Consider the following 122225-nt stretch of genomic DNA (forward strand, 5'->3'; position numbering starts at 1 on the left):
ATCTCTTCTGTCTCTTCTGAAAGCTGGTCTGCAGGAGCCACCTGCCCACCCGGGTACCCCATCTCCTGCGCCCGTCCACCCGGGTCCCCTTGACGCCCTGGTCACAGGGGTCTAAGTTCAGAGAGGGAAGCCTTGCGCCGCCCGCAGGGCAGGGCGCCCAGCCCGGTGCAGAGGGAGCCGCACTGCCCCCTGCCGGCGGCTTGCTTACCTCCTGTGATAAATAGGGCAGGACCTGGGCACAGATCCCATTCAGCCTCTTCACGATCTCAGCCTGGAACACACACGAGTCCCCCTCAGTTCCTGGGTGGGGGGCACTTGGAGGGCACGGGGGCTGAGGCCATGCCAGCGGCCACCCAGGCCCACCTCGGGGGGGTCACAGGGCACCGGGGCAGCGGAGGGGACGGAGGATGCTCACCTGTTTGTGCATCTCGATGTTCAGCCCATAGGACATCTCGTAGTACTGTGGGGGGGGGGGGGAGAAGGGCGTCACGGACCAAAGGGGGGGTGGCCTGGCTCTCACCGCACAGCCCAGCATTCCTCGCGGGCGCCCCCCCATCCAATGAGCTCCTATTTGTCCTTCAAGACCCCCGCCACAATGCCCTTAAGACCCCAGCAACCTCCCCTGCGGGGAACGACAGGTCCCGTGGGGGCTGGGAGGGCTCCGGTCACAGAAGGGTTAAGAGATGCCGGGCGATAGCCCGGAGGGAGGGGGCTGGCGGGGGCTTCCCGTGGCTTCCGGCTGGCTGCGGCTGTGGCCACCCAGGACAGCGGTCCCGGCCGGCCCAGGGTGAGTGCATGCGGGCCGGCGCACCTCGGCCACTCCCTGGGCTGGCAGCCGGGCCACCCTCGGCCGCGGGGACTCGGTAGCCGGCACCTGCGGGGTGTGGGGGTCCCGGGGTCACCCGCCCTGACCCCCGCGTCCCCCAGGGGACTTTACCATGACGTAATGCCGCTGCATCTCTGACTTCTCGCTGGCCAGCTTGTCACACTCCAGCTTGAGGCTGAGGACACACAAGGGAGGCGGCCACCAGCTAAAAACTCTCTGGTCTCGGGTAGCCCAGGCTAGCCTTCAACTCACTAGGTAGCTGAGGATGACTTTGAACTCCCGACCTCCCCCCCTGCCTCAGCCTCCTGCGTGCTGGGTGGGCGACAGGCCTGCATCACCAACTGAGCCCCAGCTGTGAGCTGCACACCGAGAAGCGGCCAAACACCACATCTGGCTGCACTGAAGGGCGCCCCCCGGGGTTTTCTGCAACCCTGGGCGAGCAGGGTCACCTCGGTTTCCCCCGCTGTGAAATTATGAGAGCATTCTCAAGGAAATAACCACCAAGGCAGAGGTGCCCTTGTGAGCGACTGATGAGGTCTGCAGAACTCACCCTCCATCTTAACATGTGACTCAGTGGGCGCCCAGAGAGGGTGAGTGAGCGGTTCAAGGTCACACAGCCGGGCAAATGTCCAGGGAAATTCTCCACACACAGACAGACACTAAAGAGACTGAGGTGGCCAGGGCTGAGTGGGACGGAGCCGGAGAGGCCCCCTAAGGGTCCTGGCTTCAGGAACCGTCTACATGCCAGGCCCTGCTGTCTCCCTAGCTGAGTCCCCATGCTGTGTGATTCTAGGCCAGCGGCTCTACCTCTCTGGGCCTCAGTTGCTTCCTCTTTGGAGTAGCCAGGACTGTGAGGGGTCAGCGGGGTCAGAAGGCCTGTCTGTGGCTTGCTGACAGCGCTGGCCACCGGGCCTGGAAACCCACGCAGAGGAAGGAGGGTAATGACACCCCCCCCAAGTTGTCCTCTGACCTGTACACGGCACCCCAAAAATGCAGTAAGAAATGTTTCTTTTTAAATCCAGAAAACAAACAAGGAAAAAAAAAAAACCTTAAGAACGTGAGAGACAGGAGGATAACCATGAATACTACCCTATCTAAAAAATAAAAATCCCAGCACTCAGAAGGCAGAGGCAGGAGGATCTCTGTGAGTTCGAGGCCAGCCTGGGCTATAGAACGAGATCCAGGACAGCCAGGGCTACACAGAGAAACCCTGTCTCAAAAAACAACAACAAAGACAAACAGATAAATAAAAGCAGCCACAGGGGATCTCAAGCCCTCACCAGGCCAGGACCCACCCTGGCTGGTCCAGCCTGGTCGCACAGCCCAACCTGTTTTCACAAAGTAACTGAGTATCTGTGAATGGGCTGGCACCAGGGCTCCGCCGGTCCAAGCGACTGCGGTTCAAGCACAAGGACTGGAGTTCGAATCCCAGCTCCAGGCCTGAGACGCCCAGGCTTGCGTTCTGTTCCCCGACTCCGTGAGGGTTGCAGGGGCACAGGGGATCGAGAGACCGAGGGGGCACCCCTGTCATGTGGTGGCTACAAACACAAACTCTCTCTCATTCACACACACACACACGCACACACACGCGCACACACACACACACACACACACACACACACACACACACACACACGCACGCACGCACAAATAATAATAAGTCCGGACTGGGTGTGGCTCAGCCGTGAGCCGCAAGAGAAAGGGAGAAAAGACTAAAATTATCCCCAGGGAACTCATTCTCAAGTGTGGATGTCGTTCCCACGGGGACTTCCTCACCCTCACGCCACACAGCAGGAAACCCAGGCCCGGCGCACAGCAGCTCAGAGAGGGCATTCGCCTTGGGGATGGTGCACAGCGGCCTGCGATCCTGGTCAGCCAGGCTCTCGCCCTGAGTAGGGCGACCACGGATCCAAATGGGAGACCAGAGCCCCGGGGGTGGGGGGTGGGGGTGGGGGGGGCTGCAAAATGGCAACGCTGGGGGTGTGGCCCAGCAGGCAGCTCGCAGGCCTGGCACAGGAAGCCCCTCTGGACCCTTGCCTTGCCTGTCAGCTCAAGGTCATCCTTGGCTACAAAGGGAGCTGGGGAAAGCCTGGGCTACATGAGACCCTGTCGCAAAATAAATACCAAAAAGTAAAAATAATAAAAAAATTTTTTAAAAAGCTTCACAAAATCTGAGATTTCCTCTTTTTCATGGAGAAATCTGAAGGTCTTTCAAAGTCTTTATTATTATTATTATTATATTGTTATTGTTGTTTTCTGAGACAGAGGTTTGCTCTGTACCCCAGGCTAGCTCAGAACGCCTCCATCCTCCAGCCTGTGTGTCTGGGAGCTGGAATGTCGGGCCTGCACCCCCATCGGGCCTGCACCCCCATCGGGCCTGCACCCCCATGCCCACTCACCGTTGGGGTACAGGGCCAAATGGGGACTCTGGGCCACCCTTTCCCCAACCCCCCCCAGCTTCAGGCTGCCTCTGTGCTGTGCAACCCCTGGGAAACTGCTGACCTCTCTGGGCTTCGGGGTGATCGGTTTCACATACGAGAAACAGGAAAAGGGTCTGTGGGAGCCCGCCGGCCGGAGGGTCTGTGGGACACCAGCAAGCTCCCCGACCCCACAACTGGGCAGAGAGAGGGAGCAGGGCTGTGTGAACCCGGGCCGATGGCTCACGCTCCCTGGGGACGCGGCCTCCGAAGCCATGAGCGCCGTGCCTCAGTTTCCCCCTCCACACTACGGGGCTGCTGGTTTGGTTTTGAACACAGGGCGGCAGGTAGCCCAGGCTGGCCTCCAACTTGCCAAGTGGCTGAGGGCGACCTTGAACTGCTAACCCTCCAGCCTCCACCCCTTCCCAGCCTTCCTCCAGGCCGCAATACAGGGCAGCTCCGATATCCTGGGGTGCGTGCGGCCCCCCTGGCCCGGCTCACCTGTGGTACTGAGCTTGCAGCAGCTGGAACTCGTCTTTGATGCGGTCGCAGGAGTCGGAGGTGGTGAACTTGAGCTGCTGGGGGAGGTGGGAGGAGCCCTGCGGGTGTGGGGGGGTGGGGGTGCGGGGGTGGGGTGCGGGAGGGTGAGAGGGTGAGCGCCCTGCCCGCCCACGCCCCACTTCCTGGGCCGCTGTTCTGCAGGCCCCGGCAGCACCCGGGAGCCAGGAGGGGGCTGGGGGCCCCCCAGGCAATGGGGCGCTTTTATCGCTGGTCATCTGGGCCCCCCCCCCCCCCGTGCATCCCTGACCTCCAGCTGCCCCGAGGGGTCCCCAGCAACCCCTCCACGTCAAGCACCGGCCTCCTTCCAAAGCCAGCTTGGAAGACGTACCTAGCTACCACCCCACATTTCCTGGGGGTACCCCACCACACCTGTTTCCTCAGCGGTGTGCTCTTTCAGGAGGGGGCCCCCCAAAGCTGCCCAGCCCCGGGGGGGCCTCGTGGGGCTCCCCCCATGCCCCAGCCAAAGCCATGGGGAGAACACAGGCCTGGGAGCCGGGGAGGGAGTTTGTAGCTGGCTGGGAGGGGGGGGGGTAAGCGGGCGGGGGCGGGCCGAGGGGTGTCCCTGGGGGGGAGGGGGGATGCACAGGGCTGGCATCTGAGGACACTGGGCCAGGAGTTGGGGTGTAAGATCCTCGCATCTGGGGAGCAGAGTTAGCGTCTTGGGGGCAAGGCTGGGAGCAGGGTGCCGGGTGCAGGGCTACTGGGAGCTGGGGTGGGAGGCAAGATGGGCCCCGGCTTGGATGTGTGTGTGGGGGGGTACGGCGCCTGGAGCTGGGGGGGGTGCAGGCGTTGGGGGGGGGGCTCGGGCTCCGGACAGGGGCAGGGCAGGGCCACCATGGGCATTACAGGGGCGCAGGGTCCCCCACACCCTGGTGCTGAGGGTGCAGGATGGGGGCTGGGAGAAGGCAGGCCTCTGGGGTGCGGGGCCTGCAGCTGGAGGACGCAGGGCCAGGCTGGGGGGTGGCGCTGGGCCCGGATGGTGACGCCAGGCCCGACCGAGCTGGAGGGAGAGGCAGGGGGTGCGGGGGGGGGCCTGGATTCGGGGGTGCGGGGCAGCAGACTTGGGGACAAGGCAGATCTGAGGTGGAAGGAAGTACAGGGCCTTGGACTTGGGGGCAGGCCGGTCTGGAGCTATTAGCGAGCTGGGCCTGGGGGGGTGCAGAGCCCAGAGGTGGGGGTGCAAGGTCTCGGGCTGGAGGACATGCGCGGCCTGGGTTTGGGGTGCTGCAGCCCTGGGCCTGAGCTCCAGGGCTGGGAGACAGGCCGGATGCGGCTGGAGTGGGGTGCGGGGCCCTGGGCTGGGAGACAGGCTGGTCCGGATCCTGGGGGGGAGCCTTGGAGTCGGGATGGGCAGGGGGTGGGGAGGCTCGGGGCCGGGATCAAAGTTCAGGGATCCGGGCTGAAGGATGCAGCGCTGGGCCGGCGGTGTACGCACGGCCTGGGCTGTGGGGTGCAAAGACCCCGGGGACGGAGCCCCGGGCTGGGGGACGGGCCTGTGGGAGCTGGGGGCGCGTGAGGAGCCCCTGGGACAGGCCCCGGGCGGGGAGACAGGCGGGATCCGAGCTGGGGGGGGGGTGCAGCGAGCCGAGCTGGGGGGGTGCAGGGCGAGCTCCGGGGTGCAGCGCGCGGGGTCCCCCTTACCGAGTGCCGGCTTTGCGGAAACATCATGTCAGTCGCGGGGGGCGCGGGCTGCGCCCCGGCTCGGGCGGCTCGGGGGGCGCCGGGCGGCCGCGCTTTGTCCCCGATCGGCAGCTCCGGGGCCCCGCGTCCCGCCTCCTGCGCCGCCCGCCGCCCGCCGCCCGCCGCCCGCCCGCGCTATTGTGTAATGGCGACGCGGTGCCGCCCGGGCTCCCGCTCCACCTGCCGCGCCCGGCACTGCGCAGGCCCGGACGCCCCACCCGTGACCTTGGCCCCGCGCGCCCCGCCCCCGCCGCGGCCCCGAGCCTCGGCCCCAGGCCCGCCTCGGTGCTCCCCACCCCCGAGCCCCCGCCCGCCACAGCCCCCAGGCCACAGACCCACAGCCTGGGCGCCCGGGCTCCAAGGTGCATTTATGGGGCGCCCATGATGCGCCTCGTCCTCTCTGGAACGGGGAGGGCTTTGGGGTTGGCAGGGCTTGGGGGGTGCCACACTGGCCAGCACCGTCTGTGGGACGGTGACCCTGGTGCCACAGATGGGGGCCAGGCCTGTCATCCGCCGACTGGGGTGTGGAGGCAGGAGGATCGAGAGTTCCAGGCCAACCTGGGCTAATCGAAACCGGGTCTCAAAACGGCAACAAAAACTAAACCCCGGTGCAAGGTAGGTTGAGGCCGGTGGGAGCCAGCCTCATCTACACCGTGAATTCCGGTACAGCCTGGGCTACATGAACCCCTGTCTCAAAACAACAGAAAGTTCAAGAGGGCCACAGGAACTGTGGGTGGCTCAGCCTTTGATCCCAGCGCTCCGGAGGTAGAGGCCGGCGGATCTCCAGCCTGGTCCACAGAGTGAGTTCCAGGACAGCCAGGGTTCCATGAGCCCTCTCTCAAAAATAATAAAAAATTAATAAATAAAACATAAATATATGCCGGGCGGTGGTGGCGCACGCCTTTAATCCCAGCACTCGGGAGGCAGAGCCAGGCGGATCTCTGTGAGTTCGAGGCCAGCCTGGGCTACCAAGTGAGTTCCAGGAAAGGCGCAAAGCTACACAGAGAAACCCTGTCTTGAAAAAAAATAAAAATAAAAATAAAAAATAAAAGGGAAATAGTTCCCTGGGCTAATACCCATTATCTCAACACTTCAGAGCACGCTGAAGCAGGAGGATTCCTACAATTCCAGGCCAGCCTGAGGGGTATAGCAAGACCCCCTGTCCCATACCGGAGACTGCTATGCTCAGGTGGCCCACAAAGCCAGGGCGGAGGAACAAGTGGCCGCCAGGCCTGGTCCACTCCTGGGAGTTCAGGTCTGGACTCTGCCCCCGAGCCAGGCCCCAGCCGGTTTTCACGGGTCTCACTAAGTGACCCAGCCTGTCTGTCTTATAACTTGGGGTTCTTCTGCTTCAGTCCCCCAAAAGCTGGGATGGCAGACCTGGGTCGGGACACTCCTGTTTCTGGTTTGTATTTATTCCGGGCATCATCCCTGAGCGTGAGTCTGGGCACCGTGTGTGCGCAGCACCTGTGGAGGCCGGAAGGGGCGTCAGGTCCCCAGAACTGGAGTCACAGGCAGTTTTGAGCCTAGTGTGGGTGCTGGGAACCGAACCTGGGTCCTCTGCAGGGGCAGCCGGCGTGGTCATTGCTGAGCGTCTCTCCAGATCCCCTGTCTGCACCAGGCTCCGGGGTAAACACGTGAACAGGAAGGATCTACCCGAGTCCCTAAGGGAATGGAGAGCGGGAGGCAGAGCTGGAAGTTGTCCTGGCCAAGACCACACAGCAGGTGGCGGAGGGGGATGCAGACTCGGTTCCCCTGCGTTGAGCCTTTTGAGGGGTGGCATGAAGGCAGGTGACTCTGGGACACTGGCTGGAGCTGAGCGATTACCCAGGAGGCCCCGGGGCGCCCTGTGACTTCTCTGTGTGTCTGGGGCCCTGTGGGTGCTGACCACTATACCTGACTTCCACCAGCTCCACACTGAGTGACACCTGTCCCAGACACCCCAGCCAAGGCCTGGGTTCACAGCAAGTGCCCGCCACTCACCGTGGGAGGCAGGCAAATGTTTGAGGCCAGCCTGGGCTACATGAGACCCTCCCCAAAAAGCCTTGTGTAAAATCCCAGAACGGGGGCTTCAAGCCGTCACCCGAAACAGAACAGCTCAGGGCAGACTGGGGGAGTCTGGGCTCCTCTGATGCCCATCCCCCCACCCCATACTTGGTCTGCAGCTCCGCGTCCTTGGGGACACTCAGGTCCTCCCCGATGGACACAGGATCTCAGGGCTGCATCATGACCAGTGTCCAGTTAGTGAGGCCAGGTCGAGCAGAGACTCCTTGACCCAGGGTGGGGGTGGGAGTGGTGGGGGGCGGAGGGTGGGAAGGGGGAGGGGAGGAGTAGTGGGATGAGGGTGAGAGTTGGGGGGGGAGTGGAGGTGGGGGGTGGGAGGGGGCTCCTTTGTCCATTTGTTTCCTCTTGAGCATTTCTTGAGCCCTGACTGCAGGGCGCCTTAAACCGGAGGAGGCACCCACAGGCCTGAGGCCTGAGTCTTCCTCTCCCACCCGGGCCGGTGCTCCTCCAAAAACCCTGCCCCCGGGCCTTTGCACGAGCCGTGGATGATTCCGGTGTCATCCAGGCAGAGTCAAAACTGGGTGGTGGACAGGGTATATTTTTAGGACTTTATACGACATTTTCTTCTTTTTGGAGCCAGAGAAAGTGGTGACACACACCTGCCATCCCAGCCCTTAGCAGGCGGAGGCAGGAGGATCAGAAGTTCATGGACAGCCTCAGCTCCTCAGTGAATCTGGAGCCAGCCTGGGCTACATGAGTCCTTATGTCAAAAACCCACGGGCTGTGGTGTGGTGTCTCTGGCTGAGCACAGGCCCTGGGACCCCCAGCGCTGCAGACCACACACGCAAGCCAGACTGCACCCTCGCGGGCCCCCTTGGGGTCCCGTTTCTCGGGCACCCAATGGCGGCTGTGACCTCTGCCCTCCCCACCTGTTGGTGCTGCATGCATTTAAGTATTTAATCAGCTCGCCTTTCCTTCATTCCTTCATCTCCAAAACCCGGGACAGGGCCCAACTCTCAGACTACTTGGCGTTATTTTTATTTATTTATTTTCCTTTTTGACGAAGGGTGCCATGTAGCCCAGACTGACCCCCAACTCCTTATGTAGCTGAGGCTGAACATCCGATGCCCCTGCTTCCATCTCCAGAGTGCCGGCATACACCACCACCCCTGGTTATTCAGGAGCTTGTGGCCCGGCCGGGAGTGGGGGGACGCAGCTGGACTGGACCCCCCCATCCAGCCTCCTCAGTTGTGTTGGTGAATTCTCAGGGAGTCACCTGTTGTCTCAGGCCTTGCCGAGGCTCCCCGGGGACAGGGTAATTTGGAGGCTGAGTGTGTCTGCAGGGACACCGGGGTTGTGTGGGAGCAGGGAGGCCTGGCTTACTCCCTCGGGTCTTCCCTGGTCCCTAATGCGTCCTTCTCCGGGCTTCTGTTTGCGGGGTGGCCCACAGGAGGCTGAGGCAGGGGGTCGGGAGTTCAGGTCCATCCTCAGCTACTCAGGTGAGTTTGAAGCCAGCCTGGACTCCAAGAGAGCCTGCCTCAAAAAATCGAAACTATTGCAGCTGGGAAGTCTCAGGTGGGAGAGGGCTTACCACACGCCATGAGGACTCGGGTTCAAGGCAGTGCATGGCTGGGCTTGGTGGCAGAGGTGCTGTTCCAGGAGGCAGGACGCAGGCACAGGAGGATCCCTGGCCTGCCCAGCCTCCCTGCTGCACTCTGGGTGCAGAATAAAGTTGACGGTGCTGAACAGACGGCTCAGTGGTTAGCACACCGGCTGCCCCTGCAGAGGACGCCGGTTCAGTTCCCAGCACCCACACAGGGCTCACAACCGCCTGTGACTCCAGTTCTGGGGACCCGACGCCCCCTTCAGGCCTCTGCAGGTACTGCACACATGTGCACAGACATCTGCAGACAACACATATAAAATAAAAATAAATAAATCACCGGGCAATGGTAGTGTACGTCTTTAATCCCAGCACTGAGGAGGCAGAGGCAGGAGGATCTCTGTGAGTTCGAGGCCAGCCTGGGCTACAGAGTGAGATCAGGACAGCCAGGGCTGCACAGAGAAACCCTGTCTCAAAAAATAAAATAAAATAAAACAAAACAAAATAAAAATAAATCTCACCCGGGCGGTGGTGGTGCACGCCTTTGATCCCAGCACTCAGGAGGCAGAGACAGGCGGATCTCTGTGAGATCGAGGCCAGCCTGGGCTACACATAGAGAAGCCCTTTCTGAAAAATAAAAGAATTCAGAATCCTAACAAAGAGAATCAGCTTGGTAAGGAGAGAGGCCAGAGCGCACCCTGGTTCCCCTGACTGACTCTGCCAGGTGAGGACACAGAGGGCAGCCCCGCCTGCCCCTTGGACACCCAGTGTCCCCAGTGCCCCCGGGCAGAGCAAATGAGTTCTGTAATCTGGAGATGAGGGTTTTCCCAGTCGGAAGCTGGGGCGCTCTGAGGGGCCCAGAATAGCTTTCTGAAGAGCAGGATTTGAACTAGGGTCGGCCTGGAGGACTGTCCCCAAGTGCTGGTACTGAGCTGCCGAAATGTGTGGTGGCCACCCTGTGTGCATGAGGGCCACCCTGTGTGCATGAGGGAGACGGGGGCCACCCTGTGTGCATGAGGGAGACGGGGGCCACCCTGTGTGCACGAGGGGCTCCCTGTGTGCACGAGGGCCACCCTGTGCGCATGAGGGCCACCCTGTGCGCACGAGGGCCACCCTGTGCGCGTTGGCGAGGGCCAGGAGCCCACGACCTGTGCGCGCACGGGCACCGCTTGCCCCGGTCTCGCCGCATTGCTCCCTTTGGGGGTCTTGAACGCACCCGGTCCCGTCTCTCTGTCTATGACGGGGTGTGACACCGACCCACTTCTCAGTTCGGACCCAGCCGGCCCCGCAGGTGCATTGCCCCCCAACACTGGGCGCGGGGGCCGTGATCCCCAGAAGCCCCTCTGTGCAGCACCAGGACCCCCCAGAGTCCGGGTTGGTGGTGACTCCGCCCCCCGGGCGCGGGTGACGTCCCAGCACCCCGGGCCCCTGCCCCGCGGCCAGGACCACACCCGGTTTAATATCTACATGGAGAAAATGTCGGACGGCCGCAGGGGGCTGCAGTTCCGGAATCGTCCACGCGGCGGCGCTGGCTCCCCAGAATTGGCTGCCGCTCGCCCCAAGGCCGACAGGGTGGTGACGTCATTTCCGGGTTTGGGTGGCTCGGGCTCCGTCGGTCGGGGAGCTTCAGACTGACGCAGCGTGGAGCAGTCGGTTAGGCCGGGGTCCCCAGAGTGATGCAGACACTGCACAAGGGGACATCTTGTCCCAGTGGGGCATCCTGGGCCCTGCAGGGTGCTGAGCTGAGTCCCCGCCTCCACCCATCCCACGCAGGAAGCTCTCACGGTGCTGCAGCCTGGGGTCTGCAGTGAGGGTTGACGCAACCCCTCCGCTGACCACGCCCCCAACCTTCCCTGGGAATTCTGGGCGGGGCTCCACCCTGACCACGCCCCCAGCCCCTCGCTGGGGGATTCTGGGCGGGGCTCCACCCCGACCACGCCCCCAGCCCCTCACTGGGGATTCTGGGCGGGGCTCCACCCTGACCACGCCCCCAGCCCCCTCACTGGGGATTCTGGGCGGGGCTCCACCCTGACCACGCCCCCAGCCCCTCACTGGGGATTCTGGGCGGGGCTCCACCCTGACCACGCCCCCAGCCCCTCACTGGGGGATTCTAGGCGGGGCTCCACCCTGACCACGCCCCCAGCCCCTCACTGAGGATTCTAGGCGGGGGTTTTATGAAAAAGGCTGTAACCTATCACAGAGGAGTTTTTGTTTCCACCACTACTCATTATCAGGGTTTCTGACACAGGGTCTCATGTAGCTCTGGCTGACCCCCAACTCACCATGTAACTGGAGATGGCCTTGAACTACTGACCCGCCTCCCAGCGACAAGCGTGCGCCACACCTGGTTTATTCCCGGGACCTTGCGTGTGCCGGGCAGGCACCATCTCCTCCTGCTCCCGGGGCGCACAGCACAGAGAGGCGCAGCCTGGGGAGGTCACTCCTGATCAGAAAGCCCCAGCTGGGTCAGGGCTGTCGTCACAACTTGACACAGGAGGCAGAGGCAGGAGGATCCTTGTGAGTTCCAGGCCAGCCTGGGCTGCGACGGAGTGAGATCTCGTCTTAAGATATCTTTTAAGGGGGCTGGTGACAATGCTCAGCAGTTCAGAGCAGAGACCCGGGTTCAATCCCCAGCGCCCTCACGCAGCTCACACCTGTCTGCAGCTCCAGTTCCAGAGGACTGGACGCTCTCGCACAGACAAGTGCAGGCAAAGCACCAGTGTGCATAAAATAAAAATAAATAATTAAAAAAAAAAAGCAACACCAGTACATTTTTAAAAGATATTTTAAGCAATGAGAATAAAGGGGAAACAAAGATGTTTTAATTCAGGCAGGACGGGGCGAGCCTAGGACTCCGAGGGGACGGCCCTGCGGGTCACGCGAGGCACAGGTGGCCTACAAGGACACTGTCGCTCGGGGCTGGGTGTGGGGATCAATCTCAGGCTGTGCAAAGGCCCTGGGTCCCCACCCAGTGTCCCATGCGCTCCCCCAGGCCTCCTTACCTTTGGGCTCGGAGGCAGGGAGCGGCCTCGTCCCTGGCCTCGTCCCTGGCCTTGTCCCCAGCCCACGTGGGTCCCATAAACCCTCCATCCCGGGTCCAAGGGCAGGGCTGGGAGGAGGGAGCGGCGGCCCCGGGTGTGGCAGCCTGGACTTCGGCTCTGGGGCCCCCGGTGGGGGTGGCAGGCCATTGCCTCTGCTCCAGCCTCAGTTTTCCTCACTTGCCCCCAGTGCTCATGACTTCGAGACCCAGGCTCACTAAGGTCACAGGGTGACTCCTAGTCTCTCCTGCTCGGCAGGCTAGTCCCGTCCTTCTCCTGACTCAGCCTCTCAGTTGCTGGGATGACAGGCCTTTCGGATTCTTTTATTTAATTTATTTGTTTGGTTTTTCAAGGCAGGGTTTCCTTGTGTAGACTCACGGAGGTCCGCCTCCCTCTGCCTCCTAGTGCTGGGATGAAGGACCAGAGCTCCCACACCTGGTGCCTTTTGGATTCTTTACTGGCCTTGGGGTGTCCACCTACACACGGGGGCTCAGGGTGTCACCATCACGGAGTTAGCCTGGTCCCCACTCCTAAAGGGTCCACGGCACTGAACACAGATGGAGGCAGGTTCACCAGCCCAGCCTTCAGGAGGCTGAGGCAGGAGGATTGCTGTGAGTTCCAGGCCAGACTGGGTTACAGGGCCTCAGGCCAGTCTGTTCATGAGCCCATCCCTCCCCCAGTGGCACACGCGTGTGGCTGCGGGTGTGCTCACCCACGTGCAGCCACGTGGAGGCCGGGCAGCACAGGACACACAGTGTTCTCCTCTGCTGTGTCGCCCTGGGCAGGGGTGTCTGGGCGACCCGGGTCGGCTAGGCTGTCACTCAGTGCCATATGTGGGTGCTGGATTTGAACTCAGGTCCCCAAGTTTGCATGGCTCTCACTGGCTGAGCCCTCCTCAGCCCCTGGGACCCTTGCTTGATGATAATTTACCGAGTGAGGACCCCTGACCCGTGAACCCCAAACAGAGCAGAGCAGGGGGTGGGGTGGGGTGGGGAGGGGCTCAGTGGTACCTGAGGGGGCCAGAAATCAGAGTCAGGATCCCGGGAGCTGGACTTACAGGCTTGTAACCATGAGGGTGCTAGAATCGAACCTGGGTCCTCTGCAGGAGCAGCCAGTGCTCTAACCGCTGAGCCATCTCTCTACCCCACTCCCCATTTTGTTTTTATTTGTCATGTTGCCCAGGAGGACTTCAAAGTACCAGGCCTCCTGTGCCTGTATCTGGAGTGGTGACCACCATCTGCCCCTGTGGGAGAGAGGGGTAATACCACTGCGGCTCAGCGGTTAGCGCACCGGCTTCTCTTCCCGCCGATCCGGTTAAGTTCCCAGCACCCACACGGGGCTCACAACCGCCTGTGACTCCAGATCTGGGGGCCCGACGCCCTCACACAAACATGAATGTACGCAAAACAGCATTGCACATAAAATAAAAATAAATTAAGAAAAGGTGCCGGGCGGTGGCGAGCGCCTTTAGGGAGGCAGAGGCAGGCGGACTCTGTGAGTTCCAGGCCAGCCTGGTCCACAGAGCGAGTTCCAGGACAGCCAGGGCTACACAGAGACCCTGTCTGGTCGGGGGTGAGGGGAGAACGTGAAAGAAAAGGGAGCCGTGTACACACACAAAAATAAAAGTGGCCGGCGGTGGTGGTGGCACACGCCTTTAATCCCAGCACTCGGGAGGCAGAGCCAGGCGGATATCTGCGAGTTCGAGGCCAGCCTGGTCTACAAAGCAAGTTCCAGGAAAGGCGCAAAGCTACACAGAGAAACCCTGTCTCGAAAAATAAATAAATAAATAAATAAAATAAAAGTGACCGGGTTGATGGCGCAGGCCTGTCACCCACCCGGCATTCGGGATGCTCAGGCTGAGCCGCTGCACCTGGGAGCTGCAAGGCGAACTTTGAACTCCTTGGGCCACCGGGAGCCCCTTGTCCAGGCAGTGAACACCTGGGGTGGGGACAGGGCCCGACTGAGTTTCGGGGAGTGATCTCCCCACACCCCCAACCGGCTAGTTAAGGGGACTTTGACCCTCCCCTGCCCCTTATCTCAAGGCTGAGATCAGTCTCTGGACTCGGGGACAGCCCCGGGGCAGGGCCCCCCTCCTGCAGGCGACCTCACACCCCAGACAGCGCCTGGCTTTCAAGTTTCTTTTACTAACATCGCAAACGTACTGATTGAGTGCTGACTGTGTACTCGTGTCCTTCTGGAAGGAGGAAAACACTTCCCGGGTCTGTGAGTTAGTCCACGCACAGGGGACTGGCTCCACTTGGTATACAGTAGGTGCTGTACCGATGTCTGGTATACAACAGACACGGCATCCATGCTTGGCATACGTTGAATATTGGAAAACACTCAGCTCAGGTGCTGTCTTGAAAGGGGCCGTTTTATATGTAGTACGCGCTCCCTTCGTGCCCGGCTGGTAGACAGTAGGTGTGACATTAATGCCTCAGTTACAGCAGGCTCTGCCGCAGCAGCAGCGCATACTCTACAGGAAGCACTCCGTTCACACTTGTGACCTGTCTGACACTCAGCGGCTGCTGCAGGAATGCACTGCATACAGCAGGGCGTGCGTTTCTGACCCGCACACAGCAGGCCTGCTCGAGAAGGGGCGGGCGAGCCAGGCCACGGCGTCTCCGCGCATCTGCAGACGGTGACGGCCGCGGAGGGCGCTCAGGCCAGGTACGAACCGCGGCCTCTCTTCCCGGCCTCGCGCTCGGGGGAGGAGCCCAGCCCAGCCGAGACGCGGCTCCCCGGAGCCGAGAGGAGCCGAACGCAGCCGAGCCGCGCCTCCCCGGGGCCGAGAGGAGCCGAGCCCAGCCGAGACGCGGCTCCCCGGGGCCGAGAGGAGCCGAACGCAGCCGAGACGCGGCTCCCCGGAGCCGAGAGGAGCCGAGCACAGCCGAGCCGCGCCTCCCCGGGCCGAGTGCAGCCGAGCGGAGCCGAGTGTGGCCGAGCGGAGCCGTTCTGGAGGAACCGAGCTCCGACGGGCGAGTCTTCCCCATTCCCACAATCCTCGGCGCCCGCGCCCAGCTGCGGGACCGCTCGACCCCTTCCCACGTCGGCGCAACCTCACGCGCGCCTGCGCGGCGCCCCCCCAGGCCCCGCCCCCGGCCGGTGAGGCCCCGCCCCCGGCCGGTCCTCAAACCCGGTCCCTGCGGCGCGCGCGCAGCCGTGCGGCCCCTCCCATTGGCCGCGCCGCCTGCCCGTCGCGGGGCCCGTGGCAGCGCTTCAGGTCGTCGGGCGCCGGCGCTCGGTGGCGGCGGCTGCGGGTTGGCGGCGGCGGTGGCGGCTGCGCTGCGCGGCGCGGGCGGCGGACGCGTCTCTGGGGCCGGGCCGGGCCTTGGGGGACCGGGGCGAGCCAGGGTCGGGCCGGCGGCGGCCGGGGGACCGCGACGATGACTCTGGAGTCCATGATGGCGTGTTGCCTGAGCGACGAGGTGAAGGAGTCGAAGCGCATCAACGCGGAGATCGAGAAGCAACTGCGGCGGGACAAGCGCGACGCCCGGCGCGAGCTCAAGCTGCTGCTGCTCGGTGAGCCGCGTCCCCGGGCCGTGGGACCTCTGTCACGGGGGGCCGGGTGGGCGGCCGGGCATCCGGGCCCTGCCCGGGGGGTCCCCGCGCGCGCAGGGCGCCCGCGCCCCGCCGGGGGTCCCCGGCCTCGGTCCACAGCCCCGCGCGGGCCCCCCTCCCCCAGCCCGCTGCCCACGGCCGGCCGGGCCACCCCGGGTGTCCCCGGAGCAACTGGTCAGCGCTGCCCCGCAGCAGTCAGCCCTTCCGGGATCGCTGCACCCTGAGCTGGGCAGGTGGCCTGGGCCTGCAGCGGCCAGCCTCCGCCGCCGTGCAGTCCCCGGGGCTCGGCCTGGGCGACCCTTTGTGGCCAGCCTGCCTGTTGCCCAGGCCTCAGATTCCTTCGGGGTCAGCCTCCTGCCTCGGATCTCCGAGGCCAGTTTCTGCATCTCCTGGCCACGTCGGGCCCCCATCACACTTGGGGACGTGCTTTCTGACTCAGAATTCTTGCACGAAGCTGGCCCCTGGCCCTGCCGCGCCTGTCTCCCTCTCCCCACGGAACCTCAGGTTGCGACCCGTGAGCTGCCCTGCCCCCATGACACCCCTTGGGCTTCCAGATTCCCCAGGATAGTCCCCACCTGGTTGCACCCTCTTCTCTGCCCCCAAGGACTCTGCCCCCAAAAGGTCCTGCTTTGCCCCAGGCTGGTTCCTTTCATGGTTACTCGCCTGCCTCCCTCCCTGCTCTGTAGATCTCTGAATTCCTCCACATTGGAGCGGGGTGCGGGAGAGTGGGTGGCTTTTCTTCTTTGGGCTTCTGTCACACCCGAGCCCGGTGGGTTGTCACAACAGTCAGCCTCGCAGCCTCCCTGCCCCGGCCCCGTCTTTCTGGGGTCCGGTCCTCTCCTCATCCGACCCACCCCCGGGAAGTTCAGCCGGCGTCTCCCGCTCACTGGGGTTCTGACTCCTCAAGGCCCACCTGTTGCTGGGAGCCAGGGAGCCTAGGTCCAGCTGTCTTCTTGTTATCACCCCAAATAAGGGCCCGAAGTGAGGGCAGGGTGGCCTGGGCCCTGAGGGGGTTTACAAAACACAGGCTGGGGAGCCCTGCCTGCCCCCTCCCAGCTCCGGGGTGAGCTGCAGTCCTGGAACGGAGGCCCGGGGCAAAAGGCAGCCTTGGAGGACCCGAGGAAGGGACCGTCCGGAGCCTTTGAATAGGAGGTGTGTGCGCGTGGGGGGGGGGGGTGCGGTGGTGCTGGCATGGGAGAGGACAGGTGGGGGATCACTGTCTCCTGTTGCCTGGTTCTCAGGGTAGAGGACCTCAGTCACTTCCCCGCAACACGCCGGAATTCCCTCAAAGCTGCCTTCCAGAAAGGGAGGGGCAAGGAGAGGACAGAGCAGCCCAGGGCGAACCGCAGTGGCCCCAGGGTAGCCATTGGGGGTCACCGTGCGGCCCTAGTTAACCTCTGCAGAGGGTCAGCAGCTTTCTCTTGGGGACAGTGGTGAGCAGCCGATAAGGGTGGCATCAGGTGACTGAGGCCAGGGGTGTGTCATCCCAGCTCTGTCCCTTCCCCAGCGCTGGCCTTGAAGTCCCCTTGGATTCAGGGTTCAGGGGGTGCCCCCTGGCCCCTCTGTGCTGTGGCCTGGCTGAACTGGCCGGCCGCTGAGGGGCTTCGTGTTGACCTGCACACAGTACCATGCTTCCGTCCCGTGAGCTTTTATTCCTGGTGCCCCCTGTGCCCCCAGGGCACCAATCTGCAGCCACACCCTCTCCACAGAAGGGTCCCGTGCCTCTCGTGGGGTCTGGGGCTGGTGCACAGGAACAGAAGTCTAAGGGAGACTTTGTTGTTGGGTACAACAGGCGTGAGCATTGGGCACTGCTCAGGGCCATGCTGGGAGGGCTTCCCGGAGGAGGCGACCATGACCTTGGCTCTGGGGCGCTGGAGAGGTCCATGGCGCTCAGAAAAGGGACCGTCCTGGCAGCCTTTGGTCCCAGCCATTGGAGGGGTTCCTGTGACCAGTGAGGGAGAGTCTGCCTGTGGGACCCACTACGCCCTCTGTCCTGCTGATACACTGTCCCTCATTTCATAGCAGCCGTCTGGAGGGTGGGGACCCTGGGGTCCTACACCAGTCAGGGTCTGCCTGGGGTGGACGCAGGCCAGGGATTACTGTGCTAGAACCCTGACCTCTGGAGCAGGCAGGGTCCCGGTATCCTGAGCAGTCCCTTTGGGAAGAGCCACCTCTGCAGGATTCTGGCCTCTTCCCCAGGCTTGAGGCCACTGCCCGCACACTGGTCCGCACCTGTGGGGAGTGGTCGGAGAATGGGTTTGTCAAACACTGGTGTGTCCCGTCCCATCCTGCCAGTCCCCATGTGGCCTAGGGAGATTGTTCAGCCAGGCAGAGAGGTGACCGCCCCATGTGCCGGCTCGTTCTCAGGGTGGGCGTCCTGGGCACTGCAGGGTAGTGAGATGCATCCCTAGACATCACTCAGTGTCCCCAGGCTTAGATCCCTTACCCACCCCCACCCCCCAGTCACGCATGGTGGTGTCTGGTGTAAAGTAAGAACTTGCAAAACTGACTGGCGACCAGAGCGAGTTCTCAGAACTGAAGCCATGGGACTGACTGTGCACACCTTCCCCTTGCGGGGTGACACACTCCTGGCTTGTCTTGTGACACTCTGGGTAGTTGTGGTGGTGACCAGTGATGCGCATGGCACTAGTGGAGAGAACTGCCTTCTAGTGGGCAGTTCATCCACTGGTGTTGCCGCGGTCCTCAGACTCTGCAGACTCTGCCGTGGGACCTCTGCCTCCTGGGTGGCTCCAGGCTGGGGCAGAGCGGTGCTGCCACTGGGGAGCCAGCCACCCAGAGCTCTCGCTTGGAAATCCCTGTCCCCGAGGCTCTGCAGGGCTGGGCCCAGCTTTCTAAATAAAGCAGGCGGTTGGCTCCCAGCTTCCTGTCCCGAGCCGCGGGCTGGGCGGCCAAAGGCCGGGGATCCGGCGGGGGTGGCCCAAGGGCTGGGCTGGCCTCCTGCCCTGGGAAGGAGGCCTCAGCGGCTCCCTACTTGCTCCTGTCCCAAGACCCTGGTGTCTTCAGGCTACTCCCCAGAAGGCCAGGGATGTGCCGGCCCTCCCCACTGGGGTCCTTGAACTGATTCCCAGCAAGGCATATTTCATCCCCTGCACCACACAGACCAGGTGTGGGAGCACAGGCCTGGAGGGTGAAGGCGGGATCAGGAAGGGATTCAGGGTCATCTCAGGCTACATAGGGAGTTCGAGGCTAGCCTGGGCTGTTTGAGATCCTGTCTCCAAAAGAGGGGACAGGTTATATCTAAGGATTTGGGGTACCTACCAGCATAGTGGTGTCCCCACTTTGTGATGAGACCTATCCTGAGCCAAAGGTGACTGGGGCAGTGGTAGCCAGCCCAGCCCCATGCCAGCAGTTCCCTAAGACTCTGCCGCCTGGGAGCGTGGTGGATGCAGACAGGGGTAGCTCAGCCCTGGCCGCCTGTGCACTCTTCACCCGTGACGGGGTGCCTTCAGGGGACCCTTGATGTCCCCAGGATAAGCCATCCAGGGTATCGCTGGAGGGGCAGCAGGCTGGGGTGTGTGCTGCAGCACTGGGCTGGTGGGTTCCGCAGTAGTTGGCCCCCCGTGATTGCCAAGGCTCAGAGACGGGCTGAGGGGTCTGCAGGAGCAGGCCTGTGTCTACAGGGTGGGGCTTCACGCTTCAGCATCCTTGCTGCCCAGTGTAGCTGTGTGTGCACAGGTCTGTGCCTCAGTTTCCCCAGGGCTAGGTGGGTTGAGAGCTGGCGGGTGCCTGCATCCAGCCATTGCTGACCACAGCCATCTGTCACCGTTGGGACTTTTATTTGCCATTCCCTTGGTGCCTGCGTCACCACACACGGGCCTGTCTGTTCTGGTCGTTGCCGGTGCGGCATCCCGGTCCCTGCGGGGCACTGTCCTCCTCGTGCTCCGGGATGGGGTGGAGGACCAGTGCTCTGTCCAGGTCACCACTGTTTCCATGCTCTGTGTCCCCTGCTTCACACATGGCACCCACACCCGCGGACTGTGTTATTCCTACGGAGTGGACCCCTGGCCAGTGGGATCAGCTGCTCAGGGTGTGTAGGGGACACCCTGGACGGTCCCCTCGCAGGCCCTTCAAGCTGCCCTGTGGGGGTGCTTTGGTTGAGATCACGAGTAGTTCTTTGGGTATCAGGCCTCGGTTTCCTCATCTGTCAAGTGGGAGCATTGTCCCTGCGTGGTAGGAAGTACTGTGGTGTTCAGTGTGAGGCAGTGTGGCGATTACTGTGGTGTCCCCCTGCACACTTGTATGTCCCTGGGGACGGCCTGGGGACCAGGTGCGCCCACAGCAGTGCCCCCGGATCTGTGGCGCGCAGGACGCCAATCTGCCAGGTGCCAGGGTTTCGTCTGCATTACGGACGCCCAGGCTGGTGAGGTGCTGGCATCCCCAGACCCCACCTGTGCAGGGGGCTGAGCACACTGGCTTCACAAGGTCTGAGGTGGCTCTGTGACAGGATGTGGTCACTCTGGGGAACACGGTGCTGTTGCGTCATGGCCATCCTCAGGGGCTCCACATGGTCAGTGGGCCCCTGCCTTGGGCCCGCCAAGGTCCCAGTTGAGCGTGGGTCTGTCCACATTTGACAGCTGAGCCCATGCCATGGCAGTGTCACCGTGGCTGATGGGGACAGCCCTTGTCACGGCTGTCACTGAGCACAGCCCTGTGATGAGGAACTGCACCGCCTAGGAGCAGGGATGAGGGCCAGGGTCTGGGCTTCCTGATGTGCCCCCTCCCACCAAGTCACCTTGTCCCTTATGTGACAGCTGGGCAGCCCAGCTCTGTCCCACCCCAGAGTGTTGCGATCTGAGCCCACAGGGTGGACACAGGGTCACTGGCTTGGCACTGTTTGGAGACAGGAGCCCGAGAGGCATCATTAGGTGTTGCGGGGAAGCCCCGAGGGACGGAGACCCAGCCCTGTGTGCTCTCCTGTGTGTCTCGCCCACAGGGATGGGCTTCTGTTTTCTGCCTCATAGCCCAGGCTGGCCTCATGCTCACTATGAGCCCAGGCTGGCCACATGCTCATTATGTAGCTGATGGTGACCTTGAATTTCTGATCCTCCTGCCTCCGCCTAGGAGGAGCGAATGAATGCTGGTGAGCCTGGTTTATAGGGTGCTGGGGATGGAACCCGGGGCCTCATGGGTGCCCAGCAGGTGCTCCACCACTCAGCTGCAGCCACAGCCCTGATTTTTCTTGAGCCCTGGGCTCATTATGTAGCCCAGGCTGGTTTCACATTTCCAACCCACAATGCAGGTTTACAGTCCATGCATTCCCTCCAGAGGTGCAAAGCTGGGAGGCCCCACCTTCAGCTCCCTGGGTGTGGCACACACCTTTAATCCCAGCGCTGGAGAGGCAGGTAGAGCTGTGAGTTCTGGGCCAGCCTGGGCTACATAGTGAGATCCTGTCTTAAAAAAAAAAAAAAAAAAAAAAAAAACAATTGAAGAAAACCTTCCGACACGTGATCAAGACAACTGCTGTCAGCAGGTATCAGCTGCAGGGCTACCAGGCCTCGTGCTGGTGCCTGGGGACATGTGTAGGCAGGACAGGGTCACACCAGGCTTCTGTGGCTCTGTGGAGTTTCATAAAGGCTTGTAGAGGCCCAGCACAGGGCACGGGCCCAAGAGTGGCTTCCCCGATGGTTGGGGGTGCTCAGTGGGGTGCAGAAGGTTCATCTGGGCTGCCGTGCGGTAGACGGCATGAGCCCTCACTGTCAACCGCTGGAGTGGCCTATGGCCCTCTGAGGCCATCAGTGCCCACACCTTGGGGCCCCTGGGAGACTTTGCCACCAGCCTGGAGATAAGATCACAGCAGCAAGTCCAGAGGCTGGCGCACGTGGCCGAGACCGTCGGTGGTAGGCGTCACCCTTACAGCTGTGATTTTTCACTACCCTGGGCACTGTCATGAGACAGGGATGGGAACCGAGCTTAAAGCCAAGAACACTGATGTGTCCAAGCCTGTCACGTAGTGACTGTGACATCAGGCACCGAAGGTTCTGTGACGCGGTTCCCTCAAGTGGGTCCCAGTGATAGGTCCGGTGCTGAGGTGTGGTGGGGTGGGAGCCTGGCGCTGCTGTAGCTTGAGCTCCACGTCAGCTGGGAATTGCACTTCCTCACCTGACTCCAGGTTGGGTGACCTGTGTTACCGAGGGTCTCCGTGGGGAGGTGACAGACTTGCTAGTGTACAAACGTGGCTCCGTGTGTTCCAGCGTCACCAAGCATATGAGGGCAGTCCTGCCTCTCTTTCCCACTTCACAGTCTCTGGTGCCAGGCCCCATCTGGCAATCTCTGTGAGGTAGCTCTGACTCCCACGTCCGAGATACTGAGACACCGAGTCCATATATGAACACTGGGCCAGGGAAATGGGTACCACAAGCCAGTGTCTGCCTGCCTCCAACCCCATTCTCCCACTCAGGTACCCATCCACCCACCCAACAATCCATCCATCCATCCATCCATCCATCCATGCATCCATCCATCCATACACCCACGATCCATCCATCTATCCATGAATCCACCCACCCATCCACCCACCCACCCATCCACCCACCCAACTAGCCACCCATCCATCTACCCATCCATCCATCCATCCATCCATCCATCCATCCATCCATCCATCCATCCATCCATCCATCCACCCACCTATCCATCCAGCCACCTACTCATTTATTTATCCATCCATCCACCCATCCATCCATCCACCCATCCATCCATCCACCCATCCATTCACCCACCCACCCATCCACCCACCTATCCATCCATCCATTCACCCACCCATACACCCACCTCTCCATCCATTCATTCACCCACCCATCCACCCACCTATCCATCCATCCAGCCACCCACCCACCCTTCATCCAACCATCTGTCTGTCCACCCCTCTTTTCCAGCATCTTCTCCCTCCTCTTGCCTTCTCCCCAGGGTGGAGGCTCTGTCTCTCACTCTCCTCTCTCCCCACGTGGGGAGGTCTCAGTGGCTTGTTTGAGGTCTGGCTTGTGGCAGCCTCTCTTGGCCTCTGCTGTGATCATGCTGTGTGATCTGCCAGCTCCAGTCCTTGTCCTGCCCTGTGGTACCCCTGATCTTCAGGTGGATATGGCAGACCTGGTGTCCCCAGGTGGATGAAAACCTGCAGGAGGATCCCTGGGGACTCTCAATATCAAGGCACCCCAGCTCCGAGCCTGCTGAGGATCACAGCATACATGGATTCGATGACTTTTTCCTGGTGTGTTTAGGTCATGTGTGTAAAGTGCTGCTGTGTGTGGGCTGAGGTTTGAAGCAGAGATAAGTGATGTCAGAACCCCCAGGGACACCATGTCAAGCATCCTCAGGAAAGGCGCCAGCCGGCCATTCCCCAGCCCTTGCTCTGTGATCCATTGGTACCCCAGGTCTCCTCACATCTCCTCACACAGTCCACAGGTGAACCTGACTCTGCCCTAGGCAGGTAAGGCATGAGGTGCTTATGGGGAGAGCTAGCTGACTCAGTCAGGGGGAGGGCACCAGCCCCCAGGGATCCTCAGTGCCACCCCTGTCCCTGATCATGGACACTGGGTATTGTATGTGGTCCCAGGTATGACTTGGGTGGTACATGGGGGATCCTGAGCCTGTACCCGGCCCGTGGGTGCTGCCTGACAGGAGGATGTGACATTGGTGAAGTCAGCTCCCAGAGACACGCCACTGGTGAAGCCACGCAGTGGAGTGGCCCAGCCTGGTTACCGGGGCCAGCCACCCCCTTGGCCTTGGCACATGCTGTCTGGTTGTAGCCAAGTGCCACAGGGTGAGCTAAAGCCTGGACCCAGCCAGGCCTAGAGTGGTGTCCAGCAGCCTGAGCTCCTGCTGGCCTTGGGTTCCTGTGGTGGCCTTTGGTCTGGACCCATGGTTACAGAGGCCCTCTCCACCCAGTGTGGTGGCTTGTCATCTTTTGGCAGCTGCCTGCTTGTGTCCTGGGGCAGTGTGTGAGGCCGAGCTCAGTGGGCCCAGGGCTGGACACTGGGACCTGCTGGTTGCTGGCGAGGGCACACTGATGCCCATGTGTCTCTGCATGCATGAGTCAGTCATGTGAGCAGAGGAAGTTTTCGTCATTTTTTCACATGAGTGCAGTGCCTGTGGTGGCCACAAGAGGGAGACAGATCCCCTGGAGCTGGAGTTAGAGCTCCCTTATGTGGGTGCTGGTGGCCCAACCCAGGTCCTCTGAAAGAGCAGCCAGCTGTCTCTGGAGCCTTGGGTCTTAATATTTAAAATCTGCAACTCCAGAAGGGGCAGAAGCTCTGAGGGGTTCCATATATGGGGGCATTCTGTCTTCCACAGGGTACCTCACAGCACTGTACCTCTGTCCCTCTGTTAAAGACCCTGTCACTGGCTCGGTTTTTGGTAGGGGCTCCACGCGGCTGGGCTAGCATGGACTGCCACTTTCCCTGCCCAAGAGCGGGCGTTCACATGTCTACATGTGTACCTGTGACAAGCCTGGGCACGTGTGCGGGTGTATGCATGGACATGGGGACATGGGGTGCTCACTCTGTCTCTGGAAAGCCCTGCTGGAACTGAGGCCCTGAAGTCACTTTTTTTTTTTTTTGGTAGACCAGGCTGGCCTCAAACTCAAAGATTTTCCTGCCTTTGCCTCCTGAATGCTGGGATTAAAGGTGTGCGCCACCGCCTCCCAGGTCCCTGATGTCAACTTGTGGTCCTTTAATTAAACTGAATGTAGTAGAGTGTCTGTGCCACCTGGGTGTGGGTGGCCTGCAGTCTCTTGCCCACCATGTCCACCATTCACTGTCATCCATCATCAGTAGGACAGGACCTTTCTGTTGGGGTGTGGGCCCCAGGCTACTCCCGCATGGGGTGTGGACTCTGTGCACACCTGCTGATGTACTTACCCTGAGCCTACAGCCTGATTCTCACCCTTCCTGATGCGTGACCCTTTAACCCAGGTCCTCCTGCTGTGCTGACCCCACCCTAAAATTACAAAGTAGCTACTTCATAACCGTAATTGTGCCGCTGTGCATCATAATGTGAGTATCTGTGTTTTCCGATGGTGTTAGGCTTTCTGATGTGAAAGGTCATTTGACCTGCAAAGGGGTCACAACCCACAGGTTGAGAACCACTGGGCTACAGGTTTGCAGTAGTTTTTGTGTGTATTTATTCAGTGTTGGGGATGAAACTCAGGACCTCACTCAGGCCAGCTCCAACACCAGCCCCTCACTGGGGGATTCTGGGCGGGGCTCCACCCTGACCACGCCCCCAGCCCCTCACTGGGGATTCTAGGCGGGGCTCCACCCTGACCACGCTCCTAGCCCCTCACTGGGGGATTCTAGGCGGGGCTCCACCCTGACCACGCCCCCAGCCCCTCACTGGGGATTCTAGGCGGGGCTCCACCCTGACCACGCCCCCAGCCCCTCACTGGGGGTTCTGGGCGGGGCTCCACCCTGACCACGCCCCCAGCCCCTCACTGGGGGATTCTAGGCGGGGCTCCACCCTGACCACGCCCCCAGCCCCTCACTGGGGATTCTAGGCGGGGCTCTGTCTGTGAGGTGCAGCTCTACACCTATTTTTTTATTTTTATTTTTTTGAATTCTTTTTTTATTTTTTTTATTTTATTTTACAATACCATTCAGTTCTACATATCAGCCACGGGTTCCCCTATTCTCCCCCCTCCCACTCCCTCCCCTTACCCCCAGCTCACCGCCCATTCCCACCTCCTCCAGGGCAAATCCTCCCCCAGGACTGCGATCAACCTGATAGACTCAGTCCAGGCAGGTCCAGTCCCCTCCTCCCAGACTGAGCCAAGTGTTCCTGCATAAGCTCCAGGTTTCAAACAGCCAACACATGCAATGAGCACAGGACTTGGTCCCACTGCCTAATTGCCTCCCAAACTGATAAAGCCAATCCACTGTCTCACCTATTCAGAGGGCCTGATCCAGATGGGGGCCCCTCAACCTTTGGTTCATAGTTCATGTGTTTCCATTCATTTGGCTATTTTTTTCAATAATTGAGTAAAACCGAAATTTATTATAAGCCACAGTCGTCCTACGGACCTCCATGCTATATATATAGCCTCCATGGTTCTATGGGTTGTGGTCTGATTGTTCTTTATTTTATATCTAGAATCCACTTATGAGTGAGTACATACCATGACTGTCTTTCTGGGTTTGGGTTACCTCACTCAGGATGATTTTTTCTAGTTCCATCCATTTACCTGCAAATTTCATGCTTTCATTGTTTTTCTCTGCTGAGTAGTACTCCATTGTGTATATGTACCACATTTTTTCCATCCATTCTTCTGTTGATGGGCATCTAGGTTGTTTCCAGGTTCTGGCTATTACAAATAGTGCTGCTATGAACATAGCTGAGCATGTATCTTTGTGGTATGAATCAGCATTCCTTGGGTATATGCCCAAGAGTGGGATGGCTGGGTCTTGAGGTAGTTCGATTCCTAATTTTCTGAGAAACTGCCATACTGATTTCCACAGTGGTTGTACAAGTTTACATTCCCACCAACAGTGGAGGAGTGTTCCCTTTCCTCCACATCCTCTCCAACATTGACTGTCATTGGTGTTTTTGATCTTAGCCATTCTAACAGGTGTAAGGTGGTATCTCAGAGTCGTTTTGATTTGCATTTCCCTGATGATTAGGGATGTTGAGCATTTCTTTTAAATGTCTTTCAGCCATTTGTAGTTCTTGTTTTGTGAATTCTCTGTTTAGCTCTTTAGCCCATTTTTTAATTGGACTGTTCAGTATTTTGATGTCTAGTTTCTTGAGTTCTTTATATACTGTGGAGATCAATCCTCTGTCAGATGTGGGGTTGGTGAAGATCTTTTCCCAATCTGTTGGCTGTCTTTTTGTCTTATTGACTGTGTCTTTTGCCCTGCAAAAGCTTCTCAATTTCCAGAGGTCCCATTTATTAATTGTTGTGCTCAGGGTCTGTGCTGTTGGTGTTTTATTTAGGAAAAGGTCTCCGGTGCCAATGCGTTCAAGAGTGCTTCCTACTTTCTTTTCTATTAAGTTTAGTATAACTGGATTTATGTTCAGGTCTTTGATCCACTTGGACTTGAGTTTTGGGCATGGTGACAGATATGGATCTATTTGTAATCTTTTACATGTTGAGATCCAGTTATGCCAGCACCATTTGTTGAAGATATTTTCTTTTTTCCATTGTATAGTTTTGGCTCCTTTGTCAAAAACCAGGTGTTCATATGTGCATGGATTAATGTCAGGGTCTTCAATTCGATTCCATTGGTCCATATGTCGGTTTTTATACCAGTACCAAGCTGTTTTTATTACTATAGCTCTATAGTAGAGTTTGAGGTCAGGGATGGTGATGCCTCCAGAGGTTGCTTCATCGTATAGGATTCTTTTAGCTATCCTGGGTCTTTTGTTTTTCCATATGTGTTTTTCCACCCTGACCACGCCCCCAGCCCCTCACTGGGGATTCTGGGCGGGGCTCCACCCTGACCACGCCCCCACCCCTCACTGGGGATTCTGGGCGGGGCTCCACCCTGACCACGCCCCCACCCCTCACTGGGGATTCTAGGCGGGGCTCTGTGAGGTGCAGCCCTACCCCTATTTTATACTCCTGATTTGCTCCTGGCACGAGTGTGTGCTTTTGTTGCCCTTGTGTCCCCACGGGACATGTGTTTGTGTCCACCTGGAGGTCAGAGGTTGGTGTCGGGGGTCTTCCTCGGTCACTCCTGCGCTTCATTGGTCCAGTCCCACTTGAGCCCAAGCTAGTTTAGCCAGGGATGCCCTGTGAGCCCCAAACACTGAAGTTACAGGTGGACACTCACCCTCGTCTCCTCGGTTTCTCATGGGTTCGGGTTCCTGACGCCGGCCCCATGCTGACGCAGCCTCACTGTACCGCCACAGGCCCCTCTACCGCCACAGCCGCCCCCCCTTTCCTTTCTCGGAACATAAAGTGGAGAAACTGTCGAGGACCACACGCACATGTCAGCCTTGACCTTTGCACGCACGTTCATATGTGTGCTCGCACAGCTGTGCACACAGGTGTGAATGTGTGTAAACATACACGTGCACCACACACCAAAGAGTTGACAATGTCCTCGCCTTTTCAGTGTGTAGACCAGGCTGGCCTGGAGAGTATTGTTGAGTGCTGACCTAACTAACGCCCCGGGTTTGGGGATTTGGGACCCTTTGAGATTTGGAGGAAACACCGAGGGCATGTCTGCAGGCTCTCCCCACCCAGAGGGCTGCCACAGCTCAAGCACAGGTCCCTGACGTTCGGGGCAGCGCACGTGCCAGGGGAGCTGCATGCACAGCGGGTGGCTGTGAGCATGTCCCCAGGCCTCTGCCGAAGCCCAGCGGCCCCTCTGGGGCCAGCCCTGGGTGGGTCCCCTTCAGGTGTACGAGGTGTGGGTAGATTCCATGCAGGGAGCAGGGTTGGGGTGCCCAGTGAGCACCCCCTGTGCTGGCCATATTGGGCCTTGCTCGTGGGTTGCAGGGGGTGAGGGAGGATTAATAACTGATCTGGGGACCTTCTGTTATGGGGGCGGTGGCCTTAGGCCGTGGGGGGCTCAGACACTCAGGGCCCGGGAACACGCTCGTGACACCCCTGCCCGTGGCAGCTGGTGAACCGGCACCCCGTGCTCCTGAGGGAGCACCCTACGTTCTCAGGTGGGAGCCAAGCAGGACCCCTTGGGTAGGCGGGTTGGGAGAACCCCTTGAGGTGGCTGCAGAGGCCCAGCAGTGCCCTGCGGTGGGTGGCCGGGCTCTGGGACACGCGGTGACCAGTGCGGTCTGCAGGTACCGGGGAGAGCGGGAAGAGCACCTTCATCAAGCAGATGCGCATCATTCACGGTGCCGGCTACTCGGAGGAGGACAAGCGCGGCTTCACCAAGCTCGTGTACCAGAACATCTTCACCGCCATGCAGGCCATGGTGCGCGCCATGGAAACGCTCAAGATCCTCTACAAGTATGAGCAGAACAAGGTGAGGGCCGGGGCGGGGCCTAGGAAATGGGGGTTGGTGAGGCTGACGTTCAGCATCACCTGGCCACCTAGAGACCCACACCCACTGTACTTTTTGTTTTGTTTTTGTCTTTCGAGACAGGGTCTCACTGTGTAACCCTGGCTGTCCTGGAACTCACTCTGTGGACCAGGCTGGCCTTGAACTCAGAGACCCGCCTGCCTCTGCCTCCCGAGGGCTGGGGTTAAAGGTGTGCGCCACCACCGCCCAGCTTATTTTTTCTTGAAATTGGGTGGAGCTCAGAGTCTTGGGCCTGTTAGGCCTGAACTCCCACTGCGCCAAGTCCCCGGCTGGTGCTGTAGAGACAGGGTCTTGCTCTGCAGCCCACGCTGCTCTGCAGCTTGCCATCCCCCTGCCTCTGTCTCCTAAGGGCCCAGTATTGTCTGAAGAACCTTGAGTCAGATCATGGGGACCTGCGAGGCGCCTGGTGTCAAGTTAGGGTCCTGCAGTCCTGGGTGTGGGTGTGTGGCTCTCAGCTTGGCTTTGGTGTCTCCCAGCCTCTTGACCATGGTTGTCCAGGAGCCTAGGGTCCCCTTTGAGCCCAGCTCTCGTTGGTGCAGGGAGGCGGTAGGAACTGCAGCCCAGTGCTGTGGATGCGCTCTGCCTTCTGGCCTTTTCCACAAGCAGGCCGATGGGGCAGATTCTGCAAGCTTCCTGCCCTGCATGAGGGTCAGGGCAGTCACTGTCACGGTTGGGGTCCTTCCCACTTAAGGACAGGCAGCTGGGCAGATGTTTCCCTCCGGGTTCAGCGAGGCCCAGGCAGCCCTGCATGGGTAGGGTTCCAGGTGAGCGGTGTAGGGCCACACACCTTGTCAGGCTCCCAGGGGGCCAAGACAGAGGCCACCTTGGGAAGAGCCAGGGCCAGGGCCAGGCCCTCCAGGGCTGGGCTTGTGTGGTCCACTGTTCCTCTTGCCTGGGGATGGGGAAGAGCCGCCTCCTGGTCGCCCTGAGAGAGGAGGGCAGCCCCGGCCTGAAGTCCTCTTTCTGGACTTCAAAGAGCAGGCTCAGGGTTGAGCTGGATTCCTGTGGGTAGAGGCTCGCTCGCCTGGAGGGCGTGAAGCCATGAGTTACACGCACACATACACGCACACACATACACGCACACACGCACATACACACGCACACATACACGCACATGCACACATACACGCACATGCACACATACACGCACACGCACACATACACGCACACACGCACATACACGCACACATACACGCACACGCACACACCCACCAATAACTCAGGCTGTACAGGTCTGACATTTCGAAGCCTGCAGGCTGAGTTCAAGGTCATCCTCAGCTGCATCCTGAGGTCAGCCTGGGCGCCATGAGACCTTGTTTCAGGAAACAGAAGTACAGAAAGGGCAAGGCGGACTGGTCCTCATCTCTCCCACCCTTGTGTGCACCCACACGGTGGAGCGGCTGAGTTTGCGTGGTCAGGAGGCGCGGTTGCGGGCACTGGCCCTGCTGGCTGCCCGGGGTGCTGGGGCGTACATCCTCGTTGCCTCCCGGAGGCCTGGGCCTTGTGAACCCAAGCCGCAGCCCCCCTAACTGCCGTGCCAGCTCCGTGGGCTCCCCGCATGGCCAGGGTCCACCCCCCACAACGGTTCATGGGCCGCCCTCCCTCCCTCCCTCAGGCCAATGCACTCCTGATCCGGGAGGTGGACGTGGAGAAGGTCACGACCTTCGAGCACCAGTATGTGAACGCCATCAAGACGCTGTGGAGCGACCCTGGCGTCCAGGAGTGTTACGATCGCAGGCGGGAGTTCCAGCTCTCTGACTCGGCTAAGTAGTGAGTGCGCTGGCACGCGGCTAACCCAGGGGCCACCGGATAGGGGTGTCTCGTGTGGCCTGTCCACAGCCTCATCACCCACAGGGTTGGCCAGCTTTGCCAGGCATGGCAGCTCTCTGCTCCCCTGTTCAGATCTGGGGACCACACAGGGCAGGGCTGGTCTGACCCCACTGACCCTCCTTGCCCTCCTGCCTCAGAGAGAAAGGGGCGAGACTCAGGCCTCTCCGCTGGTCTGGGAGGCCACCCTCCTTGCAGCCTCTTACCATGTGCCCGGGGCCTGGCTGGGAGAAGGTCAGTCTCGTTCTTTAGGAGGCGTCTGTGGCCACACAGCTGTCACACAGGCGCCCATGTCAGCAGTGAGTGTCACCACGGCTGCTGGAACCCCTGTCTGGCCTGCCATTCAGGCCCACAACCACCCTGGCCCTGGTTGAGCTTTATGGGGCGTCCCCTGTGCTGTGGGCCCCGCTCTCCAGCTGTCCTGAGCAATGGCGCAGAGTCCCTCCCTGGGATCATTTTCTGTTTGGGGCACTTGTGTCCCTAGGCCCAGGGAGGCAGTGTGTTCTCACCAGGACCGGGAGGGCCTAGCAGTGTCCCAGGCCACTCACCCCTCCAGTCCCCAGATCGAGGCACACAGTGCCCAGTCCTTGTCTGGCGTGGGTGTGGGATCTGCACCGTGTCCCAGGTACCCACTGTCCCCAGCGGCTCCTGAGCAGACACCCCTACACTGCAGCTACTTGACGGACGTGGATCGCATCGCCACAGTAGGCTACCTGCCCACCCAACAGGACGTGCTGCGGGTGCGTGTGCCCACAACTGGCATCATCGAGTACCCATTTGACCTGGAGAACATCATTTTCAGGTGATGCTCAGGGTGCCATGGGACCAGGGGCTGCCGGTTGGGACCAGGGGCTGCCGGTTGGGAGGGTGGGGGCATCCTGAGGCCTGGAGCAGCCTGGGCTTTGCGGCCTCCAGTTGGAGAACCTTTTAGGACTTTTAGGTCTCCTCCTTGGGACCCAGTGAACCTGAAGGGCGCAAGGCAAGCATTGATGGTGTGCCATGGGGGTGCCCTCACTCACAGACTCGGGAGGGCCAGGGTCAGAGCAGGGTCGTGATTGAGATCAGGGTGGGTTGGGTGACAGTTGGTGGCTGCTGTCCTCAAGGCCCTTGACCTGCAGACGTGTTGTGCCTCTGCCTCTTCTTTCCCTGTGTGTGCATCTGGGTTTTAACCCGCGTTTTCGTAAGGCCCCTGGTGGCACCGTGATGCTGTGACATCAGAGCAGAGAGCCCTTCCCAGGGTGTGAGCTGACCATGTCCTTGCTTCCTGTCCTTCCTTCCCTGTGGTGGCCCTTCACAGGCACATGCTTCCCCAGCACTGATGAAGCCATATCTCCAGGAGGTCGTCCCCACCAGCCAGGGGTCCATCCTAGGCTGCCACTGCCCATGGTGCACCCTCAGGGACCCACATAGCCAGCAACCTTGAGTCCTGGCCCGGTGTGGCCAGGTGGGCAGCCCTGTGGTTCCCACGCCACCAGCAAGCAAAGTCCACGGGGCAGAGGCTGTCACCCTCCTGCGTTTGGCCAGATGCCACCAACACAAATGGTGGAATTGATGTCTGTCCCCTACCTGTGCAGGTGCTGTGTGAGCTGTGTGGAGGTGGCTCAGGACCAAAGGCCACCAGGTTCTGGGCAAACACTGTCCCATTTCTCCAGGGGACACCTGCCCGGTCATCCTGGGCTCGCAGTCTCCTTTGCCTTTAGGATAGGGATGGGCTGCAGGCAGCGTCCGGGAGCTGAGATGTTGTGTGGTCTCCCTCTAGGATGGTGGACGTGGGCGGGCAGAGGTCAGAGCGCAGGAAGTGGATCCATTGCTTCGAGAACGTGACGTCCATCATGTTCTTGGTGGCCCTAAGCGAGTATGACCAGGTTCTGGTGGAGTCAGACAACGAGGTGACAATGGGGACATGCATGGGGGCCAGGAGGGGGCCAGGCGTGGGCAGCCTGCTCACATGTGTGCGGCCCGCAGAACCGCATGGAGGAGAGCAAGGCGCTGTTCCGCACCATCATCACCTACCCCTGGTTCCAGAACTCGTCCGTCATCCTCTTTCTCAACAAGAAGGACCTGCTGGAAGACAAGATCCTGCACTCACACCTGGTCGACTACTTTCCTGAGTTCGACGGTGAGCCCCACCCCATGTCCCCCACCGTCACCCCGAGACCCGGCGTCACTGTGCTGGGCACCCGGGAGGTCCCTGACCTCGGCCCTCATCCACTCCCCTGCAGGGCCGCAGCGGGATGCGCAGGCCGCACGTGAGTTCATCCTGAAGATGTTTGTGGACCTGAACCCCGACAGCGACAAGATCATCTACTCACACTTTACCTGTGCCACCGACACTGAGAACATCCGCTTTGTGTTTGCCGCCGTGAAAGACACCATCCTGCAGCTGAACCTGAAGGAGTACAACCTGGTGTGACCCGGATGTGGCCGCCGCCAGGGCCGGCTCCCTCTGCATCTGGTCACCCAAACCAAGGGCCTGGGCACACTGGGGCTGGGCTGGGGCGAGTCTCTTCTTCCTCTCACTTCCTGTCCCTGTCACGGTTCCTCAAGGGCAGGGGTAGCCTCTTTCTGGCCTTGACTCCTTGTGGCTTGAGTTGTTTTTTTTTTCTAGGAAAAAAAAAAACAAAAACAAGACAGAGAGAGAGAAAGAAATACACATGATGAGCACCAGTATGCCCTCCTAAGGGAGTTGCCCCCCACCATGGCCACAAGGTGATCAAGGTCAGGGCCATTGCAGTCCAAGCCCATGGTCCCAGGTTCGAGTCTTCCTCCCCCAGGAAGGCTGGAGGCTTGGGGACCATGGACTGTCCCTTTTCTAAGTTATTGATATCCCATGTGCTCTCATGACCCACACCATCCGCTCCCCAGACTTTAAGAAGTGGGGGTGGGCGGTCCCCGTGCCCACCCTGGGAAGTGCCTAACCGTTTTTTGTTTTGTTTTTGTTTTTGAAGAAGAGAGAAATACTCTCCTCCACTCTGTCTTGGCAGGGCAGGTGACACACCGTAGGTCCCCCTCTCTGAGTGACCATCACCCCTGTGTGTCCCCCTGACTCAGACAGGGCCAGGCCTGTGGTGGAGCCTTTGGGGGGCAGAGTCCCTGAGATCCACTCCCCGATGGCCTGGCCAGGAAAGGCCCTGGGGACCCCGAGGGGCTGTGTGGAGCTGGGCAGCTGGAGGCGCCGTCCACGTGGCTCAGCAAGAGCGGGGTGCACGAGGCCTCTTCCAGTATTCTCAGGTCCGTCCCCGACACGAGCAGTGGCCTCGCCCCACGCCTGGTCCCTGGCCCCAGGCACTGCAGCGTGACCGGTGCCTCCCGAGCCCGAGGGCCAGCGTCCGGGAGGTGGTGGCCATGACCAGAGAGGACACAGGCAGCCCCTGCTGCCCATATACACTACAGTGTCTGTCTGTCTGTCTGTCTGTCCGATTTCTTTACTTTTGCACGTGCATTCTGGGCTTGGATGTCCGGCCATGCCTTTGTCCTGCCTGCCATGCTGGACTCCAGGCCCCAGAGTGTCCACTCAGACACACGCCAATCTGGGCAGTTGTCCACACTGCTGTCCCAGGCCGAAGGGAACAAGGGACCAGTGGACATGACAGAGCCCCAGGGGATGGACGGGTGGCTGTGACGAGCACCCACATTCCTGGCCTCCAGCCCATGGATTCCTCACCTTCCCGTGCCGGACTCCTCTCCTGTCTCCAGCCGAGGGTCGGGTCTTGTGCCATCTCAATCACAAAGGGGCTGTATGGATGGCAGGGTCATCCTGGCCACCCAGAGCCAAACAGCCATTGTGGCCACCTACCCTTGGGAGGTCCAGGTCCTCAGAGAGCAGGCATCTGCCGTACGTACAGCAGGAAGAGGACTTGGGACTGTACAGATGTCTGAGGGCTGGGCCACCCCAAGCCGGCAGTGTTAGCCCCTCAGGCAGTGTGCCAAGTGCCAGGCCACGGTGGCCACAGCCAAAGCCCTGGGGCAGTGCCCAGGGTATCCATGCCAGGGCCTGGGGCTGCACCACACAGGTCAGGATGGGGACCCAGCCTCCCCACATCTGACCTGGCCCTCACCAAGGGACAGCCCGACTGCAGGGGACACACTGGCTTCTTTGTGTCTGCCTTGGCGCACTGGGAGTGCCAACCACTTTCCACCGCCCAGCGAGGGAGCCCAGGCCCGGCCCACGGTGGCGTCCAGTGGCCACTGTGCCCCTTGTATATTATCACACAGTCCTGATTTCAACCAACTTCAGCCTATTTAAGAGAACGCTCAAAACACTGTTTTTAACCCTCGTCCTTCGCGAAGCATGTTCCTTGTGTGTGGGGGAGGCTCAGGCACTCAGCCCGGTGCCAGGCTCCTGCAGGCCCTTGGCCAGGAGAGGTGGATGCCAGGGTGCGGGCAGCAGGTCGGGGCCTTGACCCCATAACCCAGAAGAGGGTCTCGCTGAAGCCACCTTTTCATATCTTTCTCTTGAATTCTGTTTTAAATCGGAATAAATTTTGTTCCTAAACGTGTGGCTCCTTCAGGGTTATTGACAGGTGGGGCGGTGGGGGCAGAGCAAGCTCATCTGTGGTGTCGTGAGACATCACCTGGTCACCCGGCGTCTCCCCTCCACCATGAGGTGCATCCTTTCCAGCATACTGCCCTCCTGGAGAGGACTGAGCGGGAATAGAGAAGGGACCTCATGGAAGAGCCACTGCCAGGACCTCACCAGGGAGGTCCGTCGGTCCCCAGCCTCTCCTCTGCTGCAGGGCGTTGGGCCAACGATTCTCTATCCTTGGCCACCATTTTCTTCTTCTTCTTCTTCTTCTTCTTCTTCTTCTTCTTCTTCTTCTTCTTCTTCTTCTTCTTCTTCTTCTTCCTCTTCTTCTCCTCCTCCTCCTCCTCTTCTCCTTCTTCTTCCTCTTCTTCCTCCTCCTCTTCTCCTTCTTCTTCCTCTTCTTCCTCCTCCTCTTCTTCTTCTTCCTCTTCCGATTCTTCTTTCTCCTCCTTCTTTTTTTTGTTTTTTTGTTTTTTTAGTTTTTTTTTTTTTTTTTTTTTTTTTTTTTCCAGACAGGGTTTCTCTGTGTATCCCAGGCTGTCCTGAAACTTGCTCTGTAGACCAGGCTGGCCTCAAACTCAGAGGTCTGCCTGGCTCTGCCTCCTGAGTGCTGGGATTAAAGGCGTGCGCCACCATCACCTGGCCCACCACCATTTCTAAAAAAAAAAAAATGCCTATCTGGAGAGATGGCTGGCTGGGTAGGGTCCTTGCCACCCAAACAGGAGGACCTGAGTTTAGTCCTGTCCTGCTGGGCTGGCCCGGTGGGTGCGTCTGTGCCCCAGCACGGGATCAAGTGGATCCTGGAGCTTGTTGGCAGCCTGTCCATGAGCTGTGTGAAGTTCAGAGTGTCTGTCTAGAAACCACGGCAGAAGCAATCAAGGCCTCCAAAGGCGCGTGGGACACACAAACACTTTTTAAACTGTTCAGTGGCATGAAGCTCATCCCACCTCGGTGCGGCTGTCCCCAGCCCCGGCCTTCAGAACCGCCCAGCCCCTGGACCCATCCTCCGCGCCTCCAGTCTCCCGGGTGTGGCGACACAGGCCCGTATCCTCCAGGACCACCCATGATGGAGCAGGGTTCCGAAGGCCTTTCTCCTTTTTGTAGCTGAGTAGTATTCCTTCCATCCGCGGGTGGATCGTGTCCTGTGTCTCCTCATCCTCCTCATCTGTGTGGTAGCAGGATGGCTTCCAGTTCTTGGCTGCTGTGAATCCGGCTAACAAGCACCTGGATGTGCCCCTGTGTCCTCAGCCTTTGGCTGTCGGTTCCCTGGCTGTTTCCCCGAGGTGGTGTCTGTGCGGTATCACAGCCCTACCAGCTGTGCAAGAAGGTTCCAGGCTCTCCTCACCCATTCAGGCAACCTCAGGGTCCTGCGTGCCCAGCAGGGCAGTTCCAATGATAACACAGCTTCCACTGGAAAGGAAAAAATAAGATGGAGCCAGGTGGGGGGTGAGATGGGCTTCCGATACACCAGTCATTCAGAAAAAAATTTCCTTTTCACTTACTAGAGTGTCTTAGGGTCACTATTGCTGTGATGAAACACCATGACCTAAAGGGAGTCGGGGAGGCAAGGGTTTGTCCGGCTCACACTTCCACATCACTGTTCGTCACTGAAGGAGTCAGGACAGGAACTCAAGCAGGGCAGGACCCCGGAGCAGGAGCTGATGCAGAGGCCATGGAGGGAGCTGCTGACTGCTTGTTCCCATGTCTCAGCCTGCTTTCTTACGGAACCCAGGACCACAGCCCAGGGGTGGCCCCGCCTGGGCCCTCCCCCATTGATCACTGACTGAGAGAAAGCCTTACCGTGGATCTCATGGAGGCGTTTCCTCAGCTGAGGCTCCTTCCTCTGATGCCTCCAGCTTGTGTCAAGGTGACAGGAAACGACCCAGGATGGTGGAGGTCAGAGGACAACCTGCAGGAGTGGGTTCTCTTTCTACCATGTGGGTTCTGGGGACTGAACTGACATCCTCAGGTTTGGGGGCAATCTCCTTTGTCCACTGAACCCTCTCGCTGGCCCCAGCACAGCTTTTCCTGGGAAGGTGGCTGTAGTGGTTTGGGTGAGAAACGTCCTCGTGGGCTCAGGTACCCAGCCAGTGCTACTCAAGGAGAGGATGGCCTTTAGCAGGTCCAGCCTGAGGTGGGGGTGGGGGGCTTGCTCTCTCTGTTTTCCTAGTGTGTGATGAATGTCACCGGCCACCCCCACCATGATGGATTCTAACCCTCTGGAACTATAAGACAAATGAAATAAACTTTCGGCCATAAATTGCTTTTGGTCACCGCATTTATCACAGCAACAGACAAGTCAGGATAGTGTGGCACTTGAGTGGATCCTGGGAGGTGAAAGAGCCGTGCTGTTATTAGAGAAAAGCAGTCCCAGAGAGGACTAGACCGCGCAACGGTCCAGGGCGGGGGGGAGGGGGGGACACGGTATGCAAAGGCCCCGGACGGGGGACGCGGCCTGCAAAGGCCCAGGGACAGTATGGAGCCCAGCATGCTGGAGTATGGAGGAGGCCTGTGTGGCTGGAGCAGGGAGAGGGAGGAGCGCCATGCTGGGCGGGCAGGCCTGTGGGCTGCAGGAGCGGCTGCTGCCGGGTCACGGACCTGACGGTCAGAGCCAGGTGGGGACCGGATGGAGGTGACAAGTGATCGAAAGCACGGCTACTCCTCCAGGTCGGCAGAGCAGGTGCCTGTCATTCCGCCAGCGTCCAGCAGGTGTCGCCAGATGACGCCCGCCGTCCAGGCACAGCGGCGAGGAGATCCGGACGTCTGCGGCCCCAGCCATGCGGTCCGTCAGGGCTGGAGGGAGCGGCCCCGAGAACTGGCTGTGCTTCCAGAGGACGGGGGTTTGATCCCAGCACCCACACCTGGCCTCCCGTTCCAGGGGACCCAACGCCCCCTTCTGGTGTCTGAGGTCACAGACGCACAGGCCCCGAAGCGTCCATGCACACCAAAGAGATGTCAACATTTCCCCCACCCCTTTTGGTTTTTCCAGACAGGGTTTCTCTGTGCAGCCCTGGCTGACCTGGCTCTGTAGCCCAGGCTGGCCTCGAACTCACAGAGTCCGCCTGCCTCTGCCTCCCAAGTGCTGGGATTAAAGACTTGCGCTACCAGGCCCCGTTTTTGTTTCTTAAAGGAAAAATGTCGGACCGGCGAGAGAGCTCAGGAGGTAAAGGAGCTTGAAGCCAAGCCTGACCACCCGAGTCTGATCCTTGGAACCCGGGTGCTGGAAGGAGAGAAACGACTCTCACAAGGTGTCCCGGGACCTCCACACCTGCGTCCTGTCAAATGCAACCACACACAGTAAATACACAATGTAACTTTAAAATTTAAGAAAAAAGCCCATTCCGTTGGAAAGAAACAAAGAAAACGTTCCTGTTCATAGTTGATACCGTGTTTCCAGGAGGTACAGGAAACTGACCGGAGTTTGTCAGTTTGACAAAACAAAACCCCATAAAGTTTGAAACAGGGTCTCACTGTGTAGCACAGGCTGGCCCGGAAGTCACAGGATCCAGCTGCCAGAACCCCCAGAGGGCAACAGGGGGGCCACAAAGTATCAGAGTGAGGCTTTGGTCCCCACCTGTCCTGAGAGCCTGGTGTCTGGTTCCCAACGGGCCAGGCAGGGTCTGTCTCTCCGACTTCTGCAAGACCAGGCCGGTTCTGACGACCCCCATACCCCCCCATGCACCCCCAGAGCAAGTCTCAGGGTCTTCCGAGTCACCAGTGGGCGGGACTGCTCCCCCTGGCCTCGGTGACCTAGCCGGGCCCCTATCACACTTCCCATCTGCTGCAGTTTGAATCAACAGTCAACCGAAGTCAGCGTGGGGCAGGCGGGGGCCTGTCAACCGCCTGCCTGCCGACCTAGGGCGGTGGGGGGGGGGCTGTGTGTTCCGGGGATGTCGCACACCCTCTCTGAACCTCAGCGGCAAGTCAAGGAGCGCCCTGGCTGAGTGATCTGGGGGTGGGTGAGGTCAGACATATCTCAGGCAGATGGTCTAGAAGTTTTAGTTCCGGGAGTCGGGGACCAGCCCAGAGATTAGACCCAGTCTGTTCCTGTGGCCTGCACTCTGACCCTCTCCTGACCCCCTGTTTAGAGCCACACACACACCCAAGTCCTTCAACGTCTGCGCTTTACTTTTGTCTTAAAATTCGTCACCATCTGTGGCAGCCTGAAAGTTTTACTGTTTTGTTTGGTTTGGGTTTTAGGCGGGAAGTCAGAGGGCAATCTGCAGAATCGGTTCTCCCCTCCCACAGCATGAGCCCCAGGGATGACGCAGGTCAGGCTGGGGGCCATAAACTCCCCCACCCCCAATCTCACTGTCATCCCCAGGTTTACAAAAATGTTCTGTTTGGTCCCACATGGAGGAAAATGAAACTCTTCCAGGTGTACAGTAGATGAGCATCAGTCCCTCTCCCCGGTATACAGTAGATGCTCCATAGATGCGAGCATCAGTCCTTCTCCCCGGTATACAGTAGATGAGCATCAGTCCTTCTCCCCGGTATACAGTAGATGAGCATCAGTCCTTCTCCCCGGTATACAGTAGATGCTCCATAGATGCGAGCATCAGTCCTTCTCCCCGGTATACAGTAGATGCTCCATAGATGCGAGCATCAGTCCCTCTCCCCGGGACCCAAGGGGCCAGGCACGAGCTACCCTGTCTCCCTCTCGGTCCTGGGGCAAGCCCTGCCTTTACGCCGTGCCTCAGTTTCCTCAATTACCAAGTCGGTGTGTGTGCCGGGCCGGGCAGACGCGGAAGCGCAGACTTCCCCCTGTCTCAGAGGTTCCGAAATCAGCCCTGAGCAACAGCTGTGCCCACTGGCAGCTTCCTACTTGGCCCAGGGGAGGGGGCCAGCTGGGGCCAGCAGCGTCAGAGCCCCGGGGGCGAGGCCACCCTCCTTGGGAAGGAGGAAGGAGGCCCGGGCTCTGCGGGCGGCGGCCACCCCTCCCTCCGCATCCGCCGGAGCCTCTGCCACCGACCTGTCGGGCGGGCAGGGCCAGGTCTGGGCAGGTTGGAGGGGGCGGGAGCCGGCACCCAGATCCCCGCCCTGCTCCCAGCACCCAGGCCTCTCACGGGCCTTGCCTGGGCTCCCGCAGGCCCGAGGCAGGGACATCGGGGGGGCCCTGGAGTGACCCCCACATCCACTCTGCGGCTGTGCAGGCCGAGGGGCGATGTCACCTGGTGGCCTGTGAGGCGCCCGCCATGGCCCGGTCCCTGACCCGGGGCTGCTGCCCCTGGTGTCTGACGGACGAGGAGAAGACGGCGGCCAGAATCGACCAGGAGATCAACAAGATTTTGTTGGAACAGAAGAAACAGGAGCGCGGGGAACTGAAACTCCTGCTGCTGGGTGAGTGTGGGCGGCCTAGGGGACCAGACAGAGTGACCGCCGGGAAGGCACAGCCACAGCCGGCAGGCTCGCTCGCTCGCTCGCTAGCAGACCCGTTTTCCGGATGGGAAGAGCAAGGAGTCAAGGTTGAGCCGGCATCCGGCTGCCGGGAGGTGGCCCGGGCGGCGGCGGGCGCTGCCCCCCGCGTGTGTCACGGGAAGGGAATGGGGTGAGAGCTGCTGCCCAGCCTGGCCCAGGGAGGGGCCGAGGCTCTTCTCCAGCTGCCTGAGCCAGGGATCCAAGCCGCCTGTCATCGGGTCATGGCCACCAAGGACTGGGTTCTGGGCTTATGTACATCAGTGGACTGACTGGGTCAGTCAGTCAGTCAGTCACTCACTCACTCACTCACTCATTCATTCATCAACACTGAATTCTTAAACCGTCCAAACCACTTTGTGCTTACCATCCTAGTACTCAGGACGCTGAGGCAGGAGGATTGTGAATTAGAGGCCAGCCTGGGCCAAGTGAGACGCTGCCTCAGAAGTCAATAAAAGGGGGGAGGGGCAGAGCAGGGCCTGCGGCTCAGCTGGCAGCACAATCCCCAAGCACTGGGGGACCCCGGGTTCCATCCCAGGGTTCCATCCCAGGGCCATATGAGCCAGACATGGGACGTGCACTTCTGTCGCCCACCCAGCACTCGGGAGGTGGAGGCAGGAGGACCAGGAGTTCCACGTCATCCTGAGCTACAGAAGGAGTTTGAGGCTAGCCTGGGCTACATGACACCCTGTTTTGAAAAATAAAAAGCCAGGCATGGTAGTACACAAATGTAATCCTAGCACTTGGTTGACTGAAAAGTCAAGATAGCCATTGAGTTCAAAGCCACCCTGAGCTACATATTGAGACCTAGTCTAAATAATAATAATAATAATAATAATAATAATAATAATAATAATATATCATCATCACCAAAGAAAATAAAAGTTAGTGCTCAGTAAGTGCCATTTAATTTCTGTTTCTGAAAGGGAGTTTTCCTTTCCCTTTAATAATCCGGGTATGGCACAGAGCCACATCCACCCAGCCTCACGCCTCAGACGGGAGCCTCTACAGCTCTCCCTCACAATGCTCCACTCAGGCGTCAGCTTCCTGGCTCCACACAGAGAACTGCCTTTTGCTCTCGGCTTAGACCACTCAGCCATCCTGGCACCCTACCTCATCTTGAAATGTTTGGTCACTTTGATAAAGAACCCATCTGGCCCCGGAAGGCTTTGAATGAAGGATTCAGTTTCTCGAGGGAGGTGAGATAGCTCAGAGGGAGGGGGGCCTGCTGCCTGCGACCTGAGTTCAAAGTCTGGACAGAGATGGAAGGGGAAAAGAGACTCCCCCATCCACGACACAACTCTCCCCATGATACAATTGAAACATCATAGGAGTGTATTCTGTGTCCTGAGAGTACTTCTCGGGGTGAAGATCCACCTAGAATCCACTACTGGGGGGCTGGGGCGTGGTCAGGGTGGAGCCCCTCCTGGAATCCCAGTGAGGGGCTGGGGTGGGTCCTTTTGGGGAGCACTTCACTAGTGCCTGTGAGGCCTTGGATTCATGCCTCCAGTACTGGAAAGAGAAATGGAGCGCATTTAAAAATACCACATTGCCTGATTTCCTCTTCCTGAGTCAGGGTTTGCACTGTCGTTGACTGAATCTGCTTCATACTGGTCTTTTCTCTTTCTCCCTTGATTCATCAAGCCTGTGACTTGTCACTTCAGCAGTATTTCTGGGATGTCTCATCATCACTGGCTCCACCACAGGGCCTTTACACTAGCTTCATCGAAGTTCATCTGTGCCCTGGACATTGAGTGGCCGGGCTCTTTACTCCACGAGAGTCTGAACCCAAGGCTCACTCTTGGGACAACAGCATTGCCTGGCTCTGCAGGCTTCTCAGACAGCCCTGTCATTCCCCTTCCTCCTTTTCATTCAGATCTGTATTCAAAGTCCTCTACTTGCTTAACTGATTGTGTCTCTAATTACAGAGTAGATAACAAAAGGGCGGGGACTGAGTCTGTCTTCTTCAGTCCTGCATTCCCAGCACACAGCACGATGAGACCATATACAGGTGGAGCTCAATAAACACACAGTGAAGGATGGGTGGGCGGGTGGATGGATGGATGAGCAGATGGATGGATGGGTGGATGGACGAGTAAGTGGTGGATGCATGGATAGATGGGGGGATGGATGGATGGGTCAGTGGGTGGGTGGGTGGGTGGATAGATGCATGGGTGAGTGGATGGATGAGTAGATGGATTGGTAAATGGATGGATGGGTGAATGAGTTGATGGATGGATGGATGGATGGATGGATGGATGGATAGATGAATGAGTGGATGGATGAATGGATGGGTGGATGGGTGAATGAGTTGATGAATGGGTGGATGAGTGGGTGAATGTATGGATAGATGGATGGATGGATGGATGGATGGATGGATGGATGGATGGGTAGATGAATGGATGGATGGGTGAATGAGTTGATGGATGGATGGATGGGTGGGTAGATGGATGGATGGGTGAATGGATGGATCGATGGGTGAATGAGTTGATGGATGGATGGATGGATGGATGGATGGATGGATAGATGAATGAGTGGATGGATGAATGGATGGATAGATGAATGAGTGGATGGATGAATGGATGGATGGATGGGTGGGTGGGTAGATGGATGGATGGATGGGTGAATGAGTTGATGGATGGGTGAATGAGTTGATGGATGGATGGGTGAATGAGTTGGATGGATGGTGGATGGGTGAATGAGTTGATGGATGGATGGATGAGTTGATGGGTGGGTGGATGGATGGATGGATGGGTGGATGAATGAATGAATGGATGGAAAGTTGGATGGATGGATGGATGGATGGATGGATGGATGGATGGATGGATGGATGGATGCATGGGTGGATGGGTGAGTAGGTGGATGGGTGAATGGGTTGATGGATAGAAGAGTGGATAGGTGGATGAATGGATGGGTGGGTGGATGGATGGATGAGTGAATGGATGGATGTGTGAATGGGTGGATGGTTAGATGGGTGGGTGGATGGATGGGTGAATAAGTTGATGGATGGGTGGGTAGATGGATGAATGGGCAGGTGGATGGATGAGTTAATGGATCATGGGTGAATGGATGGATGGGCACATGGATGAGTGGATGGATGGATGGATGGATGGATGGATGGATGGATGGATGGATGGATGAGTCCATTTTCAAGATAGAATATCCCTAGTCCTCCCCAGCCTTTTCCTGCCTGTCTGTTTAGGGCACATTGCCAACACTGTTCAGGTCTTTGCCTGCCCTGTCATCCTTTGTCCAGGGGCAGGTAAACCTAGTGGTCAGTGTGTCTCCTGAGCACTGACATGGTTTCAGGGATTTGTGCTGCAGACCTTGTCCATTCCATTTACTTGGTGGCTGCTTCTCAGTCCCTTTTTGAAAACAGGAATCGAATCAAAAAAACATGTTATTTCTTTCCTGGAGTTGGCAGGGATTTTGAGGAAGCTGCCTGGGGAAGGAGAGGGCCATGTCTGTGCCAAGCATGAAGCAGTTAGCATGTGACCAAGAGAAAGCCCAGAGTGGTGAAGCAAGTTTTCTGAAACCACGCAGCCGATGGTCTCATAGTCTGGTGTTGCTCACGTGCTGCTGTCAAGGACTGAAGAGCCCCAGTGACAAACGACAACTAAGGAAACTGAGGCATGGGGAGGTGCCAGTATTTATCTGGGGTCTACAGCTAATCTGAGCCATTTCCTAGGGTGGGAGTGAGATGCTGGGTCCTCCTGCCACCCAAGTTCGGCAGGACGACCCCCACATTGCTGTCCCCAGCCTAGTTCCACTTCCTCCTGCCGTCTCCAGAAGGAAGCAGATACTTCCTATCTGGGTCAGGCAGCCTGGCCAGGCGGAGAGAGCTGTTACAGCCACAACCCACTATGGAGGTCTCTGGGAAGGGAAGAGCGCCCGCAATTGTGCCCCAGAGCTGCATCTGCCTCCTTGTGCTTCAGAGCTTCAACAGTGATGTGTCACGGGATGTTCCTGAGCCCTGGTGTGGGGGAGTCACGGCTGCTTCCATCTCACGTGTGGGGGCCACAGTCCACACCTGCTTCCATTGCTCATCCCTTGCTTCGTGCAGCTGTGGGGCTGCATCTGTCCCTGGACCCAGAGCCTCACGGGTTCCCTAGGCGCCAGCCAGCAGCCCTAGGATCCCCCTGTCTGTGCCTTCCAAGCACTGGGGATTCAGTTTTAGGTACTCAGGACTGGATAGCAAATGATTCACCAAGAGACGCCCCAGCCCTACTATTGTGATTACTGCGGCCACTGGGTCACTCTGGCTGACCTGCAACTACATCAAACCCCCTAAATTTGAATCTAACTGTAAGACTGCTGGGAGTAAGGGCGTGTCCCACAGAGTTGGCCCTGTTGTATTGTTTTAACTGACTCCCCCCCCCCCCCCCCCCCCCCCGTCTTTAACAAAATTTATTTTCATCGAGGTAAAATTCACATAGTCACAGAGCATGCAGCCTGTCATTGTAACCTGATCATGCCCGTAGCATGTGCTCATGTGTTCTGAGACACGGACTTCAGTCTTCGGTTTTATTTTTTTTATTAATTATTTTCTTTTTTTGTTTGTTTGTTTTGTTTTTTGAGACAGGGTTTCTCTGTGTAGCTTTGCGCCTGTCCTGGATCTGGCTTTGTAGACCAGGCTGGCCTTGAACTCACAGAGATCCGCCTGCCCCTGCCTACCCAGTGCTGGGATTAAAGGTGTGCACCAACACCGCCCAGCTAATTAATTATTTTCATTTGACATCCAGACCACAATTTCCCCTCCCTCCCTCCTCCCCTCTGCTCCGCTCCACCCCTCCCCACTCACTCCTGTTTCTGTCAGAAAGGCAGGCCACCCTTGGGTGTCAACAAAGCATGGCCTATCAAACTGAGATGGGACTAAGCTCCTCCTCCTGTATTAAGGCTGGCTGAGGCACCCTAGTTTGGGGAATAGGTTCCCCCAAAAAAGGTTTTTTTGTGTGTGTTTATTTTGATGTTTGTTTGTTTTGTTTTTAGTGTCTGGGTGTCTATCTGCACATCTGTCTGTGCATCATTGTGTGGTCAGCACCTGAGGGGGCCATAAATCAGAGTCAGAAGCCCTGGAACTGGAGTTACAGGGTTGTAACCATGTGGGTGCTGGGATTGAACCCAGGTCCTCTGCAGGAGTAGTCAGTGCTCTAACCGCTGAGCCGTCTCTCTACCCCCCTCACCCCACTTTAGTTTTATTTGTCATGTTGCCCAGGAGGACTTCAAAGTACCAGGCCTCCTGTGCCTGGAGTGGGGGTGACCACCATCTGCCCCTGTGGGGGGATATTATCACTGGGGCTCAGCGGTTAGCGCACCGGCTTCTCCTGCAGAGGACCTGGGTTCGGTTCCCAGCCCCCACACGGGGCTCACAACCGCCTGTGACTCCAGTTCTAGGGACCCGATGCCCCCTTCTGGCCTCTGCGAGTACTGCATGCACAAGGCTCACAGACACATGCAGGCAAACACACACACACACACACACACACACACACACACAGAAAATAAAATGAAAAAACAAATTAATAGCAAAATTTAAAAACTCAGGTCATTGAACTACAATACAGTGTGTGTGTGGCGGGGCGGGGGGGGGGCGTAACTATTCTCTGCCCTTCGGATAGTAGGATGTGAGCATTTGGGGGTGACTAGGAAGTCACAGGTCATGTCTCCTGCCCTGTGGTCCCACCCCATAGCATCCCTGGAAATCTCATGGGCAACAGTGGTGGATGCTGACACCACATGGCCGGTTCTGCTAATGGGTTCCACAGGGCCCTGGTTCACGGCCTGGTCCGTCCTCTGGTTCTGTGACCCTGGGCTGTCGCTATCACCTCTCTGATTCTGTGTGTCTCTTTGGAAATGGTGTAAATGCTAGTAATCTGCAGGCATGCAGTCTCTCAGCCGGGATCTCAGGAGACGGTGACAGAGGGAGCGCATATTATCATCATCACTGTTCAAGCCGGATACAGGGACACGGGTGCATTATAACACAGGAGTCATCGCGACCCGTGGCACACGCTTGTGACCCAGACTTCTTGAAATGCTGAGCAACATTTGTGAGGTCCAGTGTAGGAACTTAGTGAGACTCTGAAAAATAAACAAGGCTAGGGGCGAATCATGGGTGGAGCCCCGCCTAGAATCCCCAGTGAGGGGCTAGGGGCGTGGTCAGGGTGGAGCCCCGCCCAGAATCCCCAGTGAGGGGCTGGGGGCGTGGTCAGGGTGGAGCCCCGCCTAGAATCCCCAGTGAGGGGCTGGGGCGTGGTCAGGGTGGAGCCCCGCCTAGAATCCCCAGTGAGGGGCTGGGGGCGTGGTCAGGGTGGAGCCCCACCTAGAATCCCCAGTGAGGGGCTGGGGGCGTGGTCAGGGGTGGGACCTTTGCCTAGTGTGCAGGAGGCTGAGTTCAAACCCTCACTAAGGGGACCCCCTCCAGAATCCAGGCTTTGTTCCAGGCAGCTGACACACAACTTCCTCTATCCCTCACGGCACTGTCCCTGTCCTCCCGCAAACATCATTAATAAGAGACTTTCTTGACTCCTCGGTCTCATAGACTGAACACCTTGGGAAACTGAGTCTCAGAGAAGGGCCATGCCTCTGCCTGACCCGTCCACATGATCCTCAGATTTGCAGACAGTGGCGCTGGCCCCCTCTCCCTCCACTGAGTCTCCTGCCCTTAGCAGGTCTGCAGAGCCCCAGTCACTCCGCCCCCCCCGCCCTTTTTCTTCTTAGCCAGTATTCATGTAGCCCAGGCTGGCCTTAAATTCACTATGTAGCTGAAGATGGCCCTGAACTCTAACCTCCTGTCCCCATCTACAGTGCTGGAATGCCAGGTGTGGACCTCCATGCCAGGTTTGTGTGGTGTTGGGGATCCCCCCCACCAGCCACACGCACGGCAGGTGAGCCCCGGACCGCTGGTGCCAGTTCTTGTTCCTTTTTCTGTTCTAGTAACTTTTCCCACTTCCTCCTGCGTGAGCCCCGACCCCCATCCTGGGGAGTCTCATGCATTGGTCCCACTTCCCTTCCTTGGAAAGGCTGTGTGCAGTGACCCAGGGGATGGACAGGTGACCAGCTGGCGCCAACCTCTTGGTTCCTGGTCCCCCGGCGGGTTTTTCACTTTGGTCCATTTTGTAGCTGAGAAGGTGGGCACAGCCTCAGGGCAGGGTGTGCTCATAGGGTCACGGAGAGACAGCAGCAAGGTGAGGTCTGTGTCCCGGCCCTGGCCCCCAAAGGGGAGATTTTAATTCAGTCATTATGGACCAATCACTAGAGCCATGGCTTCCCCTGTGAATTCCCTGGCCCGATTGCTTGGCCGTGTGTCTTCTGTTCTATTCACTCACTGAAGTTTGTCTTTCTTCTGGACGTGGTGGTGCATACCTGTCACCCTGGCACTTGGGAAGCTGAGGCAGGAGGCCTGGCTCCAGAATTCATGCACACACACTCCCCCCACACACAGACACCACACACACACACACACACACACACACACACACACACACACACACAGAGTGCAGGTACTGGAGACATGACTCAGCTCTTGCAGAAGACCCAGATTCAAGTCCCAGCACTCACTTGGTGGCTCACAGCTGTCTGCAACTCCAATCCCAGGGGCTCTGATGCCCTCTGGGAACAGCACAAGCATTGCACACACTTGGTGCACACAGACACACACGCAGGTAACACACTCATACACATAAAATAAAATAAAGAAATCTGAAAGAACTGTTCTAAGCCAAAGTGGTGGTGGCATGCCTTTGATCCCAGTGCTCGGGAAGCTGAGGCAGGCAGATCTCTGTGAGTTCGAGGCCAGCCTGGTCTACAGAGTGAGTTCCAGGACAACCAGGACTATACAAGAGAAACCCTGTCTTGAAAAAACCAAAACCAACCAAATAGAAATTAATTGTTCTAAAATGTCACTCTTCTTGAAATGGGTGTAGCAAAAGCAGAATATTATAAACACAGTTGAGTGGTTCCAAAGCCTCTCCCCACCCCCCATGGCAGGATGGTTTATGGTTATGAAGTCTGGTTCTTATCCCTGCCCTTTTGGCACAAAAGCAAATCCTTGGGCCAGGTTTCGATAAAACTTTATTGGTAGCCAGGAGCGCGCTCAACTGTGGCTTCTGCCCCGCCCTAGTGAGTCACTGCATTCCACCCAGCCCCAACAATGCTATGAACAGGGAGGTATGACTCGGTTTCCATGTGACATCCCCCCCCCCCCCCGTGTCATACTGATGTTTTTCTGTATTTTACTTGGGTTTCTGTGTATTTGTGTGGCAGAGGTCAGAGGCCAATGACAAATGCTTTTCTCTTTTCTCTCTCTCTCCTTCCTTCCTTCCTTCCTTCCTTCCTTCCTTCCTTCCTTCCTTCCTTTCTTTCTTTCTTTCTTTCTTTCTTTCTTTCTTTCTTTCTTTGAGACAAGCTCTCTCTGTGTAGACCAGGCTGGCCTCAAATTCAGAGGTCCGCCTGCCTCTGTCTCCTGGGTGCAGGGATTAAATGCCTGCTCCATACCTAGCTCAATCTTTCTTAAGAAATAAAATTAAAAAAACCCAAGGATCAGAACTAAGGAATCACATGACAGACGCACATTTGCTGGCTCTGAAATGCGGGCAGCCGGTTGCTCCCTGCTCTGGGCCCCAGTTTCCCGACCACCACCTACCTCGTCCAACCCCGTGTCTCTGTAACCCTCACCACTGGTGGGCACCCTGCTGTTCTCATCACTGTGCACATGGAGACAGGCTCAGCTCATTGGTGCCACTGGCCCAGGGTCACAGAGCATGAGCCAGGGTGTGGTGACATCATATCCCATGAGGCATGGCTGGGTACTTTCACATTAACCTGACACACGCTGGAGTCATCAGAAGAAGGAGCCTCCCTGAGGAAACGCCTCCATGAGATCCACGGTAAGGCTTTCTCTCAGTCAGTGATCAATGGGGGAGGGCCCAGGCGGGGCCACCCCTGGGCTGTGGTCCTGGGTTCCGTAAGAAAGCAGGCTGAGACATGGGAACAAGCAGTCAGCAGCTCCCTCCATGGCCTCTGCATCAGCTCCTGCTCCGGGGTCCTGCCCTGCTTGAGTTCCTGTCCTGACTCCTTCAGTGACGAACAGTGATGTGGAAGTGTGAGCCGGATAAACCCTTGCCTCCCCGACTGTTTTTTTTTTTTTCTTTTTCTGATTTGTTTTTATTTGTTTGTTTGGTTTGGGTTTTGGTTTTTCTAGACAGAGTTTCTCTGTATAGCCCAGGCTGTTCTGGAGCTCGAGCTGTAGACCAGGCTGGCCTCGAACTCACAGAGATCCGCCTGCCTCTGCCTCCTGAGTGCTGGGATTTAAAGGCGTGCGCCGCCACTGCCGGGCCCCAACTTGATTTTTGGTCATGGTGTCTCTCACAGCAATGGGAACCCTGACTAGGACAGGGACCCACGGTGCTTCATACTGATCAGGTCACCTAGGAGACAAGCCCCACCCACAACTGTAAGGACTATTCTGGATGAGGTCAGCCTCTGGCCACACATGCTGGGGGTTGTGCAGATGAGGGTAACTGAGGGTGAAGACCCCACGGACGGGGGGTGTGAACAGCCGCTTCCGCTCCTGCCACCGTGGAGGCTTTGCCCGGGACTGAGGGCCACACAGTTCTCCCCTGTCACAGGATTGTGAGGCGGAACTAAGACGCCGGTCCACACTGAGTAGTTCAGGGCTCTGTGAGTACCGTGTGGGCACCATGGACTCTGTGAGGGCATCGTGGGCTCTGTGTGAGCTCCGCAGGCTCCATGTGGGCGTCATGGACTCCACGTGGGCTCCTGGTGGGTGCCGTGGGCTCCGTGTGGGCTCCGTGGGCTACACGTAGGCGCTGTGGGCTCAGTGTGGGCACCTCGTGGTCTCCATGGGTACGGTGGATGCTATGTGGGTGCCATGGGCTCTGTAGGCACTGTGGGCTCCTTGACGTCCTGAGGGCAGCCTCAGCGCCTACCTCTGAGCACGCTGTTTGTCCCCAGGACCCGGTGAGAGCGGGAAGAGCACATTCATCAAGCAGATGCGCATCATCCATGGCGCCGGCTACTCGGAGGACGACCGCAGGGCCTTCCGGCCGCTCGTCTACCAGAACATCTTCGTCTCCATGCAGGCCATGATCGATGCCATGGAGCGGCTGCAGATCCCCTACAGCAGGCCTGACAGCAAGGTGGGCACAAAGACCCGAGTTGTGTGATGTTTTCAGAGGCAATGAAAAGCATTTCCCAGCCTGGCATCCTAGGAACATCCAAAGGAGAGCTTGCTCAAGTCCGCCTTGACCTTGGTGCTGGAAACGAGTTACTAGGGCAGTTGATTTCCCTATTTTTTTTTTTTTTTTTTTTTTTTTGGTTTTTTCGAGACAGGGTTTCTCTGTGTAGCTTTGTGCCTTTCCTGGAACTCACTTGGTAGCCCAGGCTGGCCTCGAACTCACAGAGATCCACCTGCCTCTGCCTCCCGAGTGCTGGGATTAAAGGCACGCGCCACCACCGCCCGGCCCCTATTTTTTTTTAATATTTATTTTATTTTTAATTATGTGTCTGTATACGTGAGTGCAGTTCTCCCGCAGAGGCCAGAAGAGGATGCTGGCTTCCTGGGTTGGCGTTATAGTTGTGAACTGATCAACGTGTTAGGAACCACGGAGTTGTTGCAGCTCCAGACCTGAAGTCGATCTATTTATTGTCTGGTGTAGTATGGCTGGGCACATCGTGGCCTCTGTCAGCCACACCCCCCATTTTTAAAAAAGATTTATTTATTTATTACGTATACAGTGCTCTATCTGCATGTACACCTGCAGAAGAGGGCACCAGATCTCATCACAGATGGTTGTGAGCCACCATGTGGTTGCTGGGAATTGAACTCAGGACCTCTGGAAGAACAAGCAGTGCTCTTAACTGCTGAGCCATCTCTCCAGCCCCACACCCCCATTTTTATTGATTTTTTGTTTTTGTTTTTTTGAGACAGTGTTTCTCTGTGTAGTTTTGGTGCCTGTCCTGGAACTCACTCTGTAGCTCAGGCTGGCCTCGAACTCACAGAGATCCGCCTGCCTCTGCCTCCCAAGGGCTGGGATTAAAGGCGTGCACCATTATGCCCGGTTCTGTTGTTTTTAATGAGTGTATGTGCAGGCATCACTGGAGACCAGAGGCACTGAGGTCACTGGCACATGCTGCCATGCCTGGCCTTCTCCACTGCTTGTGTGGGCCAGTGTCCAAAGGGATGCTGGGCCAGTTAGGCTGGGTCAGACTGGCACAAGGACGGAAGAAAGTGGGAGAGGGAGTGTGTTTCAGGGATGGGTTTGGGGCCGGCAGCTACCACAGGCTGCCCGAACCTCTCTGCTGCCCCTCCACAGAAGCACGCCAGCCTGGTGATGACCCAGGACCCCTATAAAGTGACCGCGTTTGGGAAGCCATATGCAGCGGCCATGCAGTACCTGTGGCGTGACGCGGGCATCCGCGCCTGCTACGAGCGCAGGCGTGAATTCCACCTGCTGGACTCCGCAGTGTAGTGAGTCCGGGTTTGTGAGGAGCGGATGGGTCATGGGGTCGGAGCGCTGGGAATGGCCGTGGGGGCGTGGCATGGGGCGTGGTCACAGAAGGAACGGGCCAGGAGGGGAGCAGGTCTGCAAGGGGAGTGGCCAGGGCTGGGGCGGAGTCTCGGAATGTGTAGCTGGAGAGGGAAGGGGCCAGGGTGAGAGGGGCCACGGAGGACAGGGACTAGAGAGAGGCTGAGTGGCTGAGTGGCTCCGCCCAGCACTCTGAACTCTCCCAGGAGTGGATGGCCCAGATGTGTGACCCCCAAGTCAGGTCAGAGTCCTTCCAGGGCCTTAAACAACACGAGACATCCAAGGTGCTGTTGGAGGGAACACTGGCCCAGAGCTCTTGGGTCTCTGTCCCAGCCGGGTCCTTGCTTTGGCCTGAAGCCGGACCTGGCCTCACTGGTCCCCTCCACAGCTACCTGTCACACCTGGAACGCATCTCCGAGGAGGGCTACATCCCTACAGCACAGGACGTGCTGCGCAGTCGCATGCCCACCACAGGCATCAATGAATACTGCTTCTCCGTGCAGAAAACTAAGCTTCGGTGAGCACCCAGCAGATTCCTGGACTGGGGTGGGGGGTAGGAGATTCCTTGTGTAGGAGGAACAAAGGAGCTGAATCCTTGAGGGAGGGAGGGAAGAAGGAAGGGATGGATGGACGGATGGATGGATGGATGGATGGATAAATGGATGGGTGGGTGGGTGGATAGGTGTATGGATAGTTGGATGGGTGGATGTGTGGATGGATAGATGGAAGGATCTGTGGGAGGGTGGGTAGATGGATGGATGAATAGATGAATGGGTGGATGATTGGGTGGGTAGATGGATGGGTAGATGCAAGGATGAATGTAACGGTGGGTGGGTGGGTAGATAGATGGGTGAGTGGACCGATGGGTAGGTAAATGGATTGGTGGGTGGGTAGGTGATTGGGTGGATGGATGAGTGGGTGGGTGGATGGCTGCATGAATGGATGGGTAAATGGATGGATCGGTGGATAAATGGTTGCATGGATGGATGAGTGAATGGATGGATAAAAGGATGGATGGATGGGTGGGAGATGGATGAGTGGATGGATGGAGGGTGGATCCATGGATAGATGGGTAGATGGATGGGTGGATGGATGGATACATGGATGGATGGATAGGTGGGTGGATGGATGGTTGCATGGATGGATGGGTGAATGAATAAATAAATGGATGAATGGATGGTTGAGAGGATGGATGGATGGATGGGTGGATAGATGGATGGATTGTTGGTTGGGTTGATGAGTGGTTGGATGGGTGGATAGAGGAAAGGATGGATGGGTGGATGGATGGATGGATGTGTGGGTGATTGAATGGATGGATGAATGGGTGGGTGGATGGATGTGTGGATGGATGGATGAATGGATGGATGGGTGATGGATGAGTGGATAATGGATAAATGGATGGGTAGAGGGATGAGTGGATAGATGGATGGATGGGTGGAAGGGTGGATTGATGGGTGGATGGGGGAATGCTTGCAGATAGATGGTTGGATGGGTGGGTGGGTGAATGGGTGGATTGTTGGATGGATGGATGAATGCATGGATGGGTGGATGAATTGATGGATGGATGGATGAGTGGATTAATGGATGGGTGGGTGGGTGAGTGGATGGATGGATGGATGGATGTGTGGATGGATGAATGGGTAAATGGATGGATGGATGAATGTATGAATGGGTGGATGGATGGATAGGTAAATGGATGAATGCATGGGTGGGTACATTAATGGATGGATCAATGGATGAATAGATATGTGAGTGGATGGATGGATGAGTGGAGGAATGGATGCATTTGTGGATAGATGGATGTGTAGATAGATAAGTAGATGGTTGGTTGGGTGAATGAGTGGTTGGATAGTTAGATGGAAGCATGGATGCATGGATGGATGGATGCGTGGTTGATGGATGAATGGATTAGTGGGTGGATCCATGGATATATGGCTGGAAAGGTGGATGCATGGATATTGATGTAACCAACAGTCTTATTAAATAAGAAACACAGAAACAATGTAAAAGAGAAAGCCAAGAGGTCAGAGCTCAGAGCTAAAATCTCACCCTTCCGCCTGCGGTGTCCCAGCTTCCCGAAAGAGAGCTATATCCTGTCTCTTCGTTTCTTTTATAGTATGCTGTTCTGCCTTCTCATTGGTTGTAAACCCAAACACATGACTGCCTCGTCACTGTCTGAATGTACAGCCCCCTAGGTCTTAAAGGCATATGTCTCCAATGCTGGCTGTATCCCTGAACACACAGAGATCTATGGGATTAAAGGCGTGTGCCACCACCGCCACACTCTTGCTATGGCTCTAATAGCTCTGACCCCCGGGCAACTTTATTTATTAACATACAATCAAAATCACATTTCAGTACAATTAGAATACCACCACACATGGATGCATGGATGAATGGATGGATGACTAGAAGGATGGATGAGTGAATGGACATGTGGGTGGATGGATGGATGGGTGGGTGGATGGGTGGGTGGGTGGATGGGTCAGTGGACAGACAAGTCTGTGTACTAATGGATGGACAAGTAGGTGGATGGGTGGGTGGATGAATGGGTAGATGGATGGATGGGTGGATAGATGGATGGATGTGTGGTTGGATGGGTGGATGGGTGGATGGATGAATGGATGGGTGGATGAATGTGGGGATGGGTGGGTGGGTAGATGGGTGAATGGACAGATGGGTGGGGGGTTGGGTGGGTGGATGAGTTAGTGGATGAGTGGGTGAATGGATGCATGGATGGATGGGTGGATGGATGCTTGAATGGATGCGTGGATGAATGGATCATTGGGTGGGTGGGTAGATGGGTGGATTGATTGATGGGTGGGTGTATGGATGGATGGAAGAATGGATGTGTGGATGATTGGATAAACGGGTGGGTGGGTAGATGGGTCAGTGGCGGAAGGGTGGGTGGGTGGTTGGGTGGGTGGATGGGTGGGAGAATGGATGGGTGGATGGAGGAGTGGATGGAGGAGTAGATGGATGGATGGATGGATGGCTGTGTTGATAGGTGAATGGATGGGTGTGTGGGTGGGTGGATGGATAGATGGAAGGTGGATGGTTGGATGTGGGGATTGATGCATGATTGTATGAATGGGTGGGCAGATGGATGAATGGATGGAAGGGTGGATGAGTAAATGGATCAGTGGATGGATTCATACATAGAGGGATTGTTGCAGGGATGGATGCATGGATAGATAGATGTGTAGGTTGGTGGGTAGATGAGAGGGTGGTTGAGAGGATTAATTGATGGATGGATCTGTGGATGAATAGATGGATTAGTGAATGGATGGGTGGATGGATAGATGGGTGGATGGGTGGATGCATAGAAAAATGGGTGGGTGGATAAATGGATGGATTAATAAATAGATAAATTGATGCATAGATGGATGGATGGAATGGTGGGTGGATGGATAAGTGGATGGAAGGGTGGGTAGGTGAATGTATGTATGTATGGATAGATGGATTGGTGTATGGAATGGTGGATGGATGTATAGGTGGGTAGATGGATGAATGAGTGGATGAACGAATGGGTAGGTGGATGGATAGTGGGGGGATGGGTGGGTGGGAAACTGTGTGGATGCACAGATGGATGGATGGATTGATGGATGTGTGGATGGATGACTGAATGGATGGGTGGGTGAAAGAATGGATGGGTGGATGGATGGATGCATGCATACCATGTGTGAATGGATTGGTGGACAGATGGATGAATGGGTGGGTAAGTGGATGGGTGCTGAGTGGATGGATGCATGGATAGGTGATTTGATGGATGTGTGGATGGATGGATGGATGTGTGGATGGATGGTTAGATGGATAAATGGATGTTGGGTAGATGGATGGATGGGTGGGTGGGTGGGTGGATGAGTGTTTGGTTGGTTAGATGGATGGGTTTGTGAATGGATAGGTGGGTAGGTGGATTGGTGGGGAGTGGATGAATGGATAGATGGGTGATTGGATGAGTGGATGGATGGGTAGATGGATGAGTGTTTTGTTGTGTGGATGGATAGATGGATGAAAGGATAAATGAATGAATGGATGGGTGAAAGGGGAATGGATAGGTGGATACGTAGATAGATAGATGGAATGATCGATAGGTGGGAGGGTGGATAGATGAATGGATGGATGGATGAATGTGTGGGTAGATGTTTGGCTGGCTGGCTGGATGTGTAGATGGATGAGTGGATTGTTGGTTGGGTGGATGGGTGAATAGATGAATGGATGGAAGGATGGGTGGTTGATGGATGGGTGGGTGGATGGATGGGTGGGTGGGTGGGTGGGTGGATGGATACATGTGTGGATGGATGGGTGAATAGATGGATAGATGAATGAGTAGAATGATGGATGGATGGGTAAATGGATGAGTGGATGAATGTATGGATCGGTGAGGGGATGGATGATGGGTGAGTGGGTGGATGCTTTCAGATAGATGGTTCGATGGATGGATAGATGAATGGATGGATGAGTGGATGAATAGATGGATATGTGGATGGATGGTATATGGATGGGTGTATGGATGGGTGTATGAATGGATGTGTGGGTAGATGGATGATGAGTGGATAAATGGATGGGTGGGTGTATGAATGAATGGGTGTGTGGTTGAATGAATGGATGGATAGATGGACTGACAAATGGGTAAATGGATGGGTGAATTGATAGGTGGGTATATGAATATATGGATCAATAGATGAATGAATGCATTTGTGGGTGGATGGATGTGTCAGTGGGTGGATAGACAGATAGATGGATGTGTAGATGAATGAATGGATGAGTGGATAAGTGGATGGATGGATATGTGGACAAATGGTTGGATGGATGGATGAATGAATGAATGAGTGGATGGATGGATAGGTCTGTGGATTGATGGATAGATGAATAGATGTATGGGTGGATGGGTGGATGGATGGGTGGGTAGGTGGGTGGGTGGGTGGATAAATAGGTGGATGGATGGATGAGTTGATTAATGGATGGGTAAGTGTATGAATGAATGAGTGTGTGGTTGAGTGACTGGATGGATGGATGGATGGATGGATGGATGGATGGATGAATGGGTGGTGGATGGATGGATGGATGGGTGGATGGATGAATGGATGGGTCTGTGGATTGATGGATGGGTGGATGAATAGATGGTTGGATGGGTGCGAGATGGATGAGTGGATTGTGTAGCTAGAGTTTTCCTGCCTTGCCCAATCAGGACAAATCTTTGTCACCCGCCAGTCCCATAGCCTGTCAGACCCAACCAAGTAAACACAGAGGCTTATATTGCTTACAAACTGTATGGCCATGGCAGGCTTCTTGTTAACTGTTCTTATAGCTTAAATTAATCCATTTCCACAAATCTATACCCTGCCACGCGGCTCGTGGCTTACCAGCATCTTTTCATGCTGCTTGTCAGGGTGGCGGCTGGCAGTGACTCCTTCTGCCTTCCTGTTCTTTTTTTCTCCTGTTAGTCCCACCTATACTTCCTGCCTAACCATGGGCCAATCAGTGTTTTATTTATTGACCAATCAGAGCAACTTGACATACAGACCATCCCACAGCACAGCCAAGTGCAGACCATCTCAGACACCTGCACTCAGGCCCGTGGTCCTAATCATCCTCTATGCGGACCTGCTGGGTAAAGTCACGAGGAACCCGAGAACGGGCTCCCACAGGACATACAGAACATCCCACAGCAGGATTGATAGATGGGGGTAGATCGAAGTATATATGAGTAGATGGGTGGGTGGATGGATGGATGGGTGGGTGGATGGGTGAATGGATGGAATGGATGGATGGATGGATGGATGGATGGATGGATGGATGGATGGATGGATGGATGGGTGGATGGGTGGGTGGATAGATGAGTGAGAGGATGGATGGTTGGATGCATGCATTAATGGAAGGATGAGTGGATGGATGGATGGATGGATGGATGGATGGATGGATGGATGGATAGGGGAAGGATGGGTATGTGAATGGATGGGTGGGTGGATTGGTGGATGGATACATGTAGGGATAGATGTGTGGATGGATAAATGGATGGATGGATGGATGGATGGACAGATGGATGAGGGGATGGGTGGATTGTGAATGGGTGGATCTTTGCAAATAGATGGTTAGATGGGTGGGTGGGTGAATGAGTGGATTGGTGGATAGATGGATGAATAAATGGATGGGTGGATGGATGAATGGACATGTGGATGAATGGGTGGATGGATAGGTGGATGGGTTGGTACATGAATGGATGGATGGATGTATATGTGGGTAGATGGATGGATGAGTGGGTGAACAGATGAGTGGGTGTATGAATGAATGGGTGTGTGGTTGAGTGGATGAATGGATAAATGAGTGGGTGGATGGATGGGTGGGTACTTGAATGGATGCATCATTGCGTTTGTGGGTGGATGGATGGGTTGGTGGGTGAATAGATTGATGGATGGATTTGTAGATGGATGAGTGGATGGTTGTTTGGGTGGATGAGTGGTTAAATGGGTGGATGGATGAATGGATTGTTGGGTGGACCCATGGATATATGGATGGATAGGTAGGTGGATGCATGGACACATGGATGAATGAATGGATGGATGGGTCTGTGGATTGATGGATGGATGGACATGTGGATGGATGGGTGGGTGGTTGAATAAATGGGTGGATGGATGGGTGGATGGTGGGTGGTTGTATGAATGGATGGATGGATGAATGTGTGGGTGAGTGGATAAATGGGTGGGTGAGTAGATGGGTGGATGGGTGGATGCGAGGATGGGTGGGTGGGTGAGTAGATGGGTGGATATTTACATGGCTGAGTCAGTGGATGGATGGATGGATGGATGGATGGATGGATGGATGGATGGATGGGTGGGTGGATGGGTGGTTGGATGAATAGATGGGTGGATGGACAGTGGATGGATGGATAGATGGATGGATGTGTAGGTGGATGGATGGGGGTTTGTTTGTGAGTGCTGAGGAAAGGTATCTAGTTTGGCAGCACATGGGAAGCAGAGTTGACTTGTTTTCTTTCTTTGAGGAATGACTGAACAGTCTCTGGTCTGGCATAGAAACTCATAAATGATCTGATGGCTCTCAGTGACCTGGGGTGCAGTTTCGGGAAGTGATATCAGAAGTCTATCATTGTCTGCTTGTCCACCATTGTATGTGTCCGTGTTTGTGTGCATGCGTGCATGTATGTATGCATGTGAGTCCATGTGTCTGTGTGTGTCTGTATGTGCACGTATGTGTGAGTGTCTTGACACAGGTTCTCTCCGTGTTCTCAGGCTAGCCTCACGCTCACAGAGCGCCTTCTGCTCCCGCCTCCTCAGTGCTGAGGCGTGACCCTGTGCTGTGCTTGGTTCCTACTCTTGAGTGACAGTGCTTGTTCTGGAAAAGTGACTGTGGGTCTTTGATCCGTGTGTCTGTGAAGTTTCAGATGTGTAGATGAAGGAACCCTTTCAACTCCAAGTTCTGAGCCTGCCTCAGTTCCCCCTTCTGTGCCCTCCGTGCTCTGAGAATTCCGTTAGTGTCATGTCTGTCTGTCATCGACACTGTGAGTAATATCTACTGCTCAGGAAGGTGACAGCCAGATCCATATCAGTGACCCAGTTTCTGAGAAGCCACAGGAAGGGGTGGTGGTCCTTGCTTTTGTTGTGGTTGTGGAAGGGAGGGTGCGCCCTCCTTGAGCTACAGAGGGGCCACATCCATTCTGGGAATCAGCAGAGGACACAGGGGCCCATTCTACTGATGGGAAAACCAAGTCTGAGGAGGTGTGGCCAGAACCACAGCCTTCCGTCGGTACCTGTGCTGAAGGTTCACAGATAAGCGGTGTCATCCTTTGGCCCCCTAACTCAATATCCTTGTGTCTTACACATTCCTGATACTGATTAATTGAATGTTCAATTATGTGAGCATGTGGGGTCAGCTGGGATTGTGCGTGTGAATGCAGTACCCGAAAATGCCAGAAGGGGGCATCAGGTCCCCTGGAACTGGAGTCACAGATGGTGGTGAGCCACCACTGTGTCCCCTGCAGGGACAGCCGGTGTGCTAACCGCTGAGCCGCCCCTCCTTGCCCCCATGTACCTGATGTTCATAGAGAACATGCAGGCCTGCACCAACGAAGAACCTTCTGCAGTTTCTGTGTGTGCTTGTGAACATCAGTGTGCATGTGTGTGCGCGTACGTGTGTACGGAGGCCAGAGGTCGGGGTGGGGTTTCCCAACTCACTCCCACCTTATCTTGGTGGGACAGGGTCTCTCCCTGAGCCTGGTGCTCACCTATCTATTCAGTTCCAGCATCCTCCTCTCTCAGCCTCCTTTCTCATTGATGATTACAGGTGCATGCTGGGAATTCAAAATCACAGCCATTATTTGCCTAACAAGCAGTTTTAGCCACAGGACTGACTCCCCAGCCCTGTGGTTTCTATTTTTATTATATACATATATATATAATTATGGAGGAGGAAGAGAGGGGCTGGATCTCATTCTGTAGTTCAGGCTGGCCTTAACTCTCTCTGTCAGCCACCCTCACACTATGGCAATCCTCCTGCCTCAGCTTTGTGAGCATAGTGTGAGCACAGCAGGCCACACAGCTGGGCGGTCTGTCCTTTCATCCAATGGTGACAGGTCTTGCGACTCTGGTGCAGCCGAGTCTGGGGTGATGGTGAGCAGGGGCCTGGTCATGTGACCTCTCTCAAGGGCAAGGGCGGGGCGGGGGTCTCTTGGTTTCTCTTCAGCATCGTGGATGTTGGCGGCCAGAAGTCGGAGCGTAAGAAATGGATCCACTGCTTTGAGAACGTCATAGCCCTCATCTACCTGGCCTCCCTGAGCGAGTATGACCAGTGCTTGGAGGAGAACGATCAGGAGGTGAGGGGGCTGTCGTCACAGGCACGGCGCCTTTGGGGGGCGAGGACCCCTCCATCGGAGCAGGACGCCACACCCGCCCGGACAGGAGTGCCTTAACCCCATCTTTTGTGCTGGGCGTTTGTGGGACCTGATCCCCAAACCCACCTCAGGACACACAGGTCTCCCAACCTCTGCTGACCCCACTAGGAGCAGCTGTGGCCAAATGCCATCGCACCCCAAGTCACACAAGTGAAGGAACCTCTGCGGGTCACCGTAGACCCCGGTCCTGTTGCTGGATGGTCTCTGTGTGGCTCAGCATGGAAACCATCTCCTAGAAGAATGGTTCAATATCCCCCCTCTCCCTTCCCCCATCTCTCACTCTGTCTCTGTCTCTGTCTCTCTTACACACACACACACACACACACACACACACACACACACACACACGGACTTTGCTCACTCTTGGCTTGGCCTTCCTAAGGCTGAATTAATGGATCTCAGCTTCTAGAGCAGCCACACAGGATATACCAAGGTCCTGTGGCCACTGTGACCAAGCAGAGCGGCTCAGGTGGCTTAAAATGCAGACACCCAGTTTTTATTTAGTTCTGGGACCTGGGAGTGTGAGGTCAGGGTGTGGAAAGAGTCAGGCCCCTCTGAGACCCAGGTTCCTCTCAGCGTCTGGTGTGCTTGGCTCACAGGAGCTCAGCCTCCTGTGTGTTCCCATCTTCAGACAGTGTTCCCTATGTGAGGGCACCTGTCGTTGGATTAGATGGCTCTCTGGTGACTTGGGGCTTCGCCTTGGCCCATCACATGTGAGAAGTCCCATTCAGACGTTTTCATACTCTAGTGGTTCCATCGGAAGTCCATTCTGGAAGAATTTTGCTCAACTCAGGATGTTGGGCACACAGGGTGCTTAGGTCCAGCTCTTCACGGTCAGAGAGGGGGTCGGAGATACCCCAAGTCTTCATCACCCAGGAGGTGAAGGCATCCTTTGGGGCCACCACCTGCCTCTGTCCCCCACAGAACCGCATGAAGGAGAGCCTAGCGCTGTTCAGCACAATCCTGGAGCTGCCCTGGTTCAGGAGCACTTCAGTTATCCTCTTCCTCAACAAGACGGACATCCTGGAGGAGAAGATCCACACCTCCCACCTGGCCACATACTTCCCCAGCTTCCAGGGTGAGTCGTTCTAGAACATTCTGTACCCTCATCTCCCTGAAGCAGCTCCCCAGCGAGAACCTTGCCCAAGGCTCACCCCATATCCAGAGTCACCAGAAGTTTCAAAGAGAATAAGGACTTGGGTTCCCAGCTCAGCTGCTTTTGATACTTCATGAGCCTCAGTTTCTTCCTCTGTGGAATGGGAATTAAGGTGACCCTCTTAGCAGATGGATGAAAAGTTCTATAAAAATCTATTTCTAGCCTGGGCGGTGGTGGCTCACGCCTTTAATCCCAGCACTAGGGAGGCAGAGCCAGGCGGATCTCTGTGAGTTCGAGGCCAGCCTGGGCTACCAAGTGAGTCCCAGGAAAGGCCCAAAGCTACACAGAGAAACCCTGTCTCGAAAAAACAAACAAACAAACAAAAAAATCTGTTTCTAAGCCCGGTGTGGTGGCATGCTTTAATTCCAGCACTCAGAAGGCAGAGGCAGGCGGATCTCTGCGAGTTTGAGGCCAGCCTGGTCTACAGAGTGAGTTCCAGGACAGCCAGGGCTACACAGAGAAACCCTGTCTCAGAAAACAAGAACAACAACAAAAATCTATTTCTGTTTTCATGGGGGTGGGGACTATAGTGGGTAGCCATTCCTGCAGGGCCTTAAACACGGTGGTCAAGGGCTCCCCCCCCCCACTCCCCCAGCCCCTCACTGGGGATTCTAGGCGGGGCTCCACCCACGACCACACCCCAGTCCCTCACTGGGGGATTCTAGGCAGGGCTCCACCCACGACCACACCCCAGTCCCTCACTGGGGGATTCTGGGCGGGGCTCCAACCCCGACCACGCCCCAGTCCCTCACTGGGGATTCTAGGGGGGGGCTCCACCTTGACCACGCCCCCAGCCCCTCACTGGGGATTCTAGGGGGGGGCTCCACCTTGACCACGCCCCCAGCCCCTCACTGGGGATTCTAGGGGGGGGGGCTGTCCTGCTGACCCCCACCTCTGTCCTGTGCTGAAATTTTCATAGATTCATCAACTCTCAGTAACATCCAATATGTTATCTCATCTGTGTGATCTTTCTTTTTTTTCTTTTGTTTCCTGAGACAGGGTTTCTCTCTGCAGCCCAGGCTGTCCTGGATCTCACTCTGCAGCCCAGGCTGGCCTTGAACTCACAGAGATCCGCCTGCCTCTGTCTTCGGAGTGCTGGCATTAAAGGTGTGTAACACCACCGGGTCTTCATTAGACCGCATATTAATGCAGACACGTATGACACACGTAAACAATACTGGAACTCACCTTCCAGAGCAAGGCAGGTCCATCGCAGCTAGGTGGGAACCGCTGTTTTTTTCTCCCTCAGACCCTTCCTGGTAGGGAGGCGGGTATTTGGAGAGCTGAGAAGGTACAGAGCTACAAGGATCCGCTCTGTTGGGAGGAACCTTCCCAAGCATCCTTAAGCCTTGCTCAAGATCTCATGGTCAGGAATTTGGTCCTCCCTCCCTCCCTCCCTCCCTCCCTCCCTCCCTCCCTCCCTCGCTTCCTCCCTCCTTCTCTTCCTCTGTCTCTCTGTCTGTCTCTCTGTCTCTGTCTCTCTCTCCAGGACCTCACTGTGTAGCTCTGGCTGGCCTTCAACTCTGTAGACCAGGCTGGTCTGTAAGTCTGAGCCCTGCCTGCCTCTGCCTCCTGAGTGCAGAGACTAAAGGTGTGCGCCATCCTTCCCAGCCAATGGTTAGAGATTTGGGAAGAGCTGAGCTAGGTAAATTGATGTCCACTGCCGCATGGCTGGGACCAGAGAGACCCCAAGAAGGTGCCTGCCTTCTCCCAGGAGCCTTGTGCTGTGTGCACTGGGGAGCCAGCTTTCCCCATGTGCCCCACTCCCCTCACTGTGGCTGACTCTGGGTGGCCAGACGTTTGCCCAGGGGGAAGCCGTCGATCGTGATCAAGCCTCGGGGGAAGTCCGAGTCGCTGCCACCGAAGTTGATTGACCAACCCGGGTTCAACAAGAGGAGAGCTACCTAACCGCGGCGGGTCTCAGGAGGCAGGCTCTCCAGCTTCCTGCGCCCGCTGTGACAGAGGACTGTGCCAAGGGCACAGAAGTGAGTCTCCCGCCAGCTTAGGAGATGTGAGATCTGAAATCGGCAAGCACGGAACTCCCACTCCGAATCCGGCCATGATCTGCAATGCTGAGCAGATAAGTGTCTGCAGACACTTTGACCTCAACCCTCACCCAGCCGTGATTCGGGCTGCAGTCCAAGACACCAGGTCAAAGGTCACGCAAATGCAACTTGGGTGAACTCTGGTGCCAGGATTTGACCACTGGCTCTGTCATAGCTGAGAGCCCCAAGACCCCCTCCAGGCTGTCATATCCCTCAAGGCTGAGTGGGGACAGACTTGAAGTTCTGGGCGCTCTCTCCAGCCCCTCCAGCGCATCTTAGCTGGGAAGTCCTGAGAACCGGGCTGCCGCCCAGAGAGTCTGGGAAGAGAAATCGGGCGGTTTGGAAAGACTGTTTTCAACATAGGGCCAGTGTCTTAGTCACTGTTCTTTCGCTGTGAAGAGAAACCATGACCACGGCCACTCTTAAAAAGGAAGTACTCTATCAGTGGCTTGTGACGCTTTCAGAGTGTTAGTCCACCATCATCGTGGTGGGAAACAGGCAGGCGCTGGAGCAGAAGCTGAGAACTTCGCATGCAGGCAGCAGGCAGAGAGAATGAGGCGGAGGGCGCGGTGTGTACTCTCAGAACCAGGGAACCTCCTCCTTCGACGCGGCCACGCCTCCTCCAACAAGGACACGCCTCCTCCAACGCGGCCACGCCTCCCCCAACAAGGACACGCCTCTTCCAACAAGGACACGCCTCCTCCAACAAGGACACGCCTCCTCCAACAAGGACACGCCTCCTCCAACAAGGACACGCCTCTTCTAACAAGGACACGCCCCTCCTACAAGAACACACCTCTTCCAACAAAGGACACGCCCCTCCAGGGAGGACCGCCTCCTCCACCAGGGACACACAGTCCCTGCTGGGACCATTCTCATCAAACACCACAGGTTCCCAAAACCTTATTTACCGCTGACATCTCTCCGTGTTTTGCTTTCTGTGACAATTTCCTCAGTTATTTGCTCTAAAGACCAAAATAGCCTGAGGACGTGGCTCCATGGCACAGCGCTTGTCCAGCAAGCGAAAGACCCTGGTTTCAATCCCCAGCATTGCCAGAAAAATTAAAGTCAGGCGGTAGTGGCGCATGTCCTTTATCCCAGCACTGGGAGGCAGAGGCAGGAGGATCTCTGTGAGTTCGAGGCCAGCCTGGGCTACAGAGTGAGTTCCAGGACAGCCAGGGCTACGCAGAGAAATTCTGTTTGTCAGGGGGGAAAAAAAAATTGAAAACTGGAGAGGCCTGGCTGAGCGGGTAAAGGGCCCGGCGAGAGTTCGAATCCCCTGTATAGAGAGAGAGGCACTGTGCTGGGCAGACACGGCAGACGGCCTCTGCGCCCGCGCCCGCATGCACAGCACCCACACAGAACACAAGAGGAAACTCGGTGCGCTCCGGTCACATCAGTACCTCTCACTTAACAAACGAAACAACCGCGTAGAGCAGGACGTCTTCCACTGTAGAGATGGGGAAACTGAGGCATAGAGAGGCAGAGTCACTGGCTAGGCAAGCCAGGGAGGAGGCTGGGGCCACAGGAGGGGGCCGTCTGGTCCTTCAGTCTGTCTTTGTCTCATTCCCTCCGGACAGACCTTCTCACCGGAGCCTCCCGCCTCAGGTCCCAGTGCACACACACACACAGCCACGCTCAGTTTTCTCACCTGGGTGCCGGGATGTGAACTCAGGTCTTCATGCTTGGCAGCAAGCTGTCTTACCACAGAGCCATCTCCTCTGCCCTGGAAGCAGGATTCGAACCCGCGCTGTTTGCACCCAGAGCCCCCCCACACACACACACACAAACACACCCCACCATGTAACCTCCAGAATTTTCAAAGATTGACAGCATCTGGGGAGGACTGCATGCCCGAAACACCCAGGCCTCTGGTCCTGTTCCCAGTAGAGTGCGGGAAGCCCCGCCCCACCCTGGACCCAAATCCCCAAGCTGAGCCTCACGGCATGACTTTTACAAGTGACTCCTCGTTCCTATTGGCTGGGATGACAAAGACTTTGTCTGCCCTCAATAAAGATGGCAGGAGTGGCTCTGAGGCCCCCAGAACTTCACAAGGCTCAGTCCCCAGCACCGCACAAACCCAGCCTGGGGCTGCTGTCCTATCATCCCAGCACTAGGAAGGCAGAGGCAAATGGGTCAGGAGTTCGAAACCAGCCAGGGCTACAGGGTGACCTGGAGGCCAACCTGGGCCACATGGGGGTTCAGGCCAGTTTGGGCCACATAGGGGGTTCGAGGCCAGCCTGAGCCACATGGGGGTTCAAGGCCAGTCTGGGCCACATAGGGGGTTCGAGGCCAGCCTGGGCCACATGGGGGGTTCGAGGCCAGCCTGGGCCACATAGGGGTTCGAGGCCAGCCTGGGCCACATACAGGAGCCGAGCCGACCCCACCCCTCTCCGCAGGTCCCCGTCGTGACGCCGAGGCCGCCAAGCGCTTCATCATGGACATGTACGCGCGCGTGTACGCGGGCTGCGCGGAGCCCCACGACGGCGGCAGGAAGGGGTCCCGCGCGCGCCGCCTCTTTGCGCACTTCACCTGCGCCACGGACACGCACAGCGTCCGCAGTGTGTTCAAGGATGTGCGGGACTCGGTGCTGGCTCGGTACCTAGACGAGATCAACCTGCTGTGACGTGGCCCGCCCGGCCTCAGTTTACCCACGGGGCGGGGCCGGGACTCCACCCGGGACGTCCCTCGGGGCACCGTGGTGGCAAGGACGGGCCACTCCCTGGCGGACGCGCGGGAATCGGCAGGGCGGGGGCTCCCCACGCTGGTCCGGGCCCAAGCGCGATTCATTCCTTGCCCTCCTCCTAGTTACTAGAGAAAGGACAAGAGTCAGGCCTTTAACCCGGGCACTCGGGAGGCAGAGGCAGGAGGATGCCTGCGAGTTCCAGGACAGCCAGGGCTACCTAGACTGGATTGAGCCAGTCTGGGGCCCTGTCCATTTCCTCCCATGCCATCCTCACCCTGGGGCACGCGTGACGGTGTCAGGGAGGCAGAGAGGAAGTTCTGCTTGTTGTCTGCCCACTCGTGGGCCTGAGGCAGAGCCAGAGACGGCTTTGAGATCCCACAGCCGCGAGGAGCCCTCCGTGCCCAGACTCCCGCCCACCACACTCCGCAGCGCTGCCCCACACCGCTGTGCGCTCGGTAAAGGGGAGACCGGGCGGCGAGACGGCCCCGCCTGCGAAGGCGCTTGCGGCTAAGCCGGAGTTCGGGCCCCGATCGCTCGGTAGGCGCAGTGCCGGAGTCTCAGAGTGGATCCCACAGGCGTGCGTGGTGGTGACGCAGCTGCCCACACAAGAAATAAATGCAATTAAACAACAACAAAACGGGAAACGGGCAGCGAAATGCCGTCCCCAGAGGCAGCGACCGGGAGGCTGAGGCAGGAGGATTGCAGCTTCCTTGTCCTCGGCGTCCCCACCCAGGCAGGGGACATCAGACAACTTCAAATCTGGGCCAGAGGCTGGGGTGGGGGGAATAGATGGCTCACTGGGTAAAGTGCTGAAGTCCAAAGACCCGAGTTCGAATCCCCAGAATCCACCTAGGAGCCAGCACGGTGGTGGCGCCTGTCGTGAGGTGGGAGCTGGCAGGGCGGCCCAGCCCATGCTGCCCCAGGTTCCATGAGAGACCCCGGCCTCACACAGGGTGGGAAGCTACCGAGGAAGGCGCCCAGCCCCCGGTGACATCACCCTTCTCTGGCTCCCGAGCAGTAGGGTGACAGCTGGGCTGTTCTCAGGGGTCCTGGGGTCCGGATGCGGGTCCCACGGCGGCACATTGCAGGCTGAGTTCTCTCTGCAGCTCCCTGACACGTGTCCTTTTGCACAGCTGCGTAGTACTCCACCCTGGGACACAGCAGGGCTTGAACCAGGTGAAGCCCGACTCGGCCGCCATTTGGTGCCCACGGAAACTTTTGTATCCACGAACAGCACCCGGGAGAATGGCCTTCCACGCGGGCCAGAGCGCGGTCTCCAGGCGAATCGGGGCGGGAAGAGGGCGCGCACGCCGCGCGGCTTCGCTTGCTGTCGATGGAGACACCTCCCGTGGGGGACACGAGTCTGTAAGCTGTGCTCTGTATGGTGGTTGCCTCATGACACCAGGAGATTGGCCAGCCCTCACTCAGCACCGCTCACTCCAGGGTGCTGTGCTCAGTCCTCCATGCCCAGCACTTCAGTGCTGACTTGAACCAGGTCGGGGTGTGGCTAATGCTTGGAACCGGGTCTCAACCGGGGTGAACGTCAGCAGCGTGGCGCGTCGGTGGTCACGAGATTAGCTCGGGCTCGGGGTCCATCTGGGAACAGGGCTCAGTGTAGGACAGAGACTTGGGGAGTCGGGGAAAAGGGCCCAGGGCGGGATCTGGGCCTCGCGTGGGTCCCAGGTCAGAGGGAGGGCTGCACTCAGGTGAGATGATCGGGGCTCAGCCCGAGGTGACCCCGGGATCGGGGCTCAGCCTGACGTGACCCCGGGATCGGGGCTCAGCCTGACGTGACCCCGGGATCGGGGCGCAGCGCGGGGAAGGACCGAGGCCGGGATCGGGGCTCAGCGCGGGGAAAGACCGAGGCCGGGGGATCGGGGCTCAGCGCGGGGAAGGACCGAGGCCGGGATCGGGGCTCAGCCCTTGTGATTGACACCTGTGATTGACACCCAGGCTGGGTCCCGCCCCTCCGCAGTCGCCGGCCCCGGGCCCCTCCCAAGTGGTCCCCGGCGTTGGTGACCCGGGCCGAGGGGTGCCCGAAGCGAGGTCCCCGCCCTGCCCTTCCCGGGAACCCCGAGGACACCCGACCCCCACCCCCTTCACAGCCACCCCGCGCCCCTGCTGGAGACCCCGTTCCCCGCCCCTCCCCATTCCGGGACGCGGCCGCCCCCTGCCCGGGTCCCTGACTTAAACAACCGGATACGCACAGCCTCCCGCCGGCCTCGCTTTGCCCTCCTAGCAAAGCTGAGTGCAAAATGGTCCTGAGCCGGCCCTGCCCGGGCGTGACAGGAGTTCCTGCACATTGATTAGGCGCCTACTGTGTTTGGGTGACATTTATTAAGCACTTGGTGTGTGTGAAGGGTGACAGACGTTTATTAAGCGTCCCTGGTACAGGAAACAAAATGTCGTCAAGCTCCTGGTGTGTGTGGATGACTATTTTTACCCCGCTGGGTGACATTAATTAAGCACCGACTCTGTACGGGTGGCACAATTCATTATTATTAGTAGTATATAATTTTATTTATTTATTTTTTAACACAGGGGCTCTCTAATATGTAGCCCTGGCTGGCCTGGAACTCGCAGAGATCCGCCTGCCTCTGCCTCCCGAGTGCTGGGCTGAAAGGCGTGCGCTGTTACACATTTATTGAGCACCTCTGTGTACACACATCAAACACTGATTAAGCACCTGCTGTGTACGGTCACTGAACATTAAGCACCAGTGAGTGACTCAGGGGATAAGGGTGATTGTGGCCAAGCCCTGGCAACCAGAATTCGGTTCTGGGGCCCACATGGTGGCAGGAGAGAACCCGCTCCTGTAAATTGCCCTCTGACCTCTGCCCGTGGTGTGACACATGCACACCCTACACACCATAAATAAATAAACACAACAAGACTTTTTAAAAAACATTATGGAGCCCCTTCTGGGCCTGGGTGGCCCTCCCTCGGTGGGTTTGGGTGACATCACCCGCTGCATACAAGTGAAAACACTTTAAGATGGACCTTCGGTGTGTGGGCGGCAAACATTTATTAAGCGCCTGCTGCATGTAAGCACGCTGGGAACAGTTGGTTCTTGGGACTGGGCAGGTGCCAGGCGGTGCCCATTGTCCTCGGGACGGGGGAAGAGGACACTGGGCAGGGGTGAGAGCGCGGGAGGGCTCCTCCCGGCCCCCCTCAACCGTCGCTCAGGGTGCCCCTCCCTGCCCCGGCCTCGCCCCCACCCACAGGGGGCACCTTGAGCATAACAGGAAATTTCAAACAACAGGAAACCCAGGCCGGGCTGCGACTCCACCCTGCTGGGGGCCTCTGTCAGTCTGTCCCCGCGGGAGGCCATGAACATCAGCACCTGGTCCTGTCACCGGCTGGCGGCCAGCGGTCACAGCCACCTCATTGTCCTGCACTACAACCACAGCGGGCGGCTGGCCGGCCGCGGGGGCCCCGAGGACGGCGGCGGGCTGGGGACGCTGCGGGGGCCGTCGGTGGCGGCCGGCTGCCTGGTGGTGCTGGAGAACGCGGTGGTGCTGGCCGCCATCGCCACCCGCATGCGCTCGCGCCGCTGGGTCTACTACTGCCTGCTGAACATCACGCTGAGCGACCTGCTCACCGGCCTGGCCTACATGGTCAACGTGCTGCTGTCGGGGGCGCGCACCTTCCAGCTGGCCCCCGCGCACTGGTTCCTGCGGGAGGGCTTGCTCTTCATGGCCCTGGCCGCGTCCACCTTCAGCCTGCTCTTCACGGCCGGCGAGCGCTTCGCCACCATGGTGCGGGTGGCCGAGAGCGGGGCCACCAAGACCAGCCGCGTGTACGGCTGCATCGGGCTGTGCTGGCTGCTGGCGGCCACGCTGGGGCTGCTGCCCCTCCTGGGCTGGAACTGCGTGTGCGCCTTCCCGCGGTGCTCCAGCCTGCTGCCCCTCTACTCCAAGGGCTACGTGCTCTTCTGCGTGGTGGTCTTCGCCCTCATCCTGGTGGCCATCCTGGGCCTCTATGGGGCCATCTTTAGGGTGGTCCGGGCCAACGGGCAGAAGTCCCCGCGGCCTCCGGCCCGCCGCAAGGCCCGCCGGCTGCTCAACACTGTGCTGATGATTTTGGTGGCCTTTGTGGTGTGCTGGGGCCCCCTGTTTGGCCTGCTCCTGGCCGACATCTTCGGTTCCAACGTCTGGGCCCAGGAGTACCTCCGTGGCATGGACTGGATCCTGGCCCTGGCCGTGCTCAATTCTGCCATCAACCCGCTCATCTACTCCTTCCGCAGCCGCGAGGTTCAGCGCGCAGTGCTGGCCTTCCTCTGCTGCGGCTGTCTTCGGTTAGGCCTGCGGGGTCCTGGTGACTGCCTGACCCGGATCACCGAGGCCCACTCCGGTGCGTCCACCACCGACAGCTCGCTAAGGACGAGAGACAGTTTTCGGGCTTCCCGATCGCTCAGCTTCAAGATGCGAGAGCCGCTGTCCAGCATTTCCAGTGTCCGGAGCGTCTAGAGCTTGGACGGTCCAGCTGCCAGGGTGAACCTGGAGACCCTCCCGGGAGAGGTGAGAAGGGACTGGACACACGATCCTGGCCACGCCAGCAGGTCCCAGGGGCTGTTCACAGAGCCTCCCCACGCTGAATGTCTGGCAGAGCAGAGAGTGGCCAGAACCAGATCCTGAGGGTCTGGGCCTCACCTGCACCAGGACGTGAAGGGGACACACCACGCCTGAGTTCACCAACAGGACAGCGCACTGGGGTTCACGTGTGTGTGAGTGTGTGTGTGTGAGTGTGTGTGAGTGTGTGAGTGTGTGTGTGAGTGTGTGTGTGTCTGTGTGTGTGTGAGTGTGTGTGTCTGTGTGTGTGTGTGTGAGTGTGTGTGTGTATGTGTGTGTGTGTGAGTGTGTGGTGTGTGTGTGAGTGTGTGTGTGAGTGTGTGTGTGCGTGTGTGTGAGTGTGTGTGTGTGAGTGTGTGAGTGTGTGTGTGAGTGTGTGTGAGTGTGAGTGTGTGTGTCAGGGGGGGGCTGCTGTCACACTGTGCACACAGTGCTCTGGGAGCGTGCTGAGATGGAGGGCGCCCGCCCCATCGTCTGAAGGCAGCCACCTTGCTGAGATGTTCCAAGAAGGAGTGGAGCGGGGGACCCACCAGTCAATCGTCCCTCTCCACGGTGACTTCCCCACTGGGACGGGCAGCCCGGCCCCATGACCTCCTGTCTCTAGTTCAGCTTCTCTGTCTATGTGGGGAGAACGGACCCGCCCACCCCAGGTCTGGGGCAATATCTTGACCTGGTCCTGTAACCCGTCGACTCACCCTTCCGTTTCTGAACCATGGTGATGTGTGGTGACAGGGGACCGTGGACCTCGCTGTCCAGTAGCGCAGCTGTGAGCTGTGCAGGGCTGTGTAAGATCATTAAAATGAAGGAAACCCATACTTTCAGTTTCTCAGTGTATCGTAACCGAGTCCCACCAGCAGTGACTGTAAGGATGGCAGTGATGGTCACTCAGTTCTGGGTAGGAGAAGTCCAAGGTTCTGGGCATACGTCTGTTGACTTTTCTACACTTTGATCTCCAATGGGTTGTGGCCTTGGTGCTTAGCATAAGGCCTGGTATACACTTGGCATCCATTTGTTGCAGACTAATCACTCTCCAGGACGAGGCCAGTAGTCTGAATCGTAGAATCTGCTTTCTCGCCTAAGGCCATCAGAGAATGCATCAGCCCCAAGTTCTCCGCAAGCTTGGAGCATCCTTCTAAAGCTTATCAAGCACCTACTGCATGCCTTACTCAAAGCTCACACCAGTTCTCATATTGAATTCTTATCTGTCTGTGTCTGGGGGTGGGTGGGTGGCAGGCAGTGTTTGGTCATTTATTTCTTATTTATTGTATTCCTAGAGGTGTGAGTGACATATAACTTTAATTCACACCTTCAATTGCCCTAACCGAAGTCCCTAGGACTGGTCAAATCCATAGCAATATTGGGTGCTCCGAAATTAAATTTGAATTTGCAATAGGCAAACCAAAACTTTTAGGTTAAATATGCCCCAAATATGAACAGGGATAATGAAGACCTTCCTACCGTCACTCGAGTTCCACTATTATCACATCAGTCTCCGCACTGCCGCTAAAGCCAATTCCTGCCTTACCTAACCTTACCACCTGCTCCGAATTTTATTTTTTAGCCATCTTCTCGTTCGTTCACTTCAGAGTCCTGTAGATACCCCCTGGATGCCACGTCTTGTGGTCGGGGCTCTAGGCACCTTCAAGACAAAGATCTGATTCCTCATTAGGTTTCATATCTGCTTTTTTGCGCGTTTTAACCTCCCCCGCCCCTTTCAGAAACTACAGAACGACTCTAGTTCCCATCATCCTTTGTGCTTGCCCCACCGGACTACAATTCCCAGGAGAACCAAGGCATCAGCCGGGCACTTTCTCATGCCCGCTCTGCTTCCATCCGGGTCGCAAGGTCACGTCCTGTACTTTCGGTCTTTGATCTCCCTAACGACGCCAAACACACGGCTTAAGCAAGCTTTACTGAAAATAGTTTTAATAGTTTTTTTTAAAACTATCGGTGTTTTGCGACTTGGAGTTTATGAGTTCAGTAGCGGTAGACCGTCCGCCGCCATAGCTTCGCTTTGGGAGCCCCACAGTGGGACTACAACTCCCAGGGTGCTCCGCGCTCGGTGACTACGAGTCTCAGTGTGCCTACAACTCCCAGGATTGCCCCGCGGGCGGGGGCCGGCAACAGCGGGGCTTACTCACAAGAAAGACTACATTCCCCAGCAGGCCGCGCGGCTCCCAGAGCCGTCCGCAGCGCTGCCCGAAGGACCCTTGGGTAGGCGCGGGCTGTCCGTGGCTCTGCCCGAAGGACCTCATCGGCCGCCCATGCCGAGCTGAGTCCGCGAAGTCCCGGCCGCTTGCAGTCGCCGTCCGCCGCCGTCTCTGCCGCCTCTGCGGCCTGCCGCCCGCCGGGATGCTGGAGGAAGCGGGCGAGGTGCTGGAGAACGTGCTGAAGGCGTCCTGCCTGCCGCTCGGCTTCATCGTCTTCCTGCCCGCCGTGCTGCTGCTCGTGGCGCCGCCGCTGCCCGCTGCCGACGCCGCGCACGAGTTCACCGTGTACCGCATGCAGCAGTACGACCTGCAGGGCCAGCCGTACGGTGCGCGACCCCGATCCCGCCCCCTGCCGCCCGGGTCCCCCGTCCCCGCGATCCCCACACCGTCCTGCCGAGGACCCCCGACTGTCGCCTCATCTCCCCACCGACACTGACCCCCGTCCTGCCTGTCCCACGTCTCCCTGTCCCCTCGGGCTCCCTGCTGTCACACCGACGCTTGTCACCCGGGTTCCCGCCTCTCTTTGATCCCCGTCACCCTGACCCCCTCTCTGTCACTGGTTACTCCCGACCTGTCCCAGGCCTGCTGTCCTGGGGTCCCCCGGCGCCTTGGTTCCCACAGCACCACCCCTCCGCCCCTTTGCTCTGCTCGCTGCCCCTCGCCAGGGTTCCCCGGGGCCTCTGTCCTCATGCCTGGGTCTTGAGCCTCCTAAAGCCTCCCTCTTCCTGGCCTTCCAGGACCTCTGGTATTTAGTTTGCGCGTGGGGCGGGAGGGGACGAGGGGGGCTGTGGAGCGAGTGTGCCAGCCTGGGTCTGCACACCCCCACCCTCTCTATGCGGACCCCACGGCCCTTGTGCCCAGAATTACGTTATTTCTCTTTAAAGGAACAACATTGCCATGTTGGGGGCCATATTGGCCGCCCCTGCTTGGGGACCCTGGAGTGGGATGGAGGCCTCGCAGGGCCAAGGACAGTGAAACAGTGCCCTGGCACCCAGGGCACCGTAGGATGAGCGTCGTCCCAGGCTGGGTCCACAGGACCAGGAGTGGGTGGTCAGGTGTCCCCAGTGTTATGGTCCTTTGCGGCCTAGTATCTTCTGAAGCGTCATCCACAGTGGGTTACCACCAAGTGGCCGGGGACACACCCGAGGTGCCACATGGAGCCAGCGGCTACCAAGCTGGGCCGCTTAGCTCTTGAGCTCCTAGAGTTGTTCCAGAGCATTCCATGGTCCAGAGGGTAGTTCCTAGACCACTGACGCCCACGCCCAGCCCACGCCCAGCTCACACACCCGTGGCCCGCATCCGCCCCTTGGATGGGCTGGTGTGTGAGGTCCTGTTCTCAGTGGACCACACGCCTGACATGCAACCTCTCCCACCCCTGGCTGGATATGGACTATGGGGCTCCTGCACCCCTGGAGACCATGATAGACCAGCCAGCCAGAGCAGGTCTTGAGAAACCCTGGGCATACGTCCCTTGGGGTCCCCTCCGCCCCAAGCTGCTGCCCAGCCTCACTGCAGCTCCCCTTACCCAACTTCCCCTGGGCCTTGTTGAGAAATAAAGGACACTGGGGGGAAGGGAGGCTGGTAGTGGGGCGTGGCTGAGGCCACGTCCCTCCCGCTGTGGACTCTGGCCTCCTTAGGACCCACCTTCTTGTCATCATGGCACTTGGGACAGGACTTCAGCATCTCGTCGGCCTGGTGGCCCTGAGGTCTGTCTTCCCCCACAAGCCTGGAGCCAGCTGATGAGGCTTGGCGTCCCCTGCGCTTGTGGATAAAGTTTTATTGACACCTGGTCACTGACACCAGCGAGCGGAGCAGCCAGCCACGGGGAGATGCTGCTCAGTGCACCTGGCCCGCCTTCACGGCATCCCTGCCCTACGGATGTCTGCAGAGGGGAACTGCATGGGTGGGCTGTGACCCTGGTTGGCCACAGGCCAGGTCACAGGCCTGGCCGCCCTCCTAGGGGGAGCATGGTGGTTTGGGGGAGTCCTGGGGACTGGGAAGCACTGCCCACTGGGGCTCCATGCCACATCCCCACCAGGAGCAGGGCCAGGTGCACAGGGCTGCCCTGCCATAGCTGTGGCTTTCTGGGGGACGTTGTAGGGACCCGGAGGAAGAGCTGGCGCCTGGGCCACCCTCAGAGGCCAGGAACAGGTGTGGGGCGACACCTGGAAGGAGCTGGGTGTCCATGGGACACCTGGCCTGTGCTGGCTTCCAGGACAGTTGTCCCTGGCAGGCCCGCCCCGCCCCCGACTGCATTCCTGGAAAGTCAGAGCAGGGTCTCAGCGGGTCCTGGGCCTGAGGCTCCCTGTGGGTTCAGGTTACGGCCATTCCTAAGCTTTCTCAGCCTGTGATCATCAGGGACCCATCCAGCTGCCGTCCTGGGGTGTAGTTCACCCCATGTGGCTGGGCAGTGGTCACACAGGAACTATCCCAAACCCAGCCGCTGCATGCCCTTGACACTTGGGTCGGAAGGTTTCATGGTAGTTTGGGTGTCAGTGTCCAGGTGACCGACCTGGACACCCACCGGGATCAAGTCCCCTCCACACTGAGCTGTGACCCTCAGTCTGTATAGCCATCCACTGCCCCCTCCTGGCCATGCGTGTCTGGGGGTGCTGCCTGCCATCACCCTTGGGGGAACTGAGCGTTTATGAAGCACCACTATATCCTGTGCCACCGTTCTGGCCGTGAGTGTGTCACGGACGCAGGGGGCTGGGTTCCCAGAGGGAGCTGCCCACTGTGGCCTGAGGTCCATGGTGGTTCATCGCTGTCCTCTGGCCCGTGCAGACCCCTAAGGGCCCAGGTGGCCCTCACGGCCGTGTGGCAGGGGTCCCGTGCCTGTCTTGCGAGAGCCGCTCCCCATGGCATGTGTGCTGGCGTGGAGGCCCCGGGCAGTGTCCATACACTGGGAGGCCGGCAGCTGTGACAGGTGCGGACCCTGACCCTGGGTTGTGATGCTGTGACCCTGTGTCCCCACAGGCACACGGAACGCAGTGCTCAACACGGAGGCGCGCACAGTGGACGCCGACGTGCTGAGCCGCCGCTGCGTGCTTATGCGGCTTCTGGACTTCTCCTACGAGCACTACCAGAAGGCCTTGCGACAGTCGGCGGGCGCCGTGGTCATCATCCTGCCCCGGGCCATGGCCGCCGTGCCCCAGGACGTTGTCCGGGTGAGCTGCGCCTCCGTCCCCATCCCCGTCCCCGCCCCTCCGGTGGCCTCTGCTGTGTGTCATTGGGCCACTGGCTTTCCCTTTCTGAGTCTTGACGGCGGTGACTGGTCCTGAGGACACTGGGCTGTGTTCTCTGCCGTTCGGGAAGGGAGCTGAGACGGGGAGCCACTCCGGGGGTGGCCGCGGTCCCCTGAATGCATGTGCTCCCCACAGCAATTCATGGAGATCGAGCCTGAGATGCTGGCCATGGAGACTGTGGTGCCCGTGTACTTCGCTGTGGAGGACGAGGCCCTGCTGTCCATCTACGAGCAGACCCAGGCCGCCTCCGCCTCCCAGGGCTCCGCCTCTGCTGCTGAAGGTGAGCTAGGCCGCCGGAGGGTGCGGCGTGACCCCGGGTCCACGGCTGGGGCTGTCCTGGGCCCCTGTCTGCGGTCTCCACCCAGCTGTGACCCCGGGTCCACGGCTGGGGCTGTCCTGGGCCTCTGTCTGCGGTCTCCACCCAGCTGTGACCCTGGCCGCAGACCCAGGTGACCCCCCCTCCCCTTGTGTCCCCAGTGCTGCTGCACACGGCCACGGCCAACGGTTTCCAGATGGTGACCAGCGGAGCCCAGAGCCAGGCGGTGAGCGACTGGCTGATCACCAGCGTGGAGGTGAGCGCCTGCCACGCTGCCCCTCAGCCTGCCCCGGGGCCTTTGCACGGCCTGCACCATGATCCCTGAGGTCCAGTCATGCCTCTGCTGCATGCAGGAAGTGGTGGTGGTGACCCAGGAACTTCACTTCAGGCCGGGGCTGTGGCCCAGTGGGGGGCGCTTGCCCAGCATCACATACCCCAGGCCTGGTAGCACACACCTGGGAGGCTGAGGCAGGAGGATCAGGAGCGCAGGGCCATCCTCTGCTGCATAGTGAGTCTAAGGCTGGCCTGGGATACAGGAGACCCTGTTTTAATACAAGCAAAAGAAAACCCCACGCTTGGAGTTCTGTGGTCGGGTGCTCAGAGCTGCAGGATGAGTGAGGCGGGCTGGCGGGGCTGGCGGGGCGGCCGGGCGGGGCTGGAGTGCAGGCCACAGGAAGCATCTGCAGCATTCTGACAACTGACGTGATCAGATGTACAGCCTATGGCTCTGACAGGCGTGTGGAGGACCGGGGGGACTTGGGCAGGCGCAGCCTCGCTGTGCACCCCATCCTGGGCCAGGCAGTTTGTGCCTTTGTCCGTTGGGGGCCACCACCCTGTGGGAGGGGGCTGAGGGGGCCGTCAAGCTGCAGGGGCCCACAGCACACCAGGTGACCTTCGGGAACCACAACCAGGCTGTCTTGGGCGTCTGGATTCACCGATCCATCTCTGTCTCCCCACAGGGGCGGCTGACAGGGCTGGGGGGTGAGGATCTCCCCACCATTGTCATCGTGGCTCACTATGATGCCTTTGGGGTGGCCCCGGTAAGTACCTGGTGCGCAGGGCCAGGAAGGGATGGGGACGCCTCACAGGCACAGCAGGGCAGTGGCTGCCGGCTGCTCCAGACACCACTGTGTGGGGTGATGCAGGGTGGGACCCGGAACGCCCACCCCTGGTGAGCACAGCAATCTTACAGAAGGAAACATCCGGGCTTGCTCTCTCGAAGCTCTGGCTGTCCTGGAACTAAGAGAAATCCCCCTGCCTCAGCCTCCTGAGAGCTGGGGTTAAAGGTGTGGCCACCATGCTCGGCCCAGCGGGTTTTCATGTCTCCCTTCTGCCTGCTGTGCCCTGCGCGTGGCGAGGCCCCGAGTGGGCGGGCCTGGCCTGCATGGGCCGTGGCTGACTCGCCCCCTGCCCGCAGTGGCTGTCCCTGGGCGCGGACTCGAACGGCAGCGGGATCTCGGTGCTGCTGGAGCTGGCTCGTCTCTTCTCACGCCTCTACACCTACAAGCGCACACACGCAGCGTGAGTGCCACCGTGGGGGGCGGTCCTCAGGCCACCCCACTGTCCATCCCACACCCGGATGTTGCTGGTCCCGGGGAGGGAGGGGCCCATCCAGAAGCGGCTGCGGCCAGCCTCTTTCCTCAGCTCCGGGGTGGTCTGGACCCCCATCTCCACCCACTCCGTGCCCACAGCTGGACAGTCACAGGGTTAGCTACAGATCTCCTGTGAGAGTTCTGACGTATGTCAGCTGGGGCACCGGGTGGCCCTGGGCCGCCAGTCTACTGCCCTGAGAGGTGGCAGCCAGTACGCCGGTTCTCGGCCTCCTCTTGGTCCCAGAGTGGCCGCAGGGCAGGAATCGATAGGAGGCGCTGAGGGGAGCGCCCTTCTTTAAAGCCATGGGGCAACTTAGTTCCTGCCCAGCCCAGCTGTCTGCCCCTCACGGCCTGCACCAGCCCTGGTGGCCGTGGCCAGTCAGCATTAGGGGCCAGGGACAACCCGTGTGTCCTCACGGGGCAGCTTGGCTGTGGTTCCAGGTGAGGGTATGGGGTGCCTGTGACATCTGGGGTCCTTCTAGCCAAGGTGTGCGTCAGCGGGCCCTTGGCATCTGGGGACCGGGTGCTAATTTAGAGTCCTCTACGTGAGTGTCCTTGGCAGCCCCACCCCCCCCGGGGCCTCTGCAACATCTGGGGACACAGATGGCTGTCACAGTTGGCGATCCCTGGCCTGTTGGGGGGTGTCAGCTGGTGGTAGGTCTGGAGAGATCTGGGGTTTCCGTGCGCCCCATCTGGCCGCGTCCCTTGACACCCACACCTGCAGGTACAACCTCCTGTTCTTCGCGTCAGGAGGGGGCAAGTTCAACTACCAGGGCACCAAGCGCTGGCTGGAGGACAGCCTGGACCACACAGGTGGGCGGGGCGTGACGGGGCGGGCCTGGGTCTGGTGGGTGGTTCTGTGGGCGGGGCATGACGGGGCGGGCCTGGGTCTGGTGGGTGGTTCTGTGGGCGGGGCATGACGGGGCGGGCCTGGGGCTGGTGGGTGGTTCTGTGGGCGGGGCATGACGGGGCGGGCCTGGGTCTGGGTCTGCTGTGAGTGGCCTCGTGCCCCTGACCCACACCTGCCCCGCAGACTCCAGCCTGCTGCAGGATAACGTGGCCTTCGTGCTGTGCCTGGACACCGTGGGCCGAGGCAGCCACCTGCGCCTGCACGTGTCCAAGCCTCCTCGGGAGGGCACGCTGCAGCACGCCTTCCTGCGGGAGCTGGAGACGGTAGCCGCGCACCAGTTTCCCGACGTCAGCTTCTCCATGGTGCACAAGAAGATCAACTTGGCCGACGACGTGCTGGCCTGGGAGCACGAGCGCTTCGCCATCCGCAGGCTGCCCGCCTTCACCCTGTCGCACCTGGAGAGCCACCGCGCAGGGCCGCGCAGCAGCATCATGGACGTGCGGTGAGCGGGGCGGGGTCACCACCCACAGGAGCTCCCGTAGGGACACAAGCCACCTTCCAGGTCTCCCCGGGTCTCCCCGGGTACGGGCAGCTCCTAGAACCTTCCATGGGGGCACTTTTTGGTGGAGCAGCCTTCAGAACCGGTGAGGGACACCATGAATCTTTCATGGAAGGGGAGGGGTGGTGTCATCTTCTGTAATAACCTGTGGGGGTCAGATTCTAGGGCCTTCTCTGGGGCTTCCTTCTGGAACCTTCTGTGGGAGGCACCTTTCAGCTTCTTCCAAGGAGAGAACTTCTGGGCTGGGGCATAAGCCACTGCTAATGACCTTCCTTGAGGGAGAGCAGAGCCATCTTCTGGAACTCTCCCTAGGCTGACCACAGCTGTATGACCACACGGAGCAGGGTGTGGGCACTTGTCCCGGGTGGGGGTGGGGCTGGGAGTCAAGAGCAGGCTGTGGAGGGCCAGCAGCTGGTCACACAGAGACCTGGACCCACTCAGGCTGGGTGCTGGGTTGCCCACCCCCACCCCGAGGGCCCTGAGGTGACCATTCCCTGCAGGGCGTCCTGGGCCCTGCAGACGCTGCCCACTCCCCACACCACACCAGACCAGAGCTCCATCACCACACTGGGCCTTGGCTGCCCTGCGTGGCGTTCATGAGCAGGCACGCTCTGTGGCCTGGCCCTGCAGCCAGCTCCCCCCGAGCCTGGGCACTGGGGGCAGTCTTCCCTGTCTGAGGAGCCCATCCCCCTGTTCTCAAGGTCCCGGGTGGACTCCAAGACGCTGACGAGGAACACGCGGATCATTGCTGAGGCCCTGACACGGGTCATCTACAACCTGACAGAGAAGGTGAGCATCTGGTCCTGGCCCTGTCTGTCTGGGGTGCACAAAGCTCTGCCGGCCGCCTCACACTGTCCCTCCCTCTGCAGGGGACGCCCCCAGACATGCCGGTGTTCACGGAGCAGATGGTAAAGTGTGGGGATGGGGTGGGACCACGGGGACCCCTGTTGTGACCCCCGCAGGATCCCAGCCTGCTTCTGCCCCCAGCAGGTCCAGCAGGAGCAGCTAGACTCCGTCATGGACTGGCTCACCAACCAGCCGCGGGCCGCCCAGCTGCTGGACAAGGACGGGACGTTCCTGAGTACACTGGAGCACTTTCTCAGCCGCTACCTAAAGGACGTGCGGCAGCACCATGTCAAGGCTGACAAGCGGTGAGCGGTGGGCACGTTCCCCGAGTCCAGGGGGGCCACGGGTCAGCAGAGGACCAGGCCAAGCATGGACGCCAGGCCTGGGCTGCATCTTTTTCTGGAAAGACTTCCCAGGCAGCCCAGGCAGCCTCTGGTCCCTTCTTAGCTATTTCAAACATATTTTTAAGCCAGGCGGTGGTGGCGCACGCCTTTAATCCCAGCACTTAGAAGGCAGAGACAGTAGGATCTCTGTGAGTTCGAGACCAGCCTGGGCTACATTCGAGTTCCAGGACAGCCAGGGCTACACAGGGAAACCTTGTCTCGAAAAACAACAACCAAAAAAAAAAAAAAACCACAAAAAAAAATATTTTTAGCTTTCTGAATTGAGCTGTAGTCTGGGCAAGCCTCAAACCCATCATGCTCCTGCATCAGCCTGCCAAGGGCTGCCATTCCAGACGAGCTCTCTCAGACGGAGCCTCAGTCGGGGAGGCACTGAGTGGGGCTGTCTCTCGCAGGGACCCCGAGTTTGTCTTCTATGACCAGCTGAAGCAGGTGATGAACGCCTACAGGTGAGTGGTGGGCTGGAGCCGAGGGGCCTCGCTTGCTCTGCGGGGTGACGGTTCTGCTCCCTGACCCCACGGACTGTCCCTCAGGGTCAAGCCAGCCATCTTTGACCTGCTGCTGGCCGTGTGCATCGGGGCCTACCTCGGCATGGCGTACACGGCCGTCCAGGTGAGCGGCTGGGCAGGGAGCCTGGGGGCAGGGTGGCTCTGGCGTCCCCACCCCTGACGATTTGTGTCCCCACAGCACTTCCACGTGCTGTACAAGACCGTGCAAAGGCTGCTGCTCAAGGCCAAGGCGCAGTGACCACGGCTGTGCAGAGGCCCAGGAGAGACCGGCCCACGCACCCACGTGGCCAGACTGAACCCGAGGGTTGGATCGGTCACTAGGATGCAGGGATGCCTCTGCCCGTCTGTTTCTGAACTTCCTGGAGGAGAGCCCCGCCTGCCCGCAGACGAGCCCACAGGGACACATTGGTCACCCGGGCCACGTGCACTGAAGGGCCACACGCCATGCTGGCCTCCCCAGTGGCCGGGTACCAGCAGCCTGTGCCCCCTGCGGCTCTCAGAGGCGTCCACCACCAGGCTGCCTCTCCTGGCGCTGGCCAGTCCCAGACTGTGGCTCCCTGCTGTCCCAGGCTCCCTTCAGACTGTTGTCACCGTGGCCACCGCTGGACCCACCTGGTCCCCCAGCTGGACCTGCCTCACCATCCCCTCCCCTCCTGCAAGTGTCCCCCACCCTAGTCCAGATGCTGGTGACAGGGCAGGAGGTGGCCCTGGAGGCAGCCTGCAGCCCTGAGGTCTCCCCCCCTCCCTCTCCCCCCCAGTTTCCCTGCCTGTGATGCATTCTGGGGATCCAGCCCCCCTGTCACAGTGTGGGATGAAACCGCGAGGCCAGCATGGCCGTAGGTGCCGCACCAACAGGACAGCCCCGTGGAAGGGAGGGAGGAGGGAGGGATGTCAGCGCTGGCAGTCGACCTCAGGGACCCCACGGTGAACAGATTCCATAGCAATATGACCCAGGAGGCGTCGGGCTGAGGCCGCTGGGGCAGCCCTGGTGTCGCTCCAGCCCCTGCTGAGGCCTGGCCCGCCCTGACCTCTGCTCTGCCTCGCAGCGGTGACGGCTGTCACCCCGGCAGCTGCTGTGGGGTGAGAGGGGCCAGCCTGCCACCCTGGCCCCGGCACCCTCGCCCCTCCCCGGACTGCTGGGCTCCAGCCCCGTAATCTTGTCCTGGCAGCTGGTCACGGGTCTGAGGCCGGTGCCACCCCATCACTGGAAAAGACGCACAAGGTGCAGGGGCCTCTTCCCTCTGCCTAGACAGGTCTGGGGACGGTGGCTGGGGTCTGCAGTTGGCGGGTTAGAAAATAAAAGCCATATTGAAGGACCGTGCCTGCGGGTGTCCTGGGGAACGTCTGCTGCTCCTGTCTGCAGGAACCCCGAGGTCCCGCTGGGCCCATAGCCACTGTCCTGGGCTCGTGGGGCATCAGCCCTGCCGTCCACCACAGCCGCTTCCCAGCCTGACTGACAAGGCTGCTTCCCGGCACTGTACAGGTTCTCAGTGGACGAGAGGTTGGGGGCATGAGGAGGGCCGTCACCTCAAAGGCCACCCCTGCCAGGCTCCTCCCAGGGCCCAGCTCCTCCCACAGGCTCTGCCAATCACCCAAGTCCCTGTCATGTAATCAGTCAACAAACCTCAGTTCAGCCACTGCTGTGAGGCTGGGATCCTGTCCGCTCCGCTCGGGATGGACGGCTGCTCACTTGTGACTATCGAAGGGGAACAGACCCACCTGGGCACAGACAGACCGTGGCGTCTCTTCTGCCTGGGTTCAGGCAGAGGGTGTGGTGTGTGCCAAAGCCCTGGGCCAAGCACAGTGAGGCACCTGAATGTTGTGATCCTGAGCCCAAGGTGAGGGGAGCTGTATCCTGACCGTGAAGTCTGGGAAGGTCCCTGGGGCGCAGGGCACCTGTGAATCCACAATGAGACCCTGGCTCTGTCAGATCCTGGACTCCAGGGGCCACAGCTTGCAGGTGTCCGCGGGTGATCGTGTGCTTGCCACAGAAGGGGGGAATGTGGGGGGGTCACACGATACACCACTCAGGGTCACCCCCAGGACGTCGTTCTCCTCGGTGGGTCCCGGGGATCGAACTCAGGTTGTTGGACTTGGCAGCAAGCACCCTTACTCATTGAGTGCTCTCGCCGGCCCTCCAATCTTTTGACTCAGGGGCTCTGAGCCTTGAGCCAGGCTCCTGCCTTGGCCTCCATAACTCTGGGGTTCCATGTGGCTGCCATACCAGATTTTTACGTGGGTGTTGGGGATCCAAACTCAGGCTCCCGGACCTCTGCTTCTGAGGGAGGGTGTCATTGCCACCTCAGCTGGCCTCGTGGCAATCCCGCCGGAGTGAAGGTCTGCACCACCGCACTGGCTATAGTGGCTTGTAGGCTGGGCATGGCGGAGGAAGTAAGATCAGTTCTGGGTCATCCTTGGCCACACAGTGAGTTTGGGGCCAGCCTGGGCTACATGAAACCTTGTTTCAAAACTAAATAGCAAAGGAGTTGTAAGTCACTGCCCTCCGTGGCATCCACAGGTGTCTGTGCTGGGCCGGGCATGTGGGGGCTGGTGACACAGTCAGTTCCAGCCCTGACTTGGGTGGCACTTGGACGGACCTCCCCTGAACCCTGGGAGGGAAGGGCAGCAGGAGGGGTGGCCCCTCCCACCCCTGCAGTGCTGAGTTAGGGAAGACTGCCCTCGGGGGGGGGGGGGGCTGTGCCCGTCACAATGGGGGGCTCCTGGCACAGAGTGGGTGCAGGCCAGGGGCTCAGCTCAGCACCTCTGAGAACGAATCCGCCCTGGATATGGGCAACTGAGGCTGAGGTGAGTTCTGAAAGAGCCCACTCACCTGAGCATGAACAAAAGCCCGAACAAGGTGATGGGACCCCCCCATCCCCTGGACCAGCAGCCACGGGTCTCCTGCCCCATAGCTATGGTGATACCAGCTGCAGGAATCGGGGTGTCAGCGAGGAGTCCCCAGACAGGTGCTGTTTTAGGCTGACATGGTGCTGGGGTTGAGGGAAGAGCCCCAGCTCCCTCCACAGGCCACCTGCCGCTTCCGCCCACATGTTTTTGGGACTGAAATGGCTCGAAGCCCGTTACCCCAGGGCCGATGCTGAGGCAGGTGGATGCCAGCTGTGGGGCAGTTGGCAGGACCCCGCCTCTGACCCGCATCCCCGGCTCCCGGGAGGCCTGGTCCCCCCTCTCGATGCTTTTTAACGATTCTCGCAGCTCAGAGGCCCGCGGGGGCTGCCGGCATCCTCCTCCGGTCTCCATGGAAACAGTCTGAGGACCAGCCTCAGCATCTCCCAGCCTCCCTGCTGCTCGGAGGTAACCCCTGACCCCAGGCCTTGCTCTGTCCCGCCCCACAGCCCTGCCATCACCCTCGACCGTGAAGCCAGCCCACAGGGGGCCGGTCCCGTCTCCCTCTAGTGTCCACAGCAAGCGAGGAGCCGCAGGCAGGGCTGCCTGGAGCTTGGGGACAGCAGAAGGGATCCTGGGAGGCATCTGGGCTTCCAGAGCTGGTGTTAGACTCCAGCACTCCCGCTGTGTGACTTTGCACAAAGGATCAACCTCTCTGGGTCTCAGTTCCTGTTCTTTAAAACAAATTATAGGGATCTGGAGGGATGGCTCAGCAGTTAACACACCAGCTGTTCCTGCAGAGGGCCCAGGCTCGGTTCCCAGCACCCACACGGGGCTCACAACCGCCTGTGACTCCAGTTCTGGGGACCCGACGCCCCCTTCCGGTCTCTGCAACCACTGCACTCATGTGCACAGCCATGCAGGCAACACACCTGCACATAAGTAAATTCTTTTACAAAAACCAATTATAGCTGAGTGGTGGTGCATGCTCTAATCCCAGCACACCAAGGCAGAGGCAGGCGGATCTGTGAGTTCAAGGCCAGCCTGGTCTCTACAGAGCGAGTTACAGGACAGCCAGGGCTGCACAGAGAAACCTTGTCTGGAAAAGAAAGGAAGAAAGAAAGAAAGGAAGAGAGAGAGAGAGAGAGAGAGAGAGAGAGAGAGGGATTGCAGGAACAGGACTCATCTATTTGATTCTTTTATTTATTTGAGACACTGTCTCATGTAGCCCAGGCTAGCCCCCAACTCCCTGTGTAACCAAGGATGAACCTAATCCTTTTGCCTCCACATCCTCTGGGAGAAAAAAAAAGCCCCAAACCCAGTCATCAACATGGAGGATATTCCATGCAATAGTTAAAATGAACACACAAAAAATCTGCAATGAATAAAATATCGCTTGTTTATTTTTGAGATAGGTCTCTTGACATAGCCCCAGCTTGTCCTGGAACTCTCTGTATAGCCCAGGCTGGCCTCGAACTCACAGTGATCCTCCTGCCTCTGCCTCTGGAGCGCTGGGATTAAAGGCGCGGTCACTACCGCCCCGCAGATGTCACCGTTTTAACGCACACAGCCTACACACAGACGACGTCTCTGGTACTAGGAACTTCAACCTAAAAATATGAGCCGGATGTGGTAGTGCGGGCCTGTCATCCCAGGACTCAAGAACTGAGCCAGGAGGATTGCTTGCAAGGGCCAGCCTGGGCTTCTGCTTCTTTCCTTGAATGGCCTGTCAGCTTCTCTGCCCTCCACTGTCATCCCCCTGCCCCTGTCCAGTCCTTTGTGTCCACGTCACAGGCTGGCTTTCATTATTCACCTACTGTTTGCAGAGCCACCGTCCCATCTGTGGCTGCTTATTTTGTCTTGACACAGGCTCTTACCATGTAGCCCGAGCTAGCCCAGATCTCCAGCTCCACCCGCCTCAGTCTCCCCAGTGCACCCGGCAGCGGGGGCCGATCTCATGGCTGTCGGTGACGGACACATTAAGAATGTCAAAGCCAGCGTGGGGAGACCTGTCCGTCTTTCTGATGTACACGTCCAGCCTGCAGCCTCCCACACCTCCGGGACCCCTGGGCCTCAGTTTCCCCTCCGCCGGCTGGCGCCACCCGCCCCCTGCAGTTCCCGAGGCGGCCGCGGGAGGCGCTGTGGCGCAGCCGTGCGCGGGCGGGGCCGCTGACCGAGCGACGCGGCGGCACCGCAGCTCCTGCCCGGGCCTGGCCGGTGGGCGGCAGCGGGCCCGAGCGCCCCGGGGCGCGGCCCGACGGCATGAAGGACCTGGACGCCATCAAGCTCTTCGTGGGCCAGATCCCGCGCCACCTGCACGAACAGGACCTGAAGCCGCTGTTCGAGCAGTTCGGCCGCATCTACGAGCTGACGGTGCTCAAGGACCCGCACACCGGCGTGCACAAAGGTGGGCGCCCGCGCCCCGCACCCGCCCCTGCATCCCCGCACCTGACCCCTGCACCCCGGCGCCCTGCCTCCTGCACCCCGGGCCCCTTTCTGCACCTCTCTTTCTACACCTGCACCCCCCCTTAGTCCCCTACACCCCTCCCTTGCACCTGAACCCTCTGGATCCCTCCCCCATACCTCTCCTTCTGCACCCCTGCATCCCAGCACCCCCTTACCTTCCCCTGCACCCTCCTCCGCCTTGGGGGTGCCGCTCTCGATCCAGCTGCCCCCTCCCGTCCTCCGCCCCCTCTCCCTCCCTCCTCCCCACTCCCTCCTCCTCCATCGCTCTCCGTCATCTCCCTCCATCTCCCTCCTCTCCCCAGGCATCTTCCTCTCTCTCCCCTTCTCCCTCCCATTCCCAGAACCCCCCCCCTCCCGCCCTGTGCCAGCAGCTCCGGGGACCCCTGCCTCCCGGTCTCCCACCCCCACCACGTCGCTCTGGGTCTCTCTGGCTGGGCCGGGAACTTCCCACCTCGGGACCGGGATTCCTGCTCACAAAGCCGGGCCAGCTTGGCTGCTGCCGGACACATGTCCAGGACCCGGGGCTGAGCGGTAACTACAAAGACGTGGGGGGGCGCGAGGTTGAGGCTGCGGCCCAGGGGATGCAGGGACCCAGGCAGCCCTGTCTGGGTGGTGCCATCTTTCTGATCCCCTGCGCCCACCCTGGGCTCAAGTGGAACCTGGCAGAGCCAGAGCTGAGGCCGAGACAATGAATGTGAGGTCCGCTGGGCAGACTCCAGATCCCGGGTGTCGAGGACGCGCGTGGGTGGCTTCGCCGGCAGGTGGCTCAAGAACCTGGCTCCCCCTCCCATGGAGCTTCTGGGGGGCAGGGTCGCCCCACTCTGCTCCGTCCCAGGCCCCAGTGTCTGAATCTGGTGGCTTTGACGAGCTCTGAGGGCAGGTGTTGGGGGACCCCCAAGGTTGAGACCACAGTCTCCATCCCCGGCTGGACCCTGGGGGTGGGGGGAGGGTAGGGGCTCCCCCGGATGGGCCGGTACCCGCCTATGGAATGAATGAGAGAGTGTGTGAATGAATGAACGGACAAGCGAGTCAATGGATGGACCAATGAATGAGAGAATGAATGCATGAGTGAATGAGAGATGAACGAATGCACGGTCCCGGGGCGGCCAGCTGGCCTCGAGGCTGGTCTGGCTCCATGGCAGGGAGGGAACTCCTTCACACTCCAGCGCTTTTCTCTACCAACCTCGTTCTCAAACACGTGAGACTGGAGATTTAATTCCCACCCAGGACCGGGACCCGAAGCCCAGGGTCTGGCTCAAGTACTCATGGCTAGAAACTTCAGATGGGAACCCGAAGGCTGCCTGCATGGCACCCCAAGTCGGGGCTTGGGGGGCAGTGGTGAGGCCTGGGTCTCCGGGATCACACACGGGTGCTAGAGTGGGAGGCTCCTCATCTCCCCTGGGAACTCCAGGCAGAAGACAGTGGGGGCGCAAGGCCCGGGGACCGGAAGGCCCGGGGACCGGAGTTATTTTCTTTCTGGTAGATGCAGTGGTCTGGGGGCCTTGAGATTTGGGGACATTGCTCAGGAGGTGGGAATTTGGGCGGCGGTGGCGGTGGGTCCAGGGAGGGTCCGGTTGCCAGTGACTAGAGGTGGACGCTTCCCAGGCCCCACCCGAGTGAGGAGGTGGGGACCCCACAGGCCAGTAAAGGAAGGCTCAGGGTCTGGACGGAAGTCTGTTCGAAGGCCAGGGATGGTGGCACACACGCCTGTCAGTCAGAAACTTGGGATGCTCAGGCAGGAGGATCAAGGTCATCCTCAGCTACATAGCAAGTTCAGGGCTAGCCTGGGCTACATGAGACCCTGGCTCAAGAGAGCTCTTCTCGGGCCTCTGCTGTGTGACTGCCGGTGGCTGCCCCTTCCTGGGCTTCAGGACAATGGAGACAGAATGGAGTGAACTTGGAATTCTCGCACCTGGGACCTCCCACAAATATTCCAATGCCTTTGTTTCTGTTCACACCTTCAAGATAACCCGTAACAGCAGGGGTGGGATCCCAGGGCGGACTAGGCCCTAAATGCTGCAGAGAGACGCAGAGAAGGGGCAGGAGATGGGGCCCATGGACCCTCTGTGACCCTCCCTGGAGCCATCCAGAGTGCGAAGGCCTCCCTCAGCCAGGGCTCAGGGTAGAACCTGGGGGCTGACATGGGGGGGGGTGTCCTCCTGCCCCCACCTCTGAGGGAGGACAGGTCACCTTCGGGGGCTCTCTAGCCCTACAAGCCCTATGCATTTCCATGTTAATGACGGCATTGGCACACTCTGGGGGACAGTGCAGGGGGGGGGGTGGCCTGCTGTTACCATGGGAGCAGCAATGGCTGTCAGGGGCAGGAGGAGGGGATGTGGAGCCCCGAAGCGACAAGCAGCCTTGGGGACACATGGCCTGGCACAGGTGTGGGAGGAACAGTCGTCTCTGGGCCACAGCCAGGTGCTTTCTTGAGACACTATGACGGCTTCAAATGAGACACCATCCAGCTGTGTGCCTCGGTTTCCCTAGCTGCCTAAGAGAAGGTCTTGGAAGCATACATCTCAGAGGGAACTGCTGGAAAAGAATACAGGGTGGTGTGGATTTTGATGAACTCTGGGCACAAGGCCTGGGCTCACAGAGTGGGCGATGCTCCAGTGTTCAGGCTAGAGGCCTTCGCAGGTAGAGAAAGGTGTTCTTGAGGCAGACAACAGCATCTCTGAAGGCCCAGAGGTGCAAGGCCCTGGGAAATCTCCACAGGGAGGAGACTGCTGTGTGCTAGAGCGGTCAGGATTGCATCGGAGACCGGACACAGCTGGAGGGAAGGAGCCGGCTTTGCTTGAGGAAAATGCATGGAGGTGGGTGGATGGAGGGATGGACGGACAGACGGACGGATGGATGGATGGGTGGGTGGGTAGATGAGTGGATGGATGGATAGATGGATGGATGGATGGATAGATGAGTGGATGGATGGGTGGGTGGATGGAGGGATGGACGGATGGATGGGTGGGTGGATGGATGGATGGAGGGAGGGATGGAGGGATGGATGGATGGATGGGTGGATGGAGGGATGGACGGACGGACGGACGGATGGATGGATGGGTAGATGAGTGAATGGATGGATAGATGGATGGATGGATAGATGAGTGGATGGATGGATGGAGGGATGGACGGATGGATGGATGGGTGGGTGGGTATGTGAGTGGATGGATGGATGGATGGATGGATGGATGGATGGATGGATGGGTGGGTGGGTGGATGGATGGATGGATGGGTGGATGGATGGGTGGATGGATTGATGGAAGGATGGGTGGGTGGATGGATTGATGGATAGATGGATGTTGGGTGGGTGGATGGATGGATGGGTGGGTGGGTGGGTGATGTCCCCAGATCTCATGGAGGTGTAGTAATTGTCACCATACCTTCCCCTGGGTCAAGTGTGCAGCAGCACTTGAAATGGGCCTCATGCAGACTCTGAGGAAGGGGCAGAGGTAGGATTCTCACAGGTTCGGGGTGAAGGCTTCATTTTGTTATCTGAGGAATGATGTCCCAGGTTGACCACAATCCCTGCTCAGGTCCTGGTGAAGGAAGGAGCTTTTGTTGGAGGAGCAGAGGAAAGAGACGGGCAGGGCAGACTTAGGCCTTGCCCCTGAGGAATGTGGGAGTGATGGAGCACTGTGGGTGGAGAGACATATGACTTGGTGATCACAGGCTTCTCTGGTTGCTGCTTCATGGAGGATGAACGGGGCGGGGGTGGGGTAGGCATGTGTTTGCAGATGTGAATGGGGGCCACTCAGCTTTTCTTCCTGGTGACAGGATGGGCCAGGTGGAGTCACAGGAAGTTGTTCTTGCTATGACTCGAGTGTTCAGTGGGGCATCTGTGATCCCAGCACTCAGAAAGCTGAGGCAGGAGGATCACTAATCAAGGCTAGCCTTGGCTACAGAGTTGACCAGGAGCCAGTTTCCAGAATAAGGTGGTTGAGAGAGATGGCTCAGAGTGGATACCACTCACCTCAGGATCCTGAGTTCAGTTCCCAGCACAGCTGGGCTGCTCATCACAACCTTCACCCAGTGCCCTGTGGGTCCCCAGAGGGAACAGATCCCCACAAGTTGTCGTCTGCCCCTCACAGGCATGCCGGGGCCCCACAGGTAAATAGATAATCAAAATATTTAATGATGTCCTCTCCAACATTCTGGAATTTTCTGAGTCTCAGGAACCCTTCAGTCATTCACCCCCGACTCCCAGCTCAAAGGCAGATGTTCTGATTGCTGTGTGTCTTGGGGAGGGTGCTGTCCTCTCTGAGCCTTGGTCCACTTCCTACAGCGGTCAGCATATGTAACTCTTGAGCAGTTTGGGAGGTCCTGCTGAAGCTCTGACCACACCCAGATGTGAGCTCACAGTGGCATCTCCAGCCTTCGTGGTCGTTTGGGGCGGGGGTTGTTAACATCGAAGAAGAAGCCCCCCATGGCTCCCCAGGGCTCCGACGTTAGTGGCCTCCTCTGTTTCGATGTCCCGACTTCCCCAGCTCCGGGAGTCTGTCTCATCTACACAGGGCCGTTGCTCCTCCCTCAGCCCGGGAAGCTCAGGGTCTTGTTCCTTCCGGGTGGGTGGGAAAGAACACCAACCTCCATCGCCGAGGTGGGGGGTGAGCGGGCACGTGACTCGGCACTGAGTTCGGATGGGGGGGCCCAGCCGGTCAGCCCCAGCTCCAGCCTCAGAAACCAAGGTGAGGGGACACTCACTGCGGTCCCCGCCTTCACGCACATGGCCTTTAGCCACTGTGTCCCCAAGGTGCCCAGACTTAGGGGCGTCGGTGCCCAGGAACCTCCTAACGCCAGACAGAGGGACGACTTTTCTAAGTGGGGTGACATCCCTGGTGTTGGGGTTCGGCCAGCAGCACGCCAGGACACACCCTCCCTTCCCAGTACCATCAGGGCTCAGAGCTGGGGGGGGGGGTGAGCTTCAGCACCGCGGACAGCGGCCTGGGACTGCAGGGGCGATTCTCTTTGCCCTCTCCTCCCTCCTCATCTTTCCTTCCTCCTCCCTCTTCCCTCCTCTCCCTCCTTCCCTCTCCCTCCCTCTTCTTCCTCCTTTTGGGGTTCTGATACAAGGCCAGTCTTGAACTCTCTATGTACCCGAGAATGACCTCGAACTCCTGGGTGCTGGGGTCAATGGCGGCAAGTTCCAGGCTGCAGGGTGGACCTGCCTTAGAGACCAGGTGGTGGTGGTGGTGGTGGCCCATGCCTTTAACCCCAGCAGAGGCAGGTAGAGCTCTGTGAGTTCCAGGCCAGCCTGGTCTACAGAGGGAGTTCCAGGACAATCAGGGCTACACAGAGAAACCCCCTCTCAGGAAAAAACAAAAAACAAACAAAGAAAGAACTAATAATAATAAAGTCAGTTAAAATAATACAGCCAGGGCCAGCCATAGTGATGTTCCCCACCTGGCTCCATCTGTGAGCACATGGCTTGGCTGTGTGTCCCATCTTCCCAAACTAAAAATTACCCCTGTGAAACATTAGCTCCCCTCCGACCTCCGCCCAGCACCCACCTCCGCCCAGCACCCACTGTTCCCCTTCCTGTGTGTGAATTTGTCAGTGCCAATGACCAAATAAGGACTCAGCAGCGCCGGCCACGCTCCTTGTGCGTCCTCTGCCGAGCTCAGGAGCCTGAAGTCCATCCTTCCCGGGGTGGGACACACAGCTTTCCTTTTCATGGCTGTGTAATAGTTCACCACATGGAAGAACACGCCCACGTGTCAATCATTCATCTATCAACTGGGTGACATTTTCATGGAACCCACGTTCCGGTCCAACCACATCTGATTTGCGTTTTTAACTTGGGGTGTGAGCTCCGTATCCAGAGCAGGGTGGGTAGGTTAGAGAGGACCCCACACCATAGTCTTCTGGCACAGGCATGCGCAGCCCAGAGGACTTGTGGGGAGCTGACCTCCAGGCATGCGCAGCCCAGAGGACTTGCGGGGAGCTGACCTCCAGGCTCCATCCACGACACTCTCTGAACGCAGAGCCCCCCACTCATCCTCCTAACTCCACCTCCCCAGCTCTGAGGTCACGAAAGGACGTCCCGTCTCCCCAGCCCGAAGTTCTGATCCCCTTACACTCCAACTCCCTGTCCTCTCCCCAGCCCTCAGCACCCCAAAATCCACTTCCTGTGTCTGGTTCTCCTGTTCCGGGCATTTCCTTTCATGGAATCCACACTGTGTGGCCTTCTGTGATTGGCTCAGCGGCCTCAAGGCCCCTTTATGCTGTGGAGTGTCGGAGCCTCAGTTCTGGTTATGGCTGCGTAATACTCCACGGTGTGGCTGGACCACGGTGGGAATTTCCGCTGTCCTGGGTGCCCGGGCTGCCCTTCCCCCACCCCTCTGGGCCCATGGCATGGGGTCCTCCTCTCACACGCCGTCTCTCCCACCAGGTTGTGCCTTCCTTACATACTGCGCCAGGGACTCCGCCATCAAAGCTCAGACGGCCTTGCACGAACAGAAGACCCTGCCGGGGGTGAGTGGTCCGCGGAGCGGAGGGGCACTCACAGCCAGGGGGCTAGGCTGGGCTTCCCTGTGCCTGTGGACCCAGATAGAACAAAAGGGGCGTAAGTGTGAGCATCTATTGGGCGCCTACTGTATGCTGGGCTCTGTGCGTCACAGGAGTGATGGTCGTAGGTGGCACAAACGGACCTGGTCAGAAATGCACTCTACTGCTGTGCAGAGGCCCCCGGGGGTGCACTGGGCAATGATCCGGGACGCCCTCGGAGCTGGAGCAGAGGCAGCGACTCGAGAGGGAGAGGAAAGGGACAGGGGCACGAGGGGAGGCAGGGGCAGGGTCTTCTGGCCACAGAGACGGGAGCCTTCCTTCCCCCCCAAGAGACATGTGGATGCATCTGATGTTTCGTGGGACTCCAATAATACACCTGAGGCTGCGGGCTTTACAACGCGAAGATCATTTAGCTCCCCGTTCTGGGGGTTCGAGGGCACACGCTGGCCCTGGGGTAGCGCTGGCAAAGTCCTCGTGGTGGGGTATCTCTGGCAAAGTCCTCGTGGTGGGTGACGTTCAGTGACCGGAGCGTCTGCAGCAGATGGGAACCACGTGGGAGGAACAGATGGGGGTCGGTCAGGTGGGCACAAAGCCGCTCCGTGAGCAGGTGCGTGTGCGTGTGCGCATCTACCTAAGGCCGTCCACTGGCTCTTTAAAACTCGGAGGCAGCTTGGGAAGGAGGCAGGGAGTCCAACAAGACCTCTTGATTCTACCTGCCTGGCTCTGGGATTCCAAGTGTGCACATCACACTTGTTTCTATACGTGAGCATGGAAGGAAGAGTCGGTTCCTCCTATGTGTACTGCATGGGCTTTGAGCAAGTCATAATTTCCTCAGCCGCAGACGTTCCCTTTCACACAATTCCATCCATCTACCCACCCATCAATCCACCTACCAATCCATCCACCCATCCATCCATCCATCTGTCCATCCACCCACCCACCCACCCATCCATCCACCCATCCATCCATCCATCCACCCATCCACCCATCCATCCACCCACCCACCCACCCACCCACCCATCCATCCATCCATCCATCCATCCACCCATCCATCCATCCATCCATCCACCCATCCATCCATCCATCCATCCATCCACCCATCCATCCATCCATCCATCCACCCATCCATCCATCCACCCATCCATCCATCCATCCATCCATCCACCCATCCATCCACCCATCCATCCATCCACCCACCCACCCACCCACCCATCCATCCATCCATCCACCCATCCATCCATCCATCCATCCATCCATCCATCCATCCATCCATCCATCCATTTATGCATCATTCAGTCATCCATTCACCCCACCACCTCTTTGACTGGTGAGGAGACCATGGCTTCCTGGTTCCCAGCACAGCTGAGCAGACTACCTCCCAGTCAAGGGGATCCATCCCTCTTCCAAAGCTGATCATGCCCCATTCCTTCCTAGGCTTCTGTGGAGATGCAGTGCTCGTCCCTGTACCCACCCCTCCCTGCAGGTGCTCCTGGCTTCTGCCTGGTTTCTCCTTGTCAGTGTGCCCATAGCTCCTTCTCCCCCACACAGGGCACCGAGGCTACCTCGTTTCCTCTGTGTCATTTGTCTATAAGACCCTTTTCCCAAACATGGTCACATCGACAGTGTTCAGTAAGGGTGTGGATGTGTAGGATTTTTATGGTGGGGGAAATGTCACCGATCAGTTCATCACAATCAGGTGGTGACACTGTAAACGGCCAGGTGTGCAGGTCATAAGGGAGGACCATGTGGTCCTGGGGTTGTTAAAGCTGTGTGAACATTAGGCTGTCTAGAGGACAGATGTTCTGGACAGATGCAGGGGGATGCAGTGTCAAGATGGGGTGTGTCTGGTTGAGAAGGGAACTGGGAGGCTTCATTGATTGACAACGTTAGAGTGGATCTCACCCAAGGTGACTGCCCTCTCAGGGTAAACGACACCTGTGGACACATGTGGCAATCACACAGTCCTTGCATGTAAGGGGTGGAGGACTCAGCTCAGCACCCATAGAGAACAACCCAGCCGTGTGCTCACAGTACCCAGGGACAGACCCTGCTTAGAACAGGAAGAAATAGAAAATGTTCTAGAAAAAAATGTTAACCTTTAAAAATCTAGCCAGGTGGTGGTGACGCATGCCTTTAATCCCAGCACTCAAGAGGCAGAGGCAGGTGGATCTCTGTGAGTTTGAGGCCAGTCTGGGCTACAGCGTGAGTTCCAGGACAGCCAGGTCTACACAGAGAAACCCTGTCTAGAAAAGAAAAAAGAAGCCGGGCGTTGGTGGCGCACGCCTTTAATCCCAGCACTCGGGAGGCAGAGCCAGGCGGATCTCTGTGAGTTCGAGGCCAGCCTGGGCTACCAAGTGAGCTCCAGGAAAGGCGCAAAGCTACACAGAGAAACCCTGTCTCGAAAAACCAAAAAAAAAAAAAAAGAAAAAAAAAGAAAAAAGAAAAAAAAAGGAAGGAAGAAGAAAAAGAAAAAAGAAAAAAATCTAAGGCCAGACATGTCTGTTATTAGAATTTTTTGAGAGAAACACTAAAAGGTACAAAAAAAAATTAAAGTCGAAATTCATTTTAATACTAGGTTTTATTTTGACAAAGCATTCCCTAGATCCCAGCATTTTAGCATGAGGCCAATGGAAAGCAGTCGGGGGGTGGGGGTGCCAAGGGGAGGTTCCTACCCTTCCATGCTCACTCTTCACATACTGTTTCTTATGGTCTCATCAGTTTGTGCACATGATTGTTACATGTAGCCCGGGCTGGCCTCAAACTCAGAGATCCGCCTGCCTCTGCCTCCCGAGTGCTGGGATTAAAGGGGTGCGCCACCACACCTGGCTCAGGGTAGAAGTTTTCTCAGTGGCCCGTGGACTGCACCACCTGTGAATCATGATTGACACAGGAGAGTCATGTTCCGAATTGTTCTAAATGGACAGCCGTGTCCCCCCCCCCCCCGCCATTAAAATCCAGGGTCAAAGTTAACTTCACATCCACAGACCTTATAGTGACTGGAAACTTTGATATTCACAGTGCCTGTGGCTGCACCCACGCCGTGCTCGGTCAGGCATGTATTACCCCACGCACAGCCATGTGCCAATAAAACTTTATTAGAAACACAACTGTGGGGCCTGATGGGGCAGCCCTGAGGGTGGTGGCTCGCAGTGCCCCCTCAGGGCCCGCGCCTCCTATGGGCCTCTCGGAGAGTGTCGTCCTGCTGCTGGGACTCAGAAGTTCTGAGCTGATGTCATTTCATCTGAGAAACTGACGTGTGATGTGAAAGCGCCTCGTGGCCACAGGGTGTGGGACAGTGAAGACGTGGAACATTCTAGACTTGGAGCCGGCTGCCATTGCACCGCATATCTGGAACGTTCTGAAACTTGAGACTAGAAGCCGTGCTGGAAATTAGGGACCTGGAACATACTGGAATGGAGGCCAGCCGCCCGAGGGACTCTGGGACCTGCAGCGTGATGAGTGCTTGGCGATCTAGAACGTTCTAGACTCTGCTGCCAGTGCTGGATGTGAGTGACTCAGAATGTTCCAGACTCCGCATCCAGCCGTCCTGGCGGGCATTCTAGAGTGTGCGGGACTGCAGCCGTGCCCGCACCACCGCGAGCCCCCACCCAAAGATGCAGCTGCGGGGGACAGGCACAGAGGACCCCACGTGGCCCTGCACTGACGGCAGGCGAGGCCTCCGCCACACTGCAACAGGATACACCAGAGCCTGCCATTCTGCGCCTGTCTTCATTGAGATCGGGGGTTGGTGTCCAGCTACAAACCCCCAGGCCTCAGTTTCTCCACATGCCACGCTGGCCCAGCAGACAGGAAGACTAAGGCTACCTGCCCGCAGATGCTCAGCAGAGGCCTTGCTTGGCCGTCAGGCGTCTGGGTGCTCTGCCCCCCCCCCCCCCCCCCCCCGCACCGGTCTAGGCAGGGTTCTCTGAGAGCGGTCCCCTCCGTGGAGACCTGCGTCCCAGCCCAGAACCTCCATAAAAAGTCCCAGGATCAGGGAGAGACTCTGCTACAAATAACAGGGTGAACAGTGAAACGGGGCACCTAGGGGACCCGCCGTGATCACGCATGCACGGGGTGCGCACTCGTGCAGGATCCACCCACCACCACGCGGGCGGCTCCCAGAACCTCCCCCCACATTGTGCCCTCTTCCCCACGAAAGGCGTCTTCCCGCGCTTTTTCTGGTCTGTGTAGTATTCTGCAGCCCAGTGGTGTAATTCATCATCTAGCTGAGGGTGCATGCTCCGGTTCTGGTCCCCTCTCTGGGCGTCAGTCTGACTGGCTAAGGGTGAGGGTTTGGGGGCGAGCCACCATCCCCCCAGCACTGGGGAAGGCGTCAGTTTTGAGGAGGGCCAGGGGAGGGCTGCTGGGAGGGAGGGGTCCCGCGAGGGCACCCTGGCTGAGGCCTTCAATGCCGCGATGAGAGGCTGTAACTGCAGTCGCGGCACTAGGGCGCCATGGCGGGGTTCAGGGTAGGTGAGGGGTTCGCGGCGTCCAGGTGGGAGGGGAGAGTGGGCCGTGGCCGCCTGAGTGGGGTGTTCTCTCTCTTCCGTGGCTTCCGCCGACGTCTGGTTCTGGAATCTTCCAACTGCGGAAGAAACCTGCAGGGTCCCAGCTAGACCAGCTGAGATTTGCCCAAAGGCCTCAGTTTCCCCGTCTGTAACACACCGGGCTCAGAGATGAAATGAGTCCCGAACAGAGACCCGGCTGCGGCGGGAGACATGGTCTCCCCCACAGAACTCCCACTGCTGCCCCAAAACCCGCCAAAGATTTTCTCCTCCGTGGGAGTGGGCCACTTCTGGTGGTGCTGTCCCACGGTGCGACACGAGTGAGGGTCCTCCCTGGGGTCCCCGATCCTATCCAACAGGAACGGGTGTTGGGTGAATGTAAAGAGGAAGGAGGGGCGGGAAGCGGGGCAGAGATGGGAGCTGCAGAAGGTGCAGGGGGGAGGGCGGGGAGGGCGGGCACCTGGGTGGGACAGATGGGGGGAGGCGGGGAGTGGGGGGGACCCAGCTCCGACGCTCGCTCAGCGGAGGCACGTGGTGCGGGCTGGGAGGGCGCTCCGTGGTCCCTTCTCCGTCACTGTGGGGTGGAGGGGGGACCCCAGGAGCGCCGGAGACCAAGGTCGGTGATGGGGTGATGGCGACGGAACCGGGCGCACCCCTCTCCCCCTCCCCTGCCCTCCCCTCCTCCTCCCTCATCTCTGAAAGATTATATTTAAATCTCTTTTGTGCGCCGCGAGATCTGAACTCGGAGGGGCCCCGAAGAGGCGGTTTCCATGGCAGCGACAACTGCCGGCTTCCGCGGGGTGAATCAGCGTTGCCATGGCAACCCCATCTTCATCTGCCCAAGGTGCTAGGGAGGATGGTGGAGGGGGAGGGCCGGCGGGGGCGTGTGGGAGGGGCCGTGGGGGACCAGGAGGCTAGATCTGGGGGACCCCTCCCCTGCCTCGTCCCCCTACACCCCTCGCTGCCCTGACCCCAGAAGCGGAACTATCCGGTTCAAATCGCCTCCCTCCCCGACCCCGGGGTCGGGTGTGGTACCCAGGTGCAGAGGGGATGGGGTGTCGGGTGGGGGGGGGGTGGGAGGATCTGGCTGGCTGGTGGGGCAGCGTCCGGGCAGGTAGTGCGAGTCCCCGGAGGGTCTTAGAGGAGGGGAGGGGATGGGCTCGCAAAGTGGGTGCAAGAGGAGGATTCCGGAAGGGGAGGGGCCGGAGGAAGTCGAGTGCACTGGAGGGGGAGGGGTGTGCGTGAGGGGAGAGGTGTGCAGGAGGCGAGGGGTGTACGGGAGGGGAGGCGTGTGGAGAGGGGTGTGAGAGAAGGGAGAGGTGAGTGGGGGGGAGGGGGGAAGGGGGAGGGGAGAGGGGTGCTCACAGCCAGGTGGGGGGAGCGAGGGTCACTGGGCCGGTCCAGGGCTGTCAGGTGTGCGCATCCCAGCCCAGAGTCACAGGGCTGCGTGTGAAGGGGCTAGCCTGATCTGACTTGGCGGCGACCCCACTCCTGGCTCCTGGGCCTTCTTGGTCCCCTCCTTCCTTACCCCTAGCATGGGGTGACGCTAAGCTCCACTGCCTTCCCCTTCTGTCTGGAGGGAGACAGGGTAGAGGCGGGAGGCACTGAGGAGCCCCGAGGAAAGGGGGGATTGCTGTGGGACTTTTGAGCTGGGTTTTGAAGGACGCGTAGGAGTTCACCCGAGTGAGTCTCCCAGTCAGGAGGAGGACTCCATCCAGGGACCAAGGGATGCAAATCACGGCCTCCCAGATGTGCGGCCCCTTTCCGGTCTGTCCTTGGGGCTGTGTGGGGCTGTGGGGCAGGGGAGCGATACCATCCAATGCCATTTTCTGGGGTGGGACACACAGGAGTCCAGAACAATGGGTTCAGGTGTCAGTCAGCTGCAGCCCAGGAACAACCACTCCCAGACATTTTATTTGTTCCTGATTCCCCAGGCCAGCGAAGGCAGTTTCAGTTCTTCAAACGCATCCCCCGGGGAGTCAGCAGCGGCTAGCCCAGGCTGGCACACTTGGACTGTGTGCCCAGGCTGGCACACTTGGACTGTGTGCCCAGGCTGGCACACTTGGACTGTGTGCCCAGGCTGGCACACTTGGACTGTGTGTCCAGGCTGGCACACTTGGACTGTGTGTCCAGGCTGGCACACTTGGACTCCGTGTCCAGGCTGGCACACTTGGACTCCGTGCCCAGGCTGGCACACTTGGACTCCGTGTCCAGGCTGGCACACTTGGACTGTGTGTCCAGGCTGGCACACTTGGACTCCGTGTCCAGGCTGGCACACTTGGACTCCGTGTCCAGGCTGGCACACTTGGACTGTGTGTCCAGGCTGGCACACTTGGACTCCGTGCCCAGGCTGGCACACTTGGACTCCGTGCCCAGGCTGGCACACTTGGACTCCGTGTCCAGGCTGGCACACTTGGACTGTGTGCCCAGGCTGGCACACTTGGACTCCGTGTCCAGGCTGGCACACTTGGACTGTGTGCCCAGGCTGGCACACTTGGACTCCGTGTCCAGGCTGGCACACTTGGACTCCGTGCCCAGGCTGGCACACTTGGACTCCGTGCCCAGAGAGCAAGCCCTCTAGCATGAAGTTCACAGCCGTGGCTTCATTTCCAGCAGGTTCTATGCTGGAGGAAGTCACGCAGCCAAGTCCAGACACAGGGCTCAGAAGCCAACTGACTTCTTGAAGACAGAAATGACAATGCGAAATTGACGCACAGAGCTCGGGGATCCCCGACATTTCCAGACAGCCCGCCCTGTTTTGAGGATGACTGCCATTGGGTTTTGAAGGCTAGCTAAGAGTTCGCGGGACTAGTTTTGTCCCCGGGTTTGATTGCTTGAGTGTGTGCCAAGAAAAAGTGGGCAGCCGGTGCCGGGCAGAGCTTAGGGAAGGCGCCCGCGCCCCACTCGGTCCCCGGCCGCCCTGACTGTGCTCCCCCTTTCCACAGATGGCGCGCCCGATCCAGGTGAAGCCGGCGGACAGTGAGAGCCGTGGAGGTAGTAGTAATCTCCCCGTGGCCGTGGCCTCTGCAGCAGGTCCTGTCCGCAGCCTCGGGGTCGGGGCTCCGGCTGCTCCCCCAGACTTCAGACACCCCACACCCTTCCCGTTCCCTCACGGGCGCCCGGAGGCTGCAGACTTGGGATGTGGGGAGAGGTGTGGGCAAGGCTGTGGGGACCTCGTGTACATGTAGGAGCTCGGCTGTGGGTCGGGACAGGAAGTAGACCCCCCTGGAGCGCGCTCTCTCTCCCCTGATCCTGACTGTCCCCGAGTCTCTCCCTCCCTAACGCCCCCTCAGTGTCTCTGCTTCCCTTCCCCATCAACCCCGGGCAGCAGGGCGGCCTGAGCCAAGGTCCTGGGGCAGCTCAGGTCAGGGCCGGGGGTCTGCGGGGCTAGCGCGGGCTCAGCGGGGCCGTGGGCCGGGGCTCCGCCCACAGGGGACCGGAAGCTGTTCGTGGGCATGCTCAACAAGCAGCAGTCGGAGGAAGACGTGCTCAGGCTCTTCCAGCCCTTTGGCGTCATCGACGAATGCACAGTGCTGCGCGGACCCGACGGGAGCAGCAAAGGTGATTGGCACGCGGTGGGGCGGAGCCTCGCGGAGGGGAGGGGCTTGGAGGGCCCACGGGTGGGCGGGGCTACCATGGGGGAGGGCGGGGCTTAGGTGGCTCCTGGGGCGGGGCTTCAGTCTTGCAGAGGGAGTAGCAGAGCGGGTGATGGGTGGGACTTTAGGAAGAGACAGGCCTGAGGTGGGCGTGGCCTGTGGGAAGGCGTAGAGCGGGAGGGGTGGGTCAGGAGGTGATGGCAGGGACCGCAGGGAGGCTGAGGTTGCACCAGGGACTGATCATTCTTGAGGATTTTTTCTTTCTTTTTCTTTTTTAATTTATTTATTATGTATACAGCATGTATGATTGCAGGCCAGAAGAGGGCGCCAGATCTCATCACAGATGGCTGTGAGCCACCATGTGGGTGCTGGGAACTGAACTCAGGACCTCTGGAAGAGCAGCCAGTGCTCTAACCGCTGAGCCGTCTCTCCAGACCTTGAGGATTTTCATATCCTAGTCCTGAAGTGGAGGGAGGAGAGCAGATAGGCTTGAGGGTGGGGAGAGGAGCCGTGCACAAGGCTGTCATCGGGACCCCTGCAGTAATGTCGGAGCTTGGTAACGCCGGCCTGGCTCTTAGTCCCTGTCACTCCCTGTTTTAACAATAGCTTGGAAAAGAGAGGGGCTGGAGGGGCCGGCTGCGGAGACGGGTCAGGTCTGTGGGAGGGCGGGGTCATCCCTGGCCCCACCTGAGTGTCTGTTTAGTTGGGGCTGTCGTGTCCCCGCAGATTGGTCCTCGGGACCATGGCCCGAGCCTCTCGGCTTCTCTCAGGTCCTGAGTGTCTCAAGTTCTGTCTGTCTTCAAGTGTCTGTCTGTCCATCTGTATAACTGGCAAACTGGTCCCGCCCTGGATCCATGGTATATGACCCTGGCTGGGGGTGCATCTGCCTCGGTGGCCACCACATGACTTTGTGTATCCGTCTGTCTGACCAGCTGCCATGATCCACAGGTCCCAGTTCACCCTCTGCACCCTGGAGGTCAGAGCTGGTGACTGACTCTTCAAACCTTTGTCTCGGTCGTTCTAATGGGAACTTCTGAGAGTGTGTGTGACCGTCAGGGTCTCAACACAGTCGCTGGCAGCTGACCTGACTTCCTGCTGGCTGACCACATGGACAGACAGATGGATGGGTGGATGGATGGATGGACGGGTGGGTGGATGGATGGATGGATGGATGGATGGATGGATGGATGGATGGGTGGATGGATGGATGGGTAGACGGACAGATGGGTGGATGGGTGGATGGGCGGACGGACAGACAGATGGGTGAGTGGATGGATGGATGGATGGATAGACTGATGGACGGGTGGGTGGGTGGATGGATGGATGGACGGACGGGTGGGTAGATGGATGGATGGATGGACAGATGAATAGGTGGATGGATGGATGGATGAACGGATAGACGGACAGATTGATGAATGGACAGAGGGATGGACAGATGGGTGGGTGGATGGATTGGGTGGGTGGATGAATGGATAGAGGGACAGACAGACCGACAGATTAGTGGGTAGGTGGGTAGAGAGACGGATGAAAATGTGGGCAGGCAGGTGGAGGTAGATGACTGACTTTTATCTATTTGGCTGAATTCATTGCTGACATTACGTCTGTCGCTGGAAGATGGCGTGTGTCTTGTCTGTCCAGGCCACCCTGGCCTCCCCATGTCTGGGTGAACTCGTGTCTCCTGTCTTTCGTGAGTCCCCTTTATCCCCACCCTCTGCATCCTTCGGTCTGTCCTCACCTCTACCTCCCTCTCCCCCAGGCTGTGCCTTCGTGAAGTTTTCCTCCCACACAGAGGCCCAGGCGGCCATCCACGCCCTGCATGGCAGCCAGACCATGCCGGTGAGTGAGAACCGCCCTGCGGCGGGGGCGGGGGGAGTGAGACCTGCCCTGCGGCGGGGACGGGGGGGGGGGGGGGGGAGTGAGACCCGCCCTGCGGCTTGGGGGGGGGAGTGAGACCCGCCCCGCTACGGGGGGGGGGGGGGGGGGAGTGAGACCCGCCCTGCGGCGGGGACGGGGGGGGGGGGGGGGAGTGAGACCCGCCCTGCGGCTTGGGGGGGGGAGTGAGACCCGCCCCGCTACAGCGGCGGGGGCAGGGGGGGGGGATTAGGGCGGCTGGGAGCAATGGGTGTTACACCTTCCTAGACTGCGTCAGACGGGAGGCCTCGATCAGGGCTGTGTGACCAGACGCTGTCCTGGTGCATTGTGATCTTAGCTCGTGGTCACGTCACAGGCTGAGGAGCAGGACCAGTGGCTGGACAATGTGTAGAGACCAAGGACTCCGTTCTAGGGCAGTAGGGAGCCACATTGGGCACCAAGTGAGGGGGGCTGCCAGGCCGTTTGCATAGGTCCTTTATGTCAGGGTCACTATCGGGCAAAGGAAAAGATTCTGAGAGCCTGGCTGGGCAGCCGAGCTCAGGTCCCCACCGGGAGGATGAGGGCTGGTCTGGAGAAACTGTATGGAGATAATGGGGGTCCTGGAGACCATGAGGGAGTGGGGAGCAGGTGTCCAAGATGTAGAACCACCCAGGCATGGCCGTGGTCTATCCCCCAGGGAGGGTCCCCGGGAGTCTGCACCACTACAGGTGAACAGAATCCCCAGCCTTACAGCAGCAGCTTCCTCCCTAACATGGCCGGGCAGGTTCAGGTCACACGAGGTTGACTCCCTCACAACCAAAGCCAAGGAGCAGGTTGTCTGTCCCAGGAGGTGTCTGCAAGCCTGGCTGGGAGCATCTGGGCCCAATTACCAGAAAGGACCTGGCTGAGCCCTGATCCCGGACTAAGCTCTGGATCCTGGGCCCCAGTTCCTCATACACTGACCCCTGATCCCACACTGAGCCCCAGTTCCTAACTCAGTTCTAGAGCGAGTGGTTGGCGCAGTCACCCATCACGTGCCCTGGCGATGGGAACCTCAGCTGGTCTGTGGGCTGTATGGTGCGCCCCCCAAACCCTTCCATTCTCCCTCTCTGGCCGCTGGATCCCCCCCCCCACCTTTGGGGATATGACTACAGCTGGGACCCCACCCCGATACACACTTTTGTCCCAGACATTAACCTTGGACTTGCATACTCCACCACCGTCACTGTGACTGTGGCTGCCTCGCAGACCCTAAGGCCAGGTCGCCACACCGCCAGGCCCAGGATGACAAGGCCTGCGCACTTCCTGTGTGGCCCTGGCTCTGCTGGATGTGGACTCATTCACGGCTGGCACCTCCACTCTCATCCACGGGGACGCCCAGAGTCCTGGGTGCCCCTGCCCTTCATCCCAGCACCACACACTGTCCTTCCAGGGGGCGTCCTCCAGCCTGGTGGTCAAGTTCGCCGACACGGACAAAGAGCGGACTCTGAGGCGCATGCAGCAGATGGTCGGCCAGCTGGGCATCCTGACGCCGTCCCTCACCCTGCCCTTCAGCCCCTACAGTGCCTACGCCCAGGCTGTGAGTGGCCCCACCGCCCCACCCTTCCCTCTCCCCGTCACTCATTCTCCCTGACCCAGGATCCTGTCCTGGATGGGCTGAGCCTCAGGCCCCACAGGGTAAACCGAGCCGCAGGCCAGGCCGAAAGCCCAGGTCTTGACGGACAGTCAGTTCCAAACACAGCCACCACCCTAATCCCAGACGTGCCCTGACTGTGGGCAGAATACCACTGTCCCCACTCATTCTGACCCCAGAGCCTGGATCTCACCATCCCTGAATCTGCATTTGGTCCAGCTCTGGCTAAATCCTCAAGGCTGACTTCAGCTGAGCTCCTGACTCAGCCTTGATCATTGCCTGATCCCTGATCCCAGGCCGAGCCCCAATCTCTGTCTGTCTTGTTCCTGGGCAGACCCAACCCCAATCTGGAGTCCTTTTTCTAAACCTAGTTCTGGGTCAAGGCCAAGCCTAGATCCTGTGCTGACCCAGATCCCAGATCCTAGCCTGATCTCCAATCTCAGGCTGAATCCTGACCCACAACTCAGTTTCTAACTTAGCCCTGAACCCAGACTGAGCCCCGATCCCAGGCTGAGCCCTAATGCCTGCCTGATCCCTGATCCCAGAATGAACTTCAGTCCAGGCCTCCATTTCTCTCTGAGCCCCGAATCTAAGCCGAACCCCAGTGCTAATGCCCACTGACCCCTGATCCCGCCCCAGTGACCTCCAGCCGAGGCCGCGTTTCTGACTGAGCCCTGAGCCCAGCTTCGGCTGTAACCTTCATGGGAATCCTCCCCCACCCCTGAGCCGCGGTGGGCCTGGCCCCACTCACAGCCTCTGTGTCCCCAGCTCATGCAGCAGCAGACGACGGTGTTGTCCACCTCCGGCAGCTACCTGAGCCCGGGCGTGGCCTTCCCCCCCTGCCACATCCAGCAGATCGGCGCCGTCAGTCTTAACGGTCTGCCCGCCACGCCCATCGCCCCCACCTCCGGTGAGAGCAGCTTCCGGGAGGCCCCCCGCCCCGTGCCTGGGTCCCCCCTCCATGTCTCACCCTCTCCCCTCCTCAGGGTTGCACTCGCCCCCACTGCTGGGCACCGCCGCCGTCCCTGGCCTGGTGGCGCCCATTCCCAATGGCTTCCCAGGAGTCCTGCCCTTCCCTGGGAGCCACCCTGCCCTGGAGACTGTGTACGCCAATGGCCTCGTCCCCTACCCAGGTAACTCGGGAGAGAGGGCGCCCGAGAGCTTGGGACGGTGTCTGGAGTGGGCACGGTGGCCGGGGGACATACCTAGGTCCCCACAGCACGACATCCTGGGCAGGGCAGGGCAGGACGAGGGGCGCCCGGGCAGGTGTGAGCGCAGGAAGAGGCTACGTGAGAATCGTGCATGGGGGAGGTTCTGGGTTCGAAATCCAGTTCAGTAATCTCGCTGGCTTCCAGAACTGGGAAAATGGGACAGACAGGCGACGTCAGAGCTGGGTGGGGGCGGGGAGGGGCCTCCGGCCAGTGTCAGGCACCTGCCCCTCCTGGTTTGCTGTCTGAGATGGGGGAGGTCACATTGTGTAGTCCAGGCTGGCTTTCAGTTCCCTGTGTAGCCCAGGCTAGGCTGCTCTTGGATGCCCTCTGTGGCTCAGGCTGGTCTGAAGCCACCCCTTAGCCTTGGCTGGCCTTAAACTAAGGGCAGTCCTCTTGCCCCGCCTCCCAAGTGCCGGGGTGACAGCGGCTGCTGACTTCATCCTTTATTCTGCGGCCAGCGGCGATTCTGGGCATTGCAGAAATGGGGCCCTGCGTGCTAATGGGGGAACTCGGGGATCCCCACAGGCTGGGGGGGTCAGGGCGGGGTGTGTGTGGGGGATGCCTCTTAGGTAAGGGGTTTCCTGGGTGCCCAGAGGGCAGGGTGGGGGCTGCGGGGTGATGGGCACATGGTTCCCGTCCCCTGCTCTCCGGGCGCCCTGGGCGAGGGTGCGCCCCTGTTTCTCTGACTCGCCATGGGGGTAACACAGGGGGGGACTGGGGTGGCCGTGGATGTCGGGGCTCAGCTCGCCCTCTGCCCCGCAGCCCAGAGCCCCACTGTGGCCGAGACCCTGCACCCCGCCTTCTCCGGAGTCCAGCAGTACACAGGTGAGGCAGCCCCGGCCTGACCCCGGGCAAGCCTGTGCCCGCTCCCTCGGGGTCCCACCCTCTGCTCCCCCCGGGGTCCCACCCTCTGCTCCGGCTCGGGGTCCCACCCTCTGCTCCCCCCGGGGCCCCACCCTCTGCTCTGGCTTGGGGGGCCACCCTCTGCTCCCCCCGGGGTCCCACCCTCTGCTCCGGCTCGGGGTCCCACCCTCTGCTCCGGCTCGGGGTCCCACCCTCTGCTCCCCCCGGGGTCCCACCCTCTGCTCCGGCTCGGGGTCCCACCCTCTGCTCCCCCAGGGGTCCCGCCCTCTGCTCCCCCGGGGTCCCACCCTCTGCTCCCCCCGGGGTCCCACCCTCTGCCCCGGCTTGGGGTCCCACCCTCTGCTCCGGCTCGGGGTCCCACCCTCTGCTCCCCCCGGGGTCCCACCCTCTGCTCCCCCCGGGGTCCCACCCTCTGCTCCCCCCGGGGTCCCACCCTCTGCTCCCCCCGGGGTCCCACCCTCTGCTCCCCCCGGGGTCCCACCCTCTGCTCCCCCCGGGGTCCCACCCTCTGCTCCGGCTTGGGGTCCCACCCTCTGCCCCGGCTTGGGGTCCCACCCTCTGCTCCCCCCGGGGTCCCGCCCTCTGCTCCCCCCGGGGTCCCGCCCTCTGCTCCCCCCGGGGTCCCGCCCTCTGCTCCCCCCGGGGTCCCACCCTCTGCCCCGGCTCGGGGTCCCACCCTCTGCTCCCCCCGGGGTCCCACCCTCTGCCCCGGCTCGGGGTCCCACCCTCTGCTCCCCCGGGGTCCCACCCTCTGCCCCGGCTCGGGGTCCCACCCTCTGCTCCCCCGGGGTCCCACCCTCTGCCCCGGCTCGGGGTCCCACCCTCTGCTCCCCCGGGGTCCCACCCTCTGCCCCGGCTTGGGGTCCCACCCTAAGGAACGTGCACAGTCCCTTGAGCCCCGCGCACCCTCCCTGCCGTCATCCACAGCCCCCCAGCTTTGTGCACCCGGCCCCACCCGAGGCCCCGCCCCCAAAGGCGGAGCCCCGCCGCTAAGGTCTCGAGGCTCGGTTCCATTCCTGCCGTTTAGTCACCGCCCCGTTCTCCATCATGACCCCGCCCGCTGTCTTCAGCTCCAGCCCCCACTCCCCTCTCTGCTCTGCCCTTCCTGCTGTGGCCACGCCCCTGTCCCCCATAGCCCTTCTCTTCACTGCGGCCCAACTCCACTCAGACCCCGCCCTCCACTCCGATCCTACCCATGGGTGGGCCCGCTCCCTTGAGCGGAGGGTGGGACCAGAGAGGCGGGGCCAGGGCCGAGGGGCGGGGCCAAGGCTGAGAGGTGGAGCCAGGGCTGAGAGGCGGGGCCAGGGCTGAGGGGCGGGGCCAGGGCTGGGGGCAGGACCTGGGGCCGAGGGGTGGGTCGGGGTGGAGGGGGTGTATAGTGGGGCAGGGCTGAGGGGCGGCGCTTGGGCTTGAAGGGTAGGGGCGCGGATGGGAGTGGGGCCGGGGCTGAGTGGGCGGAGCAGAGATGTGGGAAAGGCTGGATGGGGCCAGAACCCGGGGACAAGGCACAGCCAGAGCGGGGTGCAGGGGTGCAGGGGTGACTGGGACAGGGCAGGGTCAGAGCGGGGCGCCCGAGGGCTGGGGCTGTGGTAGGAGCAGGGCCTGAGGGCCAGGGCCAGGGCACCGGGCACGGCCAAATAAAGATAGAGCTGTTGTGGGCGGGGCATCGCAGCAAACAACTGAGGAGCGAGGGTCCACGGCTGCGCGGTGGGCCCTGCGCCTGCTCCCTGTCCCTGCCCTGCACCACCAGCTGTGGCCCCGCCCCCTGCGCCCTGAGCCCCCCTCTCAGGCCCCAGCTCTGCCCCTCATGCCCTGGTCCTACCCTCAGGCCTGTCCCCACCCCGTTCAGTCCCCACCACCATTCCGGCTGGGCCTCCTCCCCACGCCCTGGCCCAGGTCTGACCATGTCCCTGCCCCGCCCCTCAGCCCTGGCCCCACCTCTCAGCCCTGGCCCCGCCTCTCAGCCCTGGCCCCACTCCTAAACCCTGGCTCTACCTCTCAGCTCTGGCTCCACCCCTAAGCCCTGGCCCCACCCCTCATCACTGGCCCCACCCCTTAGCTCTGGCTTCGCCTCTCAGCCCTGGCCCCGCCTCTCAGCCCTGGCCCCACCCCTCAGCCCCAGGCCCTGCCCCCAGCCCTGGTTACACCCTCGACCCTGGCCCCAATCCCCCCAGCCCCGCCCTGTGTCCTGGACCGGCCCTCACCTCAGCCCCGCCCACTGCCCTGGACCCACCCTCGGCCCCGCCCTCTGCCCTGGGCCCGCCCCTCACCTCAGCCCTGCCCTCTACCCTGGACCCGCCCTCTGCCCTGGACCCGCCCTCAGCCCCGCCCACTGCCCTGGACCCACCCTGGACCCGCCCTCTGCCCTGGGCCCGCCCCTCACCTCAGCCCTGCCCTCTACCCTGGACCCGCCCTCTGCCCTGGACCCGCCCTCAGCCCCGCCCTCTGCCCCGGCCCCGCCCCTCAGCCCCGGCCCGGCCCCGCCCCTCAGCCCGGCTCCGCCTCTGCTCTCCGCAGCCATGTACCCCACCGCGGCTCTCGCGCCCGTGGCGCACGGCGTCCCGCAGCCTCCGCACCTCCTGCAGCAGCAGCGCGAAGGTGAGGCGGCCCCAGCCAGCCCCGCCCTCACCTGCACTGCTGAACTCGCCCCTCCGTGGAACGGCGGCCCTCGCGGTTCCCACCCCCTATGGACAAGCTTGGAAACCCCCTTTTTGGTGCTCGTTTGTGTGAGGAGGCATCTTGGGTAAACTGAGGCCTTCCCAGTGAAGCCGAGCCTATGGAGGGCATGCGGGAGGAAACAGGAGTCCGGAGTCCGAGGAGGTATCTGGGTAAACTGAGGCCTTCCCAGTGAAGCCAGCCCTGTGGAGGGAATGCGGGAGGAAGCAGGCGTACGGAGTCCGGCGACCCAAGGCCAGTCACATCCTCCTCTGCCTGGGCACTGTGACCAGTGCCTCGGTTTCCCCATCTGCAGCTCAGGCGTGCTGTCCTCACCTGTGTAGGCCGGGAGGCATCGCGAAGTCCCTGGACCGGGAGGGGACAGGGAGGGGTGTCAGCCTCAGGCCGCCCCTCTGCGCGCGGGAGCCGGGCTCCAGCCCATTGCCCTGGGCTGTCCCACCGCGGGCCACACCGTGTCCCCCGGACACCGTGGGGCCAAAGCCACCCGCGCACGTGCGGGACACTAGGGAGGTCCCTCCTCCAACCCCAGGCCGGAAGGATGGCTCGGCGCGCGCGACAAGGCGCCGCCACCAAGCCTAAGAACCCGAATTTGATCCCAGGGCCCACGTGGTGGAGGACCCACGCGGGTTGTCCTCTGACCTCACACAGGCACTGTGGCACAGCTCCCCCAACATTAACCAGACGGACAGACAGACAGACACCCTCTATACCCCAGCTACAGCCACCCCCTGAACGAATTCTCTCTCTCTCTGCACGCGCGTGTGTATAGGTGTGCGTGCGTGTGTGTGTGTGTGTGTGTGCATGTGTGTGTGTGCGTGTGTGCGTGTGCGTGTGTGTGTGTGTGTGTGTGCGCGTGTGTGCGAGTGTCTGTGTGTGCATGCGTGTGTGTGCGTGTGTGCGAGTGTCTGTGTGTGCGTGCGTGTGTGTGCGTGTGTGTGTGCGTGTGTGTGTGTGTGCGTGTGTGTGTGTGTGTGTGTGCGTGTGTGTGCGTGTGTGTGTGCGTGTGTGTGTGTGTGTGCATGTGTGTGTGTGCGCGTGCGCGTGTGTGTGTGTGCGTGTGAGACTAGGCCTCACCGTGTAACTTACACTAGACCCATAAACACAGCAGCCTCCTGCCTCAGCCTCCCAAGTGTTGGGATGACTGACAGGTGTGTGCCAGCAGCCCGGCCTCCAGGCTTCTTTAAATGTCAGGTGTGTCTTAGACCAGCACGAGGCCCGCAGAGTCGCTGCCCAGCCCCCCCAGCGCCCCCCAGCGCCCCCAGCACCCCCCAGCGCCCCCCAGCACCCCAGCGCCCCCCAGCACTGCCCAGCACCCCAGCGCCCCCCAGCACTGCCCAGCACCCCAGCGCCCCCCAGCACCGCCCAGCACCCCAGCGCCCCCCAGCACTGCCCAGCACCCCAGCGCCCCCCAGCACTGCCCAGCACCCCAGCGCCCCCCAGCACTGCCCAGCACCCCAGCGCCCCCCAGCGCCCCCCAGCCACCCCAGCACCCCCAGGACCCCCCAGCACCGCCCAGCACCCCAGCGCCCCCCAGCACCCCAGCGCCCCCCAGCGCCCCCCAGCACCCCCAGCCACCCCAGCGCCCCCCAGCACCCCCCAGCACCCCCCAGCACCGCCCAGCGCCCCCCAGCCACCCCAGCACCCCCAGCCACCCCAGCGCCCCCCAGCACCCCCCAGCACCCCCCAGCGCCCCCCAGCCACCCCAGCACCCCCAGGACCCCCCAGCACCGCCCAGCACCGCCCAGCGCCCCCCAGCACCCCAGCGCCCCCCAGCACCCCCCAGCACCCCCAGCCACCCCAGCACCCCCCAGCACCGCCCAGCGCCCCCCAGCACCCCCAGCGCCCCCCAGCGACCCCCAGCACCGCCCAGCGCCCCCCAGCACCCCAGCACCCCCCAGCACCCCCGCACCCCGTTCACCTGGCTCCAGCACATGGCCTGGAGGTGGAGGGCTGCAGTGGAGGACGTGGAGCTTAGGGAGTCAATCTGGGAGGCGGAGACCTCGGCTTGTGGGGTTCGGGTGGGGAAGGAGGTGTCTGGGTTTGGTCTGTGATGAGCACTGGCTGGGTGAGCAGCACATGGGGGGATCAAGGCTCTCAGGACTCACCTCTGCTCCCCACCGTTCTCTCTGGGGGTCTCGAGAAGCCCCCACTGCATCCACAGCCAGAGACAAGTGCTGGACCCCAACCCAGGGGGGGTCCGCCTCCTCTCCTTGGGGGCTTTATGTCTTTCTCTCCCCCACCTACAGGTCCCGAAGGCTGTAACCTGTTTATCTACCACCTCCCCCAGGAGTTTGGAGACACGGAGCTGACCCAGATGTTCCTCCCCTTCGGCAATATCATCTCCTCCAAGGTGTTTATGGATCGGGCTACCAACCAGAGCAAGTGTTTCGGTGAGTGGACCCGCCTAGGATCTCCAGAGGGGGCTGGGGGCGTGGTCAGGGTGGAGCCCCGCCTAGGATCCCCAGAGGGGGGGCTGGGGGCGTGGTCAGGGTGGAGCCCCACCTAGGATCCCCAGAGGGGGGGCTGGGGGCGTGGTCAGGGTGGAGCCCCACCTAGGATCCCCAGAGGGGGGGCTGGGGGCGTGGTCAGGGTGGAGCCCCGCCCAGGATCGCCCAGTGAGGGGCTGGGGGCGTGGTCATGGAGGAGCCCCGCCCAGAATCCCCCAGTGAGGGGGCTGGGGGCGTGGTCAGGGTGGAGCCCCGCCCAGAATCCCCAGTGAGGGGCTGGAGGCGTGGTCAGGGTGGAGCCCCGCCCAGAATCCCCAGTGAGGGGGCTGGGGGCGTGGTCAGGGTGGAGCCCCTCCCAGAATCCCCAGTGAGGGGGCTGGGGGCGTGGTCAGGGTGGAGCCCCGCCTAGAATCCCCAGTGAGGGGCTGGGGGCGTGGTCAGGGTGGAGCCCCGCCTAGAATATCCCAGTGAGGGCTGGGGGCGTGGTCAGGGTGGAGCCCCGCCTAGAATCCCCAGTGAGGGACTGGGGGCGTGGTCAGGGTGGAGCCCCGCCTAGAATCCCCAGTGAGGGCTGGGGGCGTGGTTAGGCTGGGGCGTGGTTAGGTTGGGCGTGGTCGGGGAGGAGCCCCCCCCCCATGTATAAGGTCTGGACTAATCCTCAGAAGCACATCGGTGTTGCAGGCGTCGAGCAGGGTGGGTGGGCGTGAGGCCCCCACCCCCAGGGACACACCAGTCCCGTGACACCCACACGAAGCCGGGACCCCTGCCCCTCACCAGCTCCCGTCACTTTGCGCCCCAGGATTCGTGAGCTTTGACCACCCGGCCAGCGCGCAGGCGGCCATCCAGGCCATGAACGGCTTTCAGATCGGAATGAAGAGGCTGAAGGTGCAGCTGAAGAGACCCAAAGACCCGGGACACCCGTACTGACCACGCCCACAGCCCCTCCGCTGTGGGCCTGGCCCCAGGTGAGCCGCCAGGCGGCCCTGCCCTGCCCAGCCCCGGTGCCCTGCCCAGCCCCGGTGCCCTGCCCGGCCCCGGTGCCCTGCCCAGCCCCGGTGCCCTGCCCAGCCCCGGTGTCGTCCACCCCCCTCCCCTCCCAAGCCCACGCTCCGCACCCCGGGGCGATGCTCCAGGAAGCCAGTGGGGACAAACCCCTCCCCATCGCCTTCGGCTGGGGTGGCATGGAGGGTGGGGTTCGGGTGGAGGAGGTGGAGAGAAAGCTAGGCGCTCCGCCGGGGGGGGGGGGGGGGGGGGGCTTCCCAGCTCAGCAGAAGTGGGCGTGTGGGTCTGGTGCGGGTGTGATGGGCAGGGCTTCTAGCCAATCCCGTGAAGCCGTCCCCTCGGGAAGCCTCAAAGATGTCAGCACACGTCCCAGGTCTGGGTCCCTGCAGCTGGAACCTGGACTACCCAGTTAAGCTTGGCCCAGAACTGAAGCGGAGGAGATGGGAGCCCGTCACAGCCTTCCGGTCCCCCACCTCCGTCCCCACCGGCTCCCGTGCACCCCGAGAGCCCTGTCTTCACAAAACCCAGAGCGCATGCCACTCACAATCTCGCAAAACAAACAAGAAGCCAGAGATACCCAAAACAAGCAAAAAAACAAAAACCCAAATGTCGATCCCATCCAACCACATTCACAGCACTCTCTTTGGAATGGAACTGATTTTAAAGGTGGAATCAACTGCCCACGGCCTCGTGGGAGGGACAGCTCGGCCACCCGGCTGCCACCACCCACGGAGAGCCCAGAAATACTTTTGATTTTTCCCCTTTTCTTTCTTTTTTCTTCTTTTCCTTCCTTCCTTCCTTCCCTCCCTCCCTCCCTCCCTCCCTCCCTCCCTCCCTCCCTCCCTCCTTCCTTCCTTCCTTCTCTTTTCTGATCACCTGAGGGCCCAGGGTCTGGTGGAGGTCAGCAGTGTCGAGTCCTTCCGCGTTTTTTGTTTGTCATCTGGGTGTTATTTATTTTGGTTTCAATGAGGAAACCTGCCAATCAGGAACAAAGCCCCAGCACATCCGCCAGGAGTTCACTTTTAGCCCAGTGTCCTGGGGATCTCTGCTCTGGGCTGGGGAGGAGCCGGTCTATAAATGTCCCCAAACTGATGGTGACTGCCAGGAACTGTGGGTCTGAAAACACGGGGTTTTCTTACCAGGACAAACGTGAAGTGGGGCAGGGTGTTCTGTGACGCACGCCCCTCCCTTCCTCTGCTCCCTAATGCCCCCCCATCCTCCCTGGGGTGAGTGGTCCCCACTTCCAACCACCCCAGGACTTTTTTGTAAATTACAGCCAAGTTTGGACACCAGCCCTCCTAGTGACCCCCCTGCCCCATCTGCCCCCCCACGCAGGCCCCCCCAATTCCAAAGCCACTGAGAGCCACATGGGGCATAGAATGCTCCGTGGTGTGTGGGGGGGGGGAGGGGGGCAGGAGTCTGAGCCCAGGTCTGAGGGGTCCCTACACTGCCAATCACCACCTGCCCCTCGACTTGGGGACACCCCCTGTCGGCCTCGGAGACTCCCCGGGCCAGCCAGGACCCCCGTAGCCCGCACCCCACTGCCCGACCCCCGTAGCCGCGCCGGAGCGCGCGTCATAGACTATGTATTTTTGGAGTATGAAACGCAGGGGCCAAACGGTGGCTCCGAGCCGGCCACTCCCCGGGACCAAGGACTGCCGAGGCCGGCTGGAGGCCGCCCCCCGCCGGACGCCACACCAGGACCCCGCCAACACCATATACCTCCAGTTCCTGGGGTCCCCACGGCTGCTGCCGCTGCCCGCGTCCAGGGCGCCCCCTCCCCCTCCCGCTTTCACAGCCTTACTTGGGTGACCAGGTGTCCTTAGCTTCCCTCGGGGAAGCCTCCCGCCCCCCCCCCACTGTCCCCAGGTGCCCCCCACTGCCCCTCAGGTATCCCCGGGTGTCCCCCCACCGCCCCCAGATGTCCCTCCCCCACCCCCGCCGTCCTCCAATCACCAGCCTTGAACTGAAGGTCTCTACCGAGGTCGCCACACCGACCCGGTTGCCGACGCCGCCACCGCGGACTCCGCACGCTGATACTTTTCTTTCCTTTTCATCTGTGGTCTTTTTTCCCGGACCACAAGGCAGGGCGGGGGTGGGGGGTTCACTGATCATCCGCTTCTGTTTCCTAGCCGGGGTTGGGAGGACTGAGGTGGGGGGCCGCCCCTGTACATTACCCCTGCCCACGCGCCCACCGCAAAGCACAGAGTCGTTAGTTTGGACACCCCCACCCCCCGGGGGAGCGGGGTCCGGATCCCTTCTGACGAGTCCAAAAGCAAAACAAAAGAGACACAAAACATTTTTAAGGTTTAAGAAAGTGCAAAAACAGATTTTTTAGAAATCCCTTTTCGTTTCTACCGACACGTTTGTTGACTGCTTCAAAACAGAGGGGGAAAAAAGTCCAAAAGAAAGAGAGAGAGAGAGAGAGAGTAAAAACCCCACCGGATCCCGCCCGCCCGCCTTGTCCGCGTCCCCCGTTCTGAACATTCCCACGGTGAGGCTGTGTCCGTCCAGCGCGAGCGCGTGTGCGCCCCGTCGGTCGGTCGCGTGGCCCCGGGTCGCCCGCCGAGTGCGTGCTGGCGTGCGCGCCGTCTAGTTCATGTTTACGAGCTGTAAATACCATTTTTATACTCCACTCGAGAAACCCTATGTGATTTGTACGACGGGCTTTATTTCTGCTACGACGAATTTCGTGAAATTTCAACTTCAAACTGAATGTTGGAGACAGCAGAGAGGGTGGGGACGGTGGGGCGCGGGGAGGGAAGGTGGGCGCTAGTCCCCTGCCTCCGGTTCGCGTGCGTGCGGAGGAGCGAGCGTCTCAGCGCCAAATCACCTTTCTTTGGTCTGGAAGGGAAAAAACCGAAAAGTTTATTTAATAAAAGTTTTACTTGTTAACAGCGACTCCCTCTCCCCGTGTTTTCCCACGCGTGGCGCATGGAAGAGCCGCGCTCCTCCCTTGAGGCTGAGTGATATTCCAGTGTGTGAACATTTTCTTTTCTGAGCTGGTCATGGTAGGCGCAAGTCCTTAACCCCAGCACTCGGGAGGCAGAGGCAGGAGGATCTCTGTGAGTTCCAGGCCAGCCTGGGCTACAGAGTGAGTTCCAGGACAGCCAGGGCTGCACAGAGAAACCCTGTCTGAATCCCCCCAACCCACCGCCCAAAGGAAAAAAAAACTTCTTCCCGTTCATCCTTATCTGGGCGTTTCTTCTGTTATTTGGAAATGTGACTTAAACATCTGTGGACATTCACCAGCAAGTTTCTTTCACCTGGGTGACAGAACTCCACCCTGCCTCAGAGAAGTAAAACCAGGCCCCGCCTAGAATCCCCAGTGAGGGGTTGGGGGCGTGGTCAGGGTGGAGCCCCGCCTAGAATCCCCGGTGAGGGCTGGGGGCGTGGTCAGGGTGGAGCCCCGCCCAGAATCCCCAGTGAGGGGCTGGGGGCGTGGTCAGGGTGGAGCCCCGCCCAGAATCCCCAGTGAGGGCTGGGGGCGTGGTCAGGGTGGAGCCCCGCCCAGAATCCCCAGTGAGGGGCTGGGGGCGTGGTCAGGGTGGAGCCCCGCCCAGAATCCCCAGTGAGGGGCTGGGGCGTGGCTTTGCTGGTCCCTTCAGGCCTCACTGCTTCCGATCTGATCTGCTGTGATCCTGCCCTGCACTTGCTCCGCCTTCTCCTGGACACCCGAGTTCGAATCCAGGTAAGAACCGCTCTTGGCTGAGGACGCTCAGCGGCCGGGGCGCAGTTTGCCTCCTCTGAAAAGCTGATTCCCGTGGCTGCGCCTGGAGCCTGCAACAGACAGAGCTGCGGGTCTGGTGGATCAATGGAGCATTTATTGAGCACCCACTGTGTGCAGCGCACTGGGGCGGCTTGTGGACGTCGTGTTAAAGCAAGAAATAATCGTGTCCAAAGTTTTTAATGGGTTCCCTAAAATTTGCAAAATCAGCGCGGCCTCCCCACTTCTCCAACCCCTCTCCCCCTCCCACCCGCAGGGGCAGCTGGGTCCATGCGCCTGCGCAGGCGGCACTCAGCCTTCACCCGTGGGAATGGTGTCATCAGGCCAAAATAAACGTCACCTGGGGAGACTGAGGCAGGAGGATGGCGAGATCCATAGCAGCCTGGGCAGCACCGTGAGATTCGGTCTGAAAACAATAATAAAGTAGAGAAGACGAGACTGAGTGTACGAACACAAGTAAATGTTAAGATAAATTTCAAAGGGAAATTAAAATTTGAAACAAAACGAATTCACTTCAGGAGTTAATTAACTCATTTGTTAGGATGCAGGGCCCACGAAATGCAGGCCACCACCCGCGCACGGAGTGAGGTCGCCTGTGCGCCGTCCTCTGCTGGCCGGACTGTGACAGCGGCGTCATCAGGGTCGTGTGGGGGTCCCAGGCGCACGTCCAGCGTCTCCCCGGGGCCCCCTGAGCCTGCAGCTCACGAGTTAGCCTAGGCTGGCCCGCAAGCCCGAGTCCTCTCGCCTCCACTTCCCAGTGGACGCCGGGGACTCGAACTCTGGTCCTCGGGTTCCCCGGAGCCACCCTCGCAGGGCTCCTCCCGGGCTCTGCGGGGCTGCGCATCAGCCCCAGGGAGGGCTCGGGGGCTCCCTGACCTCACCCCCTCCTTCTGCAGCTGGGGAAACTGAGGCGCGGCGCGGGGTGTGGTGAAGGTTGGTAGGCCTGGGCCGTGACCTCCCTGTCTCCTCCCCAATCCCTGTCTCCTGCCCTCTTGGCTCCACGTCTGGGGTGACTGTAGGGGGAGGGGCCGACCACAAGATGCCAAGGCAAATTACAGCTGGAGGCGGGGTGGGGGGGCGGCTGCGGGGCTGGGTTACCATGTGGGGGTGCGAGGCTGTGGGGTGTGGCTGCAGGGGTGAGGCTGGGGGGTTGAGACTGGGAGGGGGTGCGGATTGGGGGGGTTGAGGCCGGAGAGGCGTGAGGCTGCGGGGGTGCGGCTGTGGGGGGAGGTGAGGTCAGGGGCGGCGACAAGGTTGCGGGGTTACGGCTGGGGTGTGGCTGCAGGGGTGAGTTTGGGGGGGCAGTGAGGCTGCAGGGGTGAGGCTGCAGGGCTGGGGTGAGGCTGCAGGGCTGGGGTGCGGCTGCAGGGCTGGGGTGCGGCTGCAGGGGTGAGGCTGGGGGCAGTGAGGCTGCAGGGCTGGGGTGCGGCTGCAGGGGTGAGGCTGGGGCGTGAGGCTTGTGAGGGGTGCAGCTGCGGGGTTGGGTCTGGACTGGGGGGTGAGGTCGGGGAGCCGTTGCTGGCAGGGGTCGGGGTGCTTCGCAGGGGTGAGGCGGGGGGGCGCCCGCTCCCTCCTTCGGGTTGCGGCCAGACCCACGTGACGGGGAAAGGCCTCCGCGGTGAGCGCGGGTCGGCCGCTGTGGGCGCAACCGTGACTCAGTCCGTCAGCAAACGGGGCGATGGCTCCTTCTGCGGCTGGTGCCACGCTGGGTGCCCACGCGGGCGGGCCGGGCGACACCTCCCACCCCGAGACTCAGTTTCCCTGTCTGTAAAAGGGGACAGGGAGGGGACACTGAAGGAAATAGCGGCTGTCACACTGCGGCTGCGCAGCGCTGGGCTCCTGACTGAACCTCTCTGGGCCGCCCCAGCTTGTTGGGACAAGAGACGCCTCGGGCACTGTTCTGTTTCTCTCTCGGGATCGGGGCACAGCAGGGCTGGGGTTTTGAAGGGTGCGTAGGAGCCCTCGGGCGGTGGACAGAAGAACGGAGAACCCAGAAGGACGAGCCCCGTTGCCCAACGTGTCCGGTCCCTTATCTCCCCCAGGGAGGAGCAGCTCCCCTGGGCCACTTCCCGGCCATCAGGCAGCTCGTGCCCTGGCGAGTTCTTCCTGCTGTCCACCCTTCGTCCTTCCCGCTGCTGGCGCAGGGCCAAGCCGTGCTTTAGCCCAGCAGAGCCCTTATCCTCTCCGCTGCACACAGTCGGTGCTGCATAAACGCACCGGAGCCGGCGTCCACCCCACCTCTGCAGTGGCCGGGGAGTTTATTCCCCACTTAAACACAGGAGCCCAGAGAGGCCAAGCCACTCACCTGACGTCACACAGCCTGGGGCAGGTCTCCCCTCACCCCGGGCCCCTAGACGTGAAGGAGTCCTCGGTGTCCCCGGTCCAAGTTCCCAGCGTGTCGGAGGCGGGAAGGCCCCGGGGCGCCCTGGCCCAGCTCGGCAGGGGCAGGCGGGGGCAGCGGCCGCGCTTCCGGGGGGCGGGCGGGGGGCGGGGGGCGCTCATTCACAAATCCGGGGCCGCAGCGATGGCAGCCGCCTCCCGGGCTGTGGGTGGCCTCTGTCCCCGCCCCCCAGCTCGCCCTTCCTGGCCGGGCCCCCTCCCCTGTCCGTCTCCGGCGCACTGGGCTCCGTGGGAGCCGCGCGTGGGGACCTCCGGGGGCGTCGCGGCCCAGCATGGAGGTGCCGGGGCCCCCCGTGTCCGGGAAGCCGGGGGAGACGTCGGTCAAATGGCAGCTCTGCTATGACATGGCTGCGAAGATGTGGTGGATGGTGAGTGTGGGCGCGTGTGGGGGCCGGGGGGGGCGCAGGGTGGGGGGCGCGCGAGGGGGCCGGGGGGCGCGGGGGCCGGGGGCGCGGGGCGCGCGCAGGGGCCGGGGGGCGCGGGGCGGGGGGCGCTCTGCGCGCTCCCAGTGAGGGCACCGAGGCGGACCATGGCGCGGGGGTGGCCGCCCAGGCCACTGGGCCTCATCCTGGGGCTCCGCGGGGTCCCCACGTCCCCAGGGCCCAGTGACCCGCCTGAGCCCCTCCTTCCAGGCGGGAAAGGGACCCACGGGGGGCGGTGAGGTGGCGGGGCGTCTTCTGTCGGGGCGACGTCACCCCACTCCAGGGACACTTCTGGAAGCTTCTCGGGGGAGCCAGGGGTGGACTCGGCCATGGGGCAGCCGCATGGCCTGGTCCGTGCAGCAGCCCAAGAGCGGCTCGGTGGCCCTGTCCCCTCAGCGTGGCCTCCTCCTCCGTGCGGATCTGGGCCCCACGTCGCCGGGGGACCTTGCGCTGTGTCCCACCCTCTCTGGGCCGCAGGTTTCTTGGTGGGGACGTGGTCTGTGGCCGGGGCTCCTGGGGGCCGTTGGGCCTCGAGGTGGGATGGGGGCCTCGTGGCTGGCGATGTCCCCCGGTAGCCACTTTCTGGGGAGAATGTGCGGCATCAGCGGGCATCCCTGGACGCGGGTCACGGCTCTGTCCCTCCTGTGCTCCGTCAACATTTATTGAGCACTTGCTGTGTACCAGGGTCCCCAGAACTCCAGTGGGGGTGGAGAATTCACATAATGATGCCAACAGTCAGGAGAGGGAAGGCAGGGACCCGGGGGGCCGGGGTACCCCCCGAGGAGGGGACGTCAGAGCTGAGATGCGCGCATGGTGGAATTCACCAGAAGTTAGGAAGTAGCCAGAGCTGACCAAGGCCCCAGGGCAGGGCAGCCTGGTGATGGAGGAAGGAGCCGGCTGCGACCCTGCGGAAGGTGGGGACGGCAGTGGAGGCCCAGCAGGGACTTGCCCTGGGTCTGTTTTAAAGTCCCCTGCGTTCTAAGGGCAGAGCTGGGCCGGGGTGTTTTCAGACCATGAAGGGGTGGAACTGGGGTTCTAGAAGGAGCCCAGGGACTGAGCTGTCAAAGTCACAGAGAGAGAGGGGTGTAAGCCTGAGGTCAGAGGTTAGAGGTCAGACTACCACAATCCAGTCTGCAGGGTCTGGAGACAGTGGAAGAAACCCAGTCCCAGTGTCCAAAATAAAGAGGCAGGCGGATCTCTATGAGTTCAAGGCCAGCCTGGGCTACAGAGTGAGATCCAGGACAGCCAGGGCTACACAGAGAAACCCTGTCTCAAAATAAAATAAAATAGATGCCAGGCGGTGGTGGCACACGCCTTTAATCCCAGCACTTGGGAGGCAGAGGCAGGTGGATCTCTGTGAGTTCAAGACCAGCCTGGTCTACAGAGTGAGTTCCAGGATAGCCTGGGCTACACAGAAAAACCCTGTCTTGAAAAACTTAAAAAATAAGTAAATAAAGTAAACAAAATAAAACCAGAAGCTGGGGTGTGGGTGAGCAGCAGAGCATTTCTCCATGGTATGCAAAGGCCCTGGGGTCTCTGTAAAATATAAAATAGAATTTCATTGTGAACCCAGCCAGAGGGGAAGGGGACCCAGCCCAGGCCAGACAGCGTGTGTGTGCGCGTGCGTGTGTGCGTGTGTGTGTGTTCATGCATGTGCACTGAGTCCCCTTGCATGGGTTGACCTGCGCGTTACCTGTAAGGTGGAGCCTCTCTGGCCTGGAGCTCGCTGATTGGCCATCCACAGGAGCCCCTGGACTCAAACCTGGGTCTGCATGCTGCAAGGCCGTCCTGTGACTGACCTAGCGTCTCAGCGCCTCCCTAGAGTTCTCATAACTGCACTTTCCACGCTGTCCACCCTCCCGCTGATGTGTGCAGTAACAGCCTCCCTGCCTCAGTTTCCTCACCTGCTAGTGTGGGGGATGGGCGGGTGACTCGGCCTCCGTGAAGGGCTCTCCATGGGGTGGGTCAGGAACTGTGTAATAGTCACAGAAACCAAGCAGGAGGCATTGTGGTTAGATTCCAGAAGGACTTCCGCTGGCCGCCTTGATTGGGCACCTATTATGTGTCCTGGTGAAGCAGGGCGCCCCACCCACCCGCCCGGCCTGGCCTGTTGGGGAGATCAGAGAGCAGAAGTGACAGATGAGTGTCAGCCTCAGATCCAGGGCGCGCTGAGAAGGGCGAG

General features: G+C 59.7%; 6 protein-coding genes across 18 annotated transcripts in view; 5 read left to right on the plus strand and 1 right to left on the minus strand.

Annotated features, from left to right (window-relative positions):
* Positions 1-5644, minus strand: part of Tle5 (TLE family member 5, transcriptional modulator) — a 7676-nt gene extending 2032 nt beyond the window's left edge. Inside the window, exons 1-5 of one of the 2 annotated variants that reach the window (XM_076559312.1) lie at positions 5446-5644; positions 3745-3842; positions 938-1001; positions 416-460; positions 209-271 (exon numbers count right to left, since the gene is read on the minus strand). In XM_076559312.1, coding sequence (XP_076415427.1) covers positions 209-271; positions 416-460; positions 938-1001; positions 3745-3842; positions 5446-5472 — 297 coding nt within the window. In that variant the 5' untranslated portion in view covers positions 5473-5644. The remainder of the gene's footprint in view (positions 1-208; positions 272-415; positions 461-937; positions 1002-3744; positions 3843-5445) is intronic. The other variant, XM_076559310.1, reaches the window with a different exon arrangement.
* A 9668-nt stretch (positions 5645-15312) lies between these two features.
* On the plus strand, positions 15313-35007 carry Gna11 (G protein subunit alpha 11). The gene is made up of 7 exons (XM_076559388.1): positions 15313-15651; positions 28444-28628; positions 30301-30455; positions 31186-31314; positions 32272-32401; positions 32478-32631; positions 32735-35007. The coding sequence occupies exons 1-7, from the start codon at positions 15516-15518 to the stop codon at positions 32923-32925; spliced, it is 1080 nt and encodes a 359-aa protein (XP_076415503.1). The 5' UTR covers positions 15313-15515; the 3' UTR covers positions 32926-35007.
* A 4888-nt stretch (positions 35008-39895) lies between these two features.
* Gna15 (G protein subunit alpha 15) lies at positions 39896-68540 on the plus strand. 2 transcript variants are annotated; one of them, XM_006978119.4, is made up of 7 exons: positions 39896-40377; positions 50428-50612; positions 51789-51943; positions 52390-52518; positions 60702-60831; positions 61834-61987; positions 66510-68533. In XM_006978119.4, the coding sequence occupies exons 1-7, from the start codon at positions 40233-40235 to the stop codon at positions 66734-66736; spliced, it is 1125 nt and encodes a 374-aa protein (XP_006978181.1). In that variant the 5' UTR covers positions 39896-40232; the 3' UTR covers positions 66737-68533. The 2 variants fall into 2 exon arrangements, with proteins under 2 accessions (XP_006978181.1, XP_076415569.1); XM_076559454.1 differs by lacking the exon at positions 39896-40377 and adding an exon at positions 41400-41651 and having other exon boundaries at positions 66510-68540.
* A 160-nt stretch (positions 68541-68700) lies between these two features.
* Positions 68701-72180, plus strand: S1pr4 (sphingosine-1-phosphate receptor 4). Its single transcript, XM_006978120.4, has one exon. The coding sequence runs from the start codon at positions 70126-70128 to the stop codon at positions 71263-71265; it is 1140 nt and encodes a 379-aa protein (XP_006978182.1). The 5' UTR covers positions 68701-70125; the 3' UTR covers positions 71266-72180.
* Positions 72181-73584: 1404 nt separating this feature from the next.
* Ncln (nicalin) lies at positions 73585-83211 on the plus strand. 2 transcript variants are annotated; one of them, XM_006978121.4, is made up of 14 exons: positions 73585-73903; positions 76554-76744; positions 76958-77102; positions 77300-77394; positions 78098-78178; positions 78556-78659; positions 79455-79543; positions 79764-80082; positions 80841-80928; positions 81009-81047; positions 81127-81290; positions 81782-81835; positions 81920-81998; positions 82074-83211. In XM_006978121.4, the coding sequence occupies exons 1-14, from the start codon at positions 73720-73722 to the stop codon at positions 82131-82133; spliced, it is 1692 nt and encodes a 563-aa protein (XP_006978183.1). In that variant the 5' UTR covers positions 73585-73719; the 3' UTR covers positions 82134-83211. The 2 variants fall into 2 exon arrangements, with proteins under 2 accessions (XP_006978183.1, XP_006978184.1); XM_006978122.4 differs by having other exon boundaries at positions 81130-81290.
* A 3688-nt stretch (positions 83212-86899) lies between these two features.
* On the plus strand, positions 86900-116388 carry Celf5 (CUGBP Elav-like family member 5). 10 transcript variants are annotated; one of them, XM_006978123.4, is made up of 12 exons: positions 86900-87146; positions 93594-93676; positions 101160-101211; positions 101647-101775; positions 103567-103646; positions 105094-105240; positions 106063-106204; positions 106281-106427; positions 107268-107330; positions 109887-109967; positions 112292-112435; positions 113292-116388. In XM_006978123.4, exons 1-12 carry the CDS (start codon positions 87002-87004, stop codon positions 113417-113419), a joined length of 1341 nt encoding a protein of 446 aa, XP_006978185.3. In that variant the 5' UTR covers positions 86900-87001; the 3' UTR covers positions 113420-116388. The 10 variants fall into 10 exon arrangements, with proteins under 10 accessions (XP_006978185.3, XP_042123401.2, XP_042123402.2 ...); XM_042267467.2 differs by having other exon boundaries at positions 101160-101208; XM_042267468.2 differs by having other exon boundaries at positions 101160-101208; positions 112333-112435.
* Positions 116389-122225: the final 5837 nt, after the last annotated feature.

Source organism: Peromyscus maniculatus, chromosome 22 (assembly GCF_049852395.1).
Source record: "Peromyscus maniculatus bairdii isolate BWxNUB_F1_BW_parent chromosome 22, HU_Pman_BW_mat_3.1, whole genome shotgun sequence".
Lineage (NCBI taxonomy): Eukaryota > Metazoa > Chordata > Mammalia > Rodentia > Cricetidae > Peromyscus > Peromyscus maniculatus.

What these genes read in the sequence shown, in the direction of transcription:
- Gna11 (XM_076559388.1), top strand. Translation starts at nt 15,516, where the DNA reads ATGACTCTGGAGTCCATGATGGCGTGTTGCCTGAGCGACGAGGTGAAG. An exon ending in GCTCAAGCTGCTGCTGCTCG is followed by an intron (nt 15,652 to 28,443) that starts GTGAGCCGCGTC and finishes TGCGGTCTGCAG; the next exon opens with GTACCGGGGAGAGCGGGAAG. An exon ending in CTGGAGAACATCATTTTCAG is followed by an intron (nt 31,315 to 32,271) that starts GTGATGCTCAGG and finishes GTCTCCCTCTAG; the next exon opens with GATGGTGGACGTGGGCGGGC.
- S1pr4 (XM_006978120.4), top strand. Translation starts at nt 70,126, where the DNA reads ATGAACATCAGCACCTGGTCCTGTCACCGGCTGGCGGCCAGCGGTCAC.
- Celf5 (XM_006978123.4), top strand. Translation starts at nt 87,002, where the DNA reads ATGAAGGACCTGGACGCCATCAAGCTCTTCGTGGGCCAGATCCCGCGC. An exon ending in ACAGTGCCTACGCCCAGGCT is followed by an intron (nt 105,241 to 106,062) that starts GTGAGTGGCCCC and finishes CTGTGTCCCCAG; the next exon opens with CTCATGCAGCAGCAGACGAC. An exon ending in CCTGCAGCAGCAGCGCGAAG is followed by an intron (nt 109,968 to 112,291) that starts GTGAGGCGGCCC and finishes CCCCACCTACAG; the next exon opens with GTCCCGAAGGCTGTAACCTG.
- Ncln (XM_006978121.4), top strand. Translation starts at nt 73,720, where the DNA reads ATGCTGGAGGAAGCGGGCGAGGTGCTGGAGAACGTGCTGAAGGCGTCC. An exon ending in GGACAGCCTGGACCACACAG is followed by an intron (nt 79,544 to 79,763) that starts GTGGGCGGGGCG and finishes CCTGCCCCGCAG; the next exon opens with ACTCCAGCCTGCTGCAGGAT. An exon ending in TGGCGTACACGGCCGTCCAG is followed by an intron (nt 81,999 to 82,073) that starts GTGAGCGGCTGG and finishes GTGTCCCCACAG; the next exon opens with CACTTCCACGTGCTGTACAA.
- Gna15 (XM_006978119.4), top strand. Translation starts at nt 40,233, where the DNA reads ATGGCCCGGTCCCTGACCCGGGGCTGCTGCCCCTGGTGTCTGACGGAC. An exon ending in ACTGAAACTCCTGCTGCTGG is followed by an intron (nt 40,378 to 50,427) that starts GTGAGTGTGGGC and finishes GTTTGTCCCCAG; the next exon opens with GACCCGGTGAGAGCGGGAAG. An exon ending in TGGAGGAGAACGATCAGGAG is followed by an intron (nt 60,832 to 61,833) that starts GTGAGGGGGCTG and finishes TGTCCCCCACAG; the next exon opens with AACCGCATGAAGGAGAGCCT.